Here is a 144,179-nt window from a genome sequence, read left to right as displayed (position 1 = left end):
GCTAACTGGCCTATAGTTCCCTGTTTTTTCTCTTTCTCCTTTCTTAAATAGCGGGGTGGTGTTTGCTACCTCCCAATCCTTGGGAACTGTTCTAGAATCTAGGGAATTCTGGAAGATTAATACCAGTGCATCCATTATCTCTGCAGCTACCTCTTAAAATCCTAGGATGCAAGTAGTCAGGTACAGGGGATTTGTCGCCATTAATTTCTCCAGTACTATGTCTTTACTTATACTGATTTCTTTAAGTTCCTCGTTCTCTCTAGACCCTTGGTTCCCCATTATTTCCGGAATGTTTTTTGTGTCTTCTACTGTGAAGACAGATACAAAGTATGTGTTTAATGTCTCTGCTATTTCCTTATTGCCCATTATAATTTCTCCTGTCTCTGCCTCTAATGGGCCCATGTTTATTTTCACTGATCTCTTCCTATTTACATACCTATAGAAACATCTACAATCTGTTTTTTATGTATCTTGCTAATTTACTCACATATTCTTTTTTCTCTTTACTTATTAATTTTTTGGTCCTCCTTTGCTGAATTCTAAAATCCTCCCAATCCTCAGGCTCACTACTCTTTTTGGCAGCATTATAAGTCTCTTCCTTTAATATACTACTATCTTTAACTTCTCTTGTTAGCCACGGTTGGACCACTTTTCCTGTGGGGTTCTTGTGCCTTAAAGGAATATATATTTGTTGTAAATTATGTATTCATTCTTTAAATGCTAGCCATTGCTTGTCTACCATCATACCTTTTAATGTAGTTTCCCAATCTACCTTAGCCAACTCACCCCTCATACCTACGTAGTTCGCTTTGTTTAGATTTAAGACCCTAGTTTCGGATTTAACTAAATCACTTTCAAATTCAATATAAAATTCTATTATATTATGGTTACTCTTCCCTAAAGGCCCCTTTACTACAAGGTTATTAATGAACCCTTTCTCATTGCACAATACTAGATCTAAAATAGCCTGTTCCCTAGTTGGTTCCTCAACATACTGATCTAGAAAACTATCTTGCATACATTCCATGAATTCATCCTCCACACTATTACTGCAAATTCAGTTTGCCCAGTCTATATGCAGATTAAAGTCCCCCATGATTACTGTATTACCCTTGTTACAGGCACCTCTAATTTCCTGATTTATACTCTGCCCTACATTACAACTACTGTTTGGGGGCCTATAAAAAAAACTCACACCAATGTTTTCTGCCCCTTGCTGTTTCTTAGCTCCACCCAAACTGATTCTACTTTTTGATTTTTGGAGCCAAGATCCTTTCTCTCTACTGTCTTTATCCCATTGTTTATTATCAGGGCTACCCCTCCTTTCACATTTTGCCTATCTCCTCTAAAGGTTAAGTATCCTGGAATATTTAGTTCCCAGCCTTGGTCACTTTGCAACCATGTCTCCGTAATGGCTATTAGATCAAACCTATTAATTTCTATCTGCGCTATTAATTAATCTATTTTGTTGCGAATGCTTCGTGCATTCAGATATAGTGCCTTTAGCTTTGACTTATTTCTATTTTTCCCTGATGTCACCTTAGTCACTGATGTCCTATTACCTGTGTTACTCTCTCTGTCCCTTCCTGACCCACTCTGCTGATTTTTACCCAAATCTCTACTCTGCTCTAGAGCCTAGACATTTCTCTCGCTGCTTTTAAATTTACTCTTTCCTGAATCCTCCCACCCCACTTCATTAGTTTAAAGCCCTGTCTACTGCCCATGTTATTCGATTCACCAGGACACTGGTCCCAGCCCGGTTTAAGTGGAGCCCGTCCCAACGGAACAGCTCCCTCTTTCCCCAGTACTGGTGCCAGTGCCCCATGAACTGAAACCCCTTCCTCCCACACCACTCTTTGAGCTATGCATTTAAACCTCTGATCTGTTTGTCCCCATGCCAAATTGCTCGTGGCTCAGGCAACAATCCAGAGATTATTACTTTTGAGGTTCTGCTTATAAATTTGGATCCTAGCTCTTCAAACTCCCTCAGCAGAACCTTATTCCTAGTTCTACCTATGTCGTTGGTTCCTACATGGACCACGACAACTGGATCCTCCGCCTCCCACTCCAAGTTCTTCTCCAGCCACAAGGGGATATCCTTAACCCCGGCACCGGGCAGGCAACCATGCCTTCGGTACTCCCTGTCGCGGCTGCAGAGCACAGTATCTATGACTATACTGTTGCCTACTACTACCACATTCCTTTTTCCTCCCCCCACTTGAATGGCAGCCATTACCACGGTGCCGTGGTCAGTTTGCCCATCCTCCCGGCAGTCCTTGTTCTCATCCATACAGGCAGCAAGTACCTCGTACCTGTTGGACAAGGACAAGGCATAGTAAGCTCATGTCTGATTCCTATTATACGGTTGTGGGGGGGGGGGGGCGGTTTCTGAACTTCAGATCAGTAACTTTTCTCAGCTACTGCACCAACTGGCTCATAGTTATGCAGCCTGAATTTCAAATCCAATGCTCACTTTGGGAGTGAAATTTATTTGTGCAACATTTGTAATGCACTGGTCAGGGCGTCCTGCTCCCTGGTTTAAATGGTCATCTCACTGCGGTTTGTGGGATCTTGCTGTGAACAAAATGGGCGTTGTGTTTGCCTAAATAACAACAGTCACTGCACTTCAAAGTGACTCAATGCCTGTGAAGTGCTCTGAAACATTTAGGAGATGTGATAAGGCACTGCATAAACGCAAGTCTTTCTTTCCTTAACAAAGTCAGTGAACAGTTTAACAGAAAAAAAAAGACTTGCATTTCTATAGCGTCTTTCACGACCACCGGACGTCCCAAAGCGCTTTACAGCCAATGAAATACTTTTTGAAGTGTAGTCGCTGTTGTAATGTAGCAGCCAATTTGCACACAGCAAGTTCCCACAAACAGCAATGTAATAATGACCAGATAATCTGTTTTTGTTATGTTGGTTGAGGGATAATTATTGGCTAGGACACCAAAGATAACTCCCCTGCTCTTCTTCGAAATAGTGCCATGGGATCTTTTACTTCCACCTGAGAGTGCAGACGGGGCCTCTGTTTAACGTCTCATCTGAAAGACGGCACCTCCGACAGTGCAGCGCTCCCTCAGCACTGCACTGGGAGTGTCAGGCTAGATTTTTGTGCTCAAGTATCTGGACTGGGACTTGAACCCACAACCATTCTGACTCAGAGGCGAGCTAGAGTGCTACCAGCTGAGCCACGGCTGACACGATTTATTCTAAACAGGTTAGTGACTGTTAGAGGAAAGTTACATGAAAGCATTAACCAATGCAATATAAATATCATAGCAGGATTTCAGCCACCAAGGCCTTTACTGACTGGCTAACATTTTTGATCATACGCTTAGGTGGGTTTTTGCATGGCATTTGGCTGGCCGTACACAATATAATATAATATGCATTCTTTACATTGTACGATAGTATCGCTGAATGTAATTTCCAAACGCTTAGTCAGTTACAATAAATTCTGCAGCCTGCTATTTTAACCCATCGGGGTTAACTCCTCTGTGAAAACCGCAAAGAAATTTGATATGAGCACATAAAGCATTTGTACAATACCATTGCTTAGTACCATTCCCAGACTATTGCATTTATCCTGAGCCACATATACCTGGGAACGTCTCTCAGTCAATTACAAAGCAGCAATGAATTGAGGGGCTTAAATGGCATTACAATCCATGATAGCAAAATTTAATACTGATACCTACTCAGTTTTATTTACAGCATTTTGAGGCTAGTGAATTTTTTTTGATGCTTCTAACTAAGAGTGAAGTAGAGGTGCAGGATGTCAGGAGAGTGCTGTGGAACCTCACTGGCTATTTCTAACAGCAAGAATCAGGGGGTCATTTTACTCCAAATCATCCGGGCAGGAAACTGATAGGATCGGGAGGAAAGCCGGTTTTACCCCGCCCGATTATACTCTACATTTAAGTCAGAGGAGAGTAAAATCGGACGAGAGTATAAAACGGGTGACCCGATCCAGCTGGGCGGGTTAGATTAGAATTGTCCCCCTCTGTATAATTCACTATTAGCATTATGTGACAATAGTTTAATACACTGAACACGTTTTTAAATTGCACACAGGGAGGGTCACAGTTGACATTTTTGTAAAGAGTGCCTTTCACTCTATGGAAAAACATCAAAGTCTATTCCTTTTGAAACTAATAAGTATGGAAAAATATTAGTTGCAATTTATATTTCTTTCACCAAAACAAGCAGTATCCTACCCTGGCAATGCAATTTTTAAATACAGACATACTGGATTCTAGCCTTAATCTGGACCTGATGCAGACAGATTCGGACTTCTCCCTTATAAAATTGCAAAAATGAATCTCATGCTGAATTTTAACCAGCTTGTGTTTTCATAAGGAACTGCACAATTCCATGGTATTTAAGTACACCAAATAGAAATGCCAGTAATGACGTTACAACCAATAATACCGGTGGGTGAAAGTCATGCACCCAAAATTCATCTGTCAGTTTTACTTCATGATAATCGACATCAGAGACAGTAAAAATTATAATTGTTTTAAATTTCCAATTTTAAAAATCTAGAATAGCAGCAGTCGGAGGCAATTCCAAACCGGTCATTTAAAATCTGGGTTCTAATATTATTCATAAACCACTCAAAGTCGCGTCATGTTTTGGTTAAATGTTCTATTAGATTCCAGCCTAGTAACCACTCCATTATCCTAGCAAACTAATGGGACTAAAGGCTAACAAGTTCCCTGGACCCGATGGCCTGCATCCTAGGGTCTTAAGAGGTGGCTGCAGAGACAGTGGATGCATTGGTTGCGATGTTCCAAAATTCCCTAGATTCTGGAAAGGTCACAGCAGATTTGAAAACCGCAAATGTAACGCCCCTATTTAAGAAAGGAGGGAGACAGAAAGCAGGAAACTACAGGCCGGTTAGCCTAACATCTGTCATTGGGAAAATGCTGGAATCCATTATTAAGGGAGTAGTAGCAGGACATTTAGAAAATCATAATACAATCACGCAGAGTCAACATGGTTTTACGAAAGAGAAATCGTGTTTGACAAATTTATTAGAATTCTTTGAGGATGTAATGAGCAGGGTGGATCAAGGGGAACCAGTAGATGTAGTGTATTTGGATTTCCAAAAGACATTTGATAAGGTGCCACATAAAAGGTTACTGCACAAGGTAAGAGCTCACGGTGTTGGGGGTACTATATTGGCATGGATAGAGGATTGGCTAACTAACAGAAACAGAGAGTCGGGATAAATGGGTCATTTTCAGGTTGGCAAACTGTAACTAGTGGGGTGCCACAGGGATCAGTGCTGGGGCCTCAACTGTTTACAATCTATATTAATGACTTGGATGACGGGACCAAGTGTACTGTAGCCAAATTTGCTGATGATACAAAGATAGGTGGGAAAGCAAGTTGCGAGGAGGACACAAAGAGTGTGCAAAGGGATATAGATAGGTTAAGTGAATGGGCAAAAGTTTGACAGATGGAGTATAATGTGAGAAAATGCAAGGTTATCCACTTTGGTAGAAAGAATAGAAAAGCAAAATATTATTTAAATAGAGAGAGACTACAGAACGCTGCGGTACAGAAGGATCTGGGGGTCCTCGTACATGAAACACAAAAAGTTAGCCTGCAGGTACAGCAAGTAATTAAGAAAGCAAATGGAATTTTGGCCTTTATTGCAAGGGGGATGTAGTATAAAAGTAGGGAAGTCTTGCTACAACTATACAGACCACAACTGAAGTACTGCATACAGTTTTGGTCACCTTATTTAAGGAGGGATATACTTGCATTGGAGGGTGTTCAGCGAAGGTTCACTGGATTGATTCCTGAGATGATGGGGTTGTCTTATGAGGAAAGATTGAGCAGGTTGGTCCTATACTCATTGGAGTTTAGAAGAATGAGAGGTGATCTTATTGAAACATATAAGATTCTGAGGGGGCTTGACAAGTTGCTGCTGAGAATTTGTTTCCCCTCACGGGGAGAATCTAGAACTAGGGGGCATAGTTTCAGGATAAGGGGTCGCCTATTTAAGATGGAGATGAGGAGGAATTTCTTCACTCAGGGGGTCGTGAATCTTTGGAATTCTCTGCCCCAGAGAGCTGTGGCGGTGGAGTCAGTGAGTATATTCAAGCAGATAGAGAGATATTTGAACTACAAGGGAGTCGAGGGTTATGGGGAACAGGCAGGAAAGTGGAGTTGAGGCCAAGATCAGATCAGCCATGATCTTATTGAATGGCGGAGCAGGCTCGAGGGGCCGATTGGCCGATTCCTGCTCCTATTTCTTATGTTCTTATCCATCATTCTAAATATAAACAATCTAAACCCTTTGATTAGACAGCAACCTTGTGAATCCTTCCAAGTGTGCTTTATTCCACATTATTATGATTACGCCCATAAACCGGCTGACCCGTACCAGCTTAGATAACAGCCTTACAATCACAAGGGAAAGGAATTTAAGGAATATTGGGACAGAGCAAGCACATGGGATTAGGACTACTGCCCACAAACAACCAACATGCACAAACCATTAGGCATGCAGAGTGGGCCCACAAGAAAAGATTACAAAGGCATATCAAAAGGGTGATCAGAGCAGCAAAAGAGAACAGAAATGAGTATATGGCTGTGGTGAGCGCCACAGTTCAATAGCCTGCTGTCATTCACTGTGAAGGATCACATTTGAAGAATGGCACTGGGACAAGGTAGGAGAAGAGGAGATGGCACCCTTAAAAAGTACAACAACAGGAAAGGAAAGGAGTAAGAAAGAAAGACTTGGATTTATATAGCGCCTTTCACGACCTCAGGACGTCCCAAAGCGCTTTACAGCTAATGAAGTACTTTTGAAGTGTAGTCACTGGTGTAATGTGGGAAACACAGCAGCCAATCTGCGCACAGCAAGGTCCCATAAACAGCAATGTGATAATGACCAGATAATTTGTTTTTAGTGATGTTGATTGAGGGATAAATATTGACCAGTGCACCAGGGAGAACTCCCCTGCTCTTCTTCAAAATAGTCCCATGGGATTGTTTACCTCCACTTCAGAGAGCAGATGGGACCTCGGTTTAACGTCTCATCTGAAGACGACACCTCCAACAGTGCAGCACTCCTTCAGCACTGCACTGCACTGGAGTGTCAGCCTAGATTTTTGTGCTCAAGTCTCTGGAGTGGGACTTGAACCCACAACCTTCTGACTCAGAGGCGAAGAGAGTGCTACCCACTGAGCCACGGCTGACATAGAATTGCAAGTGAGGAAAAATATTTGAGTTTGTTCAAATATCGAAATGCAGTAAATGAGTCTCAACTCCAGCCTCCAATAGGCCACCTCTTCCATCAGTGTGACATTGCTATTACACGTCCATTTTCAATTGCTTTACTATCCCAGTGGCCTATTGAGGAAGATCGCATTAAATTTGTGAACTGCGATGTGGTGTCTGCTCAAGGCTGGAATGAAGCTGCCCACGCACAGATCACAACTGTCGCAGAGGTAATACTGAGGAAGGTGTGGAGTAGGGGGGCGAGGGAGACAGCACACAAGAACACTCCTTTACTGACAGCCAGTCTGTGTGTTTAATGCCTGGGCGGTTTATTTTCATTCACTGGGGTATGTTATCAACTAATTGGCAGCCGGGATATTGTTGTTAAAAGATGAAAAGAGCAACACAAGAGCCAATGCTGGAAATGGGAACAAGTCGCTCAGCATCGGAAAGAGGTTAAGGACTGGGATGGGATGCTACATTAGAAGTGAGCTCTGTTAAAAGTGTCCCCTCCTAAATCTTTATTCCTTAATTTGTTGTTTGTAAATATTAATAATATAGACATTTCTGCTAAGTATCACTTTTGTTGCTGCTACTGTTCCAAGTCTGAAACTAGAATGATGCATGAGGTATGCTTCAGGTATTAAGAGGTCCTGTCACTCTCAATATAGTTAATTCTATGAAATCGGATAAAGGACCGACGGGCACCAGTCTCCCTTTGCCCTAAGGTGCCCCACACACGCTCCCCAGGCTTTTACTATCGCTTGGCCGGATCCTCGGATTATTTTCCTTAAATTCGTTTTTTTTTATTAGACTGAAGCAGAGCTGTGTTTCCAGAAAGCGCTGCAAGACGCGCACGGAAGGATTTTGTAAAAAAAAGAAAAGAAAATGCATTCTCTGAAAGCTGCAATAATTTCCCCCCACCCCCTCCCACAAAATTCACAGAACAAAAAAAAAGTCCCAGGTTCTTACATTCAGCGCAGACAGTTATGCATGAATAACAGTGTGCTGGGAACAGCGTTCCAGTGCAGGACAGTAATCTGTTGCTTATTTTGACATAAAACTAATTTGCTAAACAAATTAACCTGGCATTAATTAAACCTGAATAATACGTGTGTGTGTGTGAGAGAGAGAGAGAGACACACACATACATTTGCATCACGTATCACAAAATTGCATTCTTTGTTAACAGAAATACAATTTGTACTTCCAGAGAAAGACAGCTCCAATTCTGCCTCAGCAGATTCATGCTTTGGTTGCGTCTGGGCGCTTCCCGCAATTGTCTCCCACTGATATTAAATGACTGAGCACCGACTGGGACAGAGTTGCTATTATCAGAAGTAGTCATATTTTCTCTCGTTTACCTTACGCAGGAAAGCCATCCGTGGCCGGTACTGCTGGCCCTGACTAATGCTCTTGATGGTCATGTTGCCGCCGCTCTGGAGTGTCTCGGATTTGAGAATGAATTGTATCCAAGTGATGCCGGGCTTGTGCGCAGACTCGCCGCTCCCGGCTGCCAAGGCAACGGCGGCTCGCGCTCCGGGGAGGGCGACAGCCCGGCTGTCAATCAGCGGCCCGGCGCACATGCGCACACTTACTCGCACCGCACTGGCCACGCCACAACAGCTTGCATTTAGATGGCGGCCTTTTAAAGTGATTGGCAGAAGAACCAAAGGAGACATGAGGGAAAAACTTTTTTTTTAACGCAGCCAGTGGTTAGGATCTGGGATGCACTGCCTGAGAAGGTGGTGGGGGCAGACTGAATCGTGGCTTTCAAAAGAGAATTGGATAAGTACCCGAAGTAAAAAGGTTTTCAGGGCTCCTGAGAAAGGGGAGGGGTGGGGTGAGTGGGACTACTTGAGGTGCTCTTGCAGAGAGCCGGCACGCGGGATCGATGGGCCCAATGGCCTCATTCCGTGCTGTAACCATTCTTTTATTCACATAGTTAAAAAAAAGCCCCAAAGCACTTCACAGGAGCGTTGTCAAACAAAATTTGGCACCCAACCACATAAGGAGATATCAGGACAGGTGGCCAAAAGCTTGTTCAAAGAGGTGGGTTTTAAGGAGCGTCAGTGCTCTGCCTGGGGGAATGTGTAAACTGATGAAGTGAATGGTTGTAAGACAAGCAGTCCTGCATTGAATCCATTCCTTATCTGAGGAAGGGTGTTCTTGCCATGGAGGGAGTGCAGCGAAGATTCACCAGACTAATACCTGGGATGGCAGGAATGACGTATGAGGAGAGATTGGGTCGATTGGGCTTATATTCGCTCGAGTTTAGAAGAATGAGAGGGGATCTCATTGAAACTTATAAAATTCTAACAAGACTAGAAAGACTAGATGCAGGAAGGATGTTCCCGATGGCAGGGGAGTCCAAAACCAGGGGTCACAGTCTAAGGATAAGGGGTAAGCCATTTAGGACAGAGATGAGGAGGAATTTCTTCACCCAGAGAGTGGTGAACCTGTGGAATCCTCTACCACAAAAAGCAGTTGAGGCCAATTCATTAAATATTTTCAAGAAGGAGTTAGATATATTTCTTAAGGCTAAAGGGATCAAGGGATATGGGGAGAAAGCAGGAACAGGGTACTGAATTTGGATGATCAGCCATGATCTCGTTAAACGGCGGAGCAGGCTCGAGGAGCCGAATGGCCGACTCTTGCTCCTATCTTCTATGTTTCTATGTATGTTTATTCCAATGGTCTCCTGGTCAGCCTCCCACCTTGCACCCTCTGTAGACTTGAGCTCATCCAAAACTCTGCTGCCCGTATCCTAACCCGCACCAAGTTCTGTTCACCCATCACCCCTGTGCTCGCTGACCTGCATTGGCTCCTGATCTGGCAACGCCGCATTTTTTAAATTCTCATTCTTTTCAAATCCCTCCACGGACTCCCCCCTCCCTTTCTCTGTAGCCTCCCCCAGCCCTACAACCCTCCGAGATCTCTGCGCTCTTCCAATTCTGACCTCTTGCAAATCCCCAATTTTCAGCGCTCTACTATTGGTGGCCGTGCCTTCAGCTGCCTAAGCCCTAAGCTCTGGAACTCCCTCCCTAAATCTCTCCGCCGCTCTATCTTTCCTCCTGTAAGATGCTGCTTAAAACCTGCTAATTGTTTGTCTGCCAGTTGCTCCAGAGGGCAGTGGTGTGAGAGGGATGGGGAGAAGGTTGGAAAAGTTGCCCCTCGAGGAGCACACGAAACGAGATGGTTGGTGAGAGCGAAGGATGTCGTATTTGGGGTTGCTGCTCTTAAGGATGCAGTTATGGTGATTTAGATGATGGAAATAAGGACTTTGCAGCCATAGAAACATGAATATCCAACCTGCCACGTACATTTGTATAATGATAGAAAATATGCATGAAAAATCTGTGCATCCAGTCTTGGGTATGGGTATATTGAGTTATTACAGAAAATATACATACCTGGCCTTCTAAACAACTACATTGGGCTCGATTTTCCAAGCCCCGAGGAGGCGGGTTTGGAGGCGGGAGTGGTGGGAAAATTGCAGAATCGGGGGGCAGGAACCCAACCCGCCTCCGTGCCAATGTCCCAGGAGGCGGGTACCCGACCTGTGCTGGGAGCCGCCTCCCCGAGGCGGGAAGGGGATTAGTGCCAATTAACTGCCTGTTAACAGGTAGTTAACAGGCAGTTTTTTGCCTAATCCCTATTTTTAGCCCTGAAGTGTGGGCTGTCCGACGGCTCCGAACCACGCCAAGTTAGCGAGGCGGACCGTCGGTCTGCAGGGGTTGGAGGGGTTGAGATGTATGGTGTGCAGGTGTGTGATGGGTGCATGTGTGCAGAGGTAAGTGTGTGAGGTAAGTGTAAAGTGTTTTAATAAGTTTTACTTACCTTTACTTTCTCCTGCAGGCTTCCTCCCATCCGTTCTCGGGAGTCCCCCAGCTCACCAGCACAGAAAGCAGAATGGCCGCTGAACTGTGAAAAGCTGCAGCCTCTGCTTTCTGGTCTGGAGAGCTCTCTAACTGAGTCTGAGTAGAAGGACTCAAGTCAGAAGACAGATTGTCAGTGTTTGACAGCTTCACAGAGCTGGCAAACGCTGATTTTTCATCTGTCAAAAGCTCTTGACAGATGAAATGTCAATCGCTGACGTCACCAGTAACCAGGTGTCCCTTAATTGGCCTGCTGAGCCCGCTGGACGGGCTTAACAAGGTCAATCAAGGGAAAATAGCGTGGGTTGGCCACAAGTCGATGGAGGCGGGACTACAACCCAAAACCTGGGAGTTCCACCTCCAAAAGCTCCCCATTGACAAAATCGAGCCCATTGTGTTTATCGAAATTTCTATCACATGCTTTTTTGGGGGGTTTATATAAATTCTCCAAGGGTAACCCACAACAAACACATTCAATTAACTGTACCAAAGCAAAATACTGCAGATACTGGAAGTCTGAAATAAAAACAGAAAATGCTGGAACTACTCAGCAAGTCAGGCAGCATCTGTGGAGAGAGAAATAGAGTTAACGTTTCAGGTCGATGGCCTTTTGTCAGAACTGGAACGTTAACTCTGCTTCTCTCTCCACAGATGCTGCCTGACCTGCGGAGTAGTTCCAGCATTTTCTGTTTTTATTTCCACTAACTGTAGTTTACATATTACATAGAATTTACAGAGTTCTATTAATTCTACAGGCCATTTGGCCCAACAGGTCTGTGCTGGTGTTTATGCTCCACACGAGCCTCCTCCCACCCTACTTTATCTCACACTATCAACATATCCTTCTGTTCCTTTTATGTTACTCTATTGTATTCTATTCATATTCTTCAACATCACTATTGTTAAAACCCTATTCACATCATTTATATTAAAGGTTTTTTTTATTGACGGTCTTTCTTGAGGATAAAACAATTCCGCTGGAAAATAATAATTTATAAGGAGCAGTAATCACTGCTGTTGAAATATAAAACAGAAACGAGCAATGAATTATAAATAAAACCAGAAAAAAGCAGGCATCATCAAAAATATCTATTTGTAAACCCAGCTTTGAGAAAAATGCCAATTGTATAAGGACAAAACACACAAGACACTGGGGCCAACCTGGTAGTAATTGTTCAAATGCCAGCACATAAATTGTTCACTATTTATGCATTAATTCTAGTGCTTATTGCCAACCACAAGGTTCCCAGTCACAGGACTTGCTGTGTTTTACAGGGAAGAAACAATTGTAAACATAGACATAAAAGAAATCTGTCAACTGATAGAGAAGATAAAGTGAGGAAGATAGAAGCTGTGTCCTTGTGTTCTATAAATAATCCCTTACTAGGTTGTAGTGATTTTAACACTGAGATTTTATACAATTCATGAAGGATAATAGGCAGGACATGTTCATCCTCCATGGGAATGTAACCAGGAAATAACAATTTTCAGCAGATGAGACCCAAGCAGAAATGGCTCCAGAGAAGTTAGTGACGTACACCAGGCACAACGAATGAATTTCATAATGGCAAAATGTCAAATTCAGTGTAATTGTCCCTATGGGATTCTAACTGGAAGCTGACAAAGATAGAAAAAGAAGAAAGGAGCACCTCACTCCCCGAACTCCCTTACACACCAAACTCGCAGGTTTACACTCTGTTCCAAGATGCACTCCATGGCAAACTGCACTCTAGCCAGAATTATGACAGTTATGAGTGGAAATAGCAGAAGAGAGATCTTGGAGGTGGATCAAATGTCAACAAAAAGCTACAGTCACAGAGGATGTCACATGTGAGTTTGCCCAATGCAGTCTCAGCCTTGTGGGTGTTCGGCCTGACTGCCTGCCTCTCTTCCGCAGCTATTTTTGCGCCCGGGTGGCCCTGAAGGTGGAGCACACAGTGTCCACCGGCACACTCAAGTCCTTTTATGAAAGGGAAATCATGTTTAACAAATTTGCTGGAGTTCTTTGAGGATATAATGAGCAGGGTGGACAAAGGTGAGCCAGTGGTTGTGGTGTATTTGGATTTCCAGAAGGCATTCGATAAGGTGCCACATAAAAGGTTATTGCATAAGATAAGAGCTCATGGAGTTGGGGGTAATATATTAGCATGGATAGAGAATTGGCTAACTAACAGAAAGCAGAGAGTCGGGATAAATGGGTAATTTTCCGGTTGGCAAACGGTAACTAGTGGGGTGCCACAGAGATCGGTGCTGGGGCCTCAACTATTTACAATCTACATTAATGACTTGGGTGAAGGGAACCGAGTGTAATGTAGCCAAGTTTGCGGATGATACAAAGATGGATGGGAAAGCAAATTGTGCAGAGGACTCAAAGAATCTGCAAAGGGATATAGACAGGCTAAGTGAGTGGGCAAACATTTGGCAGATGGAGTATAATGTGGGAAAGTGCGAGGTTATCCACTTTGGCAGGAAAAATAAAAAAGCAAATTATTATTTAAATGGAGAGAGATGACAAAATGCTACAGTTCAGAGGGACCTGGGGGTCCTTGTGCATGAAACACAAAAAGTTAGCATGCAGGTACAGCAAGTAATCAAAAAGGCAAATGGAATGTTGGCCTTTATTGCAAGGGGGTTGGAGTATAAAAGCAGGGAAGTCCTGCTACAACTATACAGGGTATTGGTGAGACCACACCTTGAGTACTGCGTACAGTTTTGGTCTCCTTATTTAAGGAAGGATATACTTGCATTGGAGGCAATTCAGTGATGATTCACTAGGTTAATTCCAAAGATGAGGGGGTTGACTTATGAAGAAAGGTTGAGCAGGCTGGGCCTATACTCATTGGAATTTAGAAGAATGAGAGGTGATCTTATTGAAACATACAAGATACTGAGGGGGTTCAACAAGGTAGATGCAGAGAGGATGTTTCCCCTCGTGGGGAAATCTAGAACTCGGGGGCATAGTTTCAGAATAAAGGGTCGCCCTTTTAGAACTGAGATGAGGAGGAATTTCTTCTCTGAGGGTCATAAATCTGTGGAATTCTCTGCCCCAGAGAGCCATGGAGGCTGGGTCATTAAATACATTTAAGGTGGAGATAGACAGATTTTTACAAGATAAGGGAGTGAAGGGTTATGGGGAGCGGGCGGAATAGTGGCTTTGAGCCCAAGATCAGCCGTGATCTTATTGAATGGTGGAGCAGGCTCGAGGGGCCAAGTGGCCTATTCCTGCTCCTATTTCTTATGTTCTTAGGTTTATGTTCTTCAATGACCGGTGGGCACCGGAGGGACTGGAGTGCATCATCACCACCAGATATAAAATTTTAATGTGATTTGTTAAGTTTCCTTTAAAGTTTTTTGTTAAGTTACAATTTTTTTTATTGGTTGTGCCCCTTTAAAAATGGGGCACATGGTTAACTTTTAAATTGGCAATTGCCGGCTGAAGAAGAGTTAGCCCTGTGGGTGGTGGGGTGGAAGCCATGGGGCTCAGTCTAAGCAAGCAGCCAGAGAGAGGGATGGAGTTCGGTCTGCTCCTGGGCCTGGCCAATGTGGCCATTAACAGGTCCAGGCGAACGTGCTGTGTCCGCCGATACAGCTTGAGGCCTTCTGCGACCGGTGGGCACCAGAGGGGCTGGGGTGTATAGTCGACATGGCCAGCAACGTTTTGATTTAATTTGATAAGTTTTTCTTTTTGTTTTAATTAGAAATTTGGGTCTAATGTTTCTGCCCCTTTAAAAGGTGGCCCATTATGTTAAATTGATAGCCAATTGATGATGCCAGTCAACTTAATTACCAATTAAGAGGTGAGGGCTGGAGTCAAGGCGTGGGCCTGCTCCTGGGCCTGGCCAAGAAAGCCATCAATTGGTCCTGGCAGCGGGCGAGCGAGGGGGTCGTCCGACCGGATTGCCTCCCCCTCTTCCGTGGCCATGTTCGCGCCCGGGTGGCCCTAGAGATGGAGCACGCGGTGTCCGCCGGCACGCTCGAGCTCTTTCGTGACCGGTGGGCGCCGCGGGGACTGGAGTGCATTGTTAATCGGGACAACCAAATTTTAATTTGATTGGTGGAGGGTTATTTAAAAGGGTAATTGGGTTGTTGTCACCTTATTTGTGAAATTGTTTCTTTTTTGGGTCCAATGAAAAGAGAGGAGTCAAGGCGTGGGCCTGCTCCTGGGCCTGGCCAAGAAAGCCATCAATTGGTCCTGGCAGCGGGCGAGCGAGGGGGTCGTCCGACCGGATTGCCTCCCCCTCTTCCGTGGCCATGTTCGCGCCCGGGTGGCCCTAGAGATGGAGCACGCGGTGTCCGCCGGCACGCTCGAGCTCTTTCGTGACCGGTGGGCGCCGCGGGGACTGGAGTGCATTGTTAATCGGGACAACCAAATTTTAATTTGATTGGTGGAGGGTTATTTAAAAGGGTAATTGGGTTGTTGTCACCTTATTTGTGAAATTGTTTCTTTTTTTGGGTCCAATGAAAAGAGAGGAGTCAAGGCGTGGGCCTGCTCCTGGGCCTGGCCAAGAAAGCCATCAATTGGTCCTGGCAGCGGGCGAGCGAGGGGGTCGTCCGACCGGATTGCCTCCCCCTCTTCCGTGGCCATGTTCGCGCCCGGGTGGCCCTAGAGATGGAGCACGCGGTGTCCGCCGGCACGCTCGAGCTCTTTCGTGACCGGTGGGCGCCGCGGGGACTGGAGTGCATTGTTAATCGGGACAACCAAATTTTAATTTGATTGGTGGAGGGTTATTTAAAAGGGTAATTGGGTTGTTGTCACCTTATTTGTGAAATTGTTTCTTTTTTATTTGGGTCGAATGAAAAGAGAGGAGTCAAGGCGTGGGCCTGCTCCTGGGCCTGGCCAAGAAAGCCATCAATTGGTCCTGGCAGCGGGCGAGCGAGGGGGTCGTCCGACCGGATTGCCTCCCCCTCTTCCGTGGCCATGTTCGCGCCCGGGTGGCCCTAGAGATGGAGCACGCGGTGTCCGCCGGCACGCTCGAGCTCTTTCGTGACCGGTGGGCGCCGCGGGGACTGGAGTGCATTGTTAATCGGGACAACCACATTTTAATTTGATTGGTGGAGGGTTATTTAAAAGGGTAATTGGGTTTTTGTCACCTTATTTGTGAAATTGTTTCTTTTTTTTGGGTCCAATGAAAAGAGAGGAGTCAAGGACAACAATGTGGGAACTAATACAAAAGCATAATACTGCAGATGCTGGAAATCTGAAATAAAAACAGAAAATGCTGGAAGTACTCAGCAGGTCAGGCAGCATCTGTGGAGAGAGAAACAGAGTTAATGTTTCAGGCCAATGACCCTTTATCAGAACTATCGTTTAAAAAAAAAATTAAATAAACAACCAAATTATGAATCAAAAAGGAAACTCTAAGTTAAATGAGAACAAAAGCAAAATACTGCGGATGCTGGAAATCTGAAATAAAAACAGAAACTCGGTGATGGCAGTTGCAATCCACCAGTGCAATAAGAAGAGTGAGGTATCTCAGCAGGACCCGCAGTGGGCAGTGGGCAGGTCGAGGTCCTCATCATCGGACTGCTCCTGGGCCTGGCCAAAGTGGCCATTAACAGGTCCAGGCAGCGGGCGGTCGAGGGGGTCGTTCGGCCCGATTGCCTGCCTCTCTTCCGCGGCTATGTTCGCGCCCAGGTGGCCCTGGAGATGGAACACGCGGTGTCCGCCGACACGCTCGAGGCCTTCCGAGACCGGCGGGCGCCGCGGGGACTGGAGTGCATCATCACCCCGGCCGGGATGATTTTAATTTAATTTGATACGTTTTAAAAAATTAATCTAGGGTTTTTAAGCTTTTTTACAGCCCACTTGTTCGGCCGGGAGAGCGAGAGGCTCCGCTCGGCGATGCAGAGAGCCCTGCAGATGGAGAAGAATGTCAACCAGAGTCTGCCGGATCTGCACAAACCCTCCACTGGGAGCACCGACCCTCATCTGTGTGAATGCCTGGAGACCCATTATCCGGATGAACAAGTGAAGACGACCAAGAAGCTTGGAGATCACATCACCAACTTGTAGAGACTGGGACCCCTGCCTTGTAGGCATGAGGGCTTGTGACTTTGTACAAAGAGCTGAGACTTGAGCTCTGTAAATGTCATTCACCGTAAAATGTTCAAATTTTAAATAAAAACAAAAAAAAAAGACCCGCAGTGGGCAGGTCGGGGTCCTCATCATAGGACTGCTCCTGGGCCTGGCCAAGGTGGTCATTAATAGGTCCAAGCAGCGGGCAGTTGAGGGGGTCATTTGGACCGATTGTCTGCCTCTTCCGCGGCTACGTTTGCGCCCTGGAGATGGAGCACGCGGTGTCCACCGGCACGATCGAGGCCTTCCGCGACCGGTGGGTGCCGCAGGGACTGGAGTGCATCATCACCCCGGCCAATACAATTTTAATTAATTTGTTAAGTTTTATTTAAAGTTTTATTAATTTACAGTAAATTTGTTTAATCAAAAGGTAAAAGAAAGTTGATTAGTGCAAACAAAAGAAGCACCCCAGGAAAAGGAATTCTAATTAATTTGCTAAGTTTCCTTTTAATTTTGGTTACCTTACAGTCTTTATTGGTTGTGCCCCTTTAAGAAGGGGCATATGCTTAACTCTAAATTGGTGATGTCCACCAGTGCAATAAGAGTGAGCAATCTCAGCAGGAAATAGAACTCTAATGTAATTCTTTTAAATTTCCTTTAAATTTTGGTTAAGTTCGTTTTTATTGGTTGTGCCCCTTTAAAAAGGGGGCACATGCTTAACTCTAAATTGGCAATTGCAACAGGAAGAGTGACCTAAAGTTCTGACGAAGGGTTTCAACCTGAAACGTTGACTCTGTTTCTCTCTCCACGGATGTTGCCTGGCCTGCTGAGTTTTTCCAGCGTTTTCTGTTGTTATTTAGGAAGAGTGACCTACCTCAGCAATGATGTGGAGATGCCGGTGTTGGACTGGGGTGGACAAATGTGAGAAGTCACACAACCGGGATCTTGGGTTCATGTCACGCTACATGTAACCCCACCTGACGTAAAGTCATCCAGACTTGAGTTGTCGTTGGCTTGTTCTCTCTACACAGATGCAGCTGGACCTGCTGTGATTTCCAGCAAAAAAAATGTTTTTATATTGTATTTTGCTTGTTCTTTGTTTTTCATACAGACCCCAGCATCTGCAACATTTGACCCCTTGTGACCCCACCTCATTGTTCTTTGATGTAATGTTTTCCTGACTGACCTGTTTGGACACCATTCACACCTTTGATTGCTGTGATTATCTCTCTGCTGAGGTGTGATAAAGGGCAGTTAGAAAGATTACCTGTAATCATCTGGCAGTGTTCTGTGACTATATATGCTGTGTCTATATGCATCTCTTCACTTCACCTGAGGAAGGAGCAGCGCTCTGAAAGCTTGTGATTTCAAATAAAGCTGTTGGACTATAACCTGGTGTTGTGTGACTTCTCACATCTATCTCAGCAATTCCATCTATTCCAGACGTGACGTCACATCACCAGCACGTCACAAACTAGTGAGAAGAGCGCGGTCCGAGCGATTTATGAATGGCCCGCCCCCGTCTTCTCTTTCTTTTGCGTCATCAGCTCTCCTCGCTCATTGGCCGCGTCCCGCCTTGGCGACCGCTCCGGTTGTGACGTAACGGGAATAATGAGGCGGCGGCGCAGGCGCAGTGTCGGAAGTGGGTGGTGCCTCCTCCTCCCCGCCCCTCTGTGGCCGCCGCCACCGCTGCCCGTCCTGTTCTTAAAGCCGCCATTACCGTGTTTACAGCGTGCGCGCCGCGGGCCTAGCCAACAACCGCGCCACACAAACGGTCACTTTTTCCCCCCCACCGCCTCTCTTCCGCCCTCCCCCTAAATGTTTGCGTGAGGGGGAAAAAAAAAGTTTCAATAATTAACTTTGCTTTCGACACGCGGAAAATCTCTCGGGAAGTGGGCAAGTTTTATTTTTTGAAAAGCAGCGCAGCCGACCACCCCCAACCCCCCCCCCCCCCCAGAAAACAAACCAGGAAAAATGGGCGACAAACTCGACATGTCCTTGGACGACATCATCAAACTCAACCGGCAGAAAAGCCCGGGCGGCCGCGGCGGTAGAGGAGGCCGGGGCGGCGGCATGGGCCGCGGAGCAGGCCGAGGTGGCGGGGGAGGCCTAGTCGGCCGAGGAACGGCGGGAGGAGGAGGCCGCGGCGGCGGCGGCGTTATTGCTGGCGGCCTGGGTGTAGGCCTCATGCGCAACAGACAGAGTGCAATGCGAGGAAGAAACCGGCCGGCTCCGTACAGCAGGGTAGGAAGCGACCGCGGTATAAAAAAAAATGATAACCCAAAAAAATGTGTTGCATTTAAAACGAGAGAGAGAGAGCAAGCGAAAAAAATCTTTTTTTAGGTCTTTTGGTTTTTGAAGTGATTTTCGGTTTAAATTTGGAACCGTGACGGAGCGGCGCCATATTGGCGGAGCCGTTATAGATTCAAATTTTAAAAAAAAAAGATATAGTTTGTTAGCCCGTTAATCTTTAAAAACAAACTGGCCTCAAGTTTTTAACATCGGAGAAGCGAGAAAGAAGAATTTAATTTTAAATAAAACACCGACTGCGGAGGAATTATTGGACGGGAGTTTCTTGGATTGGACGGAGGATAGTCGGACAGGATCAAAATGGCTTCGGTTTTGTGTGTGTGAATATTATATATATTTATTTTGGTGCCAAAATGTTCGATTAACGAGCTGGATTCTCGGGAGGACGGCCCCGCATTCTTCAGGAGGTAAAATGGCGGCGCGGCTCGGCCAGGCCAGCACAAAGATGTCGGGAGGCGCCAGCGCCTGCGTGGGATCAACTACTCCACACAAATAATGGTCACTCTGCCTTTCCTCCTTCTTCCTGAAGGAATTTCAAAAAAGGATTCCACTTTAAATTGTCGCCTTCTGCAAGAAAGTTTAAAGACTGTTTTCATTAAAACATCAATGGTTCAACTTTTATTTCTCAACAGCAACCCCCACGTTTTTATATTAAAATACCTGAACTGTCGCAAACTCTACAATACCTTTTCATGGACCTGTATGAACATTCACTTAAAACCTCAGTGATTCAACTTTTATTTCTCAACAGCAACCCCACGTTTTTATATTTTAAAAAAAATGCCCAGAACTGTGGCACGCTCTGCAATACCTTTTCATGGACTTGTATGAACGTTCACTTAAAATGTATCTCGCAACTCGGCTAGTTTTCTGACAAGTCGTGGACTTTCGATGGACTCTTTGTATCCAGACTGTTGAAGGGAGCTTAACCCAAGCAAATGCAAAATTGCTCCTTGGGACTGTTGGCACTGCGAAGAAATTTGTGGAGAGATGGAATGTTTTTCGCTTGGGGAAGAGGTGGAGACGTGCAGATGTTCTCGATGGAGGAGATGCTACCAGCAGCTGAGGAGAGTTTCACACCAAAGTATCTGGCTAGTGGCTAATAAAAGGAATCCAGGCTTTAGTTCGAGATGTGCTGTGGAAACAGTGGTAGGATAATAAGTGAATTCATTTTTCACCAAGTAAACAGTTGCATCAGATTCTCTATACTTAATTTTCATTTGATTATTATGTATGTAGGAGCTCTTTACATGTTACTAAGTTAGTGAACTCTGAGCGGAAACTATGTAATTAGCTACCAAACACATTCACTACACGCATGCGTGATCGTGTTAAATAGTTAATCCATCTCAGGTAAGGTCAGTGTCCTTATTTTGTAATGAAACTTCCCTTAACTCTCAACATTGCTGAAGCAAATAATTCAAGCTTGCCTACATTTAAATATTTGGGCGGTGGGTAGGTGGACATGTGAATTAACCAATGTTTGGGGTAACAAAATGTAGGAAGTCAGCGAGGTGTACCTCTATTTTCTTATAGCCGAAACAACTTCCAGACAAGTGGCAGCATGACCTTTTTGACAGTGGTTTTGGAGCTAGCGGTGGTGTTGAAACTGGTGGAAAACTCTTGGTGTCGAACTTAGACTTTGGTGTGTCTGATGCGGATATTCAGGTAAGTGAAGCACGGGATAGTGGTCATTTTTTTCTTTATCGTGACCATTTTGTCTGCTGAGAGAGTTGTTGAGTGTTTCTAGTTCTGGTAGGATTGGGCTTTGTCTGGTACTGCCATTTTATCAGCTTGTGCCAAATAGAACAATGTCGAGGAGTGGAGTTAAGTGAACAAGTGCCCTTTAAGCTCCTGAGAATTGGTGTGCACTGATCAATTTACACCAATCATAATTTGACTTAATGTGACTGCGCAATTTACACCCACAAGCTGCTAGTTTGGTCTTTCCTGACATTGCCAGAACAGTCTTATATAGGTGTGATGTCTTCAACACATTGTAATTGAAGTAGTTTAAATGTTAGCTGTTATTTACTGTTACTGCTGTCTAGGTGTATGCACGTGAGCCTCTTACCTCCAGGATGCAAGAGACAGTCTTTGGACTGATTCTGCCAATTTCTCTGAATCAAGTCCTCTGACTCTGTCTCCCTTTGGGAAAACTTGGTTACATGTCCTTAAATCTGCCGTTCCCCAGGGACCGGTTAGTGACACAGTATGACTGCCCTTAGTTTAGGTGTAATAAAAGCTATCAAATGGCTGTGGGGCCAAATGTCCAAAATAGAAAAGAATTCCATAAGTGCTAGAATCCTCGCCACCAAAAATTGGATTGATGTCATCTAAACACCTATGAAAATTGCCTGTTAGCCCACTTGGTCTCTTTCCAGAAATCAACCTTGCTGTCATCCGATACCCCTTCTACATATACCCCACCAGTCTGAGGACTCCAGTTTAATGTCTGATCTAAGGGATGGCACCTGTGACAATACAGCACTTCCTCCTTGTTGCATTGGAGTGTCCGTCTACATAATGTGCTTGGGTTCTAGTTCCAGGTTGAAGCTCGCAAGCTTCTTGGAGCCCAAGTGAATGCTACCATGTCATGCATCCAATGTCTGCATATCCGTGCCATCACTAAGACTGCCTATTTCCACCTCCATAACATCGCCTGACTCTGCCCCTGCCTCAGCACGTCTGCTGAAACCCTCATCCATGCCTTTGTTACCTCGAGACTTGACTCTTCCATCACACTCCTGGCTGGGCTCCCATCTTCCACCCTCTGTAAACTTGAGGTTATCCAAAGCTCTGCTCCCCATACCCTAACTCACACCAAGTCGCAAACGCCCATCACCCCCTGTGCTCGCTGACCTACATTGGCTCCTAGTTGAGCAACACCTCGATTTTTAAAGTTCTTATCCTTGTTTTCAGCTCCCTCCATGGCCTCGCCCAATATCATCTCTCTCCTCCTGCTGCGCATCCCTCGGATATTTGCGCGCCTCTTGAGCATCCCTGATTTTAACCGCTTCAGCTGCCAAAGCCCTAAGCTCTGGAATTCCCTCCCTAAATCTCTCCGCCTCTCTACCCCTCTCCTCAAAACCTGCCTCTTTTGACCAAGCCCTAATACCTCCTTGTGTGGCTCGGTGTCAGATTTTGTTTTGATGCTCCTGTGAAGCACCTTGGGATGTTTTATAATGTTAAAGGCGTTATATAAATACTTGTATGCAGCATGAACAGCTTCCAATGTGACCCCATATCAAAGATCGTCTTGCCCTGCGCTACTCCCTTTTATAATGTGCTTCAGTTAGAGCATTTAAAAACTTTTACTTAGCAAAAGGTATTTTGTGTTAACAGGAATTTTGTCCTTAAATACACCTGTTCAGCAGCATCTCTTCACATTTAGTCTGTGCACTTTTCTATATTTTATGTAGAAAACAAATTATTGCCTATCAACACTTCTCGGTCATCCCTACTGGGTTAATCCACTTGCAGGTTAACATTGCCTTGAATGAGTTGCCAATGGAAAGCAACTGACCTGTTTGGTACCTCTATTGGCACTTGAAACTTCTTGTTGGAATTGCAGTACTGTGTGCAGTTCAAAATGTACTGTGTTCCAGAAACTGACTGATTCTTGTGCTTCATGGACTACCTGCAAACCATGGCACCTGTTGGTTTCTAAACTGTTGTAAAAGACAAGTGTAACATGCAGCAGCAAGTGGCAGTGACTATGAAATGCACTGAAAGCTAACATTGAGGATTGTGACTTAAGTCAAATAAATTTCTTTGCCATGTCAATGTCTCTATACTGGATGTGTTGGGTCTGCTCACTTGTAGCACTCTAACTGTATGCTGTTTTTGATTTTCAGGAACTTTTTGCTGAATTTGGGACACTGAAGAAAGCGGCTGTACATTATGACAGATCAGGTCGCAGTTTGGGGACAGCGGATGTTCACTTTGAGCGAAAGGCAGATGCTTTGAAGGCTATGAAGCAATATAATGGAGTTCCCTTGGATGGTAATCTTAATCTTGCAGTGGCAGAATGCTTGAATTGAATAAAATTTGAAGTTGCATCTCCTTTTAAAGTTGAATCCAGTTTAAGATCAATAGTTTAACAGCTGGCAGATCGGAGGACAACTTTGCTTCTTGATCTGTCACTTTCAGTTTGTGCATCAATGCTGAACGTACAATCATAAAGCTACTTGAATCCTATAAAAATAAGATGCAAAGTGTTAATAAATTTAAGGCATAACACCAATTTTAATTTTGAATTATCCAATTATGTTTCAAAGCCCCTTTCCCCATGCCCATTTTAAATACTTGTGTGCTTCCCTGGTCTCACTGTCTTGGGGTTGAAGGCATCTACAAAAATGTTAAACCAGCTCCAATCAAGTTGCAAAGGTCTAATTAACACGGCTCAATCCTTGCTTCAGTTTCCTTGTATTTTAATTCCCATGGCTTTTTTTGGAGCCTGCAGTTGAGGTGTTGAGCCAGGGGGTGTTGCTGTGGGTCACGGGTTTGTTAATGGCCCAGGGTGCTTTAGCACGTGTGGCTGGAGATTCTCTGGCCCAGTAGCAGCTAATGTAGCCTAGAGTACCTTTCAATGCCATGAGATTGGTTTAGTTTTTAAATTTGGAAGTAACATCTGGTAGTTACCTCCAAGTGTAACATGACCCGTGTTTAAAATGGAGTATGTATTGACTGCCCATTTTAATGGGGAGTTAATTCTAAAAATAACATAGTTCATGAATTATAGAGAAGACCTACAGGGCCAGTACCTACTGTAGACAGCAGTATAGAATTAAGATCCTACAATATTTCCAAATGTATGAAAGCTTCGATGACTGACTTTCACAGAATCACAGAAACCCCACAGTGCAGATAGAGGCCATTTCGGCCCATCGAGCCTGCACCGACACATATCCCACCTGATCCCCGTAACCCCTACACCAACACATATCCCACCTGATCCCTGTAACCCCATGTATTTAATCCCCCTAACACTAAGGGTCAATTTATCATAGCCAATAAACCTAACCCGCACATCTTTGGACTGTGGGAGGAAACCGGAGCACCCAGAGAAAACCCACGCAAACATGGGGAGAATGTGCAAACTCCACACAGACAGTCGCCCGAGGCCAGATTTGAACGTAAAGAATTGGAAGCAGGAGTAGGCTGTGCGGCCTCTTGAGCCTGCTCTACCATTCACTAAGATCATGGCTGATCTTCGACCTTAACTTCACTTTTCTACGTGATGTTTCAATTAGATCACCTCTCCTTCTAAACTCGAGTATAGGCTCAATCTCTCCTTGTAGGACAACTCTCTCATCCCAGGAAGCAATCTAGTGAATCTTCGTTGCACTGCCTCTAGGGCAAGTATATCCTTCCTTGGATAAGGAGACTAAAACTTTGTGGAATGTAGCAGATTGTTGAGATCTGTTTTAGTGGCTTCAATGGGAGTGTGCTGTAAAGTGCCTCCTGATCTAGAGGGACAAACCTCTGCACAATATAACAAATTATTGATAGATTTCATGACTTCAAATTCACCCTCATGATTAGGTCTATAAAACGAAGTAGATTTTGCTCAGTCCTGTGACCAGAAACATGTTACTGCCATCAACAGTATTGACTGAAATACATGACAGCACTATGATGACTACATTTGCAGGGAGTCTGTATTTGAGTTAGCTGTAAATGACGAGTGCTTTTGTACATTGTCGATGTAGTTTACTGTTGGAATTGCTGCCTAACACATTTTTCCTTTCTCCTTGTCGGGGGGGAAAAGGGCGACCAATGAACATTCAACTGGTTACCTCACAAATTGATGCCCAAAGAAGACCGATTGTTGGGTGAGTTCGTTTTTCTACCTCCAGATTTATTTTGTAGCATTTTAACATTTGACACTTACACGGGCTAAAGAGATTCCTGCGGGGAAAGCGCACTGTTGATTTGATTTATCATTGACTCGTCAGTGCTTTAGGACAATGATCTTCATGACTCTTTCGTGACCGCATTGTTCCTTTTATAATTTTAGTGGAAACCGAGGAATAAGCCGAACCCGCGGTAGCCCATTCGGAGGTGGAAATAGACGATCCAGAGGAGGCAATAGAGGTGGAAGAGGCGGCCGGGGTGGAAGGAATCCGAGGCAGCAGCTTTCAGCAGAAGAGCTGGATGCCCAATTGGATGCTTATAATGCTAGGGTGAGTCTGGTGGAGTAGCGTTCATCTTCAGTGTTTGTTTAAAGTAGCCTCGATGGGCTTTTTGAAAAATTTCATGGAAGATGGCTCTTTTATGAAATCGTGTGTATCTCAAATGTTTCATCAGCAAAGTCATTAGTGCGATTTAAATCTGTCCCGAGCGTCCTTTTTGTATTATGTTTGCCGTATATTTTATCTAGCAAGGAAAAGGTAAAGTAACTTAATGGTGGCTACCATGCTGATCAATTGAAGTTTTGAAGCTGAGCCGTGCAGACCCAGAGTTCAATCTTAGTCAGGATGGCAATAGGAGTGTTGCTGTTGAGTTCAGTGCTCTTTACGGGAGGGGCAGAAGCCAAATTGTTTGGAATTCAAAGAGGGAATGTTGGTGCCTTTAAAGAAGGAAAGGAGGTTGGCGATGGGCTGGAAATCAAATGTATGCTTTTTAAGGACAGTTGGTGATGGGGTAGTAGTGAGAGGGAGCTTGAAGGAAGGGCTTACAGCCCTTGGATATGAGAATGCAAAGGTGGGTGTTTTACCTGGAAAGTGGCAGTGGTGGGACCATGGTCGTCAAACTCCTGCAAGGGGGCTCTTACAAGTAGGTTGTTTGAGGCAGCACAATAGACCAAAAGAGAGGAAGTTGAAATTGGTGGGGTGGGTGGTATCTTTTTCCTTGGGATGAAGGTTGCACAAGCAAGGGAACCAAGGAAATGGTTGAAAAGGGCCTTGTCAGTGATAGAACCCTCGGGTGGAAAAGCCGCACATTGTATAGGTGGGAGAAGTTTCTAATGAAGGCTCGTGGAGCTCTGGTAGCTGATGAGAGCTGTAATAAGATTGCAGAGGAAGGGTTGAAGTGAGCCTTGCAGATGAGCTATATGACGATGGTTTGGGTGGGGAACATGCAGGTGAACCAGCTTAGTTGAAGGGGCAAACAATCTGGGTTTTAGTCGGGTCCAGGACGTTGGTGGATTCATCCAGGATTAGATCATGGGTGAGGAGGGCTATGGGGCAGCCATTTTATAGTGTAACCTGTGCTGGTAGGATCAATGGAAGGGACAGATTAAGTAAAAAATGGGGAGAAGTTGAAACTTGTATCTCGGGCGCAGGGTATGCAATGGGGACAAGGCTGTTGCAACTTGGTGACAACCTGTGCTGGAGTAGCTGTGTAGGTGAATGAGAGGGGTGAGAAAGAGTGACTGAAATTCTGAGGTGGGGGTGTGGAAATGGCAGGGTAGCTCTAGTCTGACATAGCAGCCATGGATGCAAGTAGGCACTGGAGATAAACTTAGTTAATTAATACTTTTAAGGAAGGCTATAAATAAAGGAAAGTCCATTTGGAAGGAAGGCAAGGTCCTGAGCTGGTCGTCTCGACGGCCAGAGGCGAGCTGGTTATAGATTTGTGGTAAAAGGGCTGTGGGTGCTGTCCAATGACACATGACCGGTAAATTGGACTCATTGGATGCCGATCGTTTGACTCTATTTTGGAAGAAACGTGTCTGATGTACTGTAAGGTATTGGTGCTGAAGTAATCAACAATGGATCTAGCAAAGTCAGCATAAAAGCTGAGTGAACATTTGTCGATTGTTAAAATCTTGATGCTGATCGATATGCTGACATTTAACATTGGTGTGTTTCTTCTCTTGTAGATGGATACAAGTTAAGTGACCTTGAAATTGACTCATCAGCGGTTGACTTTTTTTTTCTTGTGGGAGGGACACGAACAATGTAGTCTAGTAACTCCATGGAATAGGTTTTTAAATCTATGTAACTTTTTAAGTCACAGTCTTGTTTTGTACTGAATGTTTTCATTTTGGGATACGTTTTACTGGTTGCATGTCTTCGTGGGAGGATGAACTTGCCCACCAGACCATGAAATAAATGCGCAATGTTAACTGAAGTTATCTGGCTTTCTTGTCTCATTGTGCAACATAGTGAACCATATAACATATGGCTGCTGTAACAACCCAACGTAAGGCACAACTACGTAAGGTTTTGAATGTTCTACTTCGTGATGGGAATCGGGTAAAGATGCAAGACGTGATGACTTGCTGAATGGTTTTTGTCCGGTTAATGCCAAATAAACCAACATGGAACGTGGTCCTGTTACAGTTGGTTGAACTGAATTTGGAATTATACTTTGTCAAGAATATTAACATTTAAGTGTGAAGCTAACTGTTGCATATTGTTTCCACTTCAGTACATTGGTCACAATTGTGACCACTCAAGACCCTACATTTTCTAAACTAAATGTTGCAGTCTTGCCAAATTACTTGAAACTTGCGTGTTAGCATTTCTGTTGCAAGATCTGCTAGCTCAAACAAATAATTGCGAAATAAGCAGAAGTAATACTCCCAGTGTTTCTATGTCCATATGTAGGAGTTTCTGCATTAACATTTGTCAGTCCCTGCCTTACATTAAAAAAATTTTTTAAAAAAAAGTAGCAATCCTTTTTGGGGGAGGGGAGCTAAAGCTTTGTAGTATTGTGAAATTGACTGGTAATGTTTAAGTGTTGGACTTGAGGTAAATGACAGGGATATTTTTCTAAATGTACGGCATTTCCCTTTGCTTGGTGCACAATGGTCATGCACTTCTACAGTTACATTCTGTGCATTTCTTACTCGAGCTGCATGGAATATGTTTAATTGGTTAATCCACATTGGACAAGTGGCAAGCTTGTTTTGTGATTATTCCTATAATGTAGCTAAAAGCATTAATGCATCAGTTTTTTTTCTTTAAAAAAAAAAAAATGCATTGCATTCTGTTGCATTTGCCTCACTTGAAACCTGCATATAAACAAGTGGTCAGTATTTGGAATGTAAGACGACTTTCCTCTATACTGATTAGCCATAAGTAAAATGAGTGTACCCTCTTGGGGAGGGGGGTTTCTATGGATGGAAGTTCTGTCATTGAACAAGTTTATGAAGTGATTGTACAAAAACTGCTAATTGTTGTAATGTCAATACACACTAACACCGGCTGTTCATATTTCCCTCAGTTACTGATGTGTTGCGATGTTCCATTGTAGTTCTGAAAAAATGTACACTTTTTCAAGTTGTCTGTTTGCAATTACTCAGCTGGTGTCAAATAGCTGAAGCTAATGACTCAGCTTTTATAGTTAACCTCAGTAGCTCCCACTTAACCGGAGATCAGTTGCCCTTATTTTACAGTGTTGAGTTCTAGAACTTTTTAACAAACTTGGATCCTTTTTCCTGAAATACTTGAATAAATGGCCCTAATTTAATTGAAGCACATGCTCAGTGGAAGGGAGTTGAGCTGTTGTGTTGGTACCGCTTTCACTGGGCAATAATTGTTCTGGCAAAGACTAGGCACGAGAGTTCTGAAAAGCACAGTATTCAACAGACGTGTATTTCCAGCACTTTCTATTTTCTTTTAAAAGGATGGAAATGAAAGAATTTCACAAGCTTACTTTGGAGATGACCTCACCGGGATACCTACCAATTCAACCGATGAATAAATTGCATTTAATGAGATGTTAACTGAGTACTGGGGTGTTTTTTTTTAAGTGATAACCTCCTCCAATGGTAGTGTGACCATGTAAAAAGATTAATGTGATGGCATTGAAAATTGTAGTCAAGTATTGATAAATGTGGTACATTTGCTGCCATGCACAATGCTGACACTGAGGTATTACATTGCCACCAGTGTGTGAACCAGACTGTTCACAACCTTGGTGCCATATTTGACCCTGAAATGAGCTTCCCACCACATATCCATTGCATAATTAAGACTGCCTACTTCCACCGTGGTAAATTTGCTGGTATCAGCCCCTGATACCAGCTCATTTGGTGGTGAAACCCTCATCCATGCCTTTGTTACCTCTAGGCTTGACTATTCCGATGCTACCCTTCCGATGCTACCCTATGTAAACTTGGTGATCCAAAACTTGGCTGCCCATGTCCTAACTCTCTCCAAGTCCCGTTCACCCTTGTGCTTGCTTACCTACATTGGCTCTCTGTTAAACAATGCCTCGATTTCAAAATTCTCATCCTTGTTTTCAAATCCCTCCATGGCCTCGCCCCTTCCTATCTCTCTAATCTCCAGCCCCACAACCCCCACCCCCTGAAGAATTCTGCCCTCTTGAGCATCCCTGATTATAATCACCACCATTGGTGCCCATGCCTTCAGCCTCCATTTAATATTTCACACTCCTCCTCCTCAACTACTATATCTGCATTGTTCCTCTTCTGTGAAGACAGAAGCAAAGTATTCATTAACCATACCCACGTCTTCCGCCTCTATGCATAGGTTACCTTTTTGGTCTCTAATAGGCCCTACTCTTTGCTTAGTTCTCTTGCTCTTTATTTATAAAACACCTTTGGGTTTTCCTTGATTTTTATTTGCCAATATTTTTTCGTGCCCTCTCTTTGCTTTCCTAATTTCCTTTTTAATTTCACCCCATAACTTTCTATACTCCTCGGCTTTCTGCAGTATTGAGCTCTTGGTATCTGACAAGCTTCCCTTTTTTGTCTTATCCTACCCTGTATGCTCCTTGACATCCAGGGGGCTCTAGGTCTGGGAGTCCCGCCCTGTTTCTAGGTGGGAACATATTTGCTCTGAACCCTCCCTATCTCCTTGAATGCCTCCCACTGCTCGGCATTGATTTACCTTCAAGTAGTTGCTTCCAGTCCACTTTTGTTAAATCACATCTCTTAGTAAAGTTAGCCTTTTCCCCAATTGAGAACTTTTACATCTGGTCTATCTTTGTCCTTTTCCATAACTATGCTAAATCTAACTGAATTATAATCAACTGCCAAAATGCTCTCCCACTGTTGCCCCTTCTGCCTGCCTAGCTTAATTCCCTAAAACTAAGTCCAGAACTGCTTCCTCCCTTGGTGAGCTTGATACGTATTGGCTAAAAATGTTTTCCTGAATGCATTTTAAGAATTCTGCACCCTCTATTCCTTTTACGCTAATTCTATTCCAGTTAATATGGGGGTAGTTGAAATCCCCTACGATTACTGCCCTATTGTTTTTGCACTTCTCAGAAATTTGCCTACATATTTTCTTTTATCTCCCTCTAGAACTCCCTCCCTAGACCTCTCTGTCTCGTGACCTTTCTTTCCTCCTTTAAGATGCTCCTTAAAACCTACCTCTTTGACCAAGCTTTTGGTCATCTGCCCTAATTTCTTAACACTCCAGTGAAGTGTCTTGGGACGTTTTACTATGTTAAAGGTGCTATATAAATACAAGTTTTTGTTGTGTCGGTGGAAAGACGCCAATGCTGATATTTTTTCAGAGTTGTCGGGATCTGGAATACTCGACCTGAAAAGGTGGTGGAAGCTGATTACATAAATTTGAGTGTTGGACAGGTACTTGAGGATGAGGAACGTGCACGGGTGAGACCAAGCACAACTGCGCTTTTAAAAGAGCAGTACAGGCACGGCGGGCTGAATGGCCTCCTTCGGAGCTGTACGTTTCTATGAAAAGTAGGCAGTTGAGCTGCAGCCCACCCTCACACACTGAAGCTATGTGATGTACTCCCATATAAATCAGTGATGTACTCCCATATAAATCAGTGATCTTTTGGCTCCACTTGGAATTGGAGAAATATTAAGTAGTCTGAAGCCTGTACCTTGAGCCTCACTCAGCACAAAGTAACATGCCTGTGCCCCTGCCCCTGCCACCCTCAACAACTTCCAGGAGAGACAGCAGACCAACACAGGACTGCAATCACAGGTAAGAACCATTACCCCAACCAACAGGACTATAGTGTGCAGAACCCCCTTATTCCCCAACCTATTTGAATTCCAGAGATCAAGACCAAACATACTTGAAAAGGAACAATTTGCAGGGGAGTGGGCCTAATTCGATAGCTATTTCAAAGAGCTGATGGGCCAAATGGCCTCCTGTGCTGTATCATGCTACAGGGAAGTTTTGTTTTAAGTGCCTCTTTAGAATCAGCTTTATTTTAATCAGTAAATGTCAACCGGGCTGGGGAAGCCACTGACTGCCAGAATGAAGTGCTCACAGTTGGCATTTATGCTGATGCGACTGGCCATAACATGGGTAAACTGAAGATTTCAACTGAGGCGAAGTGGCTGTGTTTAGTTAGGAGAATCTATGAAATAGTTCATCTGTACTAATATCCATGGCCATCCTGTACTTTGCTGTAAAGTACAAACAGGACTTGCAGTGCACAGAACTCCTGGAATTCTCTATCTTTCAGGCAACAGTGACAAAGGACGAGGAACAGTAAGTTCGAAGCAGTTGGCGACTTTCTGAACCTTGTTTTTAGTGTGTAGAGGAAACTGAAACAAAGTACAAACAATGAGTTGGAAGCGTTTCATTATACACCCTTCAACCTTTTCCTCTGATGCTGCCCCTCCCTGCGGTGAACTGGCTAACCTCCACTCAGCTTAAGATCAGAAACCATGAAGAATGCAAACTTGCACCTTACCATTTGCCAAGGTGCAGTGTATTGTTGCCACTAATACATGACAGAACCTGAGCAGAGTGGATTCATTGCTACTATTAGAGTGAGTCACGAATGGTACTTGCTTGGTCCCAGTCACACTACCTGCATATGCATAGAGGGTAGATAGAAACTATTTCCTCTGGTGAAGTCCAAAACAAGGAGGCTTAACCTTAAAATTAGAGCTAGGCCGTTCAGTGCTGATGTCAGGAAGCACTTATTCACACAAATGGTAGTGGAAACCTGGAACGCTCCCCCTAAAGGCTCGAGTGGAGTATAAATGCCAGCATAGACTGGTTGAGCCGAATGGCCTGTTTCTGTGCTGTATATTCTATGTAAAAAGATGTTGAAGCTGGGGGTCAATTGAAAATTTCCAAACTAAGATTAATAAATTTTTGTTAGGGAAGAGTATTAAGGGATTTGGAGCCAAGACGGGTAAATGGATACAGGCTCGAGGGGCCGAACAGCCTACACCCGTTCCTGTGTGATTTTCCCCATGGAGTTCATTAAATGGCAGGCAGTGATTTGGCTAGAAGAGTGGTCACAGAAATCACAGAAACCACACAGTGCAGATAGAGGCCATTTCGGCCCATCGAGCCTGCACCGACACATATCCCACCCGATCCCCGTAACCCCTACACCAACACATATCCCACCCTATCCCCGTAACCCCACGTATTTAATCCCGCTAACACTAAGGGTCAATTTATCATAGCCAATCAACCTAACCCGCACATCTTTGGTCTTTAAACTTTCTCTGCAAATATTGATCTTGTGCTACGGACTCCCTCGGAGTCAGATGGTCGTGGGTTTGAGTCCCACTTCAGAGACTTGAGCACAAAATCTAGGCTGACACTACAGTAGCAGAGCCTGGTCTCCAATCGTCTTCGATCCCCTTGCCATTGGATCAAGACCTTGCTCTCTCAAGCCCGTGTGGTATCTGGTGTGCAACGGCTACCCACGTTAAAATAATTCACGCACAGGCATCTTCCACCCTTTAAAATGAAGTCTGGGACCTGGAATGTCAGGACCCTCATGGACAACCCCAACAGCGACAGACTGGAACGCCGTACTGCTATCGTTGCCCAGGAGCTCAGATGTTTCGACATAGACATTGCTGCCCTAAGCGAGACCCGGTGGGCAGGGGAAGGCCAGCTCAAGGAGCAAGGCGGTGGTTACACCTTCTTCTGGAAAGGCAAACCTGAAGAAGAACGCTGCCTCCATGGGGTCGGCTTCGCCATAAAAATTGAGCTAGTTGAACGTCTCAGAGACTCCCCTTGTGGAATAAACGAACGCCTCATGACTCTACGGCTCACCCTAGCCCGGAACCAGTGCGCTACGGTCATCAGTGCGTATGCCCCTACACTGGAAGCCACAGCCGAGACCAAGGAGGAATTCTACTCCAGCCTCGAACAATCCCTGTCCCGAGTCCCAACAGGCGACAAGCTGATCCTCCTTGGCAACTTCAACGCCAGAGTTGGAAAGGACACAGACCTCTGGGGAGGTGTGATCAGCAGAGAGGGGGTAGGGAAAGCCAACTCCAACAGTACCCTCTTCCTGACGAAATGCTTAGAACATGGCCTTGTCATAACCAACATCTTATTCCGTCTCTCTCTCTCTTAGGCAGTCCCTCTGAACCGAGGATGACTTGCTTCCACACTAAAAATGAGTTCTCAGGTGACTGATGAGTCCAATGCGGGACCTACAGTCTCTGTCACAGGTGAGGCAGATGGTGGTTGAAGGGACGGGTGGGTGGGGTGCTTGGGTTGACGTGCGCTCCTTCCGCTGTTTGCGCTTGGCTTCCGCTTGCTCCCGGCGAAGAGACTCGAGGTGTTCGGCGCCTTCCTGGATGCTTCTCCTGCACTTTGTGCGGACTTGGGCCAGGGATTCCCAGGTGTCGGTGGGGATGTTGCACTTTTTCAAGGAGGCTTTGCGGGTGTCCTTGAAGCGTTTCCTCTAACCACCTGGGGCTCTCTTGCCATGTCGGAGCTCCGAGTAGAGCGCTTGCTTTGGGAGTCTCGTATCAGGCATGCGAACGATTTAGCACGTCCATCGGAGCTGATCGAGCGTGGTCAAAGCTTCGATACTGGGGATGTTGGCCTGAGCGAGAACACTGACATTGGTGCGCCTATCCTGCCAATGGATTTTCAGGATCTTGCAGAGGCAGCGTTGGTGGTACCTCTCCAGTGCTTTGAGGTGCCTGCTGTACATGGTCCATGGCTCTGAGGAATATAGGAGGGCGGGTATCACTACTGCTCTGTAGACCATGAGCTTGGTTTTAGTCCTGGTCTTCAAACACTCTCTTCCTCAGGCAACCGAAGGCTGCACTGGCACACTGAAGGCGGTGTTGGACTTCGTCATCGACGTCTGTCCCTGTTAACAGTAGGCTCCCGAGGTATGGAAAGTGGTCCACGTTGTCCAAGACCTTGTCATGGATTTTGATAATCGGGTAGCAGTACTGTGTGGCGGGGGCAAGTTGGTAGATGACCTTTGTCTTACGGATGTTTAGTGTAAGGCCTATGCTCTCGTACGCTTCAGTGAAGGTGTTGACGAAGGTTCTTTGAATGTTCCAGCGTTGATTTTCCTGCGGCATTGCTTCTGTTGCCGCCGCTGTTTTGGGGCTACGTTGATGGAGATGACAGAGCGGATTAGGCGGTGGCCTGTCCAGCAGTCGTCAGCTCCTGTCATGGCACGGGTGGTGCGGACGTCCTTGCGGTCCCCCGCTCGGACGATGATGTAGACCAGAGGTGCCATTTTTTGGATGAGACGTTAAACCGAGGTCCTGTCTGCTCTCTCAGATGGATGTAAAAGATCCCATGACACTATTTAGAAGAGCAGAGCAATTTTCACCAGTGTCCTGGCTAATATTTATCCGTCAACCAACATCCTTAAAATAGATTATCTGATCATTATCACGATGCTGTTTGTGGGAGCTTGCTGTGTGCAAATTGGCTGCTGCGTTTCCTGCATTACAATGGTGACTACACTTCAAAAGTAATTATTTGGCTGTAAAGCACTTTGGGATGTCCTGAGGTAGTGAATGGCTCTATATAAATTTGGCAGAATTCTGGTTGCATTCCACAGTGTAAATGATGCAAATTTCACACCTTTATCTAAACCCAGACCCACACTTTTGCATGTGGTGTAGGTGCCTCCAAAGGCTGAGCAATGTATGGCTCTTCATTCCTGTTTGGTCTCCGATGGGCTGACGTGGGGACTGGTAGTATACTGCAAAGAAATATGTGAATGGCAGCATTTATAGTTCACGAGTCTCCACTTGAAAGCCACTCTCCCAGATCTCCTACTGGAAACCCTTTAATCTGGATCTTGTGCTTGAACCCACATGTGACAGATTGGGCAGAGCTGCCTCTTCACACCCTGGTAACTCAGCAAGGCAGTTCAAGAGCTGTAACCTTTTGCCCCACTTGTACATGACACTATTGGGTAGAAATAGGACCGCATCGTTCCCTTTCTATGGGCCATTTTCTGGTGCCCACGCCAGCTCAAAAACAGGCAGTAGGCCCCTTACGCATGTAAATGAGGGGGTCTCATGCCTTTTTTAGGTCCTCTCACAGAACTTGGGCTGCGATGAGCGGGGCAGGCATCTTGCAGGTGCAGCAGGCGGTTAAGAAGGCAAATGGTATGTTGGCCTTTGTAGCGAGAGGGTTCGAGTACAAGAACAAGGAGGTCTTGCTGCAGTTGTACAGGGCCTTGGTGAGACCACACCTTGAGTATTGTGTGCAGTTTTGGTCGCCTTATCTGAGGAAGGATGTTCTTGCCATGGAGGGAGTGCAGCGAATATTCACCAGACTGATACCTGGGATGGCAGGAATGACGTATGAGGAGAGATTGGGTTGATTGGGCTTATACTTGCTGGAGTTTAGAAGAATGAGAGGGGATCTCATTGAAACTTATAAAATTCTAACAGGACTGGACAGACTAGATGCAGGAAGGATGTTCCCGATGGCCGGGGAGTCCAGAACCAGGGGTCACAGTCTAAGGATAAGGGGTAAGCCATTTAGGACAGAGATGAGGAGGAATTTATTTACCCAGAGAGTGGTGAACCTGTGGAATTCTCTACCACAGAAGGCAGTAGAGGCCAATTCATTAAATATATTCAAGAAGGAGTTAGATATATTTCTTAAGGCTAAAGGGATCAAGGGATATGGGGAGAAGGCAGGGACAGGGTACTGAATTTGGATGATCAGCCATGATCTCATTGAATGGCGGAGCAGGCTCGAGGGGCTGAATGGCCTACTCCTGCTCCTATCTTGTTTGTTTCACTGGCCGCCAACTAAAAGGTAGATTTTTTTGTTGAAACCTGCTTGTGGAGCCAGGAGTGCTCCTCCCGGCTCCACAGCACTCCTGACAGCCGCCGCTAGTCGCGATCGCTGTCCACCCCCGCCCACACTGTCCTGTACCCCAACCCTCCTCTGCAGAATTTACCCGAGGGCAGCTGCCAGCAAGGGAAGCAGCCTGAAAAATTAATCTCCTGAAATGGAGGCGCGACGGTTGCCGGCAGCTCGCCTAACATTGAAATGAGGCCCGAGGCCCCAATTGCGGGCCAGCGCTGGGCTTCCCGGATAGGGTTGGCAACCCTCCAGGATTGGCCTGGAGTCTCCAGGAATTGAAGACTAATCTCCAGGCCAACTGCTGCCCGGCAAAAACCCAAGAGAAAAATCATTGACCATTTTTTTAAAAAATTGTGTTTTTGTTTCATTTTCTTTGAACACGTCTGTTTATTAGTTCTAAAAATATTGGAGATGGTAAAAAAAAAGGGCTGCTTGACTGACAGTCATTAAGTAACAAAGAGTCCTTTCGGCTTCCAATTGGTGGTGGCGGCGGCCCGTGATGATGGATGTGTTGGTTGACCAATGGCGGGGGGGGAGGGGGTGTGGGGCCAGTTGGCGGCGGGCGGTCATGTGAAGAAACCTCCAGCAATACGTCCAATCAGAGTTGGCAGCAATAGTCTCGGAGGGGGCGCATGCTGCCCACGCACAAACTTACTGCCCCATTCTGTGTAGATGATATGTGCATTTGGAAAACTGTGTTGCATTACAATCCATAATTTTACCCAATAAGTTGTCAAATTAAGAAGCAAAAACTCTTTCATTTTGACCTTTACATTTATTTTGCATCTGTTGTTCACGTAAAATGAATAAAACCAGGAAGCAAAAAGACTGTAGTACTTCATGGGCCTAAAATGGGCTCAGTGTTTTATTTGATGGTAATTGTGTACACTTTGTCCAGTAAACACTCAAAAAATGTGGTAAAAATTAATAAACCAAGGTTTTTTTAAAATATTGATTCAGGATTGAATGTAAAATTAAAAGTTTAACAAGTACAGATCAGCCACGATAGTGCTGATAAGGCACAGGCCCCATGAGTCACAAATACGATGCAAATCAGGAACTACATTGTGACTTGGCATGTTAGTTACAATACAGGAAGTGCCTGAGCATATATGTCTGCACAGCACCTAACCCAGATGGTTATCACAGAAATCACAGAAACCCCACAGTGCAGATAGAGGCCATTTCGGCCCATCAAGCCTGCACCGACACATATCCCACCCAATCCCCGTAACCCCTACACCAACACATATCCCACCCTATCCCCGTAACCCCACGTATTTAATCCCCCTAACACTAAGGGTCAATTTATCATAGCCAATCAACCTAACCCGCACATCTTTGGACTGTGGGAGGAAACCGGAGCACCCGGAGGAAACCCACGCAAACACAGGGAGAATGTGCAAACTCCACACAGACAGTCACCCGAGGCCGGATTCGAACCCGGGTCCCTGGCGCTGTGAGGCAACAGTGCTAACCACTATGCCACCGTGCTGCCCTTGAACGGTTACTTGAATGGAGGCTTCTTTTGTACTTGTCTTAGTAGTTTTGATGTATATTACAAACTGCAGAAAATAAAGCAGTGGGGTTGTAATCTGTGTGGCCGTGTGCATTAATCAGCTCAGTAATATTCCATCTTTCCTTGTTTTGCTCTATATTTTCTTCCCTCTTCTGAATATTCTGATTCATGCAGGGGTACCAAGCCATGGGCATTGGTATCCCTCTGGTATCGTGCCCGGGTAGTATGACCCTGGGCATTGACTGTCAGCAGGCGATTCAACCCCAGGTAGATAGGGTAGGACTCGCCTGTAGGGGGGCATCACAGCTGAGTCTTGTCCTATCCTGCCCTTGCCCGATGTCCAGTACGAGTCACTGGGTAACAATCAGGAGCAGGAACCCTGGCTCATTTCTCCCTACCCTAGTTCAGCAGCACTGTAGTCGCCTTCATTGCTTCTACCGTTGCCTTGGGATCCGTTAACTGAGCACGGACCAGGGGATTGACCGTGGGTAATTTCTGCTCTGTATACCTCCAGATGCTGAGAAGCTGTTTCCCCCTGGCTGGAGAGTCTAGTACTAGGAGTCACAGTCTCAGGATAAGGGGTTGGCCATTTAAGACAGATGAAGAGAAATTTCTTCACTCAGAGGGTTGTGAATCTTTGGAATTCTCTACCCCAGAGGGCAGTGGATGCTCAGTCGTTGAGTATATTCAAGACAGAGATCGATAGGTTTTTGAACACTAAGGGAATCAAGGGATAAGGGGATCGGGCAGGAAAGTGGAGTTGAGGTTGAAGATCAGCCATGATCTTATTGAATGGCGGAGCAGGCTCAAAGGGCTGTATGGCCGACTCCTGCTCCTAATTCTTTTCTTCTGTTTTAATTTTTAATTACAAACATATGTTGCTGTATAAGAGGATTAAAAAAGTGACAGTTGGTGCATTATTGCAATGGATGACACAAGGACTCGAGCTCCCTTATCAAGATTTCCAAATTGTGAAACGCCAGCACCAAACTCAACTCTGAACATTAAATACATTGTGGAAGAAATGAAATCAATTAGCTCAGTGGCAGTCCTGTCCTTGCCGATTGCCAGAGCACTGTGGCCTGTCACTCACCACCCTCCTTATTCAAGTTTCTCTATTACTAAATTGCATGCAATACAAAGGTCTTTGGAGTCAGCTAAATAAATGGCAGTTAGGAGCCGATATTGTACAGAGTGCAGTAACAGAGTAGAGAACTTTTCTGATTCCTGGAATTGTTCATGTTTTTGATGACATCATCTTTCCCACACTTGGTGAGTCAGACTCTAACCCTTTCCTAATGAGAAAATAGCAAGTTCTCCTCGGTGCACAATGAATACATTGTTCTTAGACCTGTGACCAGAGTCTCCACAGAGAGGATATGCGGTGGGTAACAGATGAAAAACCATTCCCATTCCTGAGTGGAAAAGGCTGCATAACATATTAGCAATGAAGTTGTGAGTGGGTAGAGAATAGCTTTCTTCAATTGGCGTCAGCTTAAAAGCACATTTACCATTGAGCTAGAAGGTTGTGGTTTCAAGTTCCATTCGGGACTTAGGGGTACAATCTAAGCTAACACGTTAGTGCAGCACTGGGGGGGGGGGGTGGGATTGCCATGTTAGAAGTGTTAAACTGAGGCCCTGTTCAGCCGCTAAGGATCTGATAGAAGTATTGAAAGGACAGGGAGCTCTTCCAGTGTCCTGGCTAACAATCCTGTCTGGTCATTCGCCTCAATGCTATTTGTGGGTTCTTGCTGTGTTCAAAATGGCTGCTGTGTTTGCCTACATAACAGCATTTCATCCATCTTTCGGATGAGACGTTAAACCGAGGCTGCTCTCTCAGGTGGACGTAAAAGATTCCATGGCACGATTTTGAAGAAGAGCAGGGGATTTCTCCCTGGTGTCCTGGCCAATATTTACCCCCCAACCAACATCACTAAAACAGATTATCCGGTCATTATCACATTGCTGTTTGTGGGACCTTGCTGAGCGCAAAATTGGATGCTGCGTTTCCTATATTACAATACTTCCAAAAAAAGGTACTTTGTTGGCTGTAAAACGCTTTGGGACATCCTGAAGTTGTGAAAGTCTTTCTTTTATACATATCTTATATGTGAAGTGCTTTGATTTGTTGGTGTATGCTGTGAAATTATGCTATCTAAATTAAGATCTTGTTAATCCCAGTTGTACAGTCTCATGTTATTTCCTTGGTCTGAATTCGGACTTCTCTGCCATTTCTTCATCCTCACTGGGAACTGTTCACCAAATCATTATCAACTTGTCCTATGAGGCAATGCAACATATAGTTTTGGTGCCGTCCACAGCTCCTCACTCAAAGGATACATGTGGCTTTACACCATAGTTTGCTATGGCTGTCAGGAGTTCCTCAGGGTAGCATCCTCAGTTCAGCAGCATCAAATGTACTCTCTCCTACCTTGGCGGACCTGGTAAGATCATTGAATGTTCCTCTGCACCAATTCCAGGTGTGAGTGTGGTGGGGGGCAGTGGTGGCCAACTTTTTCCATCCCCTAGGCTGTTCCTCCTGGGCATCTGCAGCACTTGCTGTTAAAGAGGCCCGCCCCATCCCTCTTCTGCCTCATTTCCTCCAGAAAAATCTCTATGGCCCTATCGGAGAAGGAGGCCACTCTCAGGCCGACTCCACTCCTTCCAGACATTGTTTTTCAACACAAGCTACCACACTGCCCACCAATTGGCAAGCTTTAAATTATAGGCTCTCTCCAATTTTCAAGTGAGGCGGATGCCAGAAATATGTACGGGGCCAGTACACTGAGAGTCAGGCGGGCCTGATTCATGCACTGCCCCACTATGGTCTCTCACAACACCAGTATAGTTGGGGACAGTCTTAAGAGCTCTGAATTGTAGATATTTGTAAAATGAACACAATTTGGATTGTGAAACATACACATTTATCAATGAATGCAGGATCTATGTCACCTTAGCAATACGCAACAGCAGTCACTGCACCTCCAGGTAATTCATTTCAAGCAAAGCACTTGGTGATATTATGAACGATGTAATAAAGTTCTATATAATTGCAATGGCTTTCTTTCCTTTCTGTGCATAAACCAAGGGAAGGACCCGGTTGTTGGATGGCCCCATCTGGATGATTATCTCAACAGAATAAATCACACAGTTAAAATTACGCTTGCAACTCAAAGTCTTGCTTTAGGCTCATGTAACGCAGTAAGCGTACATACCGTGGGCACACTATAGCTAGACACATAGGTCACATTACAGAGGTTCCACACATGGTGTAAATTACAATCCCTACATGCCCTTTAATCTGTCAGGTGATGTTTGTGAGCTAAATACCCCTGGAGATATAAAACAAGATAATGGTGATCAATGTCATTAAAATAAAAGTTACACTCCAAGTTCTCAGAATCAAAACGTGACAGACTTGATTTATGTTATTTTGTGAATAAAGTATACTCTTCTGAATTGCTGGACTCTCATGTCAGATGTATAAGACTTGTAGACTTCAACCTTTAGCTCTTAAGACGCTAACCTGTACAATCTTCCTCCTCCCTGGAAATAGTCTTAAAATTAAGACTCTTGTACTCCATCCTACTCTAACTCATTCTTTTCCAGGACATCAAAAACAGTGGAACTCCTTACCTCCATCAGGTTTGTATTCCTCTTGCCATCTACAGACTTCCATAAACTTAGCTTGGCATCATCTGCCCACTGTTTATTGATTTACCCCATTCTCTTTTTTATTTTCAACCTCGGTCCTGTTTTTCCTCACTGTTTATCCCAACACAAATGACTTGAGGCACTTTGAGTAAGCATACTGAGATCTCCTATGAACTGAAACCTGTGGTCTTTATTGCCTACCCTATTTGGGTTTGTGTAGCTTAGGTCTAACAATTAACCATCATCACAGTAAACGTATTACTGGAGAATACAAGCTGCCCCCTACACCACAGACAATGGACAACATCACACTGTTAAGCCCACTTTCTACAGGCTAAGTTATGGCTTTGGATTTATTTACAAATAAAATGGTACATAGAACCCATAGGTGAAATACTAAACATCACAATACTTATATGAGAGCTGGAATCAGTCCACAGAGTTAATACCTTTTTTTTAGGAAGTTGCCTTATTACAGTTTCTAGGAATGGAACAGTTATTTCATCAGCTGGGCCTTCTCTTAATCATTGGTGCACAGTCCATCATCTCATAAACGTATCCTTCAAGAGTAGATGTTAAAAGTGGAATAGATGAGCTTCCAGTATTCACAGAACCTGATGCTCCCTCACCAGTTTGATTGTCATTCCCTAATTGCCCGTTAATACACGTTAATTATTTTCTAACACTTGGGTGCACTCAGTGATTATTTTCCCAGATGTGTACAACTGTCAGTAATCAACAGTATTACCTTCTTTCTAGTAAGCAGAACTAGGATATTCAGTGAAGCGTCTTTGATATAAAGTCATTTCAGTTCCTTCAGTCTGTTTACACACATGCTCATAATTACAAGTAATACATATGTCTGACAACAATTGGATTAATTAATATTTAAACATGCTGCCCCTGACGTCAAAGGGAATTTTCTTTATCAGCTAATTAGCGGCCAGCAACCCCGCCCAATTCACACAAAGGGCAGGATTTTCATTGGACCATGGAGGCGGGATTGGAGGCGTGTGGGAGGTTAAAATTGTGAAATCGGGGGGCACGAACCCATCCCGCCCCCAATCCGCCTCCATGCCAGTTTCAAAGGAGGCGGGTACCCGACCCGCACTGGAACCCGCCTCCCCAAGGCGAGAAGGGGATTAGTGCCAATTAACTGCCTGTTAACAGGTAGTTAACAGGCAGTTTTTGGCCTAATCCCTATTTTTATTCCTGAAGTGTGGGATTCCCGGCGGCTCCAAACCACGCCAAATTAGCGAGGCAGACCGTCGGGCTGAAGGGCTTGGAGGGTTCGAGATGTCCGGTGTTCAGGTGAGTGATGGGTGCATGAGTGCAGAGGCAAGTGTGTTTGGTGTGTGTAAAGTGTTTAAAGAAGTTTAATTACCTTTACGTATCTTTACAGCCTTCCTTCAGGTCTCGGGAGTCCCTCATCTCACTGGCACAGAAAGCAGAATGGCCGCGAGCTGTCAAAATCTGCAGCATTCAGCTTTCTGTTCTGGAGAGATCTCTAAATCAGCCTGAGAGGAAGGAATTAACTTGGAGTACAGATTGTCAGTGTTTGACAGCTTCACAGAGCTGTCAAACGTTGATATTTCATCTGTCAAAAGCTCTTGACAGACGAAATGTCAATCTGTGATGTCACCTGTTGCCGGGTGGCCCTTAATTGGCCTGCTGAGCCCACTGGGTGGGCTCAACAAGGTCAATCAACTGAAAACCACGTGGGTTGGCCACAACTCGATGGAGGCGGGACTACAACCCCAAAAGTTGTAGTCCCGCCTCCTACACGCCTCCAGTATCAAAATCCAGCCCAAAGGGTCTGGCCCACTGTCTATAAAAAAATGGAGCAGCCTCCATTTTCGACTCTGGCCCTTTACCTAAGTTTCTCAAACACCTATTGTAGAAATAAAAATGTTGCTCTTAGTACATGTTTTGTCTGCCGCACACCAGAAAAAAAAAGAAACACAACAATTTAATGCTGGTGATTCTAACTTGGAACCAGAAACTTGCAAATATTTTCCAATCTGCAGAATTCTTTCATCAAACGATTAAACTCAGATTGACCCGAAGCTCTGTTTCCTTAACAACATTGAGACTCATAACCTTAAAGAGACAACATTTCATCTTAACAACAGCTTAATAAATCATGCATTACATGATGTAACACACTTTGACAAAATAGGTTATTTTTGTCCATAGCTTTTGCCTTCCTCTCTGTGTTGTGTTTCGTAGCTTAAGGACAAGTTCTTTTAAGAAAAATTCTACCCTTAAAATTGTTTCTATAGTGCATTCAAAGACACTAGCTTCTATTTAGTTTTGGCTCTGCATGAAGTATGCCTGAAAGAAGTTAATACTGTTGATTACTAACAGATATATGTGTCTGAGAAAACAATTCCTGAACACGCCCAAGCACTAGAAATAATTAAAGTGTATCACTGGGCAATTAAGGAACAAGAAAATCTAATCAAGATAGCCCTAATATACGCAGCAATTGTCAGATGCCACATGACTCTTGTGTATGAGTTAGGAAACTTGCTTTTCACTGTTTGAGTGAAGTATCTCTATATAAAATTCACAACCTTGTTTTCCATTCCCTCCATGGCCTCGCCCCTCCCTATTTCTGTAACCTCCTCCAGCATGAAACACAAAAAGTTAGTATGCAGGTGCAGCAGGTGATCAGGAAGGCCAATGGAATCTTGGCTTTTATTGCAAGGGGGATGGAGTATAAAAACAGGGAAGTCTTGCTGCAGTTATACAGGGTACTGGTGAGGCCACACCTGGAATACTGCGTGCAGTTTTGGTTTCCATATTTAAGAAAAGATATACTTGCTCTCGAGGCGGTTCAGAGAAGGTTCACTCGGTTGATTCCGGAGATGAGGGGGTTGACGTATGAGGAAAGGTTGAGTAGGTTGGGACTCTACTCATTGGAGTTCAGAAGAATGAGAGGCGATCTTATCGAAACATATAAGATTGTGAGGGGGCTTAATCGGGTGGATGCGGGGAGGATTGATGTGCCTCAATGAATCCGAGACTCGACGTTAACGGAGCAAAGCAAGGCTTTTATTAACTCAGAAAGTAATACACATTGGAGAAGTGTCTCTCATCCAGAGATCTGCTGTACTGCTGTGAGACACGCTGGGGCTTGCTTAAGTAGGGGCCAGGTATGGGCGGAGCCCTACACACAATATAATACAGGTAAGGAAATGAAACTGAAACTAAACTAAACACAGGGAATACAGTGCCTGATGAATGGCATATTTCATCACAAGGATGTTTCCACTGATGGGTGAGACTAGAACTAGGGGGCATAATCTTAGAATAAGGGGCTGCCCTTTCAAAACTGAGATGAGGAGAAACTTCTTCACTCAGAGGGTAGTAAATCTATGGAATTTGCTACCCCAGAGAGCTGCGGAAGCTGCAACATTAAATAAATTTAAAATGGAGATAGACAGTTTCCTAGCAGATAAGGGAATTAGGGGTTACGGGGAGAGGCAGGGAAGTGGACGTGAGTCTAGATTCGGATCAGCCATGATCCTATTGAATGGTGGAGCAGGCCCGAGGGGCTGTATGGCCTATTCCTGCTCCTACTTCTTATGTTCTTATGTAACCCTCCGAGATAGCTGCGCTCCTCTAATTCTGGCCTCTTGAGCATCCCAGATTTCAGTCGCTCCACCATTGGTGGCCGTGCCTTCAACTGCCTGGGCCCTAAGCTCTGGAATTCCCTGTCTAAACAACCTAATTGTTGCTGTTGCTGTAACAGTGAGTTGTTGAAGTCATTCCAAATAACAGAGCAGCTTTGACTCAGTTGATGGAAGGGTTAAACAGACAGTCAGGTTAATTCCTTGGAATGGCTTTCTTTGATGCTATTTCAACCAAAAGACAAATACTTCTCAGAATGGTTGTAACTGTCCAATCACTACCGGTTATAGTCTTGCATGGAATTTCATACATGTTCTTACCTATGGAGTCTTGTCTTGCCTCTGCATCTGTTGTGACTCGGTGAAACCCATAACTGGCCAATTCATCAAAAGCGTATGAGCTTTATACTCATAAAACATTTTGAAATACAGACTTGGCTTTGAGAAGTCAATCTGTGATATACCATGATAAAGAGTGCTTTTAATGCAGTAAAACGGCCCAAGGGGCTACACAGTGTTATAAAACAAAATTTGACACCGAGCCACATAAGGGACATAAGCCATATTAGGGCAGATGACCAAAAGCTTGGTCAAAGAGGTAGGTTTTAAGGAACGTCTTAAAGGAGGAGAGAGAGGTGGAGAGGTTTCGGAAGGGAATTCTGGAGTTTAGGACCTAGGCAGCTGAAGGCACGGCCGCCAATGGAGCAATGAAAATCGGGGATGCGCAAGAGGCCAGCATTGGAGGAGCGCAGATATCTCGGAGGTTTGTGGGGCTGGAGGAGGTTACAGAGATAGGGAGGGGGCGAGGCCATGGAGGGATTTAGAAATAAGGATGATAATTTTAAAATCGAGGCGTTGCTGCAGTAAATTACTCAGTCCATGAATAAACCCGTTTTGTAGTTTAATATGTTACGAAATTATCTGGGTTTAACTGTTATTAATAATTTTGTGAAATAATGGGGGCCTGTAGTGAAGATCCCAGAAACAATAAACAGGTTTATTGTTCGCCTGGAGCAGACTATCCCAGATTACTTTGTGCACAAGATCTTACTTCAGTTCATAAGAGATACAGGCTCAATGATAGGAACTGGCTTTTGTGTTGGAAAAAGATGTGACATTCCTGGCTCATAAAACAGAAAATCATCTGATTTCTGTGAGCAATGCCACAGGAGATTCGCTAGTAGTAGGAAACAAAAGACTTTGTGCACTGGACTGTTAAACTGGAAATCATCAACCTTTTTGAATGGATGCAACTGAACTTAGTAAGACGGCATATAACTCCCAAAAATAGCTGTTCCTTCCAGACAGTTTAAGCCTTTTTCTAAAATATTTTTTTTAGCTGTGGTACAGTTTAACCATCTGCATTAAACCAATTAAAACTGTGATAGGAACTAGAAACAGAAAATGCTGTAAATACTCAGCGGGTCAGGCAGCATCTGTGAAGAGAGAAACAGTGTTAACGTTTCAGGTTGATGGCCTTTCATCAGAACTCAACTGGGATAGGGGTGGGTACCTTGTTGATTCACAAATAAGTTTTACTTTAAAACCAGGTTGTACTCTATAATTCTTGGAAAACAGTGACAGGATCGGACAAAGTCAACATGGATTTACAAAAGGTAAATTGTGCTTGACTAATCTACTGGAATTTTTTGAGGATGTAACTGGTAGAATAGATAAGGGAGAACCAGTGGATGTGGTGTATTTGGACTTTCAGAAGGCTTTCGATAAGGTCCCGCATAAGAGATTAGCGTGTAAAGTTAAGGCACATGGGATTGGGGGCAAGGTACTGACTTGGATAGAGAACTGGTTGGCAGACAGGAAGCAAAGAGTTGGAATAAACGGGTCTTTTTCCGAGTGGCAGGCAGTGACTAGTGGGGTACCGCAGGGATCGGTCCTTGGACCCCAGCTATTCACAATATACATAAATGATCTAGACGACACAAAGCTGGGTGGGCGTGTGTGCTGTGAGGAGGATGCCGAGAAACTCCAGGATGATTTGGACAGGTTGGGTGATTGGGCAGAAGCATGGCAGATGCAGTATAATGTGGATAAATGTGAGGTTATCTTTGGTGGTAAAAACAGGAAGGCAGATTATTATCTGAACGGCAATAGATTGGGAGAAGGGGAAGTGCAACGAGACCTGGGTGTTCTTGTGCACCAGTCGCTGAAGGTAAGCATGCAGGTGCAGCAGGTGGTTAAGAAGGCAAATGGTAGGGAGAGGCCGGCCTGGCCTCTTAATCTATTTCATTCCCTGTGCCTCTTTAGTCATGACAAAGGGTTTTGACCCGAAACGTTGACTCTAATTTCTCTCCACGGATGTTGCCTGGCCTGCTGAGTTTTTCTAGCATTTTCTGTTGTTATTTCAGATTTCCAGCATCTGCAGTATTTTGCTATCGATGTCTTGCTGCAGTTGTACAGGGCCTTGGTGAGACCACACCTTGAGTATTGTGTGCAGTTTTGGTCGCCTTATTTGAGGGAGGATTTTCTTGCCATGGAGGGAGTGCAGCGAAGAGTCACCAGACTGATACCTGGGATGGCAGGAATGACGTATGAGGAGAGATTGGGTCGATTGGGCTTATACGGGCAGCACGGTGGCATAGTGGTTAGCACTGTTGCCTCACAGCGCCAGGGACCCGGGTTCGAATCCGGCCTCGGGCGACTGTCTGTGTGGAGTTTGCACACTCTCCCTGTGTTTGCGTGGGTTTCCTCCGGGTGCTCCGGTTTCCTCCCACAGTCCAAAGATGTGCGAGTTAGGTTGATTGGCTATGATAAATTGACCCTTAGTGTTAGGGGGATTAAATACATGGGGTTACGGGGATAGGGTGGGATATGTGTTGGTGTAGGGGTTACGGGGATCGGGTGGGATATGTGTCGGTGCAGGCTCGATGGGCCGAAATGGCCTCTATCTGCACTCTGGGGTTTCTGTGATTCTGTGATATACTTGCTGGAGTTTAGAAGAATGAGAGGGGATCTCATTGAAACATAAAATTCTAACAGGACTAGGCAGACTAGATGCAGGAAGGATGTTCCCGATGGCCGGGGAGTCCAGAACCAGGGGTCACAGTCTAAGGATAAGGGGTAAGCCATTTAGGACAGAGATGAGGAGGAATTTCTTCACCCAGAGAGTGGTGAACCTGTGGAATTCTCTACCACAGAGGGCAGTGGAGGCCAATTCATTAAATATATTCAAGAAGGAGTTAGATATATTTCTTAAGGCTAAAGGGATCAAGGGATATGGGGAGAAGGCAGGGACAGGGTACTGAATTTGGATGATCAGCCATGATCTCATTGAATGGTGGAGCAGGCTCGAGGGTCCGAATGGCCTACTCCTGCTCCTATCTTCTATGTTTACGTACAATGAGTATTGGTCCTAAAGTTGATGTTCTCCATAGTATTCTGTGTGTGGTGTTGGTTTTAAAATGTAGAGCATAAAACATTTCAATAAATTTCCAATTTAACAAAATGAATTGAGAAAATGAAGCTGACTGGCCCTGGAATGTGGAAATAATCTGATCAAAGATAAATGACAGCGCTAGAAATAAACAGGAAGCTACTGATGGTTCGTTTGTTAAATAGATCAGTTGGTGCTCTGCTAAGCCTTACAACAACAAATTACATTAATATAGCACCTACAAAGTAGAAAAACATCCTAAGACACGTCACAGGAGCGTTATCAGACAAGGAGATAGTAGGACAGGTGACCAAAAGCTTGGTCAAAGAGGTAGGTTTTAACGTGGCCCCAGATCACAAGCATTTGTTCTTAGTTAGCTGATCACAGATCCTAACAAGACTCACCCCAGCTCACACAGTTGGGTTAGCAGTACAATTGGCCTCAGGGTTAGGCAGTAGAAAGGTCAGCCAGGGTTTCCACTCCTGATCACTAGTCAGTGACCCTTGCTGAAAAGTGAGGATGTCAGGTAAGGTCAGAATTGGGTTTCGATGTGATAGAAACATAGATGATAGGAGCAGGAGTAGGCCATTCGGCCCCTCGAGCCCGCTCCACCATTTAATGAGATCATGGCTGATCATCCAAACTCAGTACCCTGTCCCTGCTTTCTCCCCATATCCCTTGATCCCTTTAGCCTTAAGAAATATATCCAACTCCTTCTTGAATATATTTAATGAATTGGCCTCAACTGCCTTCTGTGGTAGAGAATTCCACAGGTTCACCACTCTCTGGGTGAAGAAATTCCTCCTCATCTCAGCCCTAAATGGCTTACCCCTTATCCTTAGTCTGTGACCCTTGGTTCTGGACTCCCCGGCCATCAGGAACATCCTTCCTGCATCTAGTCTGTCTAGTCCTGTTAGAATTTTATAAGTTTCAATGAGATCCCCTCTCATTCTTCTAAACTCTAGCGAATATAAGCCTAATCGACCCAATCTCTCCTCATACGTCATTCCTGCCATCCTAGGTATCAGTCTGGTGAATCTTCGCTGCACTCTCTCCATGGCAAGAGCATCCTTCCTCAGATAAGGCGACCAAAACGGCACACAATACTCAAGGTGTGGTCTCACCAAGGCCCTGTACAACTGCAGCAAGACATCCTTGCTCCTGTACTCGAATCCTCTCGCTATGAAGGCCAACATACCATTTGCCTTCTTAACCACCTGCTGCACTTGTATGCTTACCTTCAGCAACTGGTGCACAAGGACACCCAGGTCTCGTTGCACTTCCCCTTTTCCCTATCTATTGCCGTTCAGATAATAATCTGTCTTCCTGTTTTTGCCACCGAAGTGGATAACCTCGCATTTATCCACATTATACTGCATTTGCTATGCATCTGCACAATCACCCAACCTGTCCAAATCGTACTGGAGTTTCTCTGCATCCTCCTCACAGCACACACGCCCACCCAGCTTTGTGTCGTCTGCAAACTTGAAGATATTACATCTAGTTCCCTCATCTAGATCATTTATATATATTGTGAATAGCTGGGGTCCTAGCACCGATCCCTGCGGTACCCCACTAGTCACTGCCTGCCACTCGGAAAAAGACCCATTTATTCCAACTCTTTGCTTCCTGTCTGCCAACCAGTTCTCTATCCAAGTCAGTACCTTACCCCCAATCCCATGTGCCTTAACTTTACACGCTAATCTCTTATGCGGGACCTTATCGAAAGCCTTCTGAAAGTCTAAATACACCACAGCCACTGGTTCTCCCTTATCTATTCTACCAGTTACATCCTCAAAAAATTCCAGTAGATTAGTCAAGCATGATTCACCTTTTGTAAATCCATGTTAATTTTGTCCGATCCTGTCACTGTTTTCCAAGTGCGCTGCTATTACATCTTTTAAAATGGACTCTAGCATTTTCCTCACTACCGATGTCAGGCTTACCGGTCTAAAATTCCCCGTTTTCTCTCTACCACCCTTCTTAAATAGTGGGGTTACATTAGCTATCCTCCAATCCATGGGAACTGTTCCAGAGTCTATAGAATTTTGGAAGATGACCAGCAATGCATCTTCTATTTCTAGGGCCACTTCCTTAAGTACTTTAGGATGTAGATTATCAGGCCCTGGGGATTTATACTTCAATCGCGTCAATTTCCCTAACACCATTTCCCTACAAATACTGATTTCATTCAATTCCTCCCTCTCATTTGACCCTATGTTCCCCGACATCTCTGTGAGGTTATTTGTGTCCTCTTTGTGAAGACAGAACTTAAGTATGTATTTAATTGGTCGGCCATTTCTTTGTTCCCCATTATAAATTCCCCTGATTCTGACTGCAAGGGACCTACGCTTGACTTCACCAATCTTTTTCTCTTCACATATCTATAGAAGCTTTTACAGTCAGATGGTGGATAAAGGAGGGATGTCCAACCACTGGAATGAAAGAGGACTGGCCCTAATGGAACTTTCAGGGTCAAACTCTTTTTCAGAAGTGCAGTACACTGCCAACATGAAGAATGCCTCCCATTCATGCTGCTCCAGGATTAGAACCCCAGAGCAGCATCTCAAAGAGGAGCTGCAATTCTGTATTAAAATTTATATAAACATTGTTGCAGCCAATTTTTGGGTCCAATTTAACACAAAGGGTAATACATTTGTGGAATAACTCACCAAGGAAAGCCATTGAGGCAAAGAACATAATTAGGTTCAGGGGGCAATATGTAGAGAAAGAAGGGATTGAGGGAGGTGGTGAGAAGGTGGGAAGACAAGAGTGAAAACAACAATAAACTGGAGATAAAAACAGAAAATGCTGGAAATACTCAGCAGGTCAGGCAGCATCTGTGGAGAGAGAAACGGTGTTAACGTTTCAGTTCGATGATCTTTCGTCAGAACTAGAAAATGTTACATATGTAACAGGTTTTAAGCAAGTGCAGGGGCAGGGAGAGGAGGGAGGGGAGGAAAGAACAAAAGGGAAGGACCGTGATAGGGTGGAAGGCAGGAGAGATTAAAAGACAAAAGGGATGATGGTGCGAGGTGAAAGAGAGTGGTAATGGGACAAGTAAAGAAATAAAAGATGGGTCCAGAGGAGGTGTAAATGGGAACGGCAGAATCATCAAGAGCTGCCGTCCGAAAAAAATGGGGGCAGAGGTTATGATCTGAAATTGTTGAACTCAATGTTGAGTCCGGGAAGGCTGCAATCGAGTTTGGATAGATTGATGGGCACAACGACCTTTGCAGTTCCTAACATTTCCTGTTATTCATCATATATTGTTTGTAAATGACTGAATTTAAATTGAGAAGTGCAGCATAGACCAGGGTTCAATGTGAGCTGGGGTGAGTCATTAGTCTGGTCTTGTTAGGATCTGCCAGCTGTTTGCTAGCTGAATCTCAAATCATGGAGTCAGGAATGAGCAACAAGTGAGTAATAAGCAAATATGATGAACTTCGCCATGCGACTCAATTCCCGATATGCGCTTCTAGCAGGAAAGGATCCACACCAGGTGTGTTGTTGCTAAATTCTACTTTTTTCTGCATTCTCTATCATTCATTTTTAAACTGTGCTCTCAATCAGTCCAATGCCATTCAATGGTACTGCCAACATTACATTGATCGGGAGGCTATAGTGATGTCAGCGCAGGTGAATCGACAGGAGTGAATGTAAGGCAAGAATTCAATCAAGGGGATGTTTGTTTTAATTGTTTAGAACAGTTGCTCATCCTGAAATTGAGGGCAGATTGGGTAAAGATCGCAGGTCTCTTGCAGTGCCAGCCTATAGTCTGCTACTAAGATGTACACCTGACAATGTTTGGGAAACTTCTTTACAGTTTTCCTTTCCTGCAACCAACAGCCCAAGAGACTGTTCTTGAAGTGAAAAACCGATACAGTGAGTATCAGCAGGCAATTCCACCATGGGGGCATCACAAGGATGATTCCTAGTATCAAAAAACTTATTTCGAACACATTCTAAAGAAACTTTTCCAGTCATGAAAGGAGATGAGAAGGGATCTCAGAAGTATATAAGATAGCAAAAGAAATAAGTTTATATAACACCTTTCACAACCTCAGGGCATCCCAAAACACTTCACAACCAATGAAGTACTTTTGAGGTGTAATTTTGTAGGGAACTGCAGCAGTCAATTTGCACACAAGACCCCCAGATAAATGATCAGGTAATCTGTATTGGTTGAGGGATAAATGGGAGGTTATAGGAGATCTTCCTGCTCCTCTTTGAATAGTGCCATGAGATCTTTAATGTTCACCTGAGAGGCCAGACAGGACCTCAGTTTTAACATCTCATCTGAAAGATAGCAAGCTCCAACAATGCAGCTCTCCCTCAGTACTGCATTGAAGCAACAGCCTAGGTTATGTGCTCAAGTCTGTGGAGTGGACCTTAGAATCATAGAAATTTACAGCACAGAAGGAGGCTATTCGGCCCATCGTGTATGCGCCGGTTGAAAAAGAGCTATCCAGCCTAATTTCACTTTCCAGCTCTTGGTCCATAGGCTTACAGTTTACTTGAAGGCAATTCAAGTGCACATCCAAGTACTTTTTAAATGCAATGAGGGTTTCTGCCTCTACCACCCTTTCAGACAGTGAGTTCCAGATCCCCACCACCTTCTGGGTGAAAAAAGTTCTCCTCAACTCCCCTCTAATCCTTCTACCAATTACGTTAAAGCTATGCCCCCTGGTTATCAACCCCTCTGCTAAGGGAAATAGGTCCTTCCTATCCACTCTATCTAGGCCCCTCATAATTTTATACACCTCAATCAAGTCTCCCCTCAGCCTCCTCTGTTCCAAAGAAAACAACCCCAGCCTATCCAACCTTTCCTCATAGCTAAGATTCTCCAATCCTTGTAAACATCCTCGTAAATCTCCTCTGTACCCTCTCTAGCGCAATCACATCTTTCCTGTAATGTGGTGACCAGAACTGTACGCAGTACTCTAGCTGTGGCCTAACTAGTGTTTTATACAGTTCTAGCATAACCCACCCTGCTCTTATATTCTATGCCTCGGCTAATAAAGGAAAGTTTCCCGTATGCCTTCTTAACCCCCTTATCTACCTGTCCTGCTACCTTCAGGGATCTGTGGATATGCATTCCAAGATCCCTCTGTTCCTCTACATTTTTCAGTATCCTAACATTAATTGTGTATTCCCTTGCCTTGTTAGCCCTCCCCAAATGCATTACCTCACACTTCTCCGGATTGAATTCCATTTGCCACTTTTCTGCCCACCTGACCAATTTATTGATATCTTCCAACAGTCTACAGCAATCTTCCTCACTATCAACCACATGGCCAATTTTTGGACATCTGTAAACTTCTTAATCATGCCCGCTACATTGAAGTCTAAATCATTGCTATATACCGCAAAAAGCATGGGACCTAGTACTGAGCACAGTGGAACCCCACTGGAAACAGCCTTCCAGTCACAAAAACACCTGTCGACCATTACCCTTTGCTTCCTACCACTGAGCCAATTTTGGATCCAACTTGCCATTTTCCCTTGGCTCCCATGGGCTTTTACTTTTTTGACCAGCCTGCCATGTGGGACCTTGTCAAAGGCCTTGCTAAAATCCATGTAGACTACATCAAATGCACTACCCTCATCGACCCTCCTCGTTACCTCCTCAAAAAATTCAATCAAGTTAGTCAGACATGACCTTCCCTTAACAAATCCATGCTGACTGTCCTATGATTCACCAGGCTGATACCTGGGATGGCAGGAATGACGTATGAGGAGAGATTGGGTCGATTAGGCTTATATTCGCTAGAGTTTAGAAGAATGAGAGGGGATCTCATTGAAACTTATAAAATTCTAACAGGACTGGACAGACTAGATGCAGGAAGGATGTTCCCAATGGCGGGGGAGTCCAGAACCAGGGGTCACAGTCTAAGGATAAGGGGTAAGCCATTTAGGACAGAGATGAAGAGGAATTTCTTCACCCAGAGAGTGGTGAACCTGTGGAATTCTCTACCACAGAAGGCAGTTGAGGCCAACTTATTAAATATATTCAAGAAGGAGTTAGATATATTTCTTAAGGCTAAAGGGATATGGGGAGAAAGCAGGGACAGGGTACTGAATTTGGATGATCAGCCATGATCTCATTGAATGGCGGAACAGGCTCGAGGGGCCGAATGGCCTACTCCTGCTCCTATCTTCTATGTTTCTATGTCTATGTTTCTATTAATCTGTGATTTTCTAAATGATGATTTCTACTGTCCCTCAGAATTTTTTCCAATAATTTTCCACCACTGAGGTTAGGCTGACTGGCCTGTAATTATTCGGTCTATTTCTTTCTCCCTTTTTAAGTAATGGCACAACGTTAGCTGTCCTCCAGTCCTCTGGCACACGCCTGTAGCCAGAGAGGATTTGAAAATGATGGTCAGAGCCTCTGCTATTTCCTCCCTTGCTTCTCTTAACAGACTGGGATACATTTCATCTTGGCCTGGCGATTTATCTACTTTCAAAGATGCTAAACCCCTTAATATTTCCTCTCTCTATATGTTTATCCCATCTAATATTTCACACTCCTCCTCCTTAACTATTATGTCTGCACCGTCCCTCTCTTCTGTGAAGACAGATGCAAAGTATTCATTAAGAACCATACCCACGTCTTCCACCTCTATGCATAGGTTGCCAATGTGGTAAACCACTGTCATACCTGTCTGTGTCTGTATGTGTATTCCACTAGGTACAGGTCTGGACATGCCTCGGCTGACTCCTCCCACTATTCCAGGTATATAAGTGACTACCTCCCAGTCCCTTAGTATTCTGGACGGGTCAACCACTCGAGACAAGACCTTCATTCTTTAGTTAATAAAAGCCTGATTGTTACTCGCTCAACCTCAGTCTTTTGAGTAATTGATGGCGCATCAGCCTTTTTGGTCTCTAATAGGCCCTACTCTTTCCTTAGTTATTCTCTTGCAGTTTATGTATTTATAAAACATCTTTGGGTTTTCCTTGCCAATATTTTTTCATGCCCTCTCTTTGCTTTCCTAATTTCCTTTTTAATTTCACCCCTGCACTTTCTATACTCCTCTAGGCTTTCTGCTGTATTGAGCTCTTGGTACCTGATAAAAGCTTCCCTTTTTTGTTTTATCCTACCCTTTATGCTCTTTGACATTCAGGGGGCTTTAGATTTGGGAGTCCCACCCTTTTTTTTATGTGGGAACATATTTGCTCTGTACCCTCCCTATCTCCTCCTTGAATGCCTCCCACTGCTCTGACACTGATTTACCTTCAAGTAGCTGTTTCCAGTCCACTTTTGTTAAATCACATCTCACCTTAGTAAAATTGGCCTTTCCTCAATCGAGAACTTTTATACCTGGTCTATCTTTGTCCTTTTCCATAACTATGCTAAACTAACTGAATTATGATCACTACTGCCAAAATGCTCTCCCACTGTTACCCCTTCCGCCTGCCCAGCTTCATTCCCTAAAACTAAGTCCAGAACTGCCCCCTCTCTTGTTGGGCTTGTTACATACTGGCTCAAGAAGTTCTCCTGAATGCATTTTAAGAATTCTGTGCCCTCTATTCCTTTTACTTCTCTCCCAGCTAATATTAGGGTAGTTGAAATCCGCTACAGTTACTGCCCTATTGTTTTTGCACTTCTCAGAAATTTGCCTACATATTTTCTCTTCTATCTCCCTCTTGACTATTTGGGGGTCTATAGTAGACTCCCAGCAGTGTGATTGCCCCTTTTTTGTTCTTCAGTTCAACCCATATAGCCTCATTTGATGATCCTTCTAACATTTCGTCCCTCCTCACAGTTGTAATTGTTTCCTTAACCAATATTGTGACCACCCACCTCCCTTTTTATCCCCCTCTCTACCTTCTGGCTCGGAGCTGAGAGTGCCACCACTGAACCAAGGTTGACAAAAGGACGAGGCACACAGGTCCTTCCTGATGAAAGGGGAGATTTAGGACTGGTTCACAGCACAGAAGGAGGCCATTCGGTCCATCGAGCCCGTGCCGACTCTCAGTGAGTCCCACTCCCCTGCCCTTTCCCCGTAGCCCTGCAATTTTTTTTCCTTCAGTTACTTATCCAACTCCCTTTTGAAAGTTAAGATTGAGTCTGCTCCCACCACCCTTTCAGGCAGTACGTTCCAGATCTTAACCACTCGCTACGTAAAAAAGTTTTTCCTGACGTCGCCTTTGGTTCTTTTGCCCATTACCTTATAATCTGTGTCCTTTGGTTCTCGACCCTTCTGCCAATGGGAACAGTTTCTCTCTATCTACTCTGTCCAGACCCCTCATGATTTTGAACACCTCTATCAAATCTCCTCTCAATCTTCTCTGCTCTAAGGAGAACAACCCCAGCTTCTCCAGTCTATCAACGTAACTGAAGTCCCTCATCCCTGGAATCATTCTCATAAATCTTTTCTGCACCCTCTCTAAGACCTTCACATCCTTCCTAAAGTGTGGTTTATCTTTACACCCTTTTTTGAACAAGGGTGTAACATTTGCAATTCTCCAGTCCTCTGGCACGACTCCCATATCTATGGAGGATTGGAATAATATGGCCAGTACCTCCGTGGTTTCCGCCCTCAATTCCCTCAGCATCCTAGGATGCATCCCATCCGCTCCTGGTGATTTATCTACTTTAAGTACAGTCAGCCTTTCTAATACCTCTTCTTTATCAATTTTTATCTTATCAAGTGTCTCCACTACCTCCTCCTTCACTATGTCTATAGCAGCATCCTCTTCCTTTCTGAAGACAGATGCAAAGTACTCATGTAGTACCTCAGCCAAATCCTCTGCCTCCATGCGTAAGTCTCCTTTTTGGTCCCTAATTGGTCCCACCCCTCCTCTTACTACCCTTTTACTATTTATATGCCTATAGAAGACTTTTGGATTACCTTTTATGTTGGCTGCCATTCTATTCTCATACCCTCTCTTTGTCCCCCTTATTTTCTTTTTCACTTCTCCTCTGTCCTTTCTATATATAGCCTAATTCTCAGATGTATTTGCAACCTGACATCTGTCATACGCACTCTTTTTCTGCTTCATCATATTGGCTATCTGTTTCGTCATCCAGGGAGCTCTGACTCTAGTTGCCCTACCCTTCCCCCTGGTGGGAATGTACCTCGACTGTACCCGAACTATTTCCTCTTTAAAGGCAGCCCATTGTTCCACTACAGTTTTGCCTGCCAGTGATTCCAGTTTACCTGGGCCAGATCCATTCTCATCCGACTAAAATCGGCCTTCCCCCAGTTAAACATTTTTACTCTTGACTGCTCCCTGTCCTTTTCCATAGCTAATCTAAACCTTATGATGCTATGATCGCTGTTCCCTAAATGTTCACCTACTGACACTTGCTCCACTTGACCTACCTCATTCCCCAGAACCAGATCCAGCAATACCTCCTCCCTAGTCGGGCGGGAAACATCCTGATCAAGAAAGTTCTCCTGAACACACTTCAGAAATTCTTGCCCCTCTCTGCCCTTTACACTATTACAATCCCAGTCTATATTAGGATAGTTGAAGTCCCCCATTATCACTACTCTATAGTTCTTGCACCTCTCTGTAATTTCTCTGCAAATTTGCTCCTCCATATCTTTCCCACTATTTGGTGGTCTATAGAATACACCCAGTAGTGTATTGGCACCTCTATTATTTCTTAACTCTAGCCATAGGCATTCTGTCCTTGACCCCTCCAGGACATCCTCCCTCTCCAGCACTGTAACATTCTCCTTAACCAATACTGCCACGCCACCTCCTACCATTCCTGAACACCTTATAACCATGAATATGTAATACCCAATCCTGCCCTTTTTTGAGCCAGGTCTCAGTTATTGCCACATCATCATACTCCCATGTGGCTATTTGTGCCTGCAGCTCACATACCTTGTTTACTACGCTTTGTGCATTCACATACATGTACTGTAAACCCATCTTAGACCATCCTGTATTCTCTCTTAGTTGGATCCCACCTTACTATTTCTTACTTTAGTGCGCTCTGCTTCTCCCAATCCTTTGAGCACTTTATTTCCCCTTTCTAATGTTACATCCTGGTGCCAATCCCCCTGCCAAATTAGTTTAAACCCTCCCCAACAGCACCAGCAAACCTCCCCATGAGGATATTGGTTCTGGTCCTGTTGAGGTGCAACCTGTCTGGCCTGTATAGGTTCCATCTCCCAATGCCTCAGGAATCTGAAGCCCTCCCTCCTGCACCATCCCTCCAGCCATGCATTCATCTGCTCTATCCTCCTATTTCTATACTCACTTGTGTGTGGCACCGGGAGTAATCCGGAGATTACTACCTTTGAGGTCCTGCTTTTTAATCTCTTTCCTAGCTCCCTAAAATATGCCTGCAGGACCTCATCCCTCTTTTCACGTTTAGTGAGTTGGTCACACCACAGGTAAAGGCTGCACAGGCAGAAGGGAAATGGGTGACCATCAGGCAGAGCAGTAGAGGCAGGCAGGTAGTGCAGGGGACCCCTGTGGCCATCTCCCTCTCAAACAGGTATACCGATTTGGATACTGTTGAGGGGGATGACTTACCAGAGAAAGGCAGCAGCAGCCAACTTCCTGGCACCAGGGGTGCTTCTGCTGCTCAGGAAGGGAGGAAAAAGAGTGGGAGAGCAATAGTGGTAGGGGATTCCATCGTAAGGGGAACAGATAGGCGTTTCTGTGGCCGTAGACGTGACTCCAGGATGGTTTGTTGCCTCCCTGGTGCCAGGGTCAAGGATGTCACTGAACGGCTGCAGGGCATTCTGAAGGGGGAGGGTGAACAGTCAGAGGTCGTGGTTCACATTGGGACCAATGATATGGGTAGGAAGAGGGATGAGGTCCTGCAGCAAGAATTTAGGGAGCTAGGTAGCAGATTAAAGTGCAGGACCTCAAAGGTTGTAATCTCTGGATTACTCCCGGTGCCACGTGCTAGTGAGTATAGGAATAGGAGGATAGAGCAGATGAAAGCATGGCTAAAGAGTTGGTGCAGGAGGGAGGGCTTTAGTTTCCTGGATCACTGGGCCTGCTTCTGGGGAAGGTGGGACTTGTACAAGTCGGACGGGTTGCACCTGAACCAGAACGGGACAAATATCCTTGCGGGGAGGTTTGCTAGCACTGTTCGGGGGGGTTTAAACTAAAATGGCAGGGGGTTGGGAACCTGAGCAGGGAGACAGAGTAAAGGGAAACAGGGATAAAAGCAAAAGATAGGAAGGAGAAAAACAAAAGTAGCAGTCAGAGAAATCAACGGTTTAAATCAAACATGGCCACAGTAAATAATAATTCTAATAGGTCTAAGAGTGTTAAAAAAACAAGCCTGAAAGCTTTGTGTCTTAATGCGAGGAGCATTTGTAATAAGGTGGACGAATTGGCTGCGCAAATAGAGGTAAACGAATACGATTTGGTTGGGATTACGGAAACGTGGCTCAAAGATGGCCAAGACTGGGAACTCAACATCCAGGGGTATTCGATATTCAGGAAAGATAGGCAAAAAGGAAAGGGAGGTGGGGTAGCATTACTGGTTAAAGAAGGGATTAATAAAATTGTAATGAAGGATATTAGCTCTGATGATGTGGAATCTGTATGGGTAGAATTAAGAAATACTAAGGGGAAAAAAACATTAGTGGGAGTGGTATATAGACCTCCCAACAGTAAGGCGGAGGTTGGGGATGGCATAAAAGGGAAATTAAAGAAGCGTGCAATAAGGGCACAGCAGTCATCATGGGTGACTTTAATCTACATATAGATTGGGCCAACCAAATTAGTAACAATACTGTGGAGGAGGAATTCCTGGAGTGTTTACGGGATGGTTTCCTGGACCAATATGTCGAGGAACCAACCAGAGATCAGCCCATCTTAGACTGGGTATTATGTAACGAGAAAGGATTAATTAGCAATCTTCTTGTACGAGGCCCCTTGGGTCGGAGCGATCATAATATGATCGAATTCTTCATTAAGATGGAGAATGAAGTAGTTGACTCAGAGACTAGGGTCCTCAATTTAAATAAAGGAAACTACGATGGTATGAGGCGCGAGTTGGCTAGGATTGATTGGGGAATGGCACTCAAAGGGTTGACGGTGGATAGGCAATGGCAAACATTCAAAGACCGAATGGATGAGCTACAGAATTTGTTCATCCCAGTTTGGCATAAAAATAAAACAAAAAAGGTGACTCAACCGTGGCTAACAAGGGAAATTAGGGATAGCATAAGATCCAAGGAGACGACATATAAATTGGCCAGAAAAAGCAATAATCCTGAGGACTGGGAGCAGTTTAGGATTCAACAAAGGAGGACAAAGGGATTAATTAAGAAAGGGAAAATAGAATATGAGAGTAAGCAACAGGAAACATAAAAACTGACTGTAAAAGCTTTTATAGATATGTGAAGAGAAAAAGATTGGTGAAGTCAAGCGTAGGTCCCTTGCAGTCAGAATCAGGGCAATTTATAATGGGAAACAAAGAAATGGCAAACCAACTAAATTCATACTTTGGTTCTGTCTTCACAAAGGAGGACACAAATAACCTCCCAGAGATGCTGGGGAACATAGGGTCTGATGAAAGGGTGGAACTGAAAGAAATCAGTATTTGTAGGGAAATGGTGTTAGGAAAATTGATGGGACTGAAGGCCGATAAATCCCCAGGGCCTGATAATCTACATCCCAGGGTACTTAAGGAAGTGGCCCTAGAAATAGTAGATGCATTGCTGGTCATCTTCCAGAATTCGATAGACTCTGGAACAGTACCCATGGATTGGAGGGTTGCTAATGTTACCCCACTATTCAAAAAAGGTGGTAGAGAAAAAGCATGGAATTATAGACCTGACATCGGTAGTGGGGAAAATGCTAGAGTCTATTATAAAAGATGTAATAGCAGAGCACTTGGAAAGCAGTGACAGGATCGGACAAAGTCAACATGGATTTACCAAAGGTAAATCATGCTTGACTAATCTACTGGAATTTTTTGAGGATTGTAATGAAATCTGTTTGTCTTGATCCTGTATTCGTTTTGCACTCATGTATATTACCCTCCCCCACTGTGTATAGTTTCACTTCCTCTTTCCCGACTAACCTGGGAGGTTCCAGGTCTTGGCTCTTGGCTCCGCCCCGACTTCTCTTACATTACGATCCCAGGATCTGTATGACTCATTCCTGGGAACTAGTCGGCGTGTTGAGATGTTAGCTCTGACCTTAGTGATTAAAAGCCAACTTGTTTAAGTCTATAACTTCTAGTTTTGTGGTTATTGAAGGCCCATCAATTTTAATCACTAAAGAATACTAGGATGGATCGACTCCTAAAACCAGAGCGTCTGGACTTGGATCCACATTCTGCTGAAGCATCAAATCAATTTGGACACTGGCTCAAATGCTTCGAACTCTTCGCGGGGGCCTCATCCGCTAGCGAGGTAGATAAACTGAGTCTACTGACTACTCGCGTAAGTCATCGGATTTATTCGTTCATCCGGGACGCCACCTCTTACACGGAGGCCATCACTATCCTGAAGGCCCAATACCAGAGGCCAGTAAACGAAGTGTACGCCAGACATCTGCTGGCTACACGCAGGCAGCGACCAGAGGAATCAATGGACGATTTCTTACAGGGCCTAAAGGACCTGGTCCGGGGCTGTAACTGCAAGGCCGTGACAGCCAACGCGTACTCTGACGAATTGGTCCGCGATTCCTTCATCACGGGCCTCAAATCGAATTATATCCAGCAGAGACTGCTGGAGAAGGAGGTCCTGGACTTAAAAAAGGCAGTGGCCACTGCGCGATCGCTGGACGTGGCCCAGAGAAACTCTGACTCTTATTCTTCCGGCCATGCGGCCCTCACCGCCTCGTGCACGCCGAGGGGGCCGCCATCTTGGAATCAGCCATCTTCCCCATCCAGGTCTCAGACCAGCTCTATGCCGCCGGAGTCCCCACACAGAAGTTCACCCAGGAGTCCTACTACAGCGGCAATGTCTCGAGGCCCGAAATGCTACTTCTGCGGCCAGGCCAAGCACCCCAGACAACGATGCCCAGCGAAGGACGCTACATGCTTCAAATGTAAGAAAAAGGGGCATTTTAGCTAAGTCTGCAGGGGGAATCCGATTTCCAACTCCGTCACCGCCTCGTGCGTGCCGTGCGGGCCGCCATCTTGGGATCCGCCATCTTTTCCCGACTCAACGGCCGCCCAGGGCCCAACAGTGGCTTCGATCACGGTGGATCAATCCAGGCCACACCCGTTGACAAAACCCATGATGGACATACAAGTAAACGGGAATTTAACGAAATGTTTAATTGACTGTGGGAGTACCGAGAGTTTTATCCACCCTAGCCTGGTACGGCGGCACTCATTAACGGTAACTCCTACACGGAGCAGAATTGCTATGGCTGCTAAGCCCCACACTTCGGACATTTTGGGCTACTGTGTGGTAACACTGACAGTAAAAGGCACGGACTACAAGGATTTTAAACTCCTCGTGATGCCAGAACTCTGTGTTAACGTAATCTTGGGCCTGGACTTCCAGTGCCACCACGAAAGTGTCACGCTAGCATATGGCGGGTCCCAGCCGCCACTCACAGTCTGTGGCCTATCAACCTTAAAAATCAGCCCGCCCTCTTTATTCGCTAATCTCGCTCCGAACTGTAGGCCCATAGCGACCAAAAGTAGACGGTACAGTCTGGAAGACAGACACTTTATCAAGGCGGAAGTGGACAGACTCCTGCGGGAAGGCATTATTGAATGCAGTACCAGCCCGTGGCGTGCCCAAGTAGTCATAGTTAAAAATAGCAAAAAGAAACGGATGGTAATTGACTACAGCCAGACTGTTAATATTTATACCCAGCTGGACGCCTACCCTTTACCCCGCATATCAGAAATGGTCAACCAGATTGCGCAATACCGAGCCTTCTCGACTATCGACCTCAAATCCACGTATCACCAGCTCCCCATTAGAACGGAGGACCGCCCATACACCGCCTTCGAGGCGAACGGGCGCCTCTACCATTTTCTCAGAGTGCCCTTTGGGGTAACAAATGGGGTCTCGGTCTTCCAACGTGAGATGGACCGCATGGTTGACGAGAATAAACTACAAGCTACCTACCCCTATCTGGACAATGTCACTATCTGCGGGCACAACCAGCAAGACCACGATCTAAATCTTGCGAGATTTTAAAAAACTGCCCTAAAGCTGAATCTAACCTACAACGAAGACAAATGTGTCTTCAACACAACCCGTCTCTGTATCCTCGGCTGTGTGGTGGAAGATGGGGTAATTGGACCGAACCCTGACCGATTACGCCCCCTAAAGGAACTGCCCCTGCCACACAATCCCAAAGCTTTAAAAAGGTGCCTGGGATTTTTTTCGTATTATGCCCAATGGGTGCCCAATTACTCTGATAAGGCCCGACCCCTCATTAAATCGACATCCTTCCCACTATCAGCTGAAGCTCGGGAGGCTTTCACCAGTATTAAACAGGACATTGAAAGGGCTGCAGTGTGTGCAGTGGACGAATGCATTCCCTTTCAAGTCGAAAGCGATGCATCAGACTTTGCCTTAGCTGCGACCCTCAATCAGGCTGGGAGACCTGTGGCCTTCTTCTCCCGAACCCTTCAGGGACCTGAAATCAGGCACTCTTCTGTCAAGAAGGAGGCACAGGCTATAGTGGAGGCAGTGCGGCACTGGAGACACTACCTAGCCGGCAAACGTTTCACCCTGCTCACCGACCAGCAGTCGGTGGCTTTCATGTTTAATAACAAACAAAGGGGGAAAATCAAGAATGACAAAATACTCAGGTGGAGGATCGAACTATCCACGTTCGACTATGATATTATGTACAGGCCGGGAGCCCTTAATGAACCCCCAGACGCCCTATCGCGGGGAATGTGTGCCAGCATTCATACGGACAAATTACAGGGTCTCCACAACGACCTCTGTCACCCAGGGGTCACCCGACTGTACCATTTTATAAAGTCCCGCAATCTGCCCCACTCCATCGAGGAGGTCAGGGCAATGACCAGAGCCTGCCGCATCTGTGCGGAATGCAAGCCTCGTTTCTACAGGCCTGACCGTGCACACCTTATCAAAGCCACACGGCCATTCGAGCGCCTAAGTCTGGACTTCAAGGGACCCCTTCCCTCTGCCGACCGTAACGTATACTTCCTCAATATCATTGATGAATATTCCCGCTTCCCCTTCGCCATTCCCTGCCCAAACATGACCAGTGCCACGGTCATCAAGTGTCTCTGTAATCTATTCTGCATGTTTGGCATGCCAAACTACATACACAGCGATAGGGGGATGTCATTCATGAGTGACGAGCTGCGCCAGTTCTTGCTCTCGAAGGGGATAGCCACTAGCAGAACCACTAGCTACAACCCCCGGGGTAATGGGCAAGTGGAAAGGGAGAATGCTACTGTTTTGAAGGCTGTCACGTTAGCCTTAAAGTCAAAAGGCCTTCCAACCTCCCGCTGGCAGGAAGTCCTCCCAGACGTGCTCCACTCCATAAGGTCTCTGTTATGTACTGCCACTAACACTACCCCTCACGAAAAGATGTTCGTTTTTCCCCGGAAATCCACCTCGGGCATATCTCTACCCACGTGGCTGACGTCTCCGGGGACAGTACTATTGCGGAAGCATGTGAGAGGCCATAAAATGGACCCCCTTGTGGAAAAGGTACAGCTCCTCCATGCAAACCCTCAGTATGCCTATATCGAATACTCTGACGGGCGAGAGGACACTGTTTCCATAAAAGACCTCGCTCCCTCAGGGAGCGGAGAGAACGATGGGAGACTACCCGATGAAGACCTACACTACAAAGAGACAGGACGCCCAGAGGTATCAATACCCAACTTTAACCTGGAGTGTAGTGTCCGTGTGTTGATAAAGACACTGAAGACAGGAGTTGGTTCATAGGTATTTACTAAGCAAAGTCTGGGGGAAGTGCTAACGGATATACACATTATACAGGCTTATATAGCCCGAGTGGCAATTACCGGCATTACAGCACACCTGGGGCTCTTAAAGGCACATACACCACAATTCCTCCCCTTTTAGCTAACCAGTACATCATATTTTAAGTAATTATTAATTACATGTTATAAGCAAAATAATATACATTGCTGTAGTTAATTAATTATAAGTTAGTCTCTCAGGAGGCTTCCTGACTCGGTCCGGATAACGCCTCGGGGGTGTAGTAGTTTCTGCTGGTGTAGTAGGTTCTTCTGGCAAGGCTGATTCAGCTTGAATGCCAGTGTCGGGTTCATCGGGTTCCAGTATCACCGGATCGGAGGTAGATATGGGTATCTCTACTTCATCGTTAGATGTATAGAGTTGTGGTGTAGGTTGTCCCTTTTCGGATGACTTTATGATTTGGTCAGCATGGCGCCTTATTATGCTTTCTCCGATGTCCACGGTATACATCAGTGGTCCTAGTCGTGTGCAGATAGTTCCAGGCTGCCATTTCTCGGTACGGTAGTCCCGGGCCAAAACTTGTTGACCTATCTGGAAGGTTCTAGTTGGCCTTTCATTCATGCCTTGAAACTGCCGGTTCTCCACGTCCCTTCTGATGTTGGGCTTGACCAAATCCAGCCGGCATCTTAGGTTTCTATTGAAGAACATCATGGCGGGAGTTTGGTTGGTAACCATATGTGTTGCATTCCTGTATGCGAATAAGAAGTTATCCACCTTGTGCTGAAGTTTTATGTCTTAATTACCCATGGCCTTTATGGCCTTCTTGAAGGTCTGGACAAACCTTTCAGCCAATCCATTGGTGGCGGGATGGTATGGGGCGGACGTGTAGTGCTTAACCCCATTGTTTTTTAAGAACTTTCTGAATTCTTCGGACACAAATTGCTGTCCATTATCAGAACATATCTGTTCCGGCAGCCCATTCCTGGCAAATATGGTCCTTAATACTGTGATGGTTTTTTCCGTGGTGGTGGAGGACATCTTTATTACCTCCGGCCACTTGGAGTGTGCATCAACCGCGATTAAGAACATTGAGTCCATAAATGGACCAGCAAAGTCGATGTGCACCCTTTGCCAGGGAGATGAGGGCCACTCCCATGGATGTAGAGGGGCTTGTGGTGGAGCGTTTTGGACCTTCTGGCATCCTAGGCAGCTCTTGGTCATTTCTTCGATGTCTCCATCGATACCTGGCCACCATACAAACGCCCTAGCTAGGTTCTTCATTTTCACTCCACCCAGATGCCCCTCGTGAAGCTCCTTTAGCACTTTATCCTGGAGTTTGGGTGGAATCACCACTCTGGATCCACACATCAAGGTTCCTCGGCACACTGACAGCTGTTCTCTTCTTTGCGAGAATGCTGGCAACAGTGGTTCGCCATGTGCTGGCCATCCCTTCACTGTTAAATCGTAGACCCGTGAGAGAGTCGGGTCATTTCTCGTCTCCCTTTCAAAGGCAGAATTTGTCACTGGTAGACATTCCACTATGGTAGAGTGGAACATCTCTACTGGGTCTACTGTGGTGTGGAGATGCCGGAGTTGGACTGGGGTGGACAAATGTAAGAAGTCACACAACACCAGGTTATAGTCCAACAGCTTTATTTGAAATCACAAGCTTTCGGAGCGCTGCTCCTTCTTCAGGTGAAGTGGAGAAATGCATAAAGACACAACTTATATAGTCAGAGAATCATGTCAGATGTTTACAGGTAACCTTTCCAACTGCCATTTATCACACCTCGGCAGAGAGATAATCACAGCAGTCAAAGGTGTGAATGGTGTCCAAACAGGTCAGTCAGGGAAACATTACATCAAAGAACAATGAGGTGGGGTCACAAGGGGTCAAATATTGCAGATGCTGGGGTCTGTATGAAAAACAAAAAAACAAAAAAAACAAAAAAAAAACAAAAAAAAACTACTGTAGGTGCCTCTTCTACCGTTGGCAACGGTAGGCGCGATAAACCGTCAGCATTCCTATGCTGTTTTGACCCTTTGTATTCTATGTTGTATTGGTGTGCCCCTAGAAAAAGGGACCACCTCTGTAGCCTTTGCGCTGTCATAATGGGAACACCTTTTTTAGGGTTGAATATGGAGATGAGGGGTTGATGGTCAGTCAACAAGGTAAATTTTTGTCCGTGTAGGTAATGGTTGAATTTCTTCACTCCCCATACCAGGCTGAGTGCTTCCCTGTCGATTTGGGCATAGTTACGCTCAGCTGAGTTGTGACGCAAAAGCTATCGGCCATTCTGAGCCATCAGGGAATTTATGGGATAATACTGCTCCTATGCCGTAAGGGGATGCATCGCACGCCAGTCTGATTGGCAGTGATGGGTTGTAATGAGCCAAAACTTCTTCGGATGTGATTAAGTCTTTGCATTGATGGAAGGCACGTTTACAGTCTTCGTTCCATTTCCAAATCACTCCTGTTTGTAGAAGTTCATTAAGAGGGTGTAGAAGAGTTGATAAGTTCGGTAAAAATTTATGATAGTAATTTATTAATCCCAGGAACGACCTTAATTGTGAAACATTTTCAGGTGCTGGGGCTTTTATAACCGCTTCAATTTTTTCAGGTGACTTATGCAACCCTTCATTATTAATTATGTGGCCACAATATGATATCTGATTTTGGAAAAATTCGCACTTGGGGCGATTTGCTCGTAGGCCCTGTTCTTTCAGCCTAGTGAGCACCTGCTCCAAATTGGCAAGGTGCTCGTTGTCGTTTTCTCCTGTTACAAGGATGTCGTCTAGGTAGCATTGAGTCCCCGGAATCCCTTGCAGGACTTGCTCCATAGCTCTTTGCCAGATAGCTGGAGCTGATGCTACTCCAAAAACCAGTCGATTGTACTGGTACAGGCCTTTGTGTGTGTTTATCGTGAGATACTTTTTAGAGGCCTCCTCAACCTCCATCTGTAGATATGCCTGTGCCAAGTCAATTTTGGTGAAACGTTTCCCTCCGGATAGTGAGGCGAAAATATCTTCTATCCTCGGAAGAGGATACTGTACTGTGTGAAGGACCGGGTTTACAGTCACCTTGAAGTCACCACAGATGCGAATTTTTCTCTGTTCTTCAGATTTATCTTTATTCAATGCTTTTTTCATGATTGGAACGATGGGTGTTGCCCATTCGCTCCAATCTATTTTGGATAATACGCCTGCTTTTTCCAAATTCTCCAGCTCTGCCTCGACTGCTGGACGTATTGCATATGGCACCGGTCTTGCCTTAAAAAATTTGGGAATTGCTGCATCTTCCACTTTTATTGAGGTGGTGATGCCTTTTAAGGTTCCTAGTTTCTCTTGAAACACTTCTTTGGCGTTGGCCAAGATGTCTTTTAATCGTTCAGGTATGATGTCATCCTTGTTTTTTTCCTTACTGGTCACCGTCAGTGCCTGAATGGAGTGCCAGTCTAAATGTATCTTCCTGATCCATTCACGTCCCAACAACGGTGGACCACCATCTTGTAGAATGTATAAATACAACTTTTGTATTTCTTTGCCGTTGTATACAACAGGCACCCTTATTTTTCCTTTGGGGTATACTTTCTGCCCCGTATATGTTTTTAAGATAATGGATGTGTCTTTTAGAGGTATATGCGAAAATAGCCTCTCGTAATCCCGTTGATTTATTACGGTTAGAGCTGATCCTGTATCTAGCTCCATTTTAACTGGGGACCCTGCTATTGTGAGGGTAACCCAAATGGTTTGGTAATCATCTTTGGCAAGTACATTATGTAATTTGAGACAGCTTAGTCTCTTGTTTTCGAAGTCGCTATCACTCTTCTGGTCTTCGGAGCTACTGTCCGTCATCATTTGTACCTTCCTGTACTTTTCTTTATTGATTTTTTTTTTCTGTCAGTGGATTTATTTTGTCCAGATCGGCATACCCGTGCAATGTGTCCAATCTTTCCGCATTGCCTGCATGCTTTGTCCTTGAACCAGCAGTCCCTCTGGTTATGGGTGGATCTGCCGCAGCGATAACATCTTTCGAAACCCTGTGTCATTTCATGGGTGCCGAAGTCCTGTGTCTTTTGTTGTATCTCTGCAGCTCCTTTTGCTGCTGCTTCGTATGATACAGCCATACTGAAAGCTTTGTCCAATGTTAAATCTTTTTCAGAAAGCAGTCTTTTTTGTGTTCCTTCACTTAAGAGACCGCAAACGAATTTGTCTCGAAGATAACCTGATAGTCCTGCCCCGAATTGGCAGTACTTTGATAGCTTTCTTAATTCGGTTAGGTAATCAGCGTTACTTTCATTCTTGTGTTGATTTCTCTTGAAGAACTTGAATCGTTCCGCTATCAGCAGCGGTGTTGGGTTTAAGTGCTCCTGCAGGGTATCAACAATTTCTTTAAAATTCTTGTCCTTTGGTTTGGCTGGGGTGATTAAATTTCGTAACAGCCCGTATGTCTTTGCGCCCATTAAGTTCAGAAGTACTGAAGCTTTTTTTTCATCTTCTATTCCATTTGCAGTGCAATATACCTCTACTCTTTCCACGTATGTGGTCCAATCCTCTATTTTGCTATCAAAAGCATCAATATTGCCAGACTTGGGCATTTCAGAAAAGATATGGCGCTTCCCGCGCTTTTTTTTCTTTTCTGTATCAAAGATATGGCGCTTCCCGCGCTTTCCCGCCGCTGCTGCCGATAACAACGCTGTTTACTGCGGTTTCCGTTCTCTTTTTTTTTTTAAATTTACTGTTGGAGACTCGTTCCCACCGGAGGTCTGAACGCTGACCTGCTTGCCGCGCCGGCCGTCTCCCGAGTGCTCCCTCCCAGTCCGTTATTGCTTGCCTCCGATTTCGCTGCCTGTCTCAGCTGTAGAGCCAGCCGCTGGAGCCCCAGCCTGACGCCCAGGAAGGATTAGCGTAGTACCTGCCACCAGCTTGGCCAGCTGGTGAAACCACAGCTTCTCTCACTTCCTTGAGTCTTCTGGATGCCCGAGGAATCGATGTCCTTGAGGTGCTGCCGAATTGCAGGTAAGTCCGTTTCCACTTCGTCGCCATTGTAGTGTCCGTGTGTTGATAAAGACACTGAAGACAGGAGTTGGTTCATAGGTATTTACTAAGCAAAGTCTGGGGGGGTTCTAACGGATATACACAATATACAGGCTTATATAGCCCGAGTGACAATTACCGGCATTACGGCACACCTGGGGCTCTTAAAGGCACATACACCACATGGAGGACACTGCAGATAACCTGGAAGACACTGCGGAGGCCCGGACAGCGGAGGAACCAGAATCCACTCCCCTAGAGGCACCCCAACCGGCTTTGCGCCGATCACTGAGAACTGCAAAACCTCCTGACAGACTCACTTATACCAACTTTTAAGAAACATCACCCCGATGGACTAAATCTATAGAAGGGGTCAATGTAATGAAATCTGTTTGTCTTGATCCTGTATTCGTTTTGCACTCATGTATATTACCCTCCCCCACTGTGTATAGTTTCACTTCCTCTTTCCCGACTAACCTGGGAGGTTCCAGGTCTTGGCTCTTGGCTCCGCCCCTGACTTCTCTTACATAAAGATCCCAGGATCTGTATGACTCATTCCTGTGAACCAGTCGGCGTGTTGAGATGTTAGCTCTGATCTTAGTGATTAAAAGCCAACTTGTTTAAGTCTATAACTTCTAGTTTTGTGGTTATTGAAGGCCCATCAAGGATGTAACTGGTAAAATAGATAAGGGAGAACCAGTGGATGTGGTGTATTTGGACTTTCAGAAGGCTTTCGATAAGGTCCCACATAAAGAGATTAGCGTGCAAAATTAAGGCACATGGGATTGGGGGCAAGGTATTGACTTGGATAGAGAACTGGTTGGCGGACAGAAAGCAAAGAGTTGGAATAAACGGGTCGTTTTCCGAGTGGCAGGCAGTGACTAGTGGGGTACCGCAAGGATCGGTCCTAGGACCCCAGCTGTTCACAATATATAATGGCCCGGTAATTCCGTTCCAAATGCGTGAGTACGGTCGGGGTACTCACACGTCTGGCCGGAGGAAATGCCGGTTTTCAGCATGCACAGCGCATGCGGGGAAAACCGACATTTCCTGTCCTCTGAACGAAGGGGTTCAGAGGCAGAACGCGTGCGACTGCACAGGCAGCGCGTGCGCAGTAAAATTCGATGGTTCCATTCATGCTTTCAGTGAGGTTAAGTCCTTACAACTTACACATGAAAAAAGCATGAGTAAAGTTGCTCCAGAGGCTGCGGAGGAAGATATATTTTATCGTGGAGCTTCTGAAAGGCAATATTTTTGTTTGGGAAAGGGAGGAAAGTTATTTTAAGAAATGCTGAGGTAAGTTTTAAAGTTTAATTTTTTTTTTTTAAACGGGTTTTCAGTGCTGTAGGTAGAAGGAGCAATTGTGGCTGTGTGAATTGAATTTGCTGTGTTTATTAAATGTGAAAATGACTGTTCTAAAATGAATAATGTAACATTTCCAACATTTTTAACAAAGAAACTTTTCATCAGTAATATATTCTTTTAAGTAATTATGTATGTATGTCCGTATATATTCCTTTACGTATATGTATGTATGTATATATTCCTTTACTTATGTGTATGAATGTATGTATTTAATTATGACTTTGAGAGAAAGTAACTTATTGGAAAATCACCTCGGGCTGTGAAATTGATCAGGCGGGTATGATGTATTACCAAGACGATAATGCGTTTCTCTTGCCATAGGCCGGGGTGATTTTCTAGCCAGTCACTTCATTAAAATTACTTTAACAACTCTTTCCATTTCTTCCTTGCAAGGACGTCTGTGTAAGCAGGAGGCCTGTGAGCGAGAAAAATGCCCGGGAACTGCTAGTAGCCAACACCTTCACGAGCTAGTGGCGCCTTGTACCTCCCCCTCCCCCTCCCCCCACAAGGCAAAGAAAGGAGCAGACACAATTTAAAGTGAAGCAGTGAACTTTTATTGCATCATAAAACAGTTTTCAGGGTCAGTTTTGATGTAGATAGTTTATAACTTTAAAATGTTAACTAGCTATTTCCTGCTTTTCAAACATTTGTAAACATGAATAGTTCAGAAAAAAATGTGTTAACATTTTAAAGTGACTTTTTCTGTTTTCTTAGTGCAATAAAGACATTCAAGGTGGAAACTAGCTATGTTCTCATTTTCAAATAGTTGTTGTAAAAATACTTTGGCTCCAATAAAATTTGCTAATTTTTTTCAAACTGACTACAGGCTGCACTGTTTAAAGGAAAAGGTTACATATCCTTTCAGTCACAAATAAACATTTCAATGAAAACAGCAAACACAACATTTTACATGTCAATAAAATGAAAAATTTAACAATTGCACGATTTGCCCCCTCGCATCTGCGACTGAGGGTCCAAGGAGGTGCATTGCGCAAGAGGTCATCGTCGTACGTATCCTCACACTGTTCCCTTTCGGGAACTGTATGAAGTGGTGGAAGGATTTCTGGCCACGTTAACGCTCCTTCCGTGACCATAACCATCTTCATACCAGCCATTAGGGTGGTTAGTCCTATGGCGCGAGGGTTTTACGGGCTCCCACAACCCATCTGAGGGGGGGGGCCACCCACACCCGCGGACGCAAGTATCCCGCTGGATGTCCACCCAGAATTTATAGTTGGAGCTCCGACTCCACTTGCCTGGACTGTCTGGAGCAGGGTTCGAAACCCTACTACTTCTGGCCCAGCGGCGGGGATGCTTACCGCTACGCAAAAGGCCCACTCCGCGCAAAAGGTGACAGCCATACGTTTCCTGCGCCTTTTCCCTCCCCGTGACTGGAGCCCTATGCTGCCACTTGAAAGACCAAGCTATCATCTGTCCTTTTTGCGGCGCCTTGGACTTCTCATTACCAATGATGAGCAGGCGCTGCGCCTCCACCTCGTTGAGGAGATTGCTGAGGTCAACATCAGTTCAATTGTGAGTTCTTTTAATGCTGTGAATTGTGCTCATTCCAGCCATTTCACGTTGCTAATCGGAGTGGGCCTTTGGCGTAGCGGTAGCATCCCCGCCACTGGGCCAGACGGGGTAGGGTTTCGAACCCCGCTCCAGACAGTCCCGGCAAGTGGAGTCGGAGCCCCGGCTCTAAGTTCTGGGTTGACATCCAGTGGGATATTTGCGTCCGTGGGTGTGGGTGGCCCCCCCCCTCGTATAGGTTGTGGGAGCCCGTAAAACCCTCCCGCCATAGGACTAACCACCCTAATGGCTGGTACAAAGATGGTTACGGTCACGGAAGGAGCGTTAATCATGGCCATAAATCCTTCCACCACTTCATACAGTTCCCCAAAGGGAACAGTGTGAAGACACGTATGACGACGACGTTGCTAATTAAATAAATGGAATGAAAAAAATGCTTTCAGGGCTTTTAAAAGTCTTTAAATTGCTTTAATTCTGTTTAAAACTACTTCAGATTCTTCAAAATAATGTAAACGTTTTTAAAAGTTTATAAAAGTTACCAAAAGCTTCATAAAAATACCAAAAACCTATTTAAAATGCTGCTCTACATGTAAAAATGCTTTGCAGCTTGTGAGAAACATTGGGGGCGTGTCCTATTAAACTGAGACCTCAAGGGGCGTGTCTCACTTGCACTGCGCACTCCAGGCTTCGCGCTGGCTGCACTCCTGGGCGGCGTGACATCAGACGCTGCCCGGGAGTCATCATTTTAAAACAGGAATTCCAGGCGTCCCTGAAGCTCAACGGCCGGCGCGTCGGGTAAGTGCACATCGGGGGCTTGCACGCGCGGCAAGCCCCCAATCCTAATTTCTGCCCCATTAATGATCTGGACGAGGGAATTGGATGTAATATCTCCAAATTTGCAGACGACACAAAGCTGGGTGGGATGGTAAGCTGTGAGGAGGATGTCGTGAAACTCCAGTACAATTTGGACAGGTTGGGTGATTGGGCAGAAAAATGGCAAATGCACTATAATGTGGATAAATGTGAGATTATCCACTTTGGTGGCAAAAACAGGAAGGCAGATTATTATTTGAATGGCAAAAGATTGGGAGAAGGGGAAGTGCAAAGAGACCTGGGTGTTCTTGTGCACCAGTCGCTGAAGGTAAGCATGCAGGTGCAGCAGGCGGTTAAGAAGGCAAATGGTATGTTGGCCTTCGTAGCAAGAGGGTTCGAGTACAGGAACAAGGATGTCTTGCTACAGTTGTACAGGGCCTTGGTGAGACCGCACCTTGAGTACTGTGTGCAATTTTGGTCGCCTTACCTGAGGAAGGACGTTCTTGCCATGGAAGGAGTGCAGCGAAGATTCACCAGGCTGATACCTGGGATGGCAGGAATGACGTATGAGGAGAGATTGTGTCGATTGGGCTTATACTCACTGGAGTTTAGAAGATTGAGAGGGGATCTCATCGAAACCTATAAAATTCTGACAGGCCTGGACAGACTAGATGCAGGAAGGATGTTTCTGATGGCCGGGGAGTCCAGAACCAGGGGTCATAGTCTAAGGATAAGGGGTAAGCCATTTAGGACCGAAATGAGGAGGAATTTCTTCACCCAGAGAGTGGTGAACCTGTGGAATTCTCTGCCACAGAGGGCGGTGGAGGCCAGTTCATTAAATATATTCAAGAAAGATTTGGATATATTTCTTAAGGCTAAAGGGATCAAGGGATATGGGGAGAAGGCAGGGACAGGGTACTGAATTTGGATGATCAGCCATGATCTCATTGAATGGTGAAGCAGGCTCGAAGGGCTGAATGGCCTACTCCTGCTCCTATCTTCTATGTTTCTATGTTTCTACCTTTGTCGTTGTTACCAATATGGACCACGACCTTTGGCTGTTCACTCTTCCCCCGCAGAAGGTTCTTCACACAAACAGTGGTTAATGCTTGGAACAAAATTCTGTGTTGGGTTAGTGGAGGCAAAGGACAGTTGGATGCTGTGATATTGTAGTTTTATTTCTGGATGGTTGAATTAAGAAGGATCAAATGATCTTTCTCAGCCACATTTATCCTGGTCCAATCCAGTCTAGTCAAAGGTCTTCCACTAATAGATACTTTCTAATAAAAGGTGCCTGGATAGTAAAGGGGAGTGTGTTTTTTTCTTTTCACCTCTCCATTCCACCCTTCTCCTGTTCACATTCCTCACAGCTTTTCTTAGGTCAGGAGCCCTCAGCCCAGTGACTGCAGATCCTTTTGTTTTGGTGGCACTCGATACTTATTTTGGCACCTTTTTTTTAGTTTGAACATAACAATTAGGAGCAGGAGTAGGCCATACGGCCCCTCGAGCCTGCTCCGCCATTCAATAAGATCATGACTGATCTTCGACCTCTACTCTACTTTATGGTGAGCACATAAAGCTGGGCTGACACTCCAGTGCAGTGCTGAGCGAGTGCTGCACTGTCGGAGGTGCCGTCTTTCGGATGAGATGTTAAACTGAGGCCCCGTCTGCTATCTCAGGTGGACGTAAAAGATCCCATGGCACTATTTCGAAGAAGAGTAGGGGAGGTATCCCTCAATCAACATAACAAAAACAGTTTATCTGGCCATTATCACATTGCTGTTTATGGGAGCTTGCAGTGCGCAAATTGGCTGTCGCGTTTCCCACATTACAACAGTGACCACACTCCAAAAGTACTTCATTGGCTGTAAAGCACTTTGAGACGTGAAAGGCGCTACATAAATGCAAGTCTTTTTTTTTTACTCCACTTTCCCACAATATCCCTTGATTCCCTCAGTGTCCAAAAATCTATCCGATCTCCTCTCTTTTGGTGTGCCACCTAATTGCAACTCAATAAAACGCCAAACAAGGCCCATCGACCTAAATCAAAATCACATCGGCCGGGGAAGATGATGCACTCCAGTCCCCGCGGCGCCCACCTTTTCCAGAAGGCCTCGAGCGTGCCTGTGGACACCGTGTGCTCCATCTCCAGGGCCACCCGGGCGCGAACATAGCCGCGAAAGGGAGGCAGGAATCTATCCGATCTCGACCACTCAATGACTAAGCATCCACAGCCGTCTGGGGCAGAGAATTCAAAAGATTCACATTGATTGGACCATCGCTTATTCGTGGCGGCCTAAAAGGAGCACTTGGTGTGCTGATTCTATTTTTTTTTGTTTCAACCCAATGCCACCCATATTGCCCTTAAGATGGAGAGTGAAGTAGTTGACTCAGAGACTAGGGTCCTGAATTTAAATAAAGGAAACTACGATGGTATGAGGTGTGAGTTGGGTAGGATTGATTGGGGAATGTTACTCAAAGGGTTGACGGTGGATAGGCAATGGCAAACATTCAAAGATCACATGGATGATCTACAGAATTTGTTCATCCCTGTTTGGCATAAAAATAAAACCAAAAAGGTGTCTCAACCGTGGCTAACAAGGGAAATTAGGGATAGCATAAGATCCAAGGAGAGGACATATAAATTGGCCAGAAAAAGCAGTAAACCTGAGGATTGGGAGCAGTTTAAGATTCAGCAAAGGAGGACAAAGGGATTAATTAAGAGGGGGAAAATAGAGTATGAGAGGGAACATAAAAACTGACTGTAAAAGCTTTTATAGATATGTGAAGAGAAAAAGATTGAAGTCAAGCATAGGTCCCTTGCAGTCAGAATCAGGGGAATTTATAATGGGGAACAAAGAAATGGCAGACCAATTAAATACATACTTTGGTTCTGTCTTCACAAAGGAGGACACAAATAACCTCCCAGAGATGTTGGGGAACATAGGGTCTAATGAGAGGGAGGAACTGAATGAAATCAGTATTTGTAGGGAAATGGTGTTAGGGAAATTGACGGGATTGAAGGCCGATAAATCCCCAGGGCCTGATAATCTACATCCTATGGTACTTAAGGAAGTGGCCCTAGAAATAGTAGATGCATTGCTGGTCATCTTCCAAAATTCTATAGACTCTGGAACAGTTCCCATGGATTGGAGGGTAGCTAATGTTACCCCACTGTTCAAAAAAGGTGGTAGAGAGAAAACGGGGAATTATAGACTGGTAAGCCTGACATCGGTAATGGGGAAAATGCTAGAGTCCATTATAAAAGATGTAATAGCAGAGCACTTGGAAAACAGTGACAGGATCGGTCAAAGACAACATGGATTTCCAAATGGTAAATTGTCCTTAACTAATCTACTCAATTTTTTGAGGATGTAACTGGTAGAATAGATAAGGGAGAACCAGTGGATGTGGTGTATTTGGACTTTCAGAAGGCTTTCGATAAGGTCCCGCATAAGAGATTAGCGTGTAAAGTTAAGGCACATGGGATTGGGGGTAAGGTACTGACTTGGATAGAGAACTGGTTGGCAGACAGGAAGCAAAGAGTTGGAGTAAACGGGTCTTTTTCCTAGTGGCAGGCAGTGACTAGTGGGGTACCGCAGGGATCGGTGCTAGGACCCCAGCTATTCACAATGCAGGAAACCTCACGATATCCGGCACCAACGGGACCGAGCTGCTGCCGATCTATCAAAACTTCTGGATAGACCAGCGCTAATGTTGAAGGATACGGAGGTTTTCATCTCCGTATCTGACAACAAACACTGTTGCTTAGCAACAGCTTGTAAACACTCGGCCCGTACCTTGGAAGCGTCTCTGAAGCTGTTGCTAAGCTACAGAGACGCTTTCCAGAGCCTGACTGTTAAAAAAATGCTAGAAGAAAAAAAACCTAACCAAAACGGCTGCTGATTTCTGCCGTTAGATCGAGGCTCCCGGACATACAACCTCCGGATAAACCAAAGTTTCCTGTATATATTAATGATCTAAATGAGGGAACTAAATGTAATATCTCCAAGTTTGCAGATGACACAAAGCTGGGTGGGCGTGTGTGCTGTGAGGAGGATGCCGAGAAACTCCAGTATGATTTGGACAGGTTGGGTGATTGGGCAGATGCATGGCAGATGCAGTATAAGGTGGATAAATGCGAGGCTATCCACTTTGGTGGCAAAAACAGGAAGGCAGATTATTATCTGAATGGCAATAGATTGGGAGAAGGGGAAGTGCAGTGAGACTTGGGTGTCGTTGTACACCAGTCGCTGAAGGTAAGCATGCAGGTGCAGCAGGCGGTTAAGAAGGCAAAAGGCAAGTAGTGAGAGGGTTTGAGTACAGGAACAAGGATGTCTTGCTGCAGTTGTACAGGGCCTTGGTGAGACCACACCTTGAGTGTTATGTGCAGTTTTGGTCACCTTATCTGAGGGGGGATGTTCTTGCCATGGAGGGAGTGCAGCGAAGATTCACCAGACTGATACCTGGGATGGCAGGAATGACGCAAGAGGAGAGATTGGGTCGATTGGGCTTATGCTTGCTGGAGTTTAGAAGAATGAGTGCTGATCTCATTGAAACTTATAAAATTCTAACAGGACTAGACAGACTAAATGCAGGAAGAATGTTCCCGATGGCGGGGGCGTCCAGAACCAGGGGTCACAGTCTAAAGATAAGGGGTAAGCCTTTTTAGACAGAGATGAGGAGGAATTTCTTCACCCAGAGAGTGGTGAATCTGTGGAATTCTCTACCACAGAAGGCAGTAGAGGCCAATTCATTAAATATATTGAAGAAGGAGTTAGATAAGGGATCAAGGGATATGGGGAGAAGGCAGGGACAGTTTGGATGATCAGCCATGATCTCATTGAATGGCGGAGCAGGCTCGAGGGGCCGAATGGCCTACTCCTGCTCCTATCTTCTATGGAAAGGTGCCGGTAGGTGTCGCCACGCCCGCCGGAAGTGGCGGGCCAGGCCCCGCCCCCGCCCCCTGGGTAGTGTCGGGCGGAGCCGCTCATTCGGTGCGACAGAGAGGTCGGTGCTGGAGTTGGAAAGGCTTGTTCTTATTAAATAAATATATTGAGGACGGTAAGGAAGGTGAGCGGCGGGGTAATTCGGTGACATTATGTGAGGAACCGGCTACCTGTTACCGGTGATCGTTAATGGCGGGGGCGGTGAGGGGGCTCGCGCCGCCCGACTGCCAACGGCTGGGCAGAGCCCGGAGCGCGCGGCTCCCGGTGGCCGGGCTCCAGAGAGCGCGGTGCTCGGCCCCCGGTGGCTAGGCTCCAGGGACTCCGGTGGCCGGGCTCCAGAGAGCGCGGTGCTCGGCCCCCGGTGGCTGGGCTCCAGGGACTCCGGTGGCCGGGCTCCAGAGAGCGCGGTGGCCGGGCTCCAGAGAGCGCGGTGGCCGGGCTCCAGAGAGCCCGGAGCGCGCGGCTCCAGAGAGCCCGGAGCGCGCGGCTCCAGAGAGCCCGGAGCGCGCGGCTCCAGAGAGCCCGGAGCGCGCGGCTCCAGAGAGCCCGGAGCGCGCGGCTCCAGAGAGCGCGGTGGCCGGGCTCCAGAGAGCCCGGAGGCCGGGCTCCGGAGCGCGCGGCTCCCGGTGGCCGGGCTCCAGAGAGCGCGGTGTTCGGCTCCCGGTGGCCGGGCTCCAGAGAGCGCGGTGCTCGGCTCCAGGGACTCCGGTGGCCGGGCTCCAGGGAGCGCGGTGTTCGGCTCCCGGTGGCCGGGCTCCAGGGACTCCGGTGGCCGGGCTCCAGAGAGCCCGGAGCGCGCGGCTCCCGGTGGCCGGGCTGCAGGGACTGCGGTGGCCGGGCTCCCAGTGGCCGGGCTCCAGAGAGCGCGGTGCTTTGCTCCCGGTGGTCGGGCTCCAGAGTCCATGTGCGGGCAGCTTCGCCTCGCCTCCTCAATCGAATCTGGTACCCGAGTAAATGCAAGGAAGGGGGGAAATAATCCCTTTTTAAATGAAAAAACATTTTTTTGAGGGTAGAAGAGAGGAGATAAAACCCCGGAAGATGACTTGCACGCTGGAGAATTTTTTCTTCTCTGATTTGATAAATGTAACATGGCGGATCACTTCCTGGTTTGCAATTTTTGAAAAAAGAATTTAAAAGAAATGCAAAATGTGTAATTACTTAGGCCGGGTTCGGATCAGTTAATAATTGGGGCCTGCACCAATCCTCCCGAGTATTGCCACCTGGGCTGTGTGATTAAACACCGATTCAATTAGTAATTTTACAAAAAATGTAAGTGGCATGAATGCATTTTAAATTAATTGCTTTTTTCTTTTTAATCTGTAAGAAAGAAACCATGTATGTGGGTCTGATGGCCCCATTTCCTGTCCCGTCTCTAACCCTTTCTTACGGTTAGGGCGGTGTCTTGGCGCCCGGTCCTAAGCTTTACAGTTTTTACAGCGACCACGACATGTGCGATATTGCACTTTTTTTAATACCGGCGATTTGCCGCATGTTTCTTATTCATTTTTCCATCTCCGTCAACCGGAGCTCGAAAGTAACCGATTGATTCATCGATTGATTGATCAACACGAGATGGTTAAAAAAAAGTGCTTTTGTTGTCGATCACAGAAGGGAACACAAGCTTTGCCCCACTTAATAAATGCCGTATGAGGTATTACTTTGGGCATCGGACTCGTGCGTTGCACAATTTTTCTTTTTTCAGCTGTAAAGGAAAGCTGATTGCAGCACACTAGGGTGGCCGGCCATATTGTCCATGCATACTCTTTGCCATAATGATTTGCAGATAAGGTTCAGTTATAATTTGCATGCCGATATGACAGATACTGGCTTTACAGCGATAATGCAACACACTGTACGTTTTGATTTGATATATACCTATTTCTCCCCTCATAACCTGCTCAAAACACAGCTTTGTAACAGGGGTATCTAGCTAGCAATGTGGTGATTTCCTTCTTTCAGATCTTAATGCCATTTCTCCTCACCAATTCACGTTTTTGGTGTCTCCAAGGAAGTTAATTGACTTAAGTTATGGTGTGTGTTTGCAGAAGGAGACAATTCAGCCCACAATGGGCTTTGTCAAAGCAATACCAAATTAATCCCTGCTCCCCTACCTTTTCCCCAATGGCCCTATATTGTCTGCTTCAAATATTTACCAATTTCCCCCTCCAAAGATGCAATGGCCTCTGCATCAGCTACTTCCTCTGGAAAAGCATTCCATGCTGCCAACAACTCAAAAGTACTTCTAGAACATTCTTATTGGCCCCCTGTCACTGAATCATTAACCAGAGGAAGTAGTCTAATATACAAGCAGATCTTGTGTGGCATTGTGTGCTTCCTTGAAGCAATAGGGGCGTTAAAGTGAAGGGGGATGTGAGAGACTGATGGGAACTTTTAATGTATTAAATATGTATGCTTTGAGCTTGCAATTTATGATATTACAGCCTCTGGGAAGCAGTGGATTTCACATGTTTATACTTGGGGCTAATATTTTATTAGTTCCCAACATTGTAGTTTTTTAATGAATAAACCTAAGTGATGCCAAAATGTGAACTATTCCTTTAATACCACTGCTCCTAAATTGTGTGTGTAACCAGGAAATGGTGGCAGTGACTTCTAATAATCTAGTGCTGTTAGAAATACGTTGGATGATGAAAGGTTAACCTATTGTTTGGGGAGACCATGTGTGTACTGAAGAATGGTTTTCCAACAGAGGTAGCAAACCAGGCCTAAATGAACAGCCCTTTAATGAATTTTAACAAAAAAATCTTAATACCCTATAAATTTAACTTTACCTTGATGTATATAGTAATGTACCAGCGTTACTGTCACATGTCTTATCAAAAAAATATCTATTACTGAATTAGGGCTTTAGCCAAGGAGAAATGACCTCCATATCAGTCCTTTAAGCAGCCACCCACCTTATTAAAATGTTGACAGGAATGATTTGTCATAACATTCTGCTTTCTTTTAACAAAAGAGGGAAGTAGATTCTGCTGATAAACAGTTGGCTGTCTGATTACATTTAGGAATACAGAGCAAGTCAGTCGATTGTACTTCTCTTTAATTTATTTACATTCTGCAATGTCACTGACTTTCCATTTTTCTAACCGAGGGCCGGCAGATGACCTGCTTCCAGCGTTGCCTCACTGTTCTTGAACTGGCTGTTGAGAACTTGGTGTTCAATAGAGAAGTGCTCATTATCTGCACCACTTCCTCCTCCCACACTGTTGTATAGTTGAGATTGGCAATATATTTGAATCATTGTTACCAACCGAGGTGTATTTTTGGAAGCTAAGGTATGAACGAGGACTAAACGTAGCGTGTAATATTTATTCCTCAAACGCATCTTCCACATAAATATACATGCCAAATCTTACCCGTATTCATACCTAAACCCGATCATGTAATCTGTGTCTCAAACATGTCAAGTTACGAACCAGGTTGGACTGGTATGGGCTCCAAAAGCACAATGCAGAAAATGAGACAATGATGCGGCTACCATATTCTGATACCGTACAGCTCTAACAGTTTACGGTCTCTTTTTATGGCGTTAATGATGCATTAGCCTGAAATTTACTGTTAGTGGATGAATACTTAACCTGCGTTTAAAAATAAGCAGACAAAGGAATATTGTTTGAATGATAACTTTGTGTAGTGTATACCCACTGCTAAAATTGCCACTATGATTCATTGATTGCTAACATTTGTATAGCTGAGTAATTTTGCTTTGTAACACTGTTGCATTACATCACCATGGGATGGTAACATTTTAACAAACGTGCTCCAGAAACCAAGTGTTCTTTCACCGTAGGTATCAAGTAAAAATTATTTGTGTTAACATTTCTGTGCTGGCATACTTTCAGATGAACCCGTAGAGCACTACAATATACATACACTAAGGTTGTATTTGAACAACAGCCAGATGTAGTAGAAATAAATAGTGTAAATGGTGTTGATCATTTAAATTGATAGGAACAAAGTCAGAGGTGTGTTTCTTGTAGCAGTTCTAACCTGAGATGGTTACTGTGGAATACTTCAGTTGAAATGTTTTTAAAGTGATGACTGATGTACACCACTAGTGTCTAAGTTAACAGGCAGCCAAGACCCGTAAAGCAAGCAACATAATGCAACACAATGTTTGGTCTGATAGACCAGTGATAGCCATGCAACATGGCTGGTCTTTTTGGTTTGGATACAGAGGAAGCTTCTTGTGTGCTTTACATAAGCTATTTTGATAAACATGTAAATACTTGCTGGGTATGAAGAGTTTTTCTAGTTTGCTTGTTTGGAGCCATCTGTCACATCACACTTGCATCAGCTTTTAAATGCTTTTTTTTAGTGTTGACTGGTGTAGTGTAGCATTTCCTTATGTGACGATCTCATTTTGATTTTGATATTAACATTTGGGGGGACCTGTTGCTGTCTTAAATGGAAAATGTTCCTTAATCACTAGACTGTAATGAGGCTTTGAGCCGTTGAATAAACCGAACGCCAATTCTTAAATTACTGAGCAACCATGTCACTGCTCAATGTGAGTACATTAACACTAATACTGTATATGTATAGTAGTAAATAAATGATTAACCGAGAACAGTCTTTGATTCAAAAACTGAGCCCATTGGAAGTCTACATTTAGATGTTTTTTTCCTAATGTTTGTGATCTGCTAGATTATATTAAATGTTAGAATCTGGAGCTTGTGTTTTTTTAAAACACTAATTCTGTGTCGTCCAGTGTGTGTCGGATATGTAGGATGAGTTGGGTACAGAAACATCCTTTTGCTTGTCTGCCGTCAAAGCCAGCAAGATTGATTTTTGTGACAAAACAGAAAATGCTGGAAGAAGTGACGGAGTCCCAGATCTGAAAAGTTGACTGTTTCTGTCTCTCCATGGATGCTGCCTGACCTGAGTGTTTCCAGCATTTTCTGCTGTTTCAGATTTCCAGCATCTGCAGTATTTTGCTATTTTATTTTTGTGATGTCACAGCACTAATATCAGCTTTATACTGGAGTTGCTAGCCATAATTGCCTGTAATTCAAACACCCACTTGTCAGCAGAAGCAATATTCATCAGTTGAAACTCCTTTGTACTGAAGCCTATTACGTTATATCACATCCACCGTTTCCTTTTTTGATTATTTTCCATTTTTAACTTCCTTTTAAACTCATCAGTTTTACATTCTTTGCCTTTTTAGATTTATTTTCCCTTTATTCTTGACAGCATTTCCCTTGTCTGTTTTCACCTTTTTCTTTCATCTCATGTCAACCGCTGTGTTTTTTGTGTGCAATGTTTTAGACAAGTGGGGAGAGAGAGTTGAAACCTGAGGGGAGACGGAGTTCAGGGTGTAGATGAGGTGGCAAGAACTTAGAGAAATTGGGACTGATTGCACATACGTGGCAGAGCATAACAATTTGGGGAAATGAAAACTCCTCTTTGGCATTGATGGAAGAGAAAGGCGGAGAAACAGCTTGAATCTGGAAGGGCTACAAGGTTGGAACATGAGGGGTTAGTATGAACTGCTTGGGTTTCGCATGTATCTCTCTAGTGTTTTGTATCCTTTCAGCAAATGCTTGGGAACTCTATTATACTGTAATACTCCATGGTAGTTTTATTGCATCTGCAAACCTTTTGTGATTAAATGAAATATAATCAGTTTGTTTCCTGGGGAAGTCTATAATTAATGGAATTCTGAATTGAGTTTTATATTGTGACACTTCTATTGACTGCTCTTTCTTTGCCAACCAGCAGGGGCACTGGAATTAGGAGAAGAGACTGCAATTCATTCTCATTTATTTTTCTCCTCTCTTCCCTTGCCAATCTCTCCCAGGATGAAACCTGTTCAAACTCTCGTCTCCTAGTTGAGAGTAGGTAGTTGTAGCTAGTTTCCTGCTAAAGAGGAAACAATTGTGATAACCACCTTTTTGTAATCTGATTCTGAAAATTTTGTCTCCTGCTGTGATTAATTTGTAGTTGTTAAAAGATAAATGGGCATGGTTTTAACGATCTGGTTTCATGGCACTTCAGGTGAACAATTAGAATTACTCTAGGGTTATTTTGTATTGTACTTTTTTGCTTTTGTTTGCTGTGCCTTCCTGTTGATTGTAACAACACTGACTGAGGGGTATGACAACGTTTTAGTACAGTGTCGGTTCATTTTGTGCAATCATGGATTCCCTGACTGCAGTTTCTGGTTTAAGTTTTGAATTCTTTTAAGTGGTAGTGTTGGTGACTACCCTTCTAATGAATTTCCCAACCTCAACCCAGGAGAAGTGCCGAGGCAGACTTTTCCCATTGCAGGGACCAAACAATGGCAATCCACTGGTTTCACCACCTTTTATAACAGCGAGAACAAGAATTGTCAAAAGCCTCTGATCTTGCCTGGCTCTGGGGATATAAGTTGTGATGTCATGGACCCTTAGTCGGAGGAGAAAGTGGTGTCTTTTCTAAAGTTGATTTCTTTCAGTAGTGACTCTGACGTGTATCCTAAAGACAATTGTATTACTTTGAGTAAGTGCCGTCATCTTTTGATGTCAAATAATAGGAATTAATTTGACTGCCACTGCTGATGAGAAAAAGAATCAATTACAAGAGTCTTTTTGAGCCTTTATGAATGCATTGAAGTTAAATCATGTGGTTTAAGTGAAATTTGGTGCCTGGGTTTGGAGTTTTATACCGCTTCACAATTTGTAGCAAGTTGCTTTTGTATAAATCTTGATTAAGGTTAAATAATTCATTATGCTAAACACGGACATGTTCCCATTTGACTAATTCGATCATTACTGACGCGTATACCTGAGCAGGAGCTTCTCATTAATGGACGAGTACATCTTAGGAGTGATGTGGAATTGTTTAAAATGGTTTCCCACCAGTAATCTATATATATAAAAAGCTGTCTGTCTGTCTGTCATACACTCAAAAGTTATAGAGCGTACCTACGCATGTTATATCAAAAGAAAGCTGATGATCAGGGGAGTGTCATAGGCGTATTTACTTTTTGGTCAGACAAAAATTGTTCGGACAGTATACAAAAAACGTTCAAAAATCCGCTCATTAGCGGTTGACCAATCCTACCGCTCATTAGCGTTGAGTGATGTGATGGTTGACCAATCCTACAGTTCAGTGACCTAATGGTTGACCAATCGGTGCGTCCCCGGCAGGACCTAATCCTGCAGCCTCCTGAAACTTCGCCGCCATTTTTTCCCTTGCTTTTCCTCCACAGCGAGCGGGGCAGCTGCGCCGGCCCGCCGGAGCGGGAGGTGAGTTGGGGGTCACTCGGGCCGGGCCCCTCAACCGCTCGGCCTGAGACACAGAGCGGGGGAGCGGCAGCGGGCGGCCATCAACCGCGCGGCCTAAAAAAGCCCTGGCAACGCCGGGCCCCCCCAGCTAGTTATATATTTTTAGAACAAATTATATTGAAGCACAATAAATCCCCGTGTATTCTTGCCCAATTTACTTTATTACAAATGTTCCCTGACTATAACTTGTGCTGGCATGGCAACAGTGTGATGTAAGCAGGCATATCTGCTGTGGAGAGTCTACCACCTCTCAATGATCATTAAATGCACAAACAAGATGGGGTGCTTGCTTTCAGTTCTGCTAATTTACTTGTCACTTTGGGGATTATTAGATATGTTTATAAGACAATTAATTTTAATTGAATCAAACTGATGTCATTGACTCTGCTCCTGAGATGCCCATTATGTAATTGGCCATTGATTGTATTTGTGAACCAGAGCTGTAGTCTCCAGCTGGTGCTGAGTTTTCTCCGTTTGGATAACTACCTTGAAAGGTTTATTATTGTGAACATTTTTCAGTCTCGCTTCTTTAGTCAAAAACAGCTCTCTGATTTTGGACCAGTTGCATCAACATATTTATACTTGAGCATGAAAATCCAGGCTGACGCTCCCGTGCCAATACTGAGGCAGTCCGGTGCTGTCTTTTGGGTGAGACGTTAAACCGAGGCCCCCTCAGGTGGACGCAAGAGATCCCATGGCCACTATTTTGAAGAAGAGCAGGGGAGTTCTCCCCAGTGTCCTGGGCCAATATTTATCCCTCAATCAACATCACTAAAACAGATTATTTGGTCATTATCACATTGCTGTTTGTGGGACCTTGCTGTGCGCAAATTGGCTGCCATGTTTCCTACATTACAACCGTGACTACACTTCAAAAAGTATTTCATTGGCTGTAAAGCGCTTTGGGACGTCCTGAGGTCATGAAAGGCGCTATTTCTTTAAGACAATGGGTGAATATTGCAAGGTTATTTTTCCATGTGCAAAATTTATCCAAATATCTGTTTGCTTTTCAAACTTTGAAGCACCTGAATGCCATGTAATCCCATTCCTGTTTACAAACGGTGAGGTGTTGCATCAGTGACATTTTGTGTTAAGTGTGTAGATGCCTGATTTTTGATTCCACTTTTTCTAAAATAAATGTGTAAATATTTGTGTATTTAAATATCACTTGGTTTACTGAGTATGAAAGTAAAGAGAAGTGTCTTGGAGTGGGGAGGGCATCCTCTGGTATGATGGTGGAATAGTAGTTTTTTCAGGATCATCATGGTTGATGCTGAATTGCAGGGATTCATCTTCAGATTGAGGGTCATTTAGCATCTCAGTTGGAGCCTGGGTTATTGCTGAGAACTGAGCTGAGTAGATTACATCATATGTCTGCTAGTACTCTGTCCTTGATATGTATTTGTCACCTTAAGCTAAGTCTATAATGAGCTTGGTATATTTAGTTATGAGGCTTTAATTTAGCTTTTGTGTCTTACCTTTGAGATGTGGTTATAGAAGCCATTTTAAAATGAATAGCCTCGGGCCATAGCCTGTAACAAGTGAATTATTATGGACAGGGAGATGTAACATTCCGAGTGATAACCTAATGTATCAACGTAACCGTGCTGCATTTATGAACCTACAGATGTATTGGTGCCCATGTGTTTTCACCTAAGTAAATCTGTTTGCCCTGTGCTATGTTTAAACTATTAATAGGAAACTGCAGTATGATCTTTTCATAAAGGTGGCACAGGTGTGATGGGCTGAAAGGCCTTCTGTGCTGTATCATTCTAATGTGGAAGAATTTGCTTTGAAATGGATTGAATTGTAGATACAATCAATGGTGTATCGTTGATAAAAGCAACATTTGGATGGCTAATTGACGGGGAATACAAATTCTTGCCAGTTCATTTCAGCACTAGCCTGAGTTTTTTCTCCTCTGGGTCGCATGAAATAGAAGTGGCTCTCTGTTTACACCATGAATAGCTCAGCTAGGGAAGGAAAATGGCTAGACTACTGCTTATTATCCGGTGACCACTGTTGGAAGACCAGTTGCATGAGAACAGGATCGCGCACAGCTGTATGATGCCTCCAGTGGGTCAGTATCCTGCGATGTATTAGTTCCCCAGGGACCTTCTATCAACAAGAAGCCGATGCCCTCGGGAGACGGGAGAAAACTGTTGCCAGTGAAGAGAGAAATACAAGAAAATTGAACACTAATGCATCCAACCAAAATTTACCTGCAGTCCTCTAGCATTCTGGATGTAAAATAATTCTTCCAGTAATTTCATCCCACTAGCAACTATGTGGTATACATAGAGAGTGGCCATTTTGAGAATTGTATGTGATTTTCCTTAGCTGTTGTCACTGAGCCAGTGCCAACAAAATTGTGCTTCTGTAGTGCACAATGCAGTTTTTCAAATATTTTCTCATCGTTCCTTACATGCACTAAAACAGCTCAGCTTGTGTGTTTCTAAATAAGCCTGTCTCCATAGTTTATTTTGCTGAAAGGCCTCTTCTCTCAGGACTGGATCTTAGTATTATACCTTTAGGATCTAAAATGAGTGTTTGTCTGGTTGAAGAGGATAAAATTAGTTCTATCGATTAGTTTGTTGTGAGTGAACACGCTCTAAACAGTAATACAATAGCAAAATACTGCGGATGCTGGAAATCTGAAATAACAGAAAACGCTGGAAAAACTCAGCAGGCCAGGCAACATCCGTGGAGAGAGGAACAGTTAACATTTCAGGTCGAAGACCTTTCGTCAGAACTGGAAAAAAGCAGGAAATGGAAAGCCTTCATCAGAACTGGAAAAAGTTGGAGATGTAACAGATTAAGCAGGTGCAGAGACAGGAGGGGAGGAAGGAATTGAAGGAACATACTGTGCTTTTGTAAGAGGCAAGAAAGATAAAATGTTGCAAATGGGAATGGCAAAATCATACAGCATGAAAAATGGGGGCAGGGATTATAGTTTGAAATTGTTGAACTCAATATTGAGGCCAGAAGGCTGTAAAGAGCCTAATCAAAAGATGAGGTGCTGTCCCTCGAGCTTACGTTGAGCTTCATTGGAACAATGTAATAGGCCGAGGACAGAGATCAGAGAGGGAGTGAAGCGGTGAATTAAAGTTTCAGGCGACCGGAAGCTCAGGGTCACCCTTACGGGCTGAATGGAGGTGTTCCGCAAAGCGGCCGCCCAATCTGTGTTTGGTCTCCCCAGTGTAGAGGAGACCGCATCGTGAGCAGCGAATACAGCATATTAAACTGCAAGAAGTACAAGTAAATCGCTGTTTCACCTGGAAGGGGTGTTTGGGGCCCTGGACAGTGGGAAGGGAGGAAGTAAAAGGGCATGTGTTGTATCTCCTGCGCTTGCACAGGAAGGTGCCAGGCGAAGGAGAAGGGCTGTTAAGGGTGATTGAGGAGTGGACCAGGGTGTCGCGGAGGAAGCGGTCCCTTCGGAATGCTGAAAGGGGAGGCGAGGGCAAGATGCGTTTGGTGGTGGATCACGTTGGAGGTGGCGGAGGATGATCCGTTGAATGTGGAGGCTGGTGGGGTGAAAGGTGAGGACAAGGGGAACCCTATCATGGTTCTGGGAGGGAGGGGAAAGGGTGAGAGCAGAAATGCGGGAAATGGAACGGACACGGTCAAGGGCCGTGTCAACCACAGTAGAGGGGAATCCTCCGTTAAGGAAAAAGGAAGACATGTCGGAAGCACTAGTATGGCAGGTGGCATCATCAGAACAGACGCGGCAGAGACTGAGAAACTGGGCGAATGGAATAGAGTCCTTAAAGGAAGCGGGCTGGAAGGAAGTGTAGTCCAGGTAGCTGTGGGAGTCAGTGGGCTTGTAGTGGATGTTTGTCGAAAGCCAATCGCCAGAAATGGAGACGGAGAAGTCAAGGAAGAGAAGAGTCGGAGATGGACTATGTGAAGGTGAGGGAAGGGTGGAAATTGGAAATAAAGTGAATGAAATTATCAAGTTCGGGGTGAGAGCAGGAGACGGCACCGATTATAGTCATCGATTTACCGGAAAGAGAGATGAGGGAGGGGACCTGAGTAGGATGGGAATAAAGAATGTTCCACATATCCCATGAAAAGGCAGGCATAGCTAGGGCCCATGCGGGTTCCCATAGTAACACCTTTAATTTGGAGGAAGTGAGTGGAGTCAGAGGAGAAGTTGCTCAATGTGAGGAACAGTGTATGTTTGTCATTCTTGAATTATTCTGGAATTATATTAAGCCCAAGGAAGTCAGTTACTCTAGTCTGGTAAATGCAGCATTTACAGCTTTAAATTGATTCACAGTTGCCATTTCAAGAGCTTTTTAAGGGCAATGGTCCTTTTTGCAGGCTGTGACTGATTTGATATGATTTCTAACCCAGTAGTTTGGCCTTTGAAGACGCCTTTTCTGCCGTACCAAAATGTTTGCTTTGCTAATTGAATCTTGTTTGTATACCATGACGTTTTATACACTCAGGAGATTGTCCTTACTCATTTACATTGTGCCTAGAACTCTTAAGTAATGATGAAATGATTAATCACCTGTAGTGTGATAATACTAATATAAATATACACCAGTTAACTTTTCCCATGACCCCCAGAATACTGAAGATTGTGCCGTGACCTACATTCTTTGTCCATCACACTGCGCAGGTTTTTATCTTTCAGACATTGGAAAAATGTTCTAGTAAAATAGGAAGTGGCAGGAAACATTTAAAGCATTCACTGTCTGGTGTATACTCATTTCAGAAGTCTGCATAAGAAATAAACGAGGCTGGAATCGGGCACTGACAAGCCTGCGGTTAGGAATAGACATGCCATTTTAATAAGTTGCACAATACAAGTGTAGCACAGCCAATCACAGATTACAAGAGACTGGTGATGGAAGCATTTCCACATGTGCACAGACAGGAATTTGAAAACCTGATCATCTTGTTTCCCTTGTTAGAATAGCTAGGAGCTTGTAAGGAAATTGAGATCTGTTCATTGAAGGGCAAGCACCCTGAACAATCTGGCTAACAATGGAATGGAGAACAAAGTGTAAAAACATACTCACACTCAGCAAGGATGGATTGTAATAGCAATGCACCTTACTACTGTTGCAATTTTTTTTTCTTTTTGAAGTTCACACTGTTGGAATTAGACTATTAACAAGACAAGTTAAGATGACACTCTAACGTTGTAAATAGTGGCAGGGCAGTAAAGCGAAATTGGGGTTTAGCCAATCCTGAAACTTGAGGTACCTCTAGTTAATGAATGTGAGTTTCTCAGTTAAATTACTGCTTTATAATTACCTTCAGATATTTATACTGTGTGGTCATGGTGGTAAGGTACAGCCCAGCAACATTCTAACTTAGTGGTAAGCTTCACTTGTACATCTGTGATTGCTGTGCTATCTTACTGAAAGCGAAACATGGAAAACCTAGTCCAACTTCCTGCTGTCCTTTGAGTTTTAAATTGTGGTTTACTCCCAAGATATTGTCAAATTTTACTTTGAAACCGATCTAAGCTACTTTCCCCTACAGCCCCCCCCCCCGGGGTAAGCTATCCTCTCAGTAGCGTTTTCCTGAATCTCCCCCTTTTCACCTTCTATCTGTGCCCTCTGGTTCTGCCATCCTATACCAAATACCCCTTACTAATCCTCTACAGTCCTGAGCCTTGCTAATTTGAATACATCTATCATATGGTCTTCTCTCCAATTGGGAAAAAAAAAGTGTCATTCTGAAGTGCATTCAAAGTGAAATATGCACAAGCCTACCATGGAATGTTTGGTGATCTATTTGAATGTGTTAAGTACTATTACAAGTGCTTTCAGGAGGCTTCTGTTCGAGCAATTCATTTTTCTAGTTAATGAGATGCAGCTGCTGAGGTTCTGATTCAATGTGTTATTTCTAATCATTAACTCTGAAAAATGACATTTTCATCTTCAGTGGAGAACCCTTTGACTGATGCAAAGGGGGGAAAAAGTTACTGATCACTTGGATCAGAGGCTGTTGGTTTGCCTTTGTAAATTTTGGAGAAAAAAATACCATATATAAATACTATAAATCAGCGGCACCTAGTGTTAGAAATAGACTTGCTCGTTCCAGGTGAAAAAATGGTACCTGCACTGGGCTTGAAAGTAGTTTCATCATCAATTTTGTTTTAGGTGCTTCTTCCATGACTATGGAGTGATGCATGCCACAGTAAAGTGATGTGCTGCCACTTGTGATCAACTGTAGTGTTGCTTTGATTTTAAATATTTTCACTCCATCCCAATGGAAAGAATTAAAACAAGATTGTTATTATAAGAGTGTAAAGCATGAAACTGGAAAAGGCCATGAGGCTCTTTCCATGGACTGCGCACAATCTACCCTTTCATTAGACTTTTTAAGCCTCCCATTTAATCTTCTGAGGGCGAAGTTCTGTATAACAACCTTTGCCAGCCATGGCTCAGTTGGTAGCATTCTTGCCTCCGAGTCAGAAGGAAGCCTGTGCGTTCAAGTCCCACTCCAGAGACTTAAGTGCAAAAATCTAGGCTGACACTGTAGGCAGTACTGAGGGAGTGCTACACTGTCAGGTGTCGTCTTTCAGGTGAGACGTTAAACTGAGGCCCCGCCTGCTCTCGGGTGGATATATAGAAACTAGGAGCAGGAGTAGGCCATTCGGCCCTTCGAGCCTGCTCCGCCATTCAACGAGATCATGGCTGATCATCCAAACCCTAGCACCCGGTCCCTACACCGACAGCCATCCCACCCAAGCCCTATCCCTGTAACCCCACGTATTTAATCCCCCCCTAACACTAAGGGCCAATTTTTTTATCATGGCCAATCAACCTAACCCGCACATCTTTGGACATATGATCCCATGGCACTATTTCGAAGAGTACAGGAGTTATCCCCAGTGTCCTGGCCAATATTTCTCCCTCAATCAACATCACTTAATGACCAGATAATCTGTTTTTATTATCACATTGCTGTTTGTGGGAGTTTGCTGTGCACAAATTGGCTGTCGCGTTTCCTACATTACAACAGTGACTACACTCCAAAAGTACTTCACTGGCTGTAAAGTGCTTTGGGATGTCCTGAGGTTGTAAAAGGCGCTACATCAATGCAAGTCTTTTTTTCTTTCTATACTCCCTGATCTCCAAGGGTAATCAAGCAGAAACCTGTAAGAATGGACTAGCTATTCTGGTGGTACTTGCATTCGTTTTGAGTGCATCACCTTGACTGTCGGCAGGGTGCATCCACTTCCCTAACAAAGTAAATGGTTTTCTAATTTTGCCTAGTCAACTGCTTCATCAGAAAAAAGTTTGTACAGTCATCTAACATCAAGCCGTAATTGCTTTACATACCCTTGCTGTCTTCCATCTTTGGGGAATAAAATGGAAACAAAGCATGAGCATGACTAAGCATGGAGATAAGGGAATAGGATGGGCGTACTGGAGTTTCCAGGGATTGGGGGCAAGGAACAGGCTGGTGCTTGTGGTAGGGAACACTGCTGACAGGTTGGTCCGCACCCTTGGTATCGACCTGCTTTTTTCTGCCAGACTCCTGGGCACTGAAGCATGTTCCTCTTTGCCAGTGTTTGCCTTTTCACCTACCAATCTTCTTTAGTTATTCACAAACTCTATCGTATATTCCTTTTGATTTCTCCCATTTATCTCCTTTTGCCTCGTGCGAATATTATGTCTGTCATTTAACCAGCTCCATTTCCCACCTAAACACTTTACAGTGCATTCTGTTTCCTTGTGTTTGTTTTTTTCCTCTTTCCCCCTTTTCCATGTTCTGTGTCTTTAATATCTTCCAGTTCTGAGGGGGTAAACCTGCAATGCTAACTCTTGTCTTCTCCACTGGAGATGCCTGACCTGAGTGCTTCTAGTGTTTTCTATTTTTGTTTGGGATGAGGGAATATTTTGCTGGCATGAAATGGTCCCACAGGATTGCTTTATCTTGCTGAACAATGTGGCTGTTGTGTTCACCAGTATCTTTGCACACAGGACACAAAATGGGACATGAGCCAATGGTCAGTGGGGGGGATGGAAGGGATGCAGAAGAGGCTATTAAAGCCGAGTCGGATTAGGATCAATTCTTTTCCAATTTATTCAGAGTTGAATGGCTTGTAAAATATATTTTGCTAATTTCTGTGGAAATCATTTATTTGAATTTGATTTTTGCAATATCTGTTCAACCATTAACGAATCAGTGGAAGGGAGTAATGTAGGCAAAATTGGTGTTCAGGATTTTTATCTTTGGAACACAGCTTTCTTTAAAAAGGGAAGTGTCTGTTACCAGATGCTTCTGTGGGATTGTTGTACATGGCATTGTTTGATTCTGTGTTTGGTTATTTATGCTGTTTTCTGGTTCCATACCATGTAGCCATTCTTTATCTGTAAGTCTGAATGGCAAATGTCAGGAGGCTGTTTGATTGTGGGAACCATCACAATTGAACTTGTTCCTATCCACTTGATGTCCCTGAACACTAACAGCAAGGGTCACAAAGCAGGGCTGAGCAGGCGTTCTTGGTTAATTCTCTCTTCCCCTCCCTTTCTCTGGCTTCAGCATGCCATGCTAATCAAAGTGCCCCATTGCTACTCCAGTGAACTCTGCATATTCCAGGCATCAAACATAGTCATAGTCATAACGGCACAGAAGGAGGCCATTCGGCCCATCGAGTCCGTGCCAGCTCTCCTGTGGAGCAATCCAGTCAGTCCCATTCCCCCGCTCTATCCCCGTAGCCCTGCAAGTTTATTTCCCTCAAGTGCCTATCCAGTCTCCCCTTGAAAACATTGAGTGTCTCCGCTTCCACCACTTCCGTCGGCAGCGAGTTCCAGGTCCTCACCACTCGCTGTGTTTATAAAAAAAAAAAAAGTTTTTCCTCACGTCCCCCCTGTATCTCTTGCCCAAAACCTTAAATCTGTGTCCCCTAGTCCTTGTACCATCAAATAGTGGGAACAGCCTTTCCCCATCTAGCCTATCCAAACCCGTCATAATCTTGTACACCTCTGTCAAATCACCTCCCAACCTCCTTTGCTCTAATGAAAACAAATCCAGCTTCTTCAACCTGTCTTTGTAGCTAAGATCCTCCATCCCCGGAACCATTCTGGTAAATCTCTGCACCCTCAAGGGCCTTCACATCCTTTCTAAAGTGTGGTGACCAGAACTGGATGCAATACTCCAGTTGTGGCCTAACCAGCACTTTATAAAGGTTCAGCATAACTTCTCTACTTTTGTACTCAATACCTCTATTTATGAAGCCCAAGATCCCATATGCTTTGCTAACCACTCTCTCAATATGCCCCGCCACCTTCAGGGACCTATGCACATTAACTCCCAGGCCCCTCTGTCCCTGCACACTCTTTAAAACTGCCATTAAGTGTATATTGCCTCTCCCTGTTCCTTCTGCCAAAATGCATCACCTCACACTTTTCTGTATTAAATTCCATCTGCCCATTCTGCTAGCCTTTCTATGTCCTACTGCAGTCGATTGGTATCATCCTCACTTTGCCACACCCCCCAAGTTTGGTGTAATCGGCAAATTTAGAAATTCTACTCTGTATTCCAATATCCAGGTCATTTATTTATATACATATATATCACAAAAGCAGTGGCCCCAGCACTGACCCTTGGAGCACCACTGTCTACCATCTTCCAGTCTGAAAAACAGCCAATTACCACAACTTGCTATTTCTGCCCTTAAGCCAATTCCTTACCCAAGCTGCCACTGACCCACCTATTCCATGAGCCTCAATTTTGTTAACCAGCCTTCTATGTGGTACTTTGTCAAACGCCTTCCTAAAATCCATGTAGACAACATCCATTGCATTCCCTTATCAATTCTCCCTGTTACTTCGTCAGAAAATTCAATTAGATTAGTCAAACACGATCTGCCTTTTACAAATCCGCGTTGGCTCTCCTTAATTAGCTTAAACCTCTCAAGTGCCTGTTAATTTTTTTCTTGATTATTGTTTCTAAAACTTTACCCAACATTAATGTTAAACTGACTGGCCTGTAGTTACTAGGATTGTCCTTAAACCTTTTCTTGAACAATGGTGTCACATTTGCCACTTTCTAATCCTCAGGCACCTCTCCCGCATCTAGGGAAGATTGGAAAATTATGGCAAGCCCTTCCGCGAACTCCTCCCCCAATTCCCTTAGCAACCTGGCTACAAGCCATCTGGACCAGGCGACTTATCCACTCTAAGCACACCCAGCCTTTCTAGTACATCCTGTCTATCAATTTTCACCCCTTCCATTGCATCTACCTTTTTTACATGGGACCTTCCTGATCTTTATGGCTTATAAATGCTATCTTTGAGAGAAATGTTTGAGCATAATGAGAAATCAAAAGGTTGTTTAATTTTCTCCCTTTTCTGGTTGCCAGTGCCATACACTCACCCAAAAGGGCAGTAACATTGCAGGCCTGCGTTCTTTGGGAAGGCTTGTGAAAGGGCCCTGAAGCGCAAACACTCTGATTTTCCTCTTTCATTCTGCCGTACTGATGTGAAGGTCAACATAATGAGTTAGGGTGCGCACATGCCGCCACTCTATTGGTTTTCTATGTGGTATGCCACTGAGGAACAGTATGGCTAATCAAAGTAAGCTGATGCATGTTAGGAAAATCTTCAAAACTTTTAAAATGTGCCAGCATTTGAAATGTTAGAACTAATGAAGTAAAACGGCAATAGTGATGTTACTTGCCGAGATAGCCACGTGCTTCAAAAATCAGCGGCCCATTATCTTTTCTTTTGGGTTTGCATTCAAGGATTATGTAGGAAATCTCCCTTTGCACTTGCACATTATGACCCATGTGACAGTTTCCTCTTATTTAAGGTTTTCATTTGAAGTAATTGCTGCTCGTCAATTGTCAAAGGAGGGCTCAAACAATAGAATTGTACACTGGAGTTCACTAAACGCAGATTGAATTCAGATAAATGAGATTGAATTCATAATCTTCAGTAGCAGGCTGGGATTTCTCCCCCCCCCCCCCCCCCCCCCCCCATTCATAAAACTAGCCAATTAGAATAATTCAAGTCCATTAAACCCAACAATTGAGCGATCCAGCTGCAATTTTTAATAGACTAATTGAACAAAAGGTGCACTTTGGGACAAAAAGGCAATATTAGCAATTGGCTGATAGCCAGAGCAATCCGTCCGATCGTCTTTGAGAAACCGTTTCATTACATTAGTGTGGAAAAGGCTTTGCTTTTTTCACCCCTATCAATGTTTGTGAAATTGTTTTGTTTTGTGGACTGCAGATGAATTTAAATGCTTTTAAGGATTGTATTTTTTTTTAGTACTGTTCGATGGAGAAAAGAAACATGAGTGGCTTTTTAAAATTTGAGCATTAATTGCATCTTGTTCTGTACCAGCATTCAGCTATAACTTGCCAGTGGAGTAGAATTATACTGTACACAGGCAGCTTTAATGGATCAGGAATTTTGAATCAGATTGCCAATACATTTTTTGAGAAATAGTGCATTTTTAAGTTTATTTGTCTCTTTATTAGAAATTGTAATAATGTGCCTGCTAGCAGCAAATAGATGGGTAATAGAGTAGACTAGCCTATTATATGTCTAATATAAAAGGCCTGTTCCAGTGAGTTCTCTTTAAGCTAATAGTTCACCCTTTCCAAAACCTGCATTGCTATATGATGTGGTCTAGTAAGTAAATTGCACTATTGTGGAAATCCTTTTGTGAGCATGAAAGACGATTGGATTTCTGTTTGCAGTGTTGACAAGTAACCTAATATAGTCATAGTGCGTCTAATGTGTGTTTCGTCTTTCTGACGTGTTCTGAGGAACTTCAGTTTAAGGAAGCTGTATGTTTCGATCCAACACAGTAGGTGGTCAGTGCTTTTTGGAGAGGTGAATGGAAACCTTTCCATTTGAGCCCACCAGGAATTTATATATTTCAGTTTTCTAGCCACACAATAGTGAGCCACCAACCTCCCTCAAAAAAGAAAAGCTTCTGAACATACTTTAATAATCTAGTAGTATCTCCTACTTTTTATTCTCATATTGGCTACTGCTGAAGTGCACATGAAAGCGGATATGGTGTTCCTAAATTTTATCTGCAGTTCTGTGTACTTTGGACTAAATTCCAATGCATCGTTGGAAGGGGAAGAAAATTGCCTTACTTCTCTTCTTCTCCCCCCCCCCCCCCCCCCCCCCCCCCCCCCCCCACCTACTTCATTGGCTTTAGGACAAATTTGTTCAGCTTCAAATAACGTCACTTTTTGTAGTAGACTAAAATTAGGCCTTGGAATTTCTTCTGGTAAATGCGAAAATCTAAACCATTTATTAATTTATATAAAATGTCTGCCTTCCAAACCCCTCCTCTCCCCTTTGCATATTTCCTTAAACCCATTTCACATTGGAGAAGAGGGAGGAACAAATACCAAACCTATATTAATATGACTGAGTTTAAAGCAGGTTAGATTTGCTGCATAGAATGCTAATTTCCTATTTTGCTTTAGTGACAAAATCCCCTACTTGTTTTCGTCCCGACACTCCTGAAAGTGTTAACTACTTAAATAACAACAGAAAATGCTGGAAACACTGTTCCATTGGCTACCAGCGGCACCTTGCATAAATGGCCCATTACGCACGTGTGAGCGTGGAATGCTGGTCGTCTGTTCAGTTGCTATTGCATCGAACCATGCAGGCCACGAGGGTCTTGGATTCAATCAATAGTCTGTTATGAGCTAGATTTCAAGCAGGGTGATGCGGCCATTAGAATTGGCTTTGTTGTATCCAGGCTATAGTGTGGGGGAGGGAATGCGATGCTGTGGTGAGAGAGTAACTCAGTGGAGTTGGTTTTGGATTGCTCTAGCAAAGAGCTGGCTGAGAAACAATGGCCAAAATGCCCTCTTTGAGCTGTTGATGGCTATGGTTCTACTGTCACCGACTTCTTCGTGCCTGCTTTTTCCATCAATGAAAAATGGTTTAGGGAGATGGATTATTTTTCCTGATTCTTCATTTTGATAGCATGAGAAGGCAATCCCTGAAATATCCTGCAATACTGAAATGTGACCCCTCTCCCCATAATATTACAATGTACCGGGACACGCCACGTGACTCCAACTGCTCTCACGTCACTTACCTCTGAGTTTTAAATAAAACTGATAAAGCTGCACATGGGAGATCATCTGCCTATTAATTAGAATGGAGTTTTTCCTTTCAAATGTGTTTTGATACTTTATTAAACTTTGAAGCTGCAGACTTTTCCGGGTGACTAGCCAAGTATAAACAGAGGTCTTTTATAGTTTTTCCCCTCTGCCAGGAAAGACTGCTTTGCTTCAGTTTTTAGCTCAATGTCTGGGATTGCAGTGTGACTGAAATTTTTGCAGAATGCACTTTACTTAATACCCTGTTGTGGTAGAACCTATAAATTGGAAAAAAAAATTCTCTCTTCCCCTCTTCCTCCTCTCTCTTTCTTCCCCCCCCCCCCCCCCCTGTTCCCATGGTAGTCATATATACCCTTTCCTAACTGCCAATGACCCTTAATTAGCTGCTCGATGCACTAGAGCAGTGTTGAACACACTCTAATTTTCCATCTGTATAAGCTCACCCATCCCCCAATTTGCTGCTTTTCTGAGACAACTTTGCTGATATCAGGGGGGTCTTACCATTTGGGGAATTGTGGAGGACCATACTGCAGTCCTGCACTTTATTAGCACTCATAAAGCGGGTGTTTAAAATTAAATAAGCTATGATTAACTGTTAAATTAGTACTCACCATATTAAGAAAAGCGGTCCTTGGGAGCTTTAGACTAACTAAATGTAGCTTTGGCCATCAATGGTTGTCTCAAACTGGTATTTGATAGCTGAAAACATTTGGATTGTATCCTTTTCCCTTAAGGTGTGCTAGAGCTATAATATGCCATAATGAAATTCACATTAATAGACTTGCTTATATGAAGTATCTTATCAAATCGCTTGAAAACCTTTCAAATGCTTCATGTATTCTACTTTTGTAGTTATTGGCTGTCATTTTGCTCATGGGAACTCCACACACAGCAATGAGCTGAATGAACAGTAAGTTATTTTTGGTGGTAGTTGAGGAAAAATGTTGGCCAGGAGTCCAGCAAATTACCCTGCTCTTCCAGTAGATCTTCAGCATCCACTTGAATAGAGAAATGGGGCTTCTGTTTAATCTCTGGTCTGAAGGATGATAACTCATAGAATGTTACAGCACAGAAATAGGCCGTTCAGCTCATCAGATCTGTGCTGCTGGTGTTCTCCGTGAATCTCCTGTTGTAATCGGCTCACCTACTTGCACCCCATGCGCTTTAATATTCCTCTTTTGAAAGCAATTTCCAAGTTCCATTTTAGAAGAATTTAGGGACTTGAACACAGTTTCTAGCAAAGAATTCCACATTCTAACTTTCCTTTGTAAAATGTTTTCTAATCTCTTAAATTTTTTTTAATAGCTTCAATTTGTGAAAGTGGAAACGATCTCTTTTTACTCTATCATAACTCTTCACAATTTTGAGACCACTACCAGATCACCCTTTAACCTTCTCTGCTCTAGTGGAAAAGCCTTAATTTAATAATGTAACACTACCTCAATACTGTACTGGAATGCCAGCCTGGATTACACACATCCCTTGTTGGTCAGTTTATCTCAACATAGAATTCTTTAAGGATTCAAGTGGAGCATTATTGGAAAAGCTTTCTTTCCGTTGGTGTGACTTGCAGTAATCCATTGAAGGTAAACAGTTTCTGTTGCAAAAGATAATAGTTTGTCTTTGCCAAATTCATATTATATAAACAGAGTATTCTTTCTACTGATTAGTTGCAATAATGTTCTGTAGTGCATTTAGAAACTAAGGAAAGCGGTGCCATATTGTGACTGGTTTGGCTATGCTTCATGCCGTTAACACACACTATAATTTGGCAATGAATGGGAATGCGAAACTCTAATTTAGCTGACTTGAAATTGCGCTGCCATAAAATGGCATTGGAGTTGTATAGTATTTATACTGTCTGTTGAACCATTTTGTGGATTAAATAAGTTGATAGTAATGTGTTGAGCCTATTGCTGGCTTGCATCTTTATCCTTGTGGGCATAATACAACCCTACTTTCTGTTGCTGTGGTGATCTGGGTTAGTTAACAGTCAGCAAGAATGTCGGAAGTAACTGGAATGTTTTTTGAAATCTATTTGTCGGGGGCTGAGTGGTTTAGTGCGTTACGCAATCTCTTTCTACCTCTGGGACTTAGGTTTGAATCTAGGCCAGACTGGATGAAAGTTTCTTTTTCAGAGTTTCAAGGGCCTTGAAATGAATTTGGACAGTTTGTCAACTGCCAGGTGACCAAGAACTCGCATCGATTTGGCTCAGCTGGTACTATTCTCGTCTTTTGAGTATGAAGATTGAAGGGCTCAAACCCCATTTCTGGACCTGAGCAGGCAATTTAGGCTGATAACTTCAGTGCAGTACTGAGGGAGTGCTGCATAGCTGGAGGATGCTGTTTGCTTATTCTGGTAGTTCAAATGGTGCCATGGGATTTTTGTCCACCGGGAAGATTCAATGTTATGACAAACTTTTTTCTTTCTCAACCAAATACCATGCAAAACTGACATTGAACTCTGGTGTTTGTGCACAGAATAACTTTCTGTACTTCAATTCATTTACAATGAATTACAGTGCATTGAGGAGAGATGTTATGCGATGCTACATGAAAGTAAGTTTGTCACTTTCATGCCACTAAACTTCCTATTGAGCAAAAATTAGAACAGAATTATTAATCTCATTCAGTGACCAGTAGGCTGGAAAAAATTCAAATTCACACTTTTGCATCACTCTTGCTTCCATCACCAGAACATTGCCTGCTAATGCCCTTTAGTGCCACAAACCCCTTGTATGTTCCTGTCCTCTCGAGGCTTGGTATCTCCAGTGCTCTTCCAGCCTACAGAAACTCCAACTCATCCAGAACTCTGCGTTCGTATCCTATCCTACACATGTCTCACCCCTGTCCTCAGACTTCCATGAGTTTTCTGCCCTTCAGTGTGTCAATTTCACAATCCTCGTGTTCAAATCCATTCACTATCATGCCCCATCCTATCTCTCCAATCATCACTAACCTTATGTTGCAGTCTCTGCTCCTTTAACTCTGGTTTACTGTCATCCTTCCCTTTATTCCACATCGATTGCACAGCTACCAGCTGGTACACCTTTGCTCTCTTGAACTTGCTCCCTAATTGTCCTCGCCTTGCTAATCCTCTCCCTTTCAAAAGCCTTGCCAAAATCTACCTCGTTGACCATGTATTGGGTCATTTGCTCAATGTTCACTAGTTTTCATGAAAAGTACCATGGAATAACATAACATAAGAAGTAGGAGCAGGAGTAGGCCATACGGCCCCTCGGGCCTGCTCCGCCATTCAATAGGATCATGGCTGATCTGAATCTAGACTCACGTCCACTTCCCTGCCCTCTCCCCGTAACCCCTAATTCCCTTATCTGCTGGGAAACTGTCTATCTCCATTTTAAATTTATTTAATGTTGCAGCTTCCGCAGCCCTCTGGGGTAGCAAATTCCATAGATTTACTACCCTCTGAGTGAAGAAGTTTCTCCTCATCTCAGTTTTGAAAGGGCAGCCCCTTATTCTTAGATTATGCCCCCTAGTTCTAGTCTCACACATCAGTGGAAACATCCTCACTGCATCCACCCGATCAAGCCCCCTCACAATCTTATGTTTCGATAAGATCGCCTCTCATTCTTCTGAACTCCAATGAGTAGAGTCCCAACCTACTCAACCTTTCCTCATACGTCAACCCCCTCATCTCCGGAATCAACCGAGTGAACCTTCTCTGAACCGCCTCGAGAGCAAGTACATCTTTTAAATATGGAAACCAAAAATGCACGCAGTATTCCAGGTGTGGCCTCACCAATACCCTGTATAACTGCAGCAAGACTTCCCTGTTTTTATACTCCATCCCCCTCGCAATAAAAGCCAAGATTCCATTGGCCTTCCTGATCACCTGCTGCACACTAACTTTTTGTGTTTCATGCACCAGGACCCCCAGATCCCTTTGTACTGTAGCACTTTGCAGTTTCTCTCCATTTAGATAATAACTTGCTCTTTGATTTTTTCTGCCAAAGTGCATAACCTCACACTTTCCAACATTATATTGCATCTGCCAAATCTCTGCCCACTCACTTAGCCTGTCTGTCCTTTTGCAGGTTTTTTATGTCCTCCTCACTCACTGCTTTCCCTCCCATCTTTGTATCGTTGGCAAACTTGGATATGTTGCACTCGGTCCCTTCCTCCAAATCGTTAATATAGATTGTAAAGAGTTGGGGTCCCAGCACTGACCCCTGCGGAACACCACTAGTTACTGATTGCCAGCCTGAGAATGAACCATTTATCCCAACTCTTTGTTTTCTGTTAGATAGCCAATCTTCCACCCATGCCAGTATATTACCCCCAATCCCGTGATTTCTTATCTTGATCAGTAATCTTTTGTGTGGAACCTTGTCAAATGCCTTTTGGAAGTCCAAATACACTACATCCACTGGTTCCCCTTTATCCACCCTGTATGTTACATCCTCAAAGAATTCGAGCAAATTTGTCAAACATGACTTCCCCTTCATAAAACCATGCTGACTCTGTCCTATTAAATTATGTTTATCCAAATGCTCTGTTACTGTTTCCTTAATAATGGACTCCAACATTTTGCCAACCACAGATGTTAGGCTAACTGGTCTATAGTTTCCAGCTTTTTGTCTACTTCCCTTCTTAAAAAGGGTGTTACATTAGCAGTTTTCCAATCTGCCGGGACCTTTCCTGAGTCCAGGGTGTTCTGGAAAATAATCACCAATGCATCCACAATCCCTACCGCCACTTCTCTCAAGACCCTAGGATGTAGGCCATCAGGTCCGGGGGATTTATCCGCCATAAGTCCCATTATTTTACTGAGTACCATCTCCTTAGTGATTTTAATCATGTTTAGCTCCTCCCCCCCCCCCCACCCCATTGCCCCCTGTTTGTCCAGTGTTGGGATATTTTTAGTGTCTTCTACTGTAAAGACTGATACAAAATATTTGTTCAGCGTCTTTGCCATCTCCATGTTCCCCACCACTAGTTTCCCGGTCCCATCCTCTAAGGGACCAATGTTCACTTTAGCCACCCTTTTTCTTTTTATATAGCTGTAGAAACTCTTGCTATCTGTTTTTATATTTTTTGCTAGTTTACTTTCATAATCTATCTTCCCTTTCTTAATTAATCTTTCAGTTATTGTTTGCTGGCTTTTAAATGCTTCCCAATCTTCTATCCTCCCACTAGATTTGGCTGCTTTATATGCCCTTGTTTTCAGTCGGATACTATCCTTTATTACTTTACTAAGCCACGGATGGCTGTCTTTTCTTTTATTCCCCTTTTTCCTCAGTGGAATATATTTATCTTGAAAGATGTGAAATATCTCCTTGAATGTAGACCACTGCTCTTGTACCGTCTTACACTTTAATCTGTTTTCCCAGTCCACTTTAGTCAATTCTACTCATACCATCATAGTCTCCTTTTTATTTAAGCTCAGTATGCTGGTTTGCGATCCAACTCTCTCATCCTCAAACTGAATTTGGAACTCAACCATATTATGGTCACTCATTCCAAGGGGATCCTTTACTAGGACATTTTTTATTAATCCTGTCTCATTACACAGGACCAGATCTAAGATTGCCTGCCCCCTGGTTGGTTCAGTTACATACTGCTCAAGGAACCCGTCCCTAATACACTCTATGAACTCTTCCTCAAGGCTGCCATGCCCAATTTGATTAGTCCAGTCAATATGAAAGTTAAAATCCCCCATGATTATAGCTGTTCCCTTATTACAAGCCCCAACTGTTTCCTGATTTATACTCCGACCAACAGAGTTGCAACTGTTAGGAGGCCTATAGACTACGCCCACTAGTGACTTTTTCCCCTTATTCCTTATCTCCACCCAAACTATTTCACTATCCTGATCCTTTGACCCAATATCATTTCTGACTATTGCAGTGATTCCATCCTTGATTAACATAGCAACCCCACCTCCCTTTCCTTCCTGTCTGTCCTTCCTAATTGTCAGATACCCTTGTATGTTTAGTTGCCAGTCATGATTATCTTGCAGCCATGTTTCCGTAATGGCCACCAGATCATACCCATGTGTAGTTATTTGTACCGTCAACTCGTCAATTTTGTTACGAATGCTGCGTGTATTCAGATAAAGAACTTTCAAATGTTTTCTGACAATTTATTCCTGCTTTTACCCCTTTTACTACTTTACCTTTATCATTATCCATTCTGTCCCTTCCTGACATGCTCTGGTTTTTAATTCCTCCACTGCTACCTTGCTCTATTGCCTTCTCCGCTGTCATTTTTATTTTTCGCTCTCTTAAAACCTCCTCCCCACTAATTAGTTTAAAGCCCTCTCTACAGCCCTAGTTATTCGATTCGCCAGGACTCTAGTCCCAACACTGGCCAAGTGAAGTCTGTCCCAACGGAACAGCTCTCTCCTGTCCCAGTACTGATGCCAGTGTCCCAGGAAGAAAACCCATTTCTCCCATACCAGTCTTTGAGCCACGCATTTAACACTCTCTCTCTCATTTTATTTACCCTAGCCAAATTTGCACGTGGCTCAGGTAGTAATCCAGAGATTATTGCCCTTGTGGTTCTTTTTAATTTGGCCCCTAGCTGCTCAAACTCCCTCAGCAGAACCTCCTTCCTTGTCCTATCTATGTCGTTGGTACCAACATGGACCACGACAACTGGATCCTCCCACTCCAAGTTTCTCTCCAGCCAAGAGATGTCCTTAACCCTGGCACCGGGCAGGCAACACAGCCTTCGGGACTCTCGCTCTCGGCTGCAAAGAATTCTATCTATTCCCCCTAACGATACTATCCCCTACCACTACAACATTTCTTTTATCTCCCCCCACTTGAATGGCCCCCCGCTCCACGGTGCTGTGGCCGGGTTGCTCATCCTCCCCGCAGTCCCCGTTCCCATCCTCACAGGGAGTAAGAGCCTCAAACCTGTTGGACAAGAGCAAGGGCTGCGGCTCCTCCAACACTACCTCCTGGATCGCCGTACCTGCCTCACTTCTAGTCACACCATCCTGACCCTGGCCACAGACTACATCTGAATTAATTAATCTAATTGGTGTGACTACCTCCTGATAGAGTCCAGGTAACTCTCCCTCTCCTTGATGTGTCTGTGTTTGAAGCTTGGACTCCAGCTCTTCAACACGGAGCCGGCATTCATCGAGCAGCCAACACTTACTGCAAATGTGATCACTGTTTGTTAACATGAAAGAGGCTATATAAATGTAGGCTGTGCCTCCACAGTCTTGCATGTGCAGAAGCCTCTCATATTCGTGTGTGTATATAAATAAATATAAATGAGTAGAAGCAAAGAATAATATAAGTTTTATTACTTAAAAAAGGTCGCCCAATGTGCCATGTGTATTTATATAATGCTATTTTGCATCGCATTCTGATGTGCTGAACTGCCTCGGCGTGTTTAGAAGGCCAGTGAGGAAGGTTAGAGTTCTGGCTGTTGATTGGAGGACCAATAAAAATGCAAGTTTCTGCTGGGGTTGACTATTATGACTAGTTTATATTTGCCAGTGTAATTGACTGAGACTGTCTCTGCAGTCAGTGGCCCTACAGTAATATAAAAACATGTAATCTACTCTATCTGGCTGACATTTAAAGTTGGCTGATTCCAAAGTATTTACAGCACAAACAGGCTATTCAGCCCAGCAGGTCGATGCTGGTGTTTATGCTCCATGTGAGCTGCCTCCCACCCCTCTTCTAACCCCATCAACATATCCTATTCTTTCTCCCTCGTGTGTTTGTCTAGCTTCCCCTTGAATGCATCTATACTATTCGCCTCAACTACTCCCTATGGTAGCAAGTTCCACATTCTAACCACTCTCTGGGTGAAGAAGTTTCTCCTGAATTCACAAATGGATTTATTAGCGGCGCTCTTCTATTTATGGCACCTAGTTCTGGTCTCACCCAAGCTTGGAAAAGTGCTCCCCAGTACTGACATACTTCACTCAAATTCACCAATATCAATGTTAAAAAATAAATCTTTTTTAACAGCAGGATAGATGGAAGTTAATCTAATCAAACATTCTAAAGTTTAAATTATTTGATTTTTTTTTTCTTTCTACCAGCCGATGGGGATTGTAATCAAGAATTGTGAAGCTACCTGTTACTTGGCTGAATCACTTTCTTCTTCACTTGCTGTATGGATCTGCAACTATTACTTCCAACCCAGTGGTGTAGCCTTCTTTGAAAGACATTGAAAAAAAAAAATCAGAATTTGTAGAAATCTTGTAACTTGAAAGCAAAATATTCCATCCTTCAATGCATTTTCACTCCAAGCCTGCATCAATTAAATTTGTTAAATTGAAAGTGTTTTAGTAGCATAACTTGCAACAGACTTGGCTCTACCACCAAGAGGTGTTCTGCAAAATTGTGCATTATTTTGGTCAAAATGGAACATAAGAATTGCTAGATGAAAAAGCACCAACGTTGATCTAGCTCGCCCTCTACCAGCCTGGTAGTCGCATGATACAATGATAATAGAGTTGTAAATACCTGGTTTTATAGGTGAAATAATAGATTCTGTCAGATGCAAGGGAAATCAAAATTGTCCAGACTTGCAGAATCTCACTGATTGCTGAGTCTTGATGCGGACCTGTTTTTTCACTACCTCATTAGAAATAGCTGTAATCTGTCATCCGGAGGCCATGATCTTTGTGTTTTGTTAGAACATTGCATTTGCTATTTTTAAAATGTAATTAAAGGTATGAAATTTAGCAATCCTAATCCTAGCTTGGAAGGTTCGAGGGGAGGAATGGGGTCAAATTGAACTTGATTCATTTTGTAACCTTGTTTGTTCTGCCATATATGGGAGAGTGAAAGAGATGATGTTTCCTGTGTAAATGAGCTAGTCGTGTTCTGCAGTAATTGTGCATTGTAGATGTTCTCGGAATCCTTTTTACATGACCTTTCCATCAAACCACCTTATACAATTCAAACTGCACCCATTTTTGTATGTGTTGTGGGAAGATGAAAGGAAGAGAGGCAGTGAAAAAACCCCACAGACTAGGAGTTACTGCCCTCACCCCAAACGTCTGAAGCATCTGAATTATACGTAGTTGAATTGTCTCATTTAAACACCCTGGCTGAATCACTACTAATACTCTTGTCATGTTTAATACTTCATAACTTGTATGTTTAATGCTACCCTTTTTATAAAAGAATTTTTTTTTTTAAATCCCTAAACTTTAACTTTTTAAATGAATAATAGAGGGCAGTGCTTGTTTAAAATGGAATTTAAAAACTGTTTATAGAAAGAACAGTATTGGAATATATTTAATCTAGAATTTAACAGTGCATAAAGTTGATCACATTGACAGAGAGCCGTTGATTTGAAATTAAAATAGCTTTTAACAAAGAATTTGTCAAACTTCTTGCTTAGTGCAGTATTTTCAGAAGCCATTTATCCAGATTGGTTAACCAAGTACCGTGGGCCTTCCAGGGTGTGTGTATAATCAGTGTCTGTGCTCGTAGATGTTTAGTAATCTGGTTGCATTGGAAACCCATATATTTTATATTTTTATAGCTGTGAGAAGGTAGAAATGGCAGAACAGGAGCCAACCGCAGAACAGCTGGCTGCCATTGCTGCTGAGAATCAGGATGATGAATCTGTATTGAGTTACAAGGCACCAGCACAGAAAAGTCTTAAGGAGATCGAGGAACTGGACAAAGACGACGAAAGCCTCAGGAAGTACAAAGTGGCACTTCTGGGAAACTGCACTACAGTTGTTGGTAGGTTGCAATTTTTTTGTACAAGCTGATTTTTATTCAAGAATGTCATTTATATAAGGCACCCCTTTATCTTTCTTCCAATCCATCTCGGGACCCAACTCAATTTTCTGAGTGTAAACAGTTATTCCAGGGAAGGGAGGTAAATTTGCTCCAAAATGTAGAGCACATGCAAGAACATTTTACACTCCACAAATAATCCTCCTGATGGCTTAGTGAGTGCATTCAAGGAACAGCTGAACTATACAGACAAACAAGATCCTAGGTTTAATCTCAAGTCTGTATTGCTGATCCTAGCTGGACATTGCTGGTGGCTGTAAAATTGACCTCAATGTCCCTTATTTAGGGAGGGGAAAGTCAGTTAATTCCCCCTCGTGATTGCTATCCATTGATCATTGCTGGGAAGTATGAATACATCTGGTGATGGCCTAATCAGGCTTGGCTGCAGTGTGTCTCCTGTAGAGTGCCTTCTTTTAAATGACAAAGAGCAATGTTGGCCTTTCATGGATGTAGCATTGAACATCTTTAAGTCAAAATTCTTCTAAAATGACTTCACACATAGCAGTTGCACCATAAAAATCTTCTCTAGCCTTGATTACCTGGGTTCTGCCAAGCCAGGCATCCGTATCCAGTTCAGATGAATTATTCTGATTAGGTACTTCACTGCTTTTTTTCTGCATCAACTATCAAATTCACTTACAGTTTGCCACTGTCGATTTTCATTTCCAGTCCAAGTTAACTACTTCCATATATCCAATGTGCAAAGTCAAAGTCTACATTCCTGACGAGTATTACTAGAGAAATGATTTGTATTATACCATGTGTTTGAGCGCAGGCTGTCAAATGTGCACGTGGCATATACATGCTATTTCTCCTTTAAGACCCGCCTTCAAATCCACTTCTTTGACAAAGCCCAGTGTCTTTTTTTGATTATGCCTCTGGGAATTGCTTTGGGGCATTTTTCTACCTTTAAAGGGGCTATATTTAAATATATATAAATGTAGGTTGTTTCAGTAAATAAAGGACACACGATTAATGGAGAATCAGTTTGGAAGGGGCCAAAAATCTAAGTGTGATACCACATAATAAGGATCGGCTCTAGTTCTGCACATGTGCCTTATGGCCCAATTAATACTAAAGATAATCAAAGCATGCATAAGTGAAGAGAGTGAAAGTGGTGGTAAAAGGTGTCAGTGAGGGGTGAGGGTGCATGGAGAAAACCGTGGCTGCTTTTCACCCTCCCATATCTTTATGGATTTGAGAATCCCTCCAGCTGCCAAAATGGCTTGATGGGCAAATACATTGCTGTGGCAAGTGAACAGGAAGGCCCTAGGCATTCGCCTATCTCAGCTGGTGCAGTGCTGTAACTGGCTTCTCTGGCCCTGGGGTGGAATGGAGTTAAAATGATCAGCCAAGTTTCCTGATCACCCTGCAGTGACTCGAGCTGGAAATGGATGTGTGTACTTGTTGAGAAACACTGAGACGGGCTTGGTTGTGGTTTTGCCTCCCACCCACTCTCTACAATTGAACAGCCTGCCAGCACTGCAAGAAATAAAAGTTTTTTAAACCTTGCTATCTAAATGCTTTACTCAAGGTGCTTCAAAATCAAGACACAATTTTTAGGAACAGGAAAGGGAAATTTTCACAATTACACTTAAAGATAATGAGATGAAATTCCCCTGGCAGTAACAGCTGGAAATGTATATTACCACCTTCCTGTGTAATATTAGATTACCAAATATTTGTACTGTTCAATAATTCAGAATCACAATGTGGAATAACTGATTCCTTTTGCATTATTGCAGTTTTTGATAGACCTATGAAACGGGATGCTTTCCTTAGAGTAAAGAAGTTTAGTAGGAGATCCGATAGAGGTGTTCAACATTGAATTTTGATGAGGTAACTTGGGAATTGTTTCCACTGATCGGTGAGTCAGTAACTACAGCGCATAAATTTATGATCAAAGGGAAAGGTTGGGAGTTTTTTTACGCAGCGGGTAATTAAGATATAGAATGCCTCATCAGAACTTGGTGGAAGTGGAATCCATAAGTTTTCAAAAGGAAAGTGAATAAATATTTTAAAAGAATAACGCTATTGAGGGTGGGAGAATGGGATTAAGGATAGCTCTTTCCGAGATCTGCAGGGGTGTGGCTTCATTCTGTGCTGTATAATTCTGATTCTATATCGCCCCACCTACTTGCCGATACCGCTACCTAACAAAAAATCTATCAATCTCGGGCTTGAAAATTTCACTTGAGACAGCATCCATAGCCTTGGGGAAGGTGGCGGTTCTAGATTTGCAGGTTTATGCGACCTGTCCTCAAAATCTAACCATTTTAAGCCCTGATATTGTGCTGTACCCCTTCTATGGCCCAAAACTGAATGCAGTGTTCCTTTTAAGGTCTGACCAAAGCTGGGTCACGACTGAAACATTACTTCCTCGCCTTTTGTATTCCTAAAGCCCTTGCGATAAAGGCCAACATCCTGTAATGGTATTTGTTTCCGGTCTGTGCTTAAAACTGATCAGGGAGACTGTCATTTTCCTGGAGTTTTTGGCAGTTTAAGATGTCAATATGCCAAAGGTACTCTTTTCTCTTCCCCAGCCCCAAAAGATTACGAATGCACTTGCCTGGAGATTGTTTTAATACGCTCTGAATAGGCGTGCCCAGTGGCTTCATCTTTTCACATCTGTGCAAAGCTAATAATCTTCGTAAAAATAACAAGATAAATTTAATATTGCAAATGGAAATGAAGATGACTGCCTTCCAGTGTAGTAATCCATTATCAAATAGCTGTACTGTTAAATATTTCAGGATTGCAATATGATAGAACAGACAGCACTTCTGCGTCATTGCATTTTTACTTGGTTTATGTACTCGTTTCAATTTGTTACTTGATCGCTGCATTGGGATCCAGGTTCGATTCTATTACAAAGCCTAATGAGTGTCTATATCAAATCTTCATGTTATTGTTTGACTTTAAGAACTTAAAAACTTTGCCCTGAAGAGAATCCAAAGTTCTGTCTCTTAATCTGCTGTTCTTTCAGTTTTTCAGTGCAGCATCTGAGACTTCCTTCCAGTATCCCACTGATACATTGTTAAAACCGAATGTCGGTGGGAGATTTTTTTTAATGTGTTGTGTGATCACGATCAGGAGAGTCCCTGGAGAATTGGCTTTTCTCAGGAAGCCTGACCTGAATTCTTGTCGCATTGCGCATACAATCTAAATGTTTGCTATTTTACTTGAATCTGTTATTCACAGCAGAGTGAATGATCATCTTGGGACGTGCGCTTTTCAGCATGCTAATATTTTGCAATGTTATGTCCTCGCTGCTTATACAGTCAATGTAGACTGTTTATATAGCTTCCATGTGATTGCAATGGATGCTGGGGACACCTTAAGGCAATATGGGCTCACTTTAAGAGGGTCGGATACCGCTTCCTTTGCAGAAGTGACTGTGTAGTAACAGTGCAGTGTTTCTTTCACATTGTGATTCTTAATTTTTTTTATTTGTTCCTGGGATGTGGGCCTCACTGGCAATGCCAGCATTTATTGCCCATCCCTAATTGCCCTTGAGAAGGTGGTGGCGAGCTGCCACCTTGAACCACTGCAGTCCGTGTGGTGAAGGTGCTCCCACAATTCTGTTGGGGAGGGAGTTCCAGAATTTTGACTCGGTGATGAAGGAATGGCGATCTATTTCTAACTCAGGATGGTGTGTGACTTGGAGGGAAACCTGGAGGTGATGGTGTTCCCATGCGCCTGCTGCCGATGTCCTTCTAGGTGGTAGAGGTCGAGGGTTTGGGAGGTGCTGCCGAAGAAGCCTTGGCGAGTTGCTGCAGTGCATCTTGTAAATGGTGCACACTGCAGCCACGGTGCGCTGGTGATAGTGAGTGAATGTTTAAGGTGTTGGGTGGGGTGCCAATCAATCGGGCTGATTTGTCCTGGATGGTGTCGAGCTTCTTGTTGTTGGAGCTACACTCATCCAGGCAAGTGGAGAGTATTCCATCACACTACTGACTTGTGCCTTGTAGATGGTGGAAAGGCTTTGGGGGAGTCAGCAGATGAGACACTCTCCGCAGATTACCCAGCCTCTGATGTGTTCTTGTAGCCACAGTATTTTTGTGGCTGATCGAGTTAAGTTTCTGGTCAATGGTGACCCCCAGGATGTTGATGGTGGGGGATTTGGTGATGGTAATGGCGTTGAATGTCAAGGGGCAGTGGTTAGACTCTCGCTTGTTGGAGATAGTCATTGCCTGGCACTTGTGTGGTGCGAATGTTACTTGCCACTTATCAGCCCAAGCCAAAATGTCATCCAGGTCTTGCTGCATTCGGGCATGGATTGCTTCATTATCTGAGGAGTTGCAAATGGAACTGAACACTGCAATCATCAGCGACCATCCTCACTTCTGACCACCTGTTGGAGGGAAGGTCATTGATGAAGCAGCTGAAAATGGTTGGGCTTCGAACACTGCCCTGAGGACCTCCTGCAGTGATGTCTTGGGCCTGAGTTGAGTGACCTCCAACAACTACAACTATCTTCCTTTTTGCTTAGATATGACTCCAGCCAGTGGAGTGTTTTCCCTCTGATTCCCATTGATTACAATTTTACTAGGGCTCCTTGATGCCACACTCTGTCAAATGCTCTCTTGATGTCAAGGGCAGTCACTCTCTCCTCGCCCCTGGAATTCAGGTCTTTTGTCTGTTTGGACCAAGGCTGTAATGAAGTCTGGAGGAGACTGGTCCTGGCAGAACCCAAACTGAGCATCGGTGAGCAGGTTATTGGTGAGTAAGTGCTGCTTGACAGCACTGTTGACGACCCCTTCCATCACTTTGATGATTGGGAGTAGATTGATGGGGTGGTAATTGGCTGGATTGGATTTGTCCTGCTTTTTGTGGACAGGACATACCTGGGCAATTTTCCACATTGTCAGATAGATGCCAGTGTTGTAGCTGTACTGGAACAGCTTGGCTAGAGGCGCAGCTCGTTCTGGAGCACAAGTCTTCAACATGACAGCCGAGATGTTGCCTTTGCTGTATCCAGTGCGCTCATCCGTTTCTTAATATCACGTGGTGTGAATTGAATTGGCTGAAGACTGGCTTCTGTGATGGTGGAGACCTTGGGAGGAGGCCGCTATGGATCATCCACTCCGCACATCTGGCTGAAGATGTTTGCAAACGCTTCAGCCTTGTCTTTTGCTCTTGTGTGCTGGGCTCAGCCATCATTGAGGATGGGGATATTCATGGAGCTTCCTCCTCTCGTTAGTTGTTTAATTGTCCACCACCATTCACGACTGGATGTGGCAGGACTGCAGCGCTTTGATCTGATCCGTTGATTGTGGGATCGCTTAGTAGAGTGAGGGACATGCCGGGCCATGTGGTTACAGATTGTGGTGGAATACAATGCTGCTGCTGATGGCCCACAACGCCTCATGGATGCCCAGTTTTGAGCTGTTCTGAATCTATCCCATTTAGCACAGTCGTAGTGCCGCACAACCCGATGGAAGGTGTCCTCCACGTGAAGACGGGACTTCGTCTCCACAAGGACTGTGCAGTGGTCACTGCTGCTACCAATGCTGTCATGGACAGATGCATCTCCGACAGGTAGATTGGTGAGGACGCAGTCAAGTAGGTTTTTCCCTCGTGTTGGTTCTCTCTCCACCTGCCGCAGGCCCAGTCTGACAGCTATGTCCTTCAGGACTCGGTCAGTAGTGGTGCTACCGAGCCACTCTTGGTGATGGACATTAAAGTCCCTCACCCAGAGTACATTCTGTGCCCTTGCTACCCTCAGTGCTGCTTCCAAGTGGTGTTCAAATGGAGGAGTACTGATTCATCAGCTGAGGGAGGTAGGTGGTAATCAGCAGGAGGTTTCCTTGCCCATGCTTGACCTGGTGCCATGAGACTTCATGGGGTCCGGAATCAATGAGTCCTGGGGCCGCTCCCTCCTGACTATACCACTGTGCTGCCAATTTTGGTGGGTCTGTCCTGCCGGTGGGACAGGACATATCCAGGGATGGTGATGGAGGAATCTGGAACATTGGCTGAAAGTCACACTCACAGAATCATACCTGTCAGGCTGTTGCTTGACTAGTTAATCTGTGGGACAGCTCTCCCAATTTTGGCACAAGTTCCCAGATGTTGGAGAGGAGGATTTTGCAGGGTTGACTGGGCTGGGTGTGCCGTTGTCATGTCCAGAGCCGGTGCCGAGGTCGATGCTGGGTGGTCCGTCCGGTTTTATTATTGTTTTTCGTAGTGGCTGTGTACAACTGAGTGCCTGCTCGGCCATTTCAGAGGGCAGTTCAGAGTCAACTACATTGCTGTGGGTCTGGAGTCACATAGGCCAGACCGGGTAAGGACAGCAGATTTCCTTCCCTAAAGGACATTAGTGAATCAGATGGATTTTTACAACAATCCAGTAGCTTCATGTCACCATTACTGATGCTAGCTTTTTATTAAATATCGTTAAAAAAGAAGGACTATTGTTTTTATAGATTACTCTAATAAGTCGCAATCCACATTTTCAGCTATTGTGTGAAATTTTATCATCATGCATTTGCCAGGGAATTGCGATTTGTTATATGAAAGCATAAAATGGACACTGAAGTCACGGGGCATTCCTTGCAGACAGATCAGTATCTAAAACTGAAAAATGATCGAAATGTTTTTGCTGTAGCCTTTCACTAGTTCTGATGAAGGGTTACATAAAAGCTTAACCTTTGCTCCCCCCTCTTCAGATGGTGGACCTGTTGGGTATTTTTCATTTTCTGTTATTTGCTTCGCAGTGTTCTTTTTTAAAGGTTTAGAGCATTTTTGTTGGAGTGCATGTGATGTTTGCCTGACATGGACAAGGGTAGCTCCTGTATATTGAATCTCATGATGGCATAACAGCACAAGCATTTATCCACAAATAAATGCAATGGCCAAAGTTTGCTGTCTGTACAATAATTCTATTAAAAAAATTTTTGCAGTGGTTCCATCGTGACTCCAGCTGCAGTATTGTTGCCAAGAACATCTAATAAATATGGTTTCATAATGTTGGCCTCAACCCAGGGGTGAATCTGCAGAGATACGAAGTGAAGCAAGAGTTTTCAGCACTTAGCTTGATTTTTGTTTTCCTATAACAGTCTAAAAGTTGTATAATCCCTGCACGTGCCATACAGTTTAAAAAAATTAGATCTGTACCACACTTTTTTAGCATGATGCGCCCAACCATCCCTTAAAACACTTAACTTGTTTGACTTTAAAGTTGGAGTATGGTTTGAAAAGAAAAAAGACTTGCATTTATGTAGCGCCTTTCATGTCCACCGGACATCCCAAAGTGCTTTTCAGCCAATGAAGCAGCTTTTGAAATGTAGTCACTGTTTTGCGCACAGCAAGCTCCCGCAGACAGCAATGTGATAATGACCAGATAATCTGTTTAATGATGTTGGTTGAGGGATAAATATTGGCCAGGACACCCACCGGGGATAACGCCCCTGCTCCTCTTGGCAATAGTGCTATGGGATCTTTTACGCCCACCTGAGAGCAGACAGGGCCTCCGGTTTAACGTCTCATTCGAAAGGCGGCACCTCCGATCGTGCGGTGCTCCCTCAACACTGCACTGGGAGTGTCCGCCTAGATTTTTGTGCTCAAGTCTCTGGAGTGGGACTTGAATCCACAACCTTCTGACTCGGGTGAGAGTGCTGCCAACTGAGCCACAGCTGACACAAATTGAATTGAAATAGATCCTTTCAATAGTGAGGCATGGATTGAGAATAGTCTTCACTTGCAGTTTGCATTTGTGTTACCATGAAGCAGTAATTTGATATGTGAACTGAGGTTCATGGGTTAGTTGCTCCATCTTTTGGGCAGATTATTTTGACTGGGTATTTGCCCCCTCTTTGCAGCGGTACAGGCAGACTGAGAAATTCAAATGGTGATGTAAACTTTGCTGTGAAAATGAACTGTTTAGTGAGTTTATAGTTAGTACCCTGTTGCAACAGTAAAATAATCCCCATTTTCCCAAAATGGAACTGGCTTTTAATTTAAATTTTGTTGGGAGGGTGTTGCCTGGTTAGATAGTGGACGTATTTATGTTTATGCAGTGGAAACCTCACTTTCATCAAAATTGGATTGCATATAGTTTGATGTGCAATAAAACACTAACGATGGCTCTTCAGGTGGGAGAAAGGATAGTTAAAAGCTTTTCCTTATTAGGTTACAATGACTGAATAAATTCTTGGCTTTAACATTAACATGAATAGAGCGCAGTATTGTGACTGTTTAGATGACAGTTCAGAGCTGGAATGTGTTCCACCTTGAGCTGTGCACACTAAATGACATACTTGAGCTTATCCAAAACTCTGCTATCCATATCCTAACTCGCACCAAGTACCGTTCACCCATAACCCCGTGCTTGACCTACATTGGCTCACGGTCTGGCAAAGCTTTGATTTTAAAATTCTCATCCTTGTTTTTAAATCCTTCCATGGCCTCGCTCCTCCCTATCTCTAAACTCCTCCAGCACTACAACCATCTGAGATCTCTGCACCCCTCCAATTCTGGCCTCTTGCACATCTCTGATTTTCATTGCTCCACCATTGGTTGGCGTGCCTTTCCTCCTTAAACCTCTCCGCATCTCTCTCCTCTTAAGATGCTCCTTACAAACTACTTTTTTGACCAAGCTTTTGGTCATCTGTCGTAATATCTCCTTATGTGGCTTTGTGTCAAGTTTTGTTTGATAATGCTCCTGTGAAATGCCTTGGGATGTTTTATTATGTTAACGGCACTATATAAATGTAAGTCACTGGCTGCTGAAAGAGGTCTGTCAATTATCTTTCAATATGATGGGATGACGAGGCCTTGGACAATGTGGAGCACTTTCCATACCTCAGGAGACTACTGTCAACAAGGGCAGACGTCGATGACTAAGTCCAACACCGCCTTCAGTGTGCCAATGCAGTCTTAGGTCGACTGAGGAAGAGTGTTTGAAGATCAGGACCTCAAACCCAGCACCAAGCTCATGGTCTACAGAGCAGCAGTGATACCCGCCCTCCTGTATGCTTCAGAGGCATGGACCATGTACAGCAGGCACCTCAAAGCACTGGAGAGGCACCACCAACGCTGCCTCCGCAAGATCCTGCAAATCCATTGGCACACCAACGTCAGTGTTATCGCTCAGGCCAGCATTGAGCTTGGTCAAAGCTTCGATCAGCTCCGATGGACGGGCCACATCATCCGCATGCCCGATACAAGACTCCCAAAACAAGCGCTCTACTCTGAGCTCCGGCACGGCAAGAGAACCCCAGGTGGGCAGAGGAAACGCTTCAAGGACACCCTCAAAGCCTCCTTGGAAAAAGTGTAACATCCCCACCGACACCTGGGAATCCCTGGCCCAAGACCACACAAAGTGGAGGAGTATCCGGGAAGGCGCCGAACACCTCGAGTCTCTTCGCCGGGAGCAAGTGGAAGCCAAGCGCAAGGAGCGCACGTCAACCCAAGCACCCCACCCGCCTGCCCCTTCAACCACCGTCTGCCCCACCTGTGACAGAGACTGTAGGTCCCTCATTGGACTCATCAGTCACCTGAGAACTCATTTTTAATGTGGAAGCAAGTCATTCTCGGTTCCGAGGGACTGCCCAAGAGGAGAAAAATATGATGGGAAATACAGTTGCTCACTTTCACTGCTTTTTATCAGCTCGTGTATTTTGTGTCTTTTGTTTGCTTGCTGTTCTGGGAGAATTGGTATTAACAGTAAACAAAAGCTAAATGCATATGAAAGAGAGACTTGCATTCCAAAGCATCATTCACGACCTCCGGATGTCCCAAAGCACTTTACAGTCAATTATGTATTTTTTTTCTCTCCTACCATTCACGTTATGCATGCATGCCTGCAGACCTTTTGAAATATCTGCTTTTCCCCTGTTGCCCAGATGTGTGTAACTTTTTGAAAGTGTTTCTAGGTGAAATTGTTCTCTTTCCATGTTTTGTGATTTAAGAAGTTAGTGGTTTGTATTCTCCAATGGGCCAGACTTTTACTAATTCTTGAGGAGCTCCGCTTGAAATGAATGCGAAGACGATATAAGACGTGAAGTGCAGTTGCCGAGCAATACTTGACACAGCAAGGGCGTGTGCACAACTTGTGATTTTTGTAGTATTCATCACTTGTACAAAGTGGTTTGACATGTCATAACCTCTCAATAAACTGATTTTTTTTTTTACTAGACTGGATAAACTGGGTTTTCGGAGGTTGTAAAAAAACTCAAAGCAGATGCCTTTTCCGATAAATCTGGTTATGTTAACCCAATGTGCTGTAATTAAGTCCATCTCCTAATTAACATTAGTTGCCACAAAATGCTTCCTTGGATGTTTTCTGATTTAAAAAAAAAAAAAAATCTGCCCTGTGCACCAGTATGATCAGTATATTTCAGTGTTCTTTACTGACATAGTACAGTATTCAAATTTCCCACCCACTTAGTACGCAGGGTGGTGTATGTTATTAAACCCTGACTCGGTAAGCAAATACAACATTTTGTGATGCTGAGAAATACAGATCAACATCCCAAGATCAATTTCTGATCAGTCCTGAGTTTGCAAATCTTTGATGGGGTAGCAGTAGGGACATCACAATGGGTTTTATTGTCTCAAGGCTATGGAAAGAAAAATCCTGGCAGGGTCATTATCCAGTGACTCATACTGGAAAATGTGCATGCAGCAATCAGGTGAGATTGGTTTAGGCTTTGCTGTTGTACCTCCCCCTCCCCCATGGCCAATAGCCTGTCAACACTCACCATTAAGATTTGAAGGTTGGCCACTGGGGGGGAAAGTACTGGAATGCTTGTTGAATTGTACCTGAGCAAATCACAGAAACCCCACAGTGCAGATAGAGGCCATTTCGGCCCATCGAGCCTGCACTGACACATATCCCACCCGATCCCTGTAACCCCTACACCAACACACATCCCACCCTATCCCTGTAACCCCACGTATTTAATCCCCCTAACACTAAGGGTCAATTTATCATAGCCAATCAACCTAACCCGCACATCTTTGGACTGTGGGAGGAAACCGGAGCACCCGGAGGAAACCCACGCAAACACGGGGAGAATGTGCAAACTCCACACAGACAGTCACCCGAGGCCGGATTTGAACCCGGGTCCCTGGCGCTGTGAGGCAACAGTGCTAACCACTATGCTGGCAAGCTCATGAGAAAGTGGGGGTGGGGGGGTTTGTTTTCCAAATAACTGGATGAATCTTTAGTTCAGAATGGGATTGAAAGTTAGCAGAACAAGAACACCGACAAACTGGTGTGCGGAAAGTCATCATTTCCGAACTTCTGGGACCGTATCAAGCCGAGGGTTTATAATGTAGGGTGTAAGGTTTAAAGGGCAGTGAGTTTTGCTTGATTTACTATTTCAGATGGGAGGAGGAAAGAGAAAAAAGCACAGTAACTTTTCTCTGAGGATTCAGCAGATTGTGCAGATTCCTTAATGGGGTACATTTTGTATAGTCTGTGCAAGGGGCAGACATGATTTCCTTGTTCCATGCTTGCTTGTTACAAGGTAAAACTGGCACAATGTGTTTTTGGATTGAGTACTATGACACAATGGGTGATGGTGTAACTTCTGCCTTCTGAGCTCTTGGTATCAGTCAGGATTCAGAAGGGAAAGGGCGGTGCCAAAAGTAAGTCAACCAATGCCTCCTAATTTGGGAAAATGTGCAAAATTAGAACGCAGGAGTATTTTGGTGACATTGTTTACTGAATAGTTTTACTTAACTTTTTTCCTCTTAGTACCTTGGCCCGTCAGCACTGGCCTTTAATCTGCAGTGTTTCTATTACTGGCTTTGAAATTTCCATGATTGCTTTGAGCATGGAATCATGAAAATATGAAACTCTAGAATTCAACAACTGTTAAATCCCATTATGTATAATATTTTGTGGAAAATGCTCTTGGATATAAATGCAGTCTGGGTACAGTATATGCAGGTTTTTGCCCTGACATAATTTTATTATATAAGCATATAATTTCTGTTGCTTCACAATAACCTTGGATTATATGCAAAATTATTTCAGTATTAACTCTGCTGTGTAGGTAATGTTTACAGATGGGGTAAGCGAGTCAACCATAGGATAAACTATCGTCTGTCCTGTATTAACTTGACATGGAGCCAGAATGTTTGTAACTTCTCGGTGCTCCGGGGCAGACGAGAGTTTTTGATAAGGCAAATTTACTTTCAACGGCCTTGAGGGCAATTCCATAATACAGGAAAAGTTCTGATATCCGGTACCGACGGGACCGAGCTGCTGCCGATCTATCAAAACTTCCGGAGAGACCAGCGCTAATGTTGAAGGATACGGAGGTTTTCATCTCCGTATCTGACAACAAACACTGTTGCTTAGCAACAGCTTGTAAACACTCGGCCTGTACCTTGGAAGCGTCTCTGAAGCTGTTGCTAAGCTACAGAGACGCTTTCCAGAGCCTGACTGTTTATATAAAAAAAAAAATGCTAGAAGAAAAAAAACCTAACCAAAACGGCTGCTGATTTCTGCCGTTAGATCGAGGTTTCCAGGCATACAACCTCCGGATAAACCAAAGTTTCCTGTAGTTTTAAGCTGATGTGACTGAGCGTTGTAGCGAGTGGAGTAGAAAATCTCAGAAATATGATGAATTTAAAATCCTTTAGTTGCATTTCCTGAACTTTGACCTAATAAAAGCTGACATCTTAATGTGCTTGGTCGTGGCAGTTTCAAGAAAGTAGCACATATAACTTTTTTTGTTGAAAACAGGCAGCTTGCATTACTGCATTGCTAACTGTCTCGCCACAGGCACGTACACCGCATTCTGGTTTTCCACTTTAAAGAAAGATTTTCACCATTTGCAACAGCAGCAACTTGTACAATGCCCCACAGTGCGGTGCGATCAGACACTGACCAGTTCAGGAGCAAGGCTAGCGAGGTGACTGAAGAAATACCAAGTTTCACAACTGGGTCATCAAATTTGAGATCCAAAATTGTTACTTTTCAAATTAGAGGAGATTTAACACCGGTAGGTACTGCTTATAAAAGCCAGTGTGGAGGTGATTTAGGACATGGAAGCTGAATATCCTCATGGTAAAATTATAGTTCAAATGTCCGGTGGCTGTGTTGTCACAGCAGTGATGGTTCCATCAGGCTTGGAATGCCTCCATCGGTTCTGTAAACCGTGTTTCAAATTCCACAGCCTGTTGATACTTTAGTTTGTAAATGGCTGAGTAATTGTTTTTCATTGTGCTTCCTCCTTATTTAACATGAGTTTAGAGAGCCATTAATTAAAGACACGAACATTTACATGTGGGGCTTTATATGGGATGAAATGTGTCGTGTTTGTGGAGGTGGTGTCTGAATGCAAGTGGCATCCTTTTTGCATTGTAGATCAGGTAACCTTCAGTAGTACAAGATGTTTTCATATGGCGTTGAACTCAGAAGAACTTAAAATGCAAATTCCATGAGAATACCACTCTTTAGAGTGCAACTATAAACCCACATCCGAGAAGCAGTAATATTTGAGTCTTAACTGGTCTTGTGCTGACCCTTTTAATTTGTTTTGTGTTGTATTGAGATGTGTTTGGAAAGCGCAGTCTTTATTAAATTGTGTATTTTGTTCTTTATTTGCAGATCTGAATGTTCCCAATGTTCAGGTGACTAGATTAACACTGGTGTGTGCAACTGCACCTCAGCCCTTAGTCCTGGATTTAACAGGTGAGTGAAGCTCCCTGCTTGAGACCTTCATAATCATTAAGTGTGCACAACTGTCCATGGGTGTATATTTCAAAATGGTGTCAAAAATGATTTGTCTTTTACTAGTTTGAATCTGTCTCCTTGTCTTACTGTTGCAGTTTATTTTGAAGTAGTGTTTTCAGATCTATCTTTTCAGTACCATTTGCTTCTCAGCCTTCAAAGATTTGAAAGTTTTGCCAGTCTTTCTACAAGTCTTTTGACAATAGGGGCCACACTCATTCCCTCCAGGGCTTGAATATCTTCCTTGTGCCTTGGTGACCAGGAATAGTCAAAATCTATTATGGGTATGGGGAAAAAGCAGGGGCAGGGTCCTGAATTTGGATGATCAGCCATGATAGCATTGAATGGCGGAGCAGGCTCGAGGGGCCGAATGGCCTACTCCTATCTTCTATGTTTCTATCCTGGAACTCCTGCCCTAACTGCACTGTGGGAGTACTTTCACCTCAGACTGCAGCGGTTCAAGAAGGTGGCTCACCACCACCTTCTCAAGTGCAACTAGGGATGGGCAATAAATGCTGGCCTTGCCAGCGACACCCCTGAACAAATGCGGGAAAAAATGGGTGCAGTACTCAAGGTGTGCTCCGACCCGAGCACTACAGTTTCAGCATGATTTCCTGACCGTGTACCGTTTTGGCTATATAGATCAGCATTCTGTTAGCTTTGTTTACAGCTCCACAATGATTGGTCATGTTGAATGTCAAATCTAGTAAAACCACGAGACCTTTTTCATCCTTACCTATTCTAACACTATTCACGGACAGACAGTGTTGCCAATTTATCCTTCCTATGGCAGTATTTTACACTTCACATTAAATGTCACATTGTTCTTTCCATTAACACATTTGGTCTATTTATTTTGTATTCCTGAATTGCCTCATCAAATTCAATTGCCCTGTTAATTTGATGTCTGAGATTTAACCATGGGGCATTGAATTTTTGAATCCAAGCCACAAATGCAAGTCACAAACCGAAAGTTGCCTCATGTTCCATTTTATGTTTCAGCTGGTTCAAGGCAGCTTGGCAGTAGACATTTCTATGTAGCAATAAAAAGCTGTTAAGCGTTAGCGATAGGCTCCTTTATTACATGCAGGATTGTGGGACAATTCAGTAGATTGTATTCTTTAAGCAGTCACCTAGCATGTTATGGATTGCGGTGTTTTTAGCAAACACCGGCAGTCAGAAGCTAGTTGCTGAAGTGCGTAATGTGAGATGTAGGTCTTTTGTACACAGACTTATGTTTGACACTCTGCTTCAAAGCTCCTATCTGATCGTCCACCAAGACTACCGACTTCTCTGCAATATTGCCTGTGCTCACTCCCACCGGCACTCAAACTCCTTGTTCTCGTCTACAAATCCTTCCACTTATGCAACTGTCTCCTGTTCTGTCCTAGCTCCCACTGCCTACTCTTCTGACTAGTCCACTGTGTCCTCTTGACTCCACTCAGTGGCTGAGCCTTCAGTCGTCATGCCCTGTTGGGAACTCTGCCAGGGCACATCTCTCTCCACTTTCAAAAGCCTCCTCAAAATATATATTTTAATTGTGCTTTCAGTAACCTTGCTTTAACCGCTTCCCAAAGTTCTGCTTAGTTTCTGGCACTTAAAGTGCCTCAGGATTTTTCACTACATCAAGGACACTATGCAAGTGTACATTGTTTACACACGTCCAAACTGTACTAGTGTAAAATAAAACTAAATTTTTTTTAAAATTTATAAATAATGGGACACCTTTACATTTGTGTGCGACTAAATGTCTTTATTTTCAGGTGACCTTGAGAACTTTAAAAAGCATCCTTTTGTACTGAAAGAGGGAGTTGAATACAAGATAAAAATCAGCTTCAAGGTTTGTTTCTATACTTAAATCATTAGTACGATATTGAGATATTTTAAATGTCACTGTGCTGTACCTGGCTTCATGAATTGCTATTGCCTGTAGCCTCCAACTTCTCTCACTCTGCAGCCCTTAACCCCCTTAGTACAAAACCGGGAATACCGGAACACCGGGTGCCATCAGGCATACAGTTCCTCGCTTTAAGATGAACATATTTGCAATGTTAATCAGCTTTGTCATAAACAAATGGTTCCATTGTCCTGTTTGTGGAGCTGCCTCCACTTTATGCTAAGGAAGCTTAGAATTCAGAATTATGACTGCTTGGTTCTATTTTTAGACTTCTCCCTGTTGTTAATATCGCCTTCCTGTATGAAAGAAAATAGCTGGGAAAACTGGCAGAAAAATCAAAATAACCCAGTGGGAAATTTTAGGAAGTGACTAAATAAAATCCACCTAACCAGCTTACTGTAGGCACGAAGGTTATTTTAATATCTACTGGTCACGCCCAGACCAGGCTGAAACAGACTGTGTAAATTCTCAGCTTGCAGCATGCATGGGCCTGCCAGCAGCAGCCATGGAATGCCTGCTATTTTTGTGATTTCTCTTACCACCTCCTCCTCCCCCACCCACCTTTGCTGCTTGCCTGTTGGTTGTGACTCGTGCTTCTCAGTGGCTGCCCATACCCTAATGGTGCCTTGCCCAAAGTGGCAAACCTTGGGAAAGTCTAGATGGTGCGTATTGGCAGCCATTTTGACTATGGGCAGCGCTTGCTCATGCCCTTGGCTGACATCTAACAGGCATTAATGGATAGCAGCCAGCAACAGAAGCCCCCAGCCTACAGGTGCTGAGACCAATTGTAGTACCCCAACTAACTTCTACTAAATTGCAGACCAGAGACAGGACAGGGGATATTCCTGGTCTGTGTATATCGTGTGATTCTCTTACTAGGATGTATTTTTTTTTGTAATGTTGATAGTCCAGATTAGCAAACTACTACTCTAAATCTAGGGTTAATTATTCTGGTTACAAAGCAGTAGTGCAGTTAAGAGTTTCAGATGGTTTCATAAACCCAAGTATGGGTGATTTCTATTGTGTCTCGATAGGAGTGCAACAATTGTAGTGCCTCTTGACTAGGCAGGAGAAATATCAGCCCGGGTTTCTGCTTCTGATCGCTATGCAGTTAGCACTGCTGCACATTGCACATGTGGGGACAGGAGCAGACCTTTCAGTGATGCGCCTTCACACTTGGAGCCTGCTGACGTGTGTCAAAGCTCACGTGAGAAATTGCCAGCTGGTCTCAGTGCTATTGTACCCCAGTGCAAGTCCCCATCCTCGTGGCGGGAGGAGATGTGTACCGCTTGGAAATCCATCCCTGTATCCATTCTGTCTAATGTACAGTTTTAACTTTGTGGGTCCATTTCTATACCAGCAGTGGGGGTGGCGGTACCAACGTTAACTGCTGACATGCTTCATGCCAGTGGAGAAATGAAGCTCGCGAATGGGTAAGTGTTAGATGCAGGTCGATAGTTTGTTCAGAAATGAGCATGTATTTAATGTGCATGACTCATGAGAGTTAAACCACTGCAAGGATTAGTATCCATTGTATCAATAACTGAGTGGCCATGTGTTTACTGAACCTCTCCATTTCTCCAGGTCAACAAAGAAATAGTCTCTGGGCTGAAATACATTCAGACAACGACGAGGAAAGGAATAAAAAGTGAGTACAAGTGTGTAACATGCTCTTAATGTGTAATTAAAGGTCTGTCTATAAGGTATTTGCCCTGAAAATCCTTTTTTTTAAACAGATCTCCCTTTATGTACCCTTTTCCAAAAAGCAGTCTCTTCCTCCTCTCCCCTCCCCCACCGAGTACAGACACTTTCTACTTCCTCTTCACAAAATAATAGATATCAATTACAACTTTTTTTAATGTTGCAGCAGATAAAACCGATCCTGTGTTTTTTTGATGCATTTAGAATTCCTAGTTATTAAAATTGCTCTGATTTGAATCTTGTGCTGATGGAGTAGAAATCAGTTCTGGTTGCTGGTGATAAATTAGATTATAAACGAGTAATAAAGTTAGAGTTCAAAGTTACTCGAGGGATCAATTTAGAAAATTGGTATATCTGACACACTTAAACACCCTGCAAATCTGAAATGAAAATAAATGCTGCCAATACACAGCAGCTCTGACTGCCTCTGAAAAGAGAAATCTTTCCCAGCATTGCTTTAATAAAAAAATCTTTTAGGGGTTTTCATGAGGCATAAAACAAAGCATCAAGCCGCAATGTTGTGTACTATACACAGGAATCAGTGGAGAGTTTGGGTGTCAGTTCAGAGGGGTGTAACTGGGTGCTAACCATCCGAACCGAAGATACAGGTTATTGTGATTTTAGGCTCTCACTAGATATTTCGCATTCCCCTGGGTCAAAGACCACTCCTGTAAGTGAAACCTCACTACCTAGGAACCAGAGTGTGATATCTGGCTAATGTAGCATTACACAGGGGTTGAACAGAAACCCATGTTACTGTAATAAACTCACTGAATTGACGAGGGTGGCATCATGTTCCGTTAGTGGATAGTAGAAGAATAAACACGGTCCGATTGTGAGGTTTAGACTATAAATTGGATTTTTTATAGTTAAACATAGACAGCCATTCATACAGAAGCCTTCAGTTAATTACAGATTCTCCGATGTACAAAAATAAGATGTGCAACACTTTAACTCTGAATAAGACTAAACCTGGACCAAATCTGCAACACAAATCTTGTACTTGAGATTTTGTGTGGCCACCACAAGGGTCTTCAGGTATTCGTCTCTATCTCGATGAACCTGAAAGTATTGAGGGAGGATTGACAAATGTATGTCTCTGTCTGAGGCATCCTCCTGTGCAGACTGAGTTACTTGAGTCCAAAGAAATGTTGTCTCATGTTTAAGTAACCATGTTTCATGTTGGGAATTGCATATCAGAAGCAGACTTGTGTTGGATTTGTGGGCCACTCGCACAGAATGTAGGGTGTCACCTAGCCAGCTTAGCCTGACCACCTAAAATGCTAGACCCCCCCCCCCCCCCCAATCCATTCAAACCTAATTCCAGTCACCTTTACACTAATTGACCAATTTCAGAATGAAGCAGGAAGCCTGTCCTGTCAGTAACTACAGGAGTGCCTGCTTTCCAGTAACAGGTCTTGTCTTGAAAGGGTTACTAGGCTACATTCCAGTATGGGTTAAATGTGGATTCTGTTTGTAGTAAGCCCATTAAAGTGGTCTAAGCACAATGTACCTCTCCATGGCCTTCTGTTAGTTCTATGACGAATAAGATCGATTTCCTATCTGGCATAGTGCATTCAAAAGCCTAAGAGCTTATAATTTAGAGAGACTAACTCCAGACAGCAGGGGTGATCTAATTGAGATGTTAAGATGAAAAAAGGATTTGATAGAAACTATTTCCTTTGGTGGGGAAGTCCAGAACAAGGAGGCATAACCTTAAAATTAAAGCTAAGCAGTTCAAGAGTGATGTCAGGAAGCACTTCACACACATACATAAATCTGCATCTCTTTCCTCTTTCTCTTCCCCCCGCCTCACAAGAAGCAGTTGAGGCTGGGCGAGTTGAAAAATTCTAAACTAAGTTGCTAGGTTTTTGTTAGATAAGGGTATTGAGGTGTACGGAACCAAGGTGAGTAGCTGGAGGTAAAATGCAGATCAGCCATGATCTAATTGAATGGCGGAATGGGTGTGATAGCCTACTCCTGTTCCAGTGTTCCTAGGTGGTAGAGAATGGGGTCAGTAATGGGCCTTTGACTGCAAGCTGGATGGAAAGAAATGTTGTCTCATGTTTAAGTAACCATGTTTCATGTTGGGAATTGCATATCAGAAGTAGACTTGTGTTGGACTTGGTTGCAGATCTGCTAGTGTGAATAAGTAAGTAATAGAAGATTCATTAAAATGCATCTTTTTCTTGTGCACTTTGAACAGTTGATAAGTCTGATTACATGGTGGGGAGCTATGGTCCCCGCGAGTCCGAATACGAGTTCCTGACACCCCAAGAAGAAGCGCCCAAAGGAATGATGGCGAGGGGCACCTATGTTATCAAATCCCTTTTCACAGATGATGACCAGTACAATCACCTCTCCTGGGAGTGGCAGCTCAACATCAAGAAGGAATGGAAAGATTAATCAGTGCAAGACCAGCCGTAGTTCACCCGATGGAGGAAACAAAAAATACACCTCCTGTACCAAAGTTTTTTTTTGAAAAGGAACAAAAAATGTATTCGATTTATACTGCACAGCGAGATCATTGGCAAAAAAAACCAAACCCATTGTTTTGTAAGACACAGGTCAGAGGCATGGCTACATGTTTCATTCGTCAATCTCATTTTAATTCGTCCCCTTTTTGTTCTGCCAACAGCTGCCTTTTGGGGGGGGAGAGGGGGCTGCAGTTTTTTTCTTTAAAGAGGAAGCGATGAGTAAATCAGACTCGGCTTGACGTCTTGATCTCCCACGGTGGGGATTTGACCACTTGTCTATTTCATAAGCGCAGTGCTAGGCTTGGAAATATAACTGATCACAATAATGTTTCAACCAGGCGAAAGAATATAATATAAATCTTGAGGCAGTTCTCTTTCTCAGATTTAAATAAATCCTGTAATTTTTATTCTCTGTAACCATGTTGCCTTATGTACGCTAAAATTGTTTTTGGAAATAATCGCAGAAGAGAAAAAAAAATCATGATAGAATTTCTTACAGTTGAGTCTTTTATACCAGTAGCATGGATCCAGAACCCATTTTGTCTGACTAGATACTTGTGGGTGTGATGGTGCTGCATGAGAGCTAGTCTGATCAGTGCTGATGTTTCTGAAGTGAATACACTCCTATTAAAAGTAGTATTTGAGTATTGAAGGCCTACAGTTCATAGAGGGATTTTTTTTGTGCTGTGTCTTGGTATGATGTAGAACTACAATGGAGGGAATCCTGTATGGGTTTGCAAATAGCTGATGCTTAATGGAGCTGCATGACCACCATTTCAACAGTAGATGGAGAAGTGCCAGCAAAAAAGATGAAGCATTGTTATAAATATTCTTTTGTAAATTGCCTTCGGAGTGTTGGAAAGAGATGGTGGAAATAACGTTATGCCTGTTTGTATTTTGTGCCTCACGTCAATTTATGTCAGTATTTCATTCCTGGATTCTGCTCCCTCCAAGTGCTCCATTGTCCAGCTAATTTTATTTTGACTAGTTCCGTTTGTGAATGTGGCATTATCGAGAAATAGCGTTCTAAGCAGCCAGCATATATCATTGGAAGTCTGTAGCCATTGAAGTTAGAACTGGGACCAAACGTGATTTTACCTGTTTGTCTTGCCATATACCTACTCTTCCCCTTTTACAATAATGGATTTTTTTATGTTCTCTTGTGACTCCTGTGTAGACTGGACATTAACAGGTTAAAGAACAATACCATCATTTTCACAGCAAGTATAATAAAATATTCAGACTAAATACTTGTCGTTTTTTTTGTCGATAACAACTTGCATTTATACAGCGCCTTTTAAGGTAGTAACACAATCCCAAGGTGCTTGACAGGAGGGTTATCAGACAGAGTTTGACACCGAGCCACATGAGATACAGGAAACTTTTTTTTATCCGGCACCGAGGTGGTGCCGGTTCATCAAAAATTCCGGATAACCGAGAGCTATAGTAAAAGATACGGAGAGCTGAGCGCTCTGTATAAAGCAACAAGGTGCAGAACAATGGCCACAAGTTCCAAGTGTGTCTGTAGCTTAGCAACAGCTGCAGCCACACCCTTGCACAGCAACAGATCGAGGAAGGCAAGTACAATATGAAGTAAAACTTACCTGAACCTACTCCTGAATTTTGCCGGTTAACCGAGATTTCCGGTTATTTAGGTGCCGGTAAATTGAAAGTTTCATGTATTGGGACTAGTGACCAAAAGCTTGGTCAAAGAGGTAGACTTTAAGGTGCGTCTTAAAGAGAGAGAGAGAGAGGCAGAGGGGTTTAGGGAGGGAATTCCAGAGCTTAGGGCCTAGGCAGCTGAAGACACGGCCACCAATGGTAGAGCGAAGGAAGTGGGTGATGTGCAGGAGTGCAGAGATCTTCGAGGATTGTGGGGCTGGAGGAGGTTACAGATGGGGAGGGGCAAGGCCATGGAGGGATTGGAAAACAAGGATGAGAATTTTTAAATTGAGGCATTGCAAGACCGGGAGCCAATGTAGGTCAGCCAGCACAGGGGTGATGGGTGAATGGGACTTGGTGCGAGTTAGGATATGGGCAGCCGAGTTTTGTATGAGCTCAAGTTTACGGATATATTGGTGAGTTTGGTAGTGTTGTGGTTATGGTACTAGGCTAGCAACCAAGAGTCATGATTTCAAATCTTACCGTGGCAAGTTGTGAATTCAGTAAATCTGGCCCAGAAAAAAAAAATGACCATGAAAGCTGCTGGATTGCTGTAAACTAACTGGCTCACTAATGGGCCTTCAGGGAAGGGAGCAGGCCAACCCTACCCAGTCTGGTAAACACGTGACTCCTGCCCCACACTGTGGCCGAGCAAGCCACTCAGTTGTAGAAAGCCAACAGCTGGGGCTGGGCAAGAAATGTGCCCATGACTAGGTTGCCAACATCCTGATTTTAAAATAAAGGAAAATGCGCAAGTACTGAGAATCTGAAAGAACAGAAAATTCTGGAAATTCAAGGCAAGTCGCTCGGCATCTAGAAGAGTCGAGAGATGTTGACGTTTAGGTAAGGCCCTTCATTTGGACTAAGTTCCGATGAAGCCTCTTCATAAAAACCATGACCCTGTCTTTCTCTTGGATGTTGACTGAACAGTGTATTTGTGACATACGTGTTTCCTCCCTCATCGCCGCCTTACCCACCAGAGTACAACATTATACTGTGGTACGGTTCCCTGCTACTGACGGGGAATTCCGTTCCTTTGCAAAGCAACTCCAATTTTCCAGCAAATGTGGAGCGAAAGAGGAATTTGCCTTTCTGTCCTAAGCAAAAAAAAAAAAAGTAAAAATGGTAATTTATTTGGAAACCTTTACGTAATAACAAACCTATAAAGGTGTTTATGGCAAACTTAATATCGTGTCACTTAGCTTGAAGCTGAATTTGAATTCATAGAATAGAATCTTGTATGTAGATAATGAGGTGGATAGACTTCAAGAGTACATAGACTGGTAAATGGACAGATACATGGCAGATGAAACTAAACAGAGAAGTGTGAAGTGAATCATTTTGATAGGAAGAATGAGGAGAGGCAATATGAACTAAATGGGTACAAATTCCCTGTAAGGTGCAGGGCCTCGCCCTGTTAAAGAACCCACACGGCCAGAAAAAAGATACAGGGACCATAGGGTGCAGGAACAGAGCGATCTGGGGTGTATGTACACACATCTTTGAAGGTGGCAGGACAAGTTGAGAAGGCTGTGTTAAAAAGGCATACGGGATCCTTGGCTTTAGAGGAATAGAGTAGAAAAGCAAGGAAGTCCTACTAAACCTTTATAAAACACTGGTTAGGCCTCAGCTGGAGTATTGTTCAATTCTGGACAGAACACTTTAGGAAGGATGTCAAGGCCTTGTCAAGGAGTGGGGTTAATTGGATAGCCCTACCAAAGAGCCGGCATAGGCACAATGGCTGAATGACCTCTTTCTGTGCTCTTATCATTCTATGAATTGTAGAATTTTACAGTGCAGAAGCCATTTGGCCCATTCTGACTACTGGTACTCAATGAGATATCCACTTAACCTCATTCCCCATGCCTTTTTAAATATCTAATACCCTATTATAAAATCTGTGACTCACTAACATCACAGGACCTCGACCACTATTGTATACGTGCAACAATCTTAACCTCTGTCACATCCAGATGTCACACTTTGTTACAGGTACAGAATAATTTTTTTTGAAAGAAACCTGGTCATTGACCCAGCCTGGAATTTACAAGCAGCGACAATTTCCCTCGGCAGTTTATAAGTAACTTCAATTACCGCAACTTGCCTACTTGGAGCAATGGGTTTAAAGGAACAGGCCAAGTTCACAACTAAACATCACAAGTGAGCTGCAGTCCCCAGACTAACCTGTGAGCAACGCCCTGGACGATTGGTTAACATGAGAACAATGCCTGGGCATCTAACCCTCTTATTTACTGCCTATGAATATTCCTTTGGAGCACAGCCAATTGCTTTGCTGTGACATCTCTTTTCATTTCTCCTGCAGAGTATGAATAAATAACTGCTTTATGATTTAAGCACACACTGGCTATGTGCTGGATACAATACTGAGCCACACAGCTCAACAAGTTCCCTGTTTCAATCCCTGGTCTGTCCTGCATGTCCTGATCTCAGGCACGATGAAAGCTTTAGATTGCTAGAGTTGACCTGTGATGCTGTGTTGGGGCAGGAGGAGGAAAATAACACGAGTTACTGCCTCTGATCACTATCGTGGTTTGACTGTTGGAAAGTGTGTCTGTTGGGTGAGTAAAGGATTTGGACTGCACTGAAACCCTGTCCTTACAATACGATAACCAGCTGACCCTATCCGGGCTCATGCATGAAGAATGGCCCATTGGAGGCCAGCACTGGTGGAACCTTACTCCAGCTTAAGCCATGCCTTCTAGGAGAGGAGATTGAATAATGTTAGGTCTAAACGTACTGCCCATAGGAGGTTGATTCAACAACACCTTGCATTTATATAGTGCCTTAAAATAGTAAAATATCCCAAAGCGATTCACGGGAGTGTTCGCAAACAAAATTTGACACTGAACCACATGAGATATTAGGACGGGTGACCAAAAGCTTGGTCAAAGAGGCAGGTTTTAAGGAGCGTCTTAAAGGAGGAAAGAAAGGCGGGAGAGCTTTAGGAAGGGAATTCCAGAGTTTAGGGCCTGGGCAGCTGAAGGCACGCTCAGGGTGGAGTGAAGAAAATCAGGGATGCGCATGAGGCCAGAATTGGAGGCGTGCAGAGATCTCAGGGTTGTAGGGCTGGTGGAAATTACAGAGATAGGTAGGGGCCCTGGAGGGATTTGAAAACAAGGATGAGAATTTTAAAATCGAGACCGGGAGCCAATGTAGGTCAGCGAGCACAGGGGTGATGGGTGAGCGGAACTTGGTGCGAGTTAGGATACAGACGGCAGAGTTTTGGATAAGCTCAAAGTTTATGGAGGGTGGGAGGCTGACCAGGAGAGTGTTGGAATAGTCGAGTCTAAAGGTAACAGGCATCGATGAGGTTTCAGCAGTTTGGCCCTGAAGTGGGTGGCAGAGGTCATGCATCAGACATCGACACTTCATTGAGAGCCCAGAGTGCTTTGAAATCTGCAGAGGAACTGGGAAATATCTCCAGGCTCCCAGTGTGTGACAGATGATGTGAAAGAACTTACAAAAAGGAGGTTTAGTTTGATATTTTACATTCGGTTTTATGTCAGTTCAGCAGGGCAGGAGTCTGTGCACAGAAACCTAAGCCCAGTGATGCCCTCGATTAGTAAAGCTTGTTACCGAGGGATACATCAGCCATATAATTGGATGGCGTCTGGTGGGGGGCCTGGTTTGAGGGATCAGGTGTGAGGATCCTGAATCCTCCGTTACATTGCTTACAAACTATTATAATGCACCACTGATGTCTGAAATAAAAGCAGAACAAATGTTTAGTGGAAAAATAAACATTTACCCAGATTAAAATCTTGGCCCAGAAATTCGGGTCGGAGGCTTCCTGCGGGTGCAAGCCTCCGACCTGCACTTACCTAGCATGCCGGCCGTTGAGCTGTGGGCCCGCGTGGTATTCAGATCCTGGGCCTCCTCCAACTGCCGGCGCGCAGTGCTTGCGTATCCCAGGGGCGCAGTTAGTTCGAAGTGTCCCCTGGGATCACGTGGGCCATGGAGAGCCAGGTAGCTGGGAATGCTTCATTCATAAATTTGATAGGAAGAGCTGTCAAAACTATAAATACTATAAGCCCCAAAACATAACTAAAACTTCAAATAAAATTTTTAAAAATCACATTTTTAATAACTAAATTACATGCAATAACTATTTTAATTTTAATTTTTGAAAAAATTAATTACATTTTCTAACGGGGCTAAAAATAAACTTACCTTTCTTTAAAGTATTTAAAAAAATAAACCTGTGGAAAAAATGTTTTAATTTTAATTAATTCACCACTTACCTTGCACCTGCTTTTTAAAAGTGTAACTGCTAGAGACTTACCCTCCTGGAGAAACCTGCAAAAAAAAACGTAAGTTCGATGCGCACGCGCCGCCTCTCCGGCACACGCGTTCCACCTGTCAACCCCTTCTTTCAAAGGAACGGAAGTTTCGGTTTCCCGTGCATGCGCAGTGCATGCACAAAACCGACACTTCCATTGGGCCTACGCGTGAGTACCCAGCGCGTACTCGCCCGTGGGGACCCGAATTTCTGGGACAATGTCATTTCATCACTTTTATTTCTTTTGAATTAATTTATTGAGCTGTAACCAGTGCAACTACCACTTTCTCAAGGGCAATTAGGGATGGGCAATAAATGCTGGCCTTGCAAGTGACGCCCACATCCCATGAAGGAATTTTTTTAATGTGCAGCGTTCTTGATCCACCTTGTGGTGTAGCATAGGTAAAGGAAAAGGAAAGAAAAGCTTGCATTTCTATAGCACCTTTCACGACCACAGGACGTCCCAAAGCGCTTTACAGCCAATGAAGTACTTTTGAAGTGTAGTCACTGTTGTAATGTAGGAAACGTGGCATCCAATTTGCGCACAGCAAGCTCCCACAAACAGCATTGTGAAAATGAGCAGATAATCAGTTTTTTTTAGTGATGTTGATTGAGGGATTAATATTGGTCAGGACAACAGGGATAACTCCCCTGCTCTTCTTCAAAATAGTGCCATGGGATCAGGTACTACAGGGATTTTATCAATAAACCTTTTTTGACTTATTGTTAACTATGGAAGGATTTGAAAACAAGGATGAAAATTTTAAAATCGAAGCGTTGCTGGACCGGGAGCCAATGTAGGTCAGTGAGCACAGGGGTGAACGGGACTTGGTGCGAGTTAGGACATGGGCAGCACAGTTTTGGATGAGCTCAAGTTTACAAAGGGTGGAAGGTGGGAGGCTGGCGAGGATGGCATTGGAATAGTCGAGTCTAGAGGTAACAAAGGCCGTGGATGAGGGTTTCAGCAGAAGATAGGCTGTGGCAGTTGCAGAGACGGTCGATATTAGGGTGTTACTGCATCACGGAATATGATATTATAGCACTATTGAATACCTGGCCCTTCCACACCAAGGTATACTGGGTGATGGTTCTACCAGCATCAGCTGGTCTCTGGTACCTCTCCCTAATGGCCATTCTACATGTGGGAATCTAGACAGTGCGTGTCAGAAAGTGTCAGCTGTGGCTCAGTGGGTAGCACTCTCGCCTCTGAGTCAGAAGATTGTGAGCCCCACACCAGAGACTGGAGCACAAAATCTAGGCTGAGGCTCCAGGGCGGTGCTGAGGGAGTGCTGCACTGTTGGGGATGCTGTCTTTTGGATGAGATGTTAAACTGAGTCCCTGTCTGCGTTCTCAGGTGGCTGTAAAAGATCCCATGGCATTATTTTGAAAAAGAGCAAGGGAGTTCTCCCCGGTGCCAATATTTATCCCTCAACCAACATCACTAAAAACAGAATATCTGGTCATTATCACATTGCTGATTGTGGGATCTTGCTGTGCGCAAATTGGCTGCCGCGTTTCCTACATTACAACAGTGTCCACACTTCAAAAGTAGTTTATTGGCTGTAAAGTGCTTTGAGACGTCGTGAATGGAGCTATACAATGGTACTATATAAATGTAACATAGAAACATAAAAACATAGAAGATAGGAGCAGGAGTAGGCCATTCGGCCCCTCGAGCCTGTTCCGCCATTTAATGAGATCATGGCTGATCATCCAAATTCAGTACCCTGTCCCTGCTTTCTCCCCATATCCCTTTAGCCTTAAGAAATATATCTAACGCCTTCTTGAATATATTTAATGAATTGGCCTCAACTGCCTTCTGTGGTAGAGAATTCCACAGGTTCACCACTCTCTGGGTGAAGAAATTCCTCCTCATCTCAGTCCTAAATGGCTTACCCCTTATCCCTAGACTGTGACCCCTGGTTCTGGACTCCCCCACCATCGGGAACATCCTTCCTGCATCTAGTCTGTCTAGTCCTGTTAGAATTTTATAAGTTTCAATGAGATCCCCTCTCATTCTTCTGAACTCTAGCGAATATAAGCCTAATCGACTCAATCTCTCCTCATACGTCATTCCTGCCATCCAAGGTATCAGTCTGGTGAATCTTCGCTGCACTCTCCATGGGAAGAACATCCTTCCTCAGCTAAGGTGACCAAAACTGCACACAATATTCAAGGTGTGGTCTCACCAAGGCCCTGTACAACTGCAGCAAGACATCCTTGCTCCTGTACTCGAATCCTCTCGCTATGAAGACCAACATAACATTTGACTTCTTAACCGCCTGCTGCACCTGCATGCTTACCTTCAGCGACTGGTGCACAAGGACACCCAGGTCTCATTGCACGCCCCCTTTTCCCAATCTATTGCCATTCAGATAATAATCTACCTTCCTGTTTTTGCCACCAAAGTGGATAACCTCGCATTTATCCACATTATACTGCATCTGCCCAATCACCCAACCTGTCCAAATCATACTGGAATTTCTCGGCCTCCTCCTCGCAGCACACACGCCCACCCAGCTTTGTGTCATCTGCAAACTTGGAGATATTACATCTAGTTCCCTCGTCTAGATCATTCATATATATTGTGAATAACTGGGGTCCTAGCACCGATCCCTGCGGTACCCCACTAGTCACTGCCTGCCACTCGGAAAAAGACCCGTTTATTCCAACTCTTTGCTTCCTGTCTGCCAACCAGTTCTCTATCCAAGTCAGTACCTTACCCCCAATCCCATGTGCTTTAACTTTGCACGCTAATCTCTTATGCGGGACCTTATCGAAAGCCTTCTGAAAGTCTAAATACACCACATCCACTGGTTCTCCCTTATCTATTCTACCAGTTACATCCTCAAAAAATTCCAGTAGATTAGTCAAGCATGATTTACCTTTTGTAAATCCATGTTGACTTTGTCCGATCCTGTCACTGTTTTCCAAGAGCTCTGCTATTACAACTTTTATAATGGACTCTAGCATTTTCCCCACTACCGATGTCAGGCTTACCGGTCTGTAATTCCCCGTTTTCTCTCGACCACCTTTTTTAAATAGTGGGGTTACATTAGCTATCCTCCCATCCATGGGAACTGTTCCAGAGTCTATAGAATTTTGGAAGATGACCAGCAATGCATCTACTATTTCTAGGGCCACTTCCTTAAGTACCCTAGGATGTAGATGATCAGGCCTGGTGATTTATCAGCCTTCAATCCCGTCAATTTCCCCAACACCATTTCCCTACAAATACTGATTTCATTCAGTTCCTCCCTCTCATTAGACCCTATGTTCCCCGACATCTCTGGGAGGTTATTTGTGTCCTCCTTTGTGAAGACAGAACCAAAATATGAATTTAATTGGTCTTCCATTTCTTTGTTCCCCATTATAAAGTCCCCTGATTCTGACTGCAAGGGACCTACGCTTGTCTTCACCAATCTTTTTCTCTTCACATATCTATAGATGCTTTTACAGTCAGTTTTTATGTTCCCTGTAAGCTTACTCTCATACTCTATTTCCCCCCCCCCCTCTTAATTAATCCCTTTGTCTTCCTTTGCTGAATCCTAAACTGCTCCCAATCCTCAGGTTTGCTGCTTTTTCTGGCCAAATTATATGACCTCTCCTTGGATCTTATGCTATCCTTAATTTCCCTTGTTAGCCACGGTTGAGTCACCTTTTTTGTTTTATTTTTATGCCAAACAAGGATGAACAAATTCTGTAGTTCATCTTTCTTTCAAGGGGTCCATCGCCCCTGAGTAGTCCTGCGCTTGTCCCACTGCTAGGAATCCCCCGGAATTGGCAATTGATCTCCCGGGGACTGGCCACCCAGGAGTGAAGTACTTTGCATGTGCACTTGACACCTCCGTGACCGTACCCTCCATTACTGCCCCGCACCATCCTACCTGCCGTCACCCCCGCCGCTGTATATCTTCACACCATCGGGAGAGCAGCACATTAACCTCACTGCTTGCTCTTTGCTGTACTGCAGTAATACAACATTAGAACAAATGGCCTGCACTCTAAATATTGGCTGCTTTGTTCTCCAATGCTAATTGGTAGATCCTCAACCAAAATAACACGACCGAATTAGCTAGCTTTAAACTAAGAGCTACTTTGAGTGCTTTATAAGAAATCCTTCATTTATTCCGTTTGATAACATACCAGTAAACTAAGCTGTGAGTGAAATGCAAGTCTATTAAAAAATAAGGGGACTGATCAGAAATGTGGAGGAGCTGGAAGACCTGCTTAATCTGAACAGCTGAAGCTGTGTCTGAGCAACACTCACCATGAACACTTGGGTGCGTCAGAGCTACAGGAAGAGAGTTTCTCCTTCTTGAAGTCTGTGTCAGGGGGCAAAGGGCACTGCCCCTCCTTGGCTTTATGATCAAGGTTTGCCTCTTGCAACCCTTCCCACTCTGCCTTGCTGCTCTAAAGTCCATCACCATGGTGATGGTGGGGGAGGAGATTCCTTCTGCAGTTACCTGGCGTTCCACATTCCACTATTGGCGACCAATGTCTTCTCCTCTGCCTTCACACCAGACGCTAACTTACTCTGCTGCCACGCATGGTTAGCGGTGTTCCCTTCAAGCTGTGCGGCCGCGCAGCCGGCTTTTAAATAGGAAAAAACGCACACGCGCGATATTTTGAATGGGCTGCGCAGCCTCTTAAAGGAGCCGCGCACCCAAAAAAAAATTAAAGGGAACATTGATGGTTAGCGGGACGTAACGCAACTAACTACACCTGAGTCACTAGCAGCCTGGAACCTTGTCATATCACAAAAACTCAAAACTCACCTTTTTACAAACCTCTGCAATATGTTTAAAAGACATGCACGCAAACAGGGAGATGTTTTCAGTATGTTTTAGCTCCGTCTCCCTCCTCCTCTCTCTCAGATATAAGTTCCACCCAGAGTGATGGAACAAGAGGATTTATCTTCTGTATGTGGGGTCGGCAACTCTGGTTGGAAATCTTCCTGGAGGTTTGATCATGTGACACCTGGTCACGTGACAGTTATAGCTCCTGGCCCCCTGATGGTCCAGCAGGGTCAATAGTGAGGTCACAGATGCATTGGGCTTTGCGATGTTGGAACAGGTCTAAGGAATTTCAGTCCCAATAAGTCTTACCGTATAATTTTATTGTCAAACTGATATGCCATCAATAACTCAAAGACAAGGATTCAACTGAAGGCTTTTAATCACTAAGAACATTGCAGCATTGCAGGTCTTCCCACATCGGGTTCGTCTGGTAGGAATGACTCATACAGCTCTTGAGACCTTTATATGGCAAAAGACAGGGGCATAGCCAATACACACAATAGGAACAAAAGGGGGCGGTTCACACAATACAAGCAGGTAAAACACATGGGCTGATGAAGGCATATATTTCATCACATTCACCCCTTCTACAGATTTAGTCTGTCCGGGGGTGTGATAGTCCTTCCTGAACGTCACAACAGTACCTCGGGTTCCGACCGGGAGTCCGTGGTGCCCCCCTGGGCATACCCATGTGCTGGGGGTGTTGCAGGTACTTCTGGGGGTGGTGAGGATACCTCTGGGGATGGTGGAGGTTCTTCTGGGGGTGGTGGTGATGGGTCGTCGCTTCCTGCCGAGGCGAGGTCCTTTATGGACACGGTGTCTTCACGCCCATCGGCGTGCTTGACGTACGCGTACTGTGGGTTTGCGTGGAGTAGGTGTACTGCCTCCACGAGGGGATCCGTTTTGTGGCCCCTCACATGCTTCTGTAACAGGACTGTCCCTGGGGTGGAGAGCCACGAGCGTAGGGATATTCCTGAGGTTGATTTGCTGGGAAAAACAAACATCTTCTCGTGGGGAGTGGCGTTAGTAGCAGTACACAGTAGCGACCTTATCGAGTGGAGTACGTCTGGGAGGACCTCCTGCCAGCGGGAGGTGGGGAGGCCTTTAGACCTTAGTGCTAAGGTGACCGCCTTCCACACTGTCGCGTTCTCCCTCTCCATTTGCCCATTACCCCGGGGGTTATAACTAGTGGTCCGACTCGTTGCTATCCCCTTCGACAGCAGGTATTGGCGCAGTTCATCGCTCATGAACGACGCCCCCCTGTCAGTGTGGATGTAGTTAGGCATGCCGAACGTGCAAAACAGGTTGCCGAGGCACTTGATGACCGTGGCACTGGTCATATCTGGGCAGGGGTAGGCGAATGGGAAGCGGGAGTACTCGTCCACAATGTTGAGAAAGTACACATTGCGGTCGGTGGAGGGGAGTGGTCCCTTGAAATCTAAGCTCAGGCGCTCGAATGGCCGTGTAGCTTTGATCAGGTGGGCTCGGTCGGGCCTGAAAAAATGGGGCTTGCATTCCGCACAGGTGCGGCAGTCCCTGGTCATAGACCGGACCTCCTCGATGGAATAGGGCAGGTTACGGGATTTTATAAAGTGGAATAGCCGGGTGACCCCCGGGTGGCAGAGGCCATTGTGGAGGCCCTGTAGCCTGTCCCCCTGGATGCTGGCACACATCCCTCGTGATAGGGTGTCGGGGGATTCGTTGAGGGCCCCCGGCCTATATATTATGTCATACTCAAACGTGGAGAGTTCGATCCGCCACCTGAGAATTTTGTCGTTCTTGATCTTCCCCCTCTGTTTGTTGTTAAACATGAAGGCTACCGACCGCTGGTCGGTAAGCAGGGTGAAGCGTTTGCCGGCTAGGTAGTGCCTCCAGTGCCGCACTGCCTCCACTATGGCCTGGGCCTCCTTCTCTACCGAGGAGTGCCTGATCTCGGGCCCTTGGAGGGTTCTTGAGAAAAAGCCTACGGGCCGCCCATCCTGGTTGAGGGTGGCTGCTAAAGCGAAGTCGGACGCATCGCTTTCGACCTGGAAAGGGATGTTTTCATCCACTGCCCGCAGCGCGGCCTTCTCAATGTCGTGTTTAATGCTGTTGAAGGCGGTGTGGGCCTCGGCCGTGAGCGGGAAGGACATTGATTTCAGGAGGGGACGGGCCTTGTCGGAATAATTGGGGACCCATTGGGCGTAATAGGAGAAGAACCCCAGGCACCTTTTCAGGGCCTTGGGAGTGTTTGGTAGGGGTAGCTCCCGTAGGGGGCGCAATCGGTCAGGGTCCGGACCGATTTCCCCGTTTTCCACCACGCAGCCCAGGATACAGAGGCGCGTGGTGCTAAAGACACACTTATCCTCGTTGTAGGTGAGATTGAGTCTGAGGGCGGTTTTCAGAAATCTCGCGAGGTTCGAGTCGTGGTCTTGCTGGTCGTGGCCGCAGATGGTGACGTTGTCTAGGTATGGGTAGGTGGCTGTTAACTGGTTCTCATCGACCATGCGGTCCATCTCCCGCTGGAAGACCGAGACCCCGTTCGTTACCCCAAAGGGGACTCTGAGGAAGTGGTAGAGACGTCCGTTCGCCTTGAAGGCGGTGTATGGACGGTCCTCTGGCCTGATGGGGAGCTGGTGGTATGCCGATTTTAGGTCGATGGTGGAAAACACCTGGTATTGCGCGATTTGGTTAACCATATCCGCTATGCGGGGCAGAGGGTAGGCGTCTAGCTGGGTGTATAGATTAACCGTCTGGCTATAATCTATCACCATCCACTTCTTTTCGCTACCCTTAACTACTACTACCTGGGCGCGCCACGGGCTGGTACTGCATTCAATGATACCCTCCCGCTTGAGTCTTTCTACTTCCGACGCAATGAACCGTCTATCCTCCCAGCTGTACCGCCTACTCTTGGTCGCTATGGGTCGACAGTTGGGTGCGAGGTTGGCAAACAGAGAGGGTGGCTTGACCTTCAGGGTAGCCAGACCGCACACTGTGAGGGGTGGCTGGGACCCACCGTAGGTAAGCGTGATACTTTGGTGGTGGCACTGGAAGTCCAGACCCAAGATCACGCTCACACAGAGATCTGGCATTATCAATAGTTTAAAATCTCTGTAATCATTGCCTTTTACCGACAACATAACCGCGCAGAAACCTGTAATTTTTGAGGTATGAGTCTTATCGGCCATGGCGATTTTACCCTGTGTGGGGACTATCGTTAGTGAAAGTCATTTTACCAGGCTAGGATGAATAAAGCTTTCGGTGCTCCCGCAGTCAATCAAGCATTTAACCTTGTTCCCGTTTACCTCTATGTCCATCATCGATTTGGACAACGGATGTGGCCTGGATTGATCCACTGTGATCGAGGCCACTAGTGGGTCCTGGAGGTCCGTGTAGTTGGGGCAAGATGGTGGACTCCATGAGGGTGGACAAGACGGCGTCCAAGATGGCCGCCCCCACGGCGCGCACGCGGCGGTGGTGGAGTTGGAGGCGGGGTTCCCTCTGCAGACTTTGCTGAAATGTCCTTTCTTCCCGCATTTAAAACAGGTGGTGCCCTTCGCTGGGCACAGATGCCTGGAGTGTTTGTCCTGGCCGCAGAAGTAGCATTTCGGGCCCCGATGCATCGCGGCAGTAGTGGGGCTCCTGGGTGGAGGCTGGGGCTCCGATGGTGCTGGGCTGGCCTGAGACCTGGGAGGTGAAGATGGCTTCCAAGATGGCGGCCCCCACGAGGCGGAGTGGGCCGCGTGGCCTGGGGAACAGGATTCAGCGTTCTTCTGGGCCATATCCAGCGATCGCGCTATATCTATAGCCTGTTTTAAGTCCAGTCCCTCCTTTTCAAACAGTTTCTGCCGAATGTAATTTGAAATGAGGCCCGCAATAAGGGAGTCTCGAATCAGCTCCTCCGTGTACACGATGGCAGACATGGCCTTACAGTTACAGTCTCTGCCCAGTACTTTTAGGCTTAGTATAAAGTCCTCTAGTGACTCACCATGCCACTGCGTGCGAGTAGTCAGAAGATGCCTGGCGTACACCTCGTTTATTGGCCGCACGTAGTGGGCCTTCAGAATGGAGCAGGCATCCCCGTAGCTGGTGGCATCTTGGATGAGAGAGGAGACCCGATGGCTCACCCAGTTTTGCAGGATTCCCAGTTTCATGTCTCCGGTAGCGGTTGCGGCTGCTATGGCGGTGGATGAGTTTGCAATGAAAAATTCGAAGCATTGGAACCAGTGTCCGAACCTTGTGGCTGCGTCTGAGGCATGGGGGTCCAGATCCAAGCGCTCTGGTTTCAGGAGTCGATCCATCTTGGTGTTTTAGTGATTAAAATTGATATGCCATCAATAACTCAAAGACAAGGATTGAACTGAAGGCTTTTAATCACTAAGAACATTGCAGCATT

The 144,179-nt window shown here is 44.5% G+C and overlaps 3 protein-coding genes across 7 annotated transcripts in view; 2 read left to right on the top strand and 1 right to left on the bottom strand.

Moving 5' to 3' along the window:
* rgs9b (regulator of G protein signaling 9b) overlaps nt 1-8,737 on the bottom strand; it is an 87,657-nt gene extending 78,920 nt beyond the window's left edge. For both annotated transcript variants that reach the window (XM_085963875.1, XM_085963876.1), the window contains exon 1: nt 8,604-8,737. In XM_085963875.1, coding sequence (XP_085820001.1) covers nt 8,604-8,666 — 63 coding nt within the window. In that variant the 5' untranslated portion in view covers nt 8,667-8,737. The remainder of the gene's footprint in view (nt 1-8,603) is intronic.
* A 10,052-nt stretch (nt 8,738-18,789) lies between these two features.
* Nucleotides 18,790-27,522, top strand: alyref (Aly/REF export factor). 2 transcript variants are annotated; one of them, XM_085963873.1, is made up of 6 exons: nt 18,790-19,377; nt 20,980-21,111; nt 23,301-23,448; nt 25,217-25,280; nt 25,466-25,631; nt 27,272-27,522. In XM_085963873.1, exons 1-6 carry the CDS (start codon nt 19,108-19,110, stop codon nt 27,284-27,286), a joined length of 795 nt encoding a protein of 264 aa, XP_085819999.1. In that variant the 5' UTR covers nt 18,790-19,107; the 3' UTR covers nt 27,287-27,522. The 2 variants fall into 2 exon arrangements, with proteins under 2 accessions (XP_085819999.1, XP_085820000.1); XM_085963874.1 differs by lacking the exon at nt 18,790-19,377 and adding an exon at nt 19,393-20,592.
* Nucleotides 27,523-79,148: 51,626 nt separating this feature from the next.
* On the top strand, nt 79,149-130,288 carry arhgdia (Rho GDP dissociation inhibitor (GDI) alpha). Of its 3 annotated transcripts, none has more exons than XM_085963871.1 (6): nt 79,149-79,262; nt 109,010-109,215; nt 122,843-122,926; nt 124,729-124,805; nt 126,447-126,510; nt 128,770-130,288. In XM_085963871.1, exons 2-6 carry the CDS (start codon nt 109,026-109,028, stop codon nt 128,967-128,969), a joined length of 615 nt encoding a protein of 204 aa, XP_085819997.1. In that variant the 5' UTR covers nt 79,149-79,262; nt 109,010-109,025; the 3' UTR covers nt 128,970-130,288. The 3 variants fall into 3 exon arrangements, with proteins under 3 accessions (XP_085819997.1, XP_085819996.1, XP_085819998.1); XM_085963870.1 differs by having other exon boundaries at nt 79,159-79,271; XM_085963872.1 differs by lacking the exon at nt 79,149-79,262 and adding an exon at nt 79,277-79,301.
* Nucleotides 130,289-144,179: the final 13,891 nt, after the last annotated feature.

Source organism: Somniosus microcephalus, chromosome 21, assembly GCF_052327205.1.
Source record: "Somniosus microcephalus isolate GS21.2 chromosome 21, FLI_Smic_1.0, whole genome shotgun sequence".
NCBI lineage: Eukaryota > Metazoa > Chordata > Chondrichthyes > Squaliformes > Somniosidae > Somniosus > Somniosus microcephalus.
This window is presented reverse-complemented; position numbering and strand designations above follow the sequence as displayed.

Bases quoted from the DNA above. Each gene is read 5' to 3' on its own strand.
- alyref (XM_085963873.1), top strand. From the start codon at position 19,108: ATGGGCGACAAACTCGACATGTCCTTGGACGACATCATCAAACTCAAC. The intron at 21,112-23,300 runs GTAAGTGAAGCA...TTTGATTTTCAG, and splicing joins TGTCTGATGCGGATATTCAG to GAACTTTTTGCTGAATTTGG. The intron at 23,449-25,216 runs GTAATCTTAATC...GGGGGGGAAAAG, and splicing joins TAATGGAGTTCCCTTGGATG to GGCGACCAATGAACATTCAA.
- arhgdia (XM_085963871.1), top strand. From the start codon at position 109,026: ATGGCAGAACAGGAGCCAACCGCAGAACAGCTGGCTGCCATTGCTGCT. The intron at 109,216-122,842 runs GTAGGTTGCAAT...CTTTATTTGCAG, and splicing joins AAACTGCACTACAGTTGTTG to ATCTGAATGTTCCCAATGTT. The intron at 124,806-126,446 runs GTTTGTTTCTAT...CCATTTCTCCAG, and splicing joins AGATAAAAATCAGCTTCAAG to GTCAACAAAGAAATAGTCTC.